The sequence below is a fragment of the Bufo bufo genome, chromosome 11 (assembly GCF_905171765.1).
Source record: "Bufo bufo chromosome 11, aBufBuf1.1, whole genome shotgun sequence".
Taxonomy (NCBI): domain Eukaryota; kingdom Metazoa; phylum Chordata; class Amphibia; order Anura; family Bufonidae; genus Bufo; species Bufo bufo.
Genome location: NC_053399.1, coordinates 89079531 through 89223709, shown reverse-complemented (window position 1 = coordinate 89223709; position 144179 = coordinate 89079531). Strand labels below are relative to the sequence as shown.

At 47.9% G+C, this 144179-nt stretch overlaps 3 protein-coding genes across 12 annotated transcripts in view; 1 reads left to right on the top strand and 2 right to left on the bottom strand.

Moving 5' to 3' along the window:
* Nucleotides 1-48805, bottom strand: part of SETDB1 (SET domain bifurcated histone lysine methyltransferase 1) — a 56460-nt gene extending 7655 nt beyond the window's left edge. Inside the window, exons 1-21 of one of the 8 annotated variants that reach the window (XM_040411498.1) lie at nt 48658-48805; nt 25345-25558; nt 23391-23548; nt 22601-22641; nt 20277-20355; nt 19988-20173; nt 19394-19595; nt 18792-18865; nt 17511-17701; nt 16906-17035; nt 16692-16818; nt 15873-16259; nt 11443-12021; nt 8113-8229; nt 6959-7128; nt 5295-5830; nt 3457-3485; nt 3251-3377; nt 2841-2991; nt 1372-1586; nt 1065-1153 (exon numbers count right to left, since the gene is read on the bottom strand). In XM_040411498.1, the coding sequence (XP_040267432.1) occupies nt 1065-1153; nt 1372-1586; nt 2841-2991; nt 3251-3377; nt 3457-3485; nt 5295-5830; nt 6959-7128; nt 8113-8229; nt 11443-12021; nt 15873-16259; nt 16692-16818; nt 16906-17035; nt 17511-17701; nt 18792-18865; nt 19394-19595; nt 19988-20173; nt 20277-20355; nt 22601-22641; nt 23391-23548; nt 25345-25556 (3800 nt within the window). In that variant the 5' untranslated portion in view covers nt 25557-25558; nt 48658-48805. Of the gene's footprint in view, nt 1-1064; nt 1154-1371; nt 1587-2840; nt 2992-3250; nt 3378-3456; nt 3486-5294; nt 5831-6958; nt 7129-8112; nt 8230-11442; nt 12022-15872; nt 16260-16691; nt 16819-16905; nt 17036-17510; nt 17702-18791; nt 18866-19393; nt 19596-19987; nt 20174-20276; nt 20409-21367; nt 21524-22600; nt 22741-22770; nt 22909-23390; nt 23549-25344; nt 25559-28770; nt 28904-34554; nt 34632-36843; nt 36877-48657 lie in introns of those variants that run through there. The other 7 variants (XM_040411497.1, XM_040411501.1, XM_040411499.1 and 4 more) reach the window with 7 other exon arrangements.
* Nucleotides 48806-72272: 23467 nt separating this feature from the next.
* Nucleotides 72273-99661, bottom strand: LOC120981981 (cortexin domain-containing 1-like). 2 transcript variants are annotated; one of them, XM_040411818.1, is made up of 3 exons: nt 99583-99661; nt 86149-86294; nt 72273-75118 (listed from the first exon to the last, which is right to left on the bottom strand). In XM_040411818.1, exon 3 carries the CDS (start codon nt 75070-75072, stop codon nt 74908-74910), a length of 165 nt encoding a protein of 54 aa, XP_040267752.1. In that variant the 5' UTR covers nt 75073-75118; nt 86149-86294; nt 99583-99661; the 3' UTR covers nt 72273-74907. The 2 variants fall into 2 exon arrangements, with proteins under 2 accessions (XP_040267752.1, XP_040267751.1); XM_040411817.1 differs by lacking the exon at nt 86149-86294 and having other exon boundaries at nt 99583-99644.
* A 1682-nt stretch (nt 99662-101343) lies between these two features.
* Nucleotides 101344-143933, top strand: ARNT (aryl hydrocarbon receptor nuclear translocator). Of its 2 annotated transcripts, XM_040412649.1 has the most exons (22): nt 101344-101515; nt 110541-110652; nt 110741-110791; nt 111791-111835; nt 118269-118313; nt 121836-122049; nt 127513-127726; nt 127815-127917; nt 128193-128258; nt 128347-128432; nt 129039-129115; nt 129215-129349; nt 129434-129508; nt 136879-137030; nt 137109-137219; nt 137567-137642; nt 139239-139359; nt 139810-139912; nt 140089-140236; nt 140333-140477; nt 142489-142637; nt 142775-143933. In XM_040412649.1, exons 1-22 carry the CDS (start codon nt 101494-101496, stop codon nt 142862-142864), a joined length of 2340 nt encoding a protein of 779 aa, XP_040268583.1. In that variant the 5' UTR covers nt 101344-101493; the 3' UTR covers nt 142865-143933. The 2 variants fall into 2 exon arrangements, with proteins under 2 accessions (XP_040268583.1, XP_040268584.1); XM_040412650.1 differs by lacking the exon at nt 118269-118313.
* Nucleotides 143934-144179: the final 246 nt, after the last annotated feature.

The following is a 144179-nucleotide window of genomic DNA, read 5'->3' as shown; positions in this document are numbered from 1 at the left end:
ACACAAGCCATACGGGTGGTGGGCATAAGGGTGGATTTGATTTAAATCACTAGTCAGTAAGGCTTGATTTAAATCATAGTTTTCTACATAAAGACTAATTCTTGTTGGTATAACTTATAATATGCAAGTAGATGAAGATTTTTAGAATAACAACTTTTCATATTAGTTTGATTCTGCATTCATAGGTTTGTAGAAGTTAGGATTAAGGTATTTTTCTCAACTCGGTTCATGTTATAACATTTTTGCTGTGAAGAAGAGGCCTGTGATCTCTGCTGAGTCAAATTCAGTTTTGAGAACTGCAAAAGTAAACCAAGCATCTGTGATAATATCTTGTAGGCAGAGAAACTGCCCAATAATCTTACAAAAACCTCTGGAAGAGCATGACATTGTGAACAGTGATGGCCAGTTCGCATTGTTCGCCCACGAACACATGCGGGCTGCCATCTTTTTTCACAAGTAAGCCCTTACCTGTGTGCGAGCCGGTCTGAAATCAAATGCGGTCACCGAAAGAAGGCAGTTCCGAGAACAGCCCAATGAAGGCCCCCGGCGGCTGTTCTCGGAACTGCCTGCTCCCGGTAAACGCATTTCATTTCAGACCGGCTTGCGCACAGGCACAGGTAAGGGCTTACCTGTGCATCGCCGGACTTGTGAAAAAAGATGGCAGCCCGCATGTGTTTGCGGGCGAACAATGCGAACTGGCCATCACTGATTGTAAATGGATTAATGGAATTTATATTTATTTACCAAAAAAATTAAACATATACAGCCTTATTCTACATGATTAAAAAAAAACGAATCTTTATTTCATGATGGAATAACCTTTGGATGGTAATATATTTTCCTCAAAAAGCATTTTATATAAAAAAAAAATATCTGATTTAAATAAAAAAAATCAGATTTAAATTTAAAAAAAAAGATTTATAGAATTTTTTGAAAAAACATTGATTTTTATCCACCCTGGTGGGCATACACAAACGTATGTCTCTACACATGGTATCAGCACAGAAGACATATTACATGACAAATATGATCACAATTATACTGGGACGGAGCAGATTACTTACTTGCTGGCGAAGAAAGCCACCCAGGGGAAGCGCAGGTCGTGGGTATCCACAAACACGTTCTGGACAAACAGGTTAGGACTGCAGCTGTGCTGGAATGGGACACAAGGTGCAGGGTGAGTCCTCAGTGGGGGAACTTCCTACTACGAAGCAGTTTTTCAGCCTCTTGTATGTGCCCCCCCCATTTTAAACAACTGATAAAAGGGGATGCGGACAGCTGGTACCCCATCGATTTTTTTTTTTAAAGCCCCCAAGACGTTCTGTCGGTGTTCCTTAAGGACATCACATTTAGAAAAGATCAGAAACTTACATTTAAATATCGACCCAAGTTTCCTTCCAATTTGGCATCAATAATGTAACAGGATTCCTCTCCATCGTAAAACTGTCGGGTCGCCCTACGCCCGAGCCCTCCGTCCCCCCGGTCAGCTGACGGCATGTTGGGCTTCACTGTGATACCGTACGTGGATTTCAAGGCAAACCCTCGGGTGGATTTTACCGCCACTTGTCTCTTCACCACAGGTCCTCCTTCACCAGAAATGACAGGATGAGAATTATACGTCTTCCAAACACTTCACAAATTAACACAGGTGCAGGGGGTGTATAATAGTGGCAGGGGAATACACAAAATTGGGCAATTTATTATTTGCAACACCAAATACGTTGTGTTGTGATCTTATTTATGCAGCCTGTACTACACGTTGTCTCAAGGAGAGAATTAGGGAACATACAAGAAAACAGAGCTAAAACTAATATATCCAATGTGGCAAAACATTATAACAATATAACGGACGTACGGCAACTCTTCAATGCTCTGGCATCGGAAGGGTTATGGTTAGGGAGCGAGCGGCTGCTACTGAATCGCGAGATCTTTCTATTTAGGTCCTCATCTCCCAATGGCTTGAAGAACAGAAATTATCTAATACGTTACTACTAAGAGTCAGGTCTTGCTTGTCTCATTGTTTCATATTTCATCTTGTTTTATATGTTTTAAAATTAAATGTGTGTAATAGCGCCACCTGAGTGAAGTGAGCGGCAGCTACATATACCGCGCAATCTGAAACGCGCTGCCATGGAGTGGATTTCCAGCAAGTGCCCTTCATTTATCATCTGCTCTTGGATCTGTTCATGCTGTATGTTTGGAATAAAGTGAACTTTTACCAGGCGCTGGCTCCTCTGTCATTTGCGGATGTGACGGGGTCATGGACAACCCTCATCTCAAATACTACATTGGGAAACACCTTTTATCCGTCAGAAGGGAGTCTCAGGACTACTTGGCGAATTTGCATTTACTGCGCATGCACCGTGCCCCTGACTTCGCGGTAAGACCACGGAGATGGCCGTCACTCCACTTCCGGTGGTCACCCAGTGACAAAGCTAGCAGCGTTGCACATGCGCAGTACACATACATAGTGGCCGTTGCCCGTACCGGGGTGCACATGCAGAGTTGCTAGCCTGCGAAGGATCTGGAGATAGCGTCATAGATGTAGGTAGGGCATCAGTGTTAGGAGTGCACGGGGAGAGGTGAGTATGGTATCTTTGAAAGACTGAAATTTGTCCTGCTGCGCACTTTGTGCCTAATTTGCATATGGTACAAACTTTAATTTCTTGCGATCAGAAAAGCACATCAGGATACCAGGGTATAATATAAATAGTCTGATGGACAACAGCACCATATCATTCATTATAGAGGCGAAATATTGCTGGCAGATTCCCTTTCATCTAGCATGGTGTATGAGCCTGCATAGATGGCCCCCCATGAAGTGCGGCAGACTGGTGTACCTCTGGTGAAGGGGATGTGCTTCTTGTCCTCATCTACATCGGAGCCAGATGAGATGGTCTGAATGTCATCACTGTCATTAGCGTTTGTCTGGGCGGTGGGTTTCTTACTTCCATCTCCACTCTCTGAGCTGCTGGATAATGTCAGGACCTCCTGAAGAACACAATTAGAGGGAAGGTTTAGACAAGTAAGAGGAAGCCCTCCATCAGGGTTACTGGTGCCGACCGTCCCATTTTAGACTTTCTAACTGACAACTCAGAAGAGGAGACAGCGCTACACCAGTGCTGAGGCCCCTTCATTCTTAGGACGGGTGGTGCCGTATACTAGTGATATGCCGCCACTAGGATGGGACTACCCCCTTTAAATAAGACCTGTGCTACACATCTGTCTGCAAGTAATGGGCAACGCTTACATCATTGGTCTGAGTGTTGGACTGGCGCCTGTTCTGGTGCATAGAGGTTTTGCTGACTGGTCTCTTGATACCCTGAGGTTGCGCTGGGGTCGGGTTGTAACCGTATACTCTGTTATTTTCTCCATGCCTATGGACCAAAGAAACTGTGTGAGAAGACTATGATGCCAACACTGCTCTCCACTAAGATTCATGCTATCCACACATACCCAGAAGACTTGCCAGCTTCATCCGTGTCCTGTGTGACAACAGAAAATATGGGCATTGTTAGGACTGGTGAAGTACATGGCAAGACATTAAAGGGATTCTCCTGGATCAGAATATTGATGGCCTATCATCAGGTTAAGCCTTCAATATGATAGTGTGGGGTCCGCTGCGGTCTCTTCATTGTTTACATCAGGCATGCTCAACCTGCGGCCCTCCAGCTGTTGCAAAACTACAACTCCCAGCATGCCCGAACAGCCTACAGCAGGGCATTGTGGGAGTTGTAGTTTTACAACAGCTGGAGGGCCGCAGGTTGAGCGTGCCTGGTTCACATGGTACCTTCTACCTGCACAATATCTACTCAGTAGCAGAAGTCCAGCATATTACAGCTTCATTCAGCTGCAATACCCTGCACCACCACAGGGTGGAGGTAGACAGACCAAGGTAAACAACGAGGCTGCAGTGCATGCATGAGTGACACAGCGGCAGCAAACATGACCGGCAGGACCCCCACTGGTCTGTGAGCTGGTCCTACACCTTCTATAGTTGTCAGCCAAATCAACCCCTCCACACATGCATGCTCACAATTTGGCATGGATTTGTATACTGGGGAGCTGGCATGCATGTCAGTGGAGGTTGGCTGGTCCTGCCAATAATCTATGTTTAAAGAGGAGGTGCCTGACACTGCTGAAATCCTCAGATGCCCCATAAAAAATAGCAATGGCCTTTGCATTGTGCTGTTCCTGTTATTCCTCCTGGAAACGTTGAGTGAATGTGACAGTGGGATTAGTCCTCAGACAGCGTGACACGATCACCCTATTGACAAATAGAACAGTAAGGCCAATTTCCAGGAGGAATAATATTTTCTTTTTAGAATAGACGCTCCAGGCTCAATCCTAGACCCTACTGCCCAGGTCTTGCCTCCTAAGTCGGCCCCAGATGGACCCTGTTGTATTAGGCTACTTTCACACTTGCGGCAGAGGATTCCGGCAGGCAGTTTAGTCGCCGGAACTGCCTGCCCGATCCGTCAAAACGTGTGCAAACTGATGGCATTTGTCGGACGGATCAGGATCTTGATCCGTCCGACAAATGCATTGAAATGCATCCGGAAAAACTGATCCGGCATTTCTTTTTTTTGTACATTTTTTGATCCATCAATCCGGCAATTTGAATGCCGGATCTGGCAATAATACATTTCAATGGAAAAAAATGCCGGATCCGGCATTTAGGCAAGTGTTCCAGAATTTTGGACGGAGATAAAACCGTAGCATGCTGCGGTATTATCTCTATCCTGAAAAGTCAAAAAGACTGAACTGAAGACATCCTGATGCCTCCTGAACGGTTTACTCTCCATTCAGAATGCATGGGGATAAAACTGATCAGTTCTTTTCCGGTATTGAGCACCTAGGACGGAACTCAGCGCCGGAAAAGAAAAACACTAGTGTGAGAGTGCCCTAAGGGGCCCATTACTGAGAAAGACACTAGAGCAATGGACCTACCTCTGGTACTTGAATGGGTAAGCCCGACCCCACCGGCTCTGCAAATCTAAGCTCATAGATCATTTGTACAGTTGTCATGACTGGTTTCCCCAATGTACCTTACAGCTTTGGCTCTGGAGGACCCATATCTCTCAGGATTACACTCTTGTGACCTATTCATTACAACTGCCCCTTCCAGGGAACGCAGGTCTCACCAAATGCTTGGGGAGGGGATCAGCAGAAATATAAAACACAGCAACCAAGCTGCAGCAAAAAAGTGACCTGCCGCCCCCATTTAACCAGCCGCTTGGCCTGGGGGGAGCACTTTTGATGTGAGATCCCATACAAGATGAGAGCCTCCTCACCTTCCCATGCTCTTCCTTCTTTGGCAGTTTCTCCGCATCGGGTGCATCTCCCAATTTGATGGACGACCTACTATCACAGTCCATATATGTCTCTGCCATAGTGTTAGAGCTCAGCCAAGACGCCACCTTATTTTTGGAGGTCTCCTCCGGCAGCTTGCAGTCCGTGGTCTCCTCTTGGCTGGTTTGTCTGGCTAAAGCAGAGTCCTTAGAGGCCGTCTCTGAAGTCCCGTTTTCCTTCTGCCCCCTGGTTTGCCGCCGCGTGGCATAGCTTCGCCATACAGAGCTGGTGGCAAGGTCCTCGTTTTTACCAAAGTTGTCGTCCGAGCTGTCATTGGAGTCCTCCTGGTCATCGCTGACACTGCGTTCTCCCTGGTCCTCCTTGATGTCGACACCGCTGCTGTCTGAAGACGACTTGACGTCGCTTTCGTAACCTTCTTTATAGTTCTCCACGCTTTCGATGTGGTCCAAGTTGGCAAAGTATTCATCGCCCATCTCTAGGCCTTCCTTGTCGGCAAAGTCATCTGTCAAGATTTTACCTGCACAGGAGTAGACTGGGTGAGTGACTGACTCCAAGGCATCAAACCATCATATGTACAATCCTACTATGAAAGCCTCACACAGATTTACGGTATGGCCTAGAAACAACACATAAGCTTTAAAGGGGCCTCCAGTGAAGGAGATCTTCTGACACATCATTGCTGAGAAGACATCAGTGGTTGGACCACCAGTGATGTCCCCCTGGGTTATTTAGCACTGACCAGACCATCCTTTCGGACCATTGGTACGGCACAGATATTTCTGTTACTGAAAATATGATATCCTCCTCAGCAAAGGAGCAACTAAACCACTGCCAGATTCTCGCATATCTGAGCGATGTGAACCGGCCACGAACTCTTCGCTCTGAGATCTTACATCCATCTACGACAGTATTAATGGTGACTGCAGCGCTGCTCCCATTAAAGTGACTGCGGCAGTACCCAGCCATATCCAGTCCCAAAAAGCTGATTGGTGGAGGAGCGACCCCTGCTGATCTCATGCTGATGACCTATCCTATTGTGAAATCCTGGAGAAGCCCTTTAAGGAGCTGGCACCCATCTAACTGCCCCAGAGTCCTTCAATGGCTGAGTCAGATTGTGAACCCCTTGTGCTGACAGGCCATTGGTGATACGTTGTCACAACGCTTAAGAGGGGGTCGCACCCCTTACCGTTTGTGACATGTCACAGCAGAGGCGGAAACTACATAGCTCAGCTATGGGACCACTGATCAGACCAGTGCACTTGTAAAAATGTAACTATAATAGTGTGCCCTGTCCCTTTTTGCATGTGCTTAGCAACGGCTTTCCGGGTGTATAAGACAATGGTTCGGAAGCCTCTAGACCAGGGGTGGCCAACCTGAGGCTCTCCAGCTGTTGCAAAACTACAACTCCCAGCATGCCCAGACAGTCTACAGCTATCATCCTACAGCAGGGCATGGTGGGAGTTGTCGTTTTACAACAGCTGGAGAGCCGCAGGTTGGCCATGCCTGATCTAGACAGAGACAATCTGTACTTCAAGAGGGATGCAAGGTGATGATGGCTCCAGAAGCAACATTAGATCTTCCTAGTATGGCAACATCATGCCCGCTCTGCTCCAGCCATTCACAATAAGGAGCCTGCGGTTTATACCTGCATATATACACACGAAGGAACCCTTTGCTATGTCGTCCAGACAGCGAATCCCCCAGCCCTTGTTCTGGGTTTTGAAGAGCTGGAGACGCACTTGGAGGCCATGCTGTACCAGGCGGTTACTGCACAAGTTGAGGTTGCATTTACATCTTTTGTTGCATTCGTATACCCTGGAAGGGAGAGCAAATAGTAAGACGGGTGCATTCACCAGATTCACACTACTACACCCTCCGTGGTCCGGCACTTCCTTCTCTCCGAAGACTAGCTTCCAGTCTCCCTATGAACGGTCCATTCGAGAACCAATCGGTCCTGTAAAAAAAAAAAAAAAAAAAAAACCGGGAGCGATCCCCAACCTTGGAAAGGCTTCCATGTTTTCTTCTCATCAGGACCAGGACTTTACCCTGAAGGGACATCTCCATTACAAGGGAAATGGAGAAAACGTTGGTCTACAACATCGTAACGTTTGCTATGGACACATTTTAGAAACCATGAACACAAGTGCGACACTGCTGGATTTGGAAGGGGTTGTCTAAAACTGAATAGGCTCCTTTAACAACACAGCAAGAAAACTCTACAGTGAAGTGGCTGCTGACAAGGTGCATATTGGGAGTTGTAGTTTCAGCGGAGCTGGAAGGCATTTGACACAGAACATGTGGAATTCTCCAAAACCAGAGACAACTGCAGACTATTAGAAACCCTTTAGGATTTGTTTTACAACCCAGTGAGCTCATTATGCCCCTGGTAACTTACATGGTCACTAACCTTTCAATAAACTATGTATAAATAGTACAGGTGAATATAAGAAACCTTGTAATATATCTTATCTGAGAAAATGCCTTTTCACCCCTAGCAGCTCCCTGTCTCCCCTCCACAGACTTATATGGGCAGCTGTAACCCGATCCTTCAGTAAGCTGACAATCCGTCTTGGTCACTCAAGAGTGATTTAGCAGATCATTCAGAGAGAAGAGCCTGATAAGTGGAGAAAGAGTTAAGATATGTTACAAAGTTTCTTATAGTCACCTGGACTATTGATTTATGCAGTGATCATTTCATTCCGCTTTTGATATCAAATCATTAAATGCCACAATCTGCTTAACCCTTTCCCTGGAGAACAGACCTGGTGGGATCCTCCCAGCACTGATCACAATCCTTACCCAGTAGGCAGACATTCATCCAGTCTCTTGTGAGTGTAACCTGCGGTGGCGTTCACCTGTGCCCCGGGTGTGCAGCGCGTGGCATCAATTGTCAATTGATGACAAGCACATTTGGATCTGAAACAAGAAAAGTGGATTTCAAATGTAAACAGTTTCAGACAGAGAGCAATATACCACTCCAACAATCTGAGAAACGTCCGGCAGCTCATTTCACCTGTGGCGACAGCTAAGGGGGTGAACGTTCAGGTCAACGGCCGGGCATTTAATAGATGGATAGCTCAAAACCTCCAAAGTAGGAGCAGCTACTGGTAAGTACCTCTCCACCGTAGCTCAAAGAAGAGGAACTTCCCCCAGGATATCTATATATGCTTATGAGGTATGTAGATATGGGCTGTACTGATGGAGCAACCCCTTTAATCTATCTATACAGTGCACAGAGTTGAGATAACATTCTGGTTGCTCACAGTCACCACCAGGGGGAGCTCACTGCATACAGTTTACATACTGAACTCAGTAAGGCAGTAAATGCAGTAAGCTCCCCCTAGTGGTGGCTGTAGGAAGCCAGAATTGTGTCATTTAGTTATATAGAGATATAAGAGTTCTAAAGATTCAAGAATCAGAAAAAATAGGAGGTAAAAAGGACATGACAAAAGGTACACACTTTCTGCCGACTGCATACATACAGTTTCCAGGGTTGTGTCAGGAAAGAGACATAGGAGGAGGAGATACAATCCACTACATGAACGATGAGAAGTTGTTGTATCCTGTCTGTACAGACATTACAAATTGCTGACTTTGCCATTAATGGGCAAAGAATATCACCTTCTATTAGCGCCGAAATCTTCACTGTCCATGATGAAGGATTAATGTTATTCTCAATCTACCTCATTTAAAGCAAACTATTAAAGGGCATCTGTCAGCAGTTGTGTCCCTATGACCCGGGCTGACCTGTTACATGTGTGTTCGGCAGCTGAAAACATCGATGTTGGTCCCATGTTCATATGTGCCCGCATTGCTGAGAAAAATGAGGTTTTATTATATGCAAATGAGCCTCGAGGAGCAACGGGGGCGTTACCATTACACCTAGAGGCTCTGCTCTCTCTGCAACTGACGCACCCTCTGCAGGTGTAATTATATTTTCACTGTCTGGCTCTGTCAATCAAAGTGAAGAAGCGCGGCACTTGCAGAGCCTCTCGGTGCAATGGCAACACCCCCGTTGCTCCTACAGGCATATTTGCATATATTAAAAGTTGATGTTTCTCAGCAATGCTGGCACATATGAAGATGGGACCAACACAGACGCCTTCAGCTTCCGAACACATGTAACAGGTCAGCCCGGGTCATAGGGACAAATCTGCCCTTTAACACGACCCTTTGGGGAAAAGCTGAAAATGGTCGTCCACCAGAAACAGCCACTCCACTCCTAAAACTATATCTACCAGATTCCCTGCCAGTCTGGAGAACCATGGGGTCTTCACTGTGGCAGAAACAGTTTTTTCCCTGTACAAGCCCCAATGCCCTTTTATTCTGCTGATTGGCAGGGGTTTAAGTAACCAAAAAGTGACGGGCCAAGTGGGTTGCCCGGGGAGAAAAAAAATAAAAATCTTAACTTTACTTCCTGTCCAGACTTGACGTGACCTGCTCAGCCAAACCTGGGCCTTAGTGGTAACCTGCTTCAACCATGAGGCAGTCATTTAAAAAAAAGTAAATTTTTACTTTTAACTTCTTTACTTTTGGACCATTTTTTTTCTCCCTGGAAGACCCCTTTAATGAGTAAAAAAAATCCTATGAGAACGGTATTAAAAAATAATTTAAAAAAACAAAACACAATCACTGTCTTGAAGCCCCTCCATTTCCGGCGTCACTGCTCTGATCCTCCACGCTGCTGTATAGTGAGGCCAGTGAGGCCAGTGAGGCCAGTGAGGCCAGTGAGGCCAGTGAGGCCAGTGAGGCCAGTGAGGCCAGTGAGGCCAGTGAGGCCAGTGAGGCCAGTGAGGCCAGTGAGGCCAGTGAGGCCAGTGAGGCCAGTGAGGCCAGTGAGGCCAGTGAGGCCAGTGAGGCCAGTGAGGCCAGTGAGGCCAGTGAGGCCAGTGAGGCCAGTGAGGCCAGTGAGGGGCTGCAGGGTCACGCGCGGTATACAGGTACATCACCGCTGCAGGGAGGACAACAAAGCTTAGCAGAGGAGTTGGAATGGAGACTGGGAGTTTAAGTTCAAAAGAACGGACGGGTAAGAAGTCACAGGACGAGTTTGAAAGGGGTTGTCCAGCCCCATTAATTATTTTTTCTTTATAAACTAGTACATAATAAAAAAAATAATAAAAAAGGAATACTACTCTTATTACCAGTCCTGTGACGCTCCTGCACAGATGCTTCTCTGCTGATCTCGGTTTCCTGGGATTCAGCAATACCCAATCACTGACCGTAGCAGTGGTATTGAAACCACTGCGGTGGGTGATTGGCTGCAGCGGTCACATGTTGTATCCACTGGAGCCGGGTGGCCACAGACCAGCGGAGGACCAAGGACGCGTTGGCATGGGAGTGGATGGGTTAAGGCGAGTAGTACTTTTTTCTTGAACCAAGCATAGCCTTAGAAGGAGCCCATAAACGTGATTAGAATAGAGCCTAAGGATACCTACTCCCTTCCGTGCCCCTCCCCCAATACACATGCATGCTTGGCTCAGACAGATGGGAGGAGAAGCCACCTCTGGTGTAGGGTTATCTCCCAGGAGAATAAAAGATTTGGACAAGCTGACCTGTCAGGGGGAGAGTCAGGAGCTCCCCTTAAATTAGATTTTTGGTCAGTTGGTATAGCGCAGGGGTGCACAACCTTTTCTGGTTGGGGGTCCCATTGTCAGGGCTGAAAATAAAAGCTAAAGGGGTATTTTTAAGTGAAATACTGTATTTATGGTGTATTGTACATACAGTATATACTAAGATTCCCAGGTAATGGGAGAATACATGAAAAATGCACTCGAGCAGCCACAAGATATAGACATACATGTCAACAGATGGTTGGGGGCCGCACAGAATGATATTAAGGGCTGCATGGGGCCCCCGGGCTGCAGGTTGTGCACACCTGGTCTAGCGAGTAATAGTCTAATGTGTATGGGGACCTGAAATGGAACACAATTACCCCATTTATACAGGGATGCTATCCGCATTCATGGATAAATACACTCTGACATAGGCTGGTGCTTTCTACGGGGCAAGTGGAAACGTTTAACAAAGAACAAAAGTAAGAAAAAGGACTGCAGTCAGGACACAGCTAGTCACAGCGCAGAAGGCCAGCAGTCAGGAAGGTGCAGTTCTGTGGATGATCTCTCTTCCTACCTGTTCCGACATCCATCCGTGCAGTCACATCCCACCAGGAAGTCCGAGCCAGTGTTAATAAAGACTCCTCTGCCGGGAATGCGCTCCTTGCTGTAGTCTACCTGAGGAGGGGGCGTCCGGTCTATCTCATTAACACAGGACAGGGGCACATCCTCCTTGCCATAGGTGATGTCCGGGATATAATAGAAAGGTTTCTGCGGCTGGAACTTGCGGTCCACCAACACATAAGGGTCGAGGCAGAACATTTCTAAAAACAGTTTGTCACAGCTTGTCTCAAAGAGGAATCGTTCTATTTCAGACATGGTCCGCAGGCTCAGCCCGCAGGGCGCTTTGTAGAGGACGTGGAATCCCATCTTGCGGTTGACACGCCTCCTGGCGGTCATACGGCGGAAATCGTACAGCAGTGGGATCAGCATGGGGTTCTTGCCCCGGTGGAGGATGGCACGGACACGCGACAAGCAGTTGTAGTTACACGTGTGAGGTAGGTAGAAGAGTTTGTCCATGGGGGCCCTGTAATTTATCTCGGTTGGCATTTGATTTGTCTGGATAATCTGGTACGTAGGATTAGTGGTGATAAACCTGTACAGAAAGGGGGAAAAGACAGAAGATTACTAATGTCTTTCTAAAAATGACTGTCAAGTCATCCTTCAGGTGTTTTCTTCCACACTGTCTGTCATCTGAGGGATTCCCAACCAAATAGCTCTGACAGATGCCACTGCACAGACATACAGTTGCATCCATCCGTGTGTGTTGCCTCCATCTATTGTAGGCTCCGTGTGTGTGTGTTGCCTCCATCTATTGTAGTCTCCGTGTGTGTGTGTTGCCTCCATCTATTGTAGGCTCCGTGTGTGTGTGTTGCCTCCATCTATTGTAGGCTCCGTGTGTGTGTGTTGCCTCCATCTATTGTAGGCTCCGTGTGTGTGTGTTGCCTCCATCTATTGTAGGCTCCGTGTGTGTGTTGCCTCCATCTATTGTAGGCTCCGTGTGTGTGTTGCCTCCATCTATTGTAGGCTCCGTGTGTGTGTTGCCTCCATCTATTGTAGGCTCCGTGTGTGTGTGTTGCCTCCATCTATTGTAGGCTCCGTGTGTGTGTGTTGCCTCCATCTATTGTAGGCTCGGTGTGTGTGTTGCCTCCATCTATTGTAGGCTCCGTGTGTGTGTTGCCTCCATCTATTGTAGGCTCCGTGTGTGTGTGTTGCGTCCATCTATTGTACGCTCCGTGTGTGTGTTGCCTCCATCTATTGTAGGCTCCGTGTGTGTGTTGCCTCCATCTATTGTAGTCTCTGTGTGTGTGTTGCCTCCATCTATTGTAGGCTCCGTGTGTGTGTTGCCTCCATCTATTATAGGCTCCGTGTGTGTATTGCCTCCATCTATTGTAGTCTCTGTGTGTGTTGCCTCCATCTATTGTAGTCTCTGTGTGTGTGTTGCCTCCATCTATTATAGTCTCTGTGTGTGTTGCGTCCATCTATTGTAGTCTCTGTGTGTGTTGCGTCCATCTATTGTAGTCTCTGTGTGTGTTGCCTCCATCTATTGTAGTCTCTGTGCGTGTTGCCTCCATCTATTGTAGGCTCCGTGTGTGTGTTGCGTCCATCTATTGTAGTCTCTGTGTGTGTTGCCTCCATCTATTGTAGTCTCTGTGTGTGTTGCGTCCATCTATTGTAGTCTCTGTGTGTGTCTACTACATTTGACGTAAGCACTGGGAGCGTTCCCCCCGCTCACTGCATTGTGAAATCAGTCTCCTATATTGTGGAACTTTGCAAACTGTCTTGATAAAAAATAATCCTGCCGTTCAGGGTGTGCAGCTCCAATGCAGATCTGTGTGTCTCCATGGTTACATACAATAAACTAACCCTATATACACTGCGTGCAGAATTATTAGGCAAATGAGTATTTTGACCACATCATCCTCTTTATGCATGTTGTCTTACTCCAAGCTGTATAGGCTCGAAAGCCTACTACCAATTAAGCATATTAGGTGATGTGCATCTCTGTAATGAGAAGGGGTGTGGTCTAATGACATCAACACCCTATATCAGGTGTGCATAATTATTAGGCAACTTCCTTTCCTTTGGCAAAATGGGTCAAAAGAAGGACTTGACAGGCTCAGAAAAGTCAAAAATAGTGAGATATCTTGCAGAGGGATGCAGCACTCTTAAAATTGCAAAGCTTCTGAAGCGTGATCATCGAACAATCAAGCGTTTCATTCAAAATAGTCAACAGGGTCGCAAGAAGCGTGTGGAAAAACCAAGGCGTAAAATAACTGCCCATGAGCTGAGAAAAGTCAAGCGTGCAGCTGCCAAGATGCCACTTGCCACCAGTTTGGCCATATTTCAGAGCTGCAACATCACTGGAGTGCCCAAAAGCACAAGGTGTGCAATACTCAGAGACATGGCCAAGGTAAGAAAGGCTGAAAGACGACCACCACTGAACAAGACACACAAGCTGAAACGTCAAGACTGGGCCAAGAAATATCTCAAGACTGATTTTTCTAAGGTTTTATGGACTGATGAAATGAGAGTGAGTCTTGATGGGCCAGATGGATGGGCCCGTGGCTGGATTAGTAAAGGGCAGAGAGCTCCAGTCCGACTCAGACGCCAGCAAGGTGGAGGTGGAGTACTGGTTTGGGCTGGTATCATCAAAAATGAGCTTGTGGGGCCTTTTCGGGTTGAGGATGGAGTCAAGCTCAACTCCCAGTCCTACTGCCAGTTTCTGGAAGACACCTTCTTCAAGCAGTGGTACAGGAAGAAGTCTGCATCCTTCAAGAAAAACATGATTTTCATGCAGGACAATGCTCCATCACACGCGTCCAAGTACTCCACAGCGTGGCTGGCAAGAAAGGGTATAAAAGAAGAAAATCTAATGACATGGCCTCCTTGTTCACCTGATCTGAACCCCATTGAGAACCTGTGGTCCATCATCAAATGTGAGATTTACAAGGAGGGAAAACAGTACACCTCTCTGAACAGTGTCTGGGAGGCTGTGGTTGCTGCTGCACGCAATGTTGATGGTGAACAGATCAAAACACTGACAGAATCCATGGATGGCAGGCTTTTGAGTGTCCTTGCAAAGAAAGGTGGCTATATTGGTCACTGATTTGTTTTGTTTTTGAATGTCAGAAATGTATATTTGTGAATGTTGAGATGTTATATTGGTTTCACTGGTAAAAATAAATAATTGAAATGGGTATATATTTGTTTTTTGTTAAGTTGCCTAATAATTATGCACAGTAATAGTCACCTGCACACACAGATATCCCCCTAAAATAGCTAAAACTAATAACAAACTAAAAACTACTTCCAAAAATATTCAGCTTTGATATTAATGAGTTTTTTGGGTTCATTGAGAACATGGTTGTTGTTCAATAATAAAATTAATCCTCAAAAATTCAACTTGCCTAATAATTCTGCACTCCCTGTAGTATGATGATGCAGTTATGACAGCCACCTTTTGCTACAATCAGATAGTATTTCCCCGTTTCCTGGAAATCTTGGGGTCCCTTAAAGGAAATCTGTCACCACATACCTCAGTATTAAAAGACGAGCACTGCTAGATTCCTTCTATTCTGCTGATCCAATCACCTCTTTCCCAATCCAAATCCGTGGCTCCGTTGCAGAGAAATCAAACCTATTCCGATACGCAAATTAGCTCTTTCTTGCTATCAGGGCCGCAACCTTGCACCTCGCTGCACCAAAAGTTCTGTTGATAGAATCACCCCCTAGCTGTGAGTGACAGGGCTAGGCTGGCGATATATTCTCGCCTGGCTCTGTGTTCTCGCATGTGGGAAATGGCGCAGGACAGCCCTGCTGTGTGACAAGGCGGCACAGTACAGATGACATAAGCCCTGTAAAGCTGTACTCGGCGCGCGCCAATTCCTGAAGCGGCAAGGCAAGCTCAAGTAGGCAGATTACATAGTCAGCTTGGCCCCGTCACTCAAAGCTGGGTGGCAGGGCTTTCTACAGGGCAGAGCTTTAGGTGCAAGGTTGCTACCTTCATTGCACCAAACGGCTAATTTGCATATCGGAATAGACGCGATTTCTCTGCAACTGAGCCACCGATCTGGATGGGGCAGAAACATTTGAATCAGCAGAACAAAAGGAATCTGACAGCGGACCGCACATTGCCGGCACTATAATAAAAAATGCCTAATCTTGTCTGCAATTGCGGACAAGAATAGGACATGTTCTATTTTTTTCGGGAACGGAATTGCGGACCCGGAAGTGCGGATCCGCATTTCCGGATCCGGACAGCACATAGTGTGGCCCCATAGAAATGAATGGGTCCGCAATTCCGTTCCGCAAAATGTGGAACAGAATTGCGGACGTGTGAATGGAGCCCAATACTGAGGGGGTTCCCCACAAGGCCTGTCACTTTTACCATAGAGATGCTTGGCAAAGCAATACGTTGAGTTCTGGCAGTAAGAGGAAACTCACCTATTTGGTTGTGCCAAATGTATGGTCTGGATGGTTTGATTGGGTTGAATCGACTGAATGGTCTGAATCGTCGGAAAATTGTGAATTGCTTGGATGGTCTGAATTGTTTGGATGGGCTGGATGGGTTGGATGGGCTGGATGGGCTGTATGGGTTGGATGGGCTGGATGGGCTGGATGGGTTGGATGGGCTGGATAGGTTGGATAGGTTGGATGGGCTGGAAGGTCTGGGCGGGTTGCTGGTTGGGTTGGTTTGGAAGAATGGGGCGTAATCCAGTGGCGGGCTCCATAGGTATTGGGGAGGTCTGGCCAGAACCCACTGATCCAGGACGGAATGACGTACTCTTCTTGGCCACTTGCTTCTTAGACTGTGCCTGCTGGCTGTCGGAGCTAAAACGAGATAAACAGGATTCACCCAAGTGGGCGAAATACGTTCATATTTAGACCAACAATAGAAAAAGATCCTGTACTCAGGAAACTGGTGCAGGAGGGAGAGGCTGTATATAGGACTAAGTGACCAAGATTATTGTATGTTGGGGAAGGTGTTCCTGCGCTCCCATGAAGGGATCTCATCCAATTTTGGGCAATCAACTTCTGCCTGGCACAATAACTAGAATAAAGCTCAATGTGTCCAAAACATGGGCAGGCATTGTGGGCGCTATTACAACTGACACGCAGCCCCTTCAACCCCCAAACAGAGGAACAGCTAAAGCAAATTGGCCGGAGAGGGGATCCTGCTGTACCTTTCTAATTCAGGATATATGGAGATCACATGACCCCTCTTCAGCCAATCATCTAAGAGTAATCCTTTGCAGAACTTACTCAGTGTCGATCAGCTGCGGTGACGGGATGGACTGCGGAGAGGATGGCTCCACAGGCTTAAACGGAGACTCGCTGCCAGTTAGGTCATGCGTGTACTGTACGACAGGCCCTCTGCTCCGCACAGCGCCTGGATGCGAGGTGAACGACAGAAAACATTAGGAATACTCAATAAGAGGAGGAAATCACCAGGAAATAAAATCGAGGGAATACTCACCCATGTTGGGGCGCGTTCTCTGCTGTCCGGCTTGTTTCTTCTCTTGCGTAGAAGCCGTGGACGTCTTCATGCTGAACATGGGCTCCAGTCGAGTGGATCCTCGATAGATCCATTCACATCGCTTATCATCCTGAAATATACAGAATGGGGGCGAATGATACAGAGCACCAAATCCCCTGCTTCTTCTTACACAGCAGTAAATCTAAATGATAAGATTCTGACTGCCTGCAGCCGCCACTAGAGGGCAGCCATTTATAAGCTGTGTGCACCAGCAAGCAGCCATGATTTTTAACAGGTCACTGCTACAAATTAAATGTATTCAGCCTCAGAGAGTAGAGTTTTGAGCTCAAAACCCCCCAATATTAGCCAGGTTTAAAGGGGTTGTGGAATAGGAGGTAAGGGGGTTGTGGTAGCGGTCTGGCTGAGGGGACCCCTTCCGATGCCGAAAAGTGCCTTCTGCAAATATATTGGGATGTAGATTCCCAGCACAAACTTTTATACACCAGTGACAAAGCAATAGGCAACTATTGAAGAGAAGACCACCAAAACCATGTTGCCCATGGACCCCAGCAGACGATGAGAAAGTGCGCAATGAATTTCCTTACCAAAAACAAAATCTTCACCAAGCTTCCGTCTACTTCCTCCACCTTGGATTTCCACCAGGTCCCCTCCCACTCGGTCTTGATGAGCTGACCGCTCTTGAGCAGGACCATTGGGCGATTGGGGTAGGCAGTGACGTATTCCTCGATGAAGTCTCGACACGACACATCTTCAATGTCCTCCCAGGTTTTGCCGACTAAAAGGTGTGTGGAGAAACACGGTGTAGAAGCCACCAATTCATAATGTTCACTTTCCAGAGTAAAGAAGACACAACGCTATAGGGCTGCAGAGGAGAATGGTGTTTTACTCTCTCGGGGGCGGTGTGCAGGTGTAAGCAATGCCACCAAAGCCATTATATTCTTCAGATAAGTTTTTAAAAACTCCATTTTGTCTGTTTCTTACCCGACTTTTCCTGATACGGAGGATGGACAACTTGTGATCTGCAAGGCTTTGCACTGTCACAATGCAACCACATTCACTTTCTTTATGCCGTAATGTAGCGTCCTGATCCTTACTACCACTCTATGCTGTCTCCCAATAAAAGGACCTCTACTTACACGGGTTTACTAAAAGGGTGGTTGCTCTTTTGCCAGAAATAGACTGGTATTGCAGTTCTGTCCCATGTACCCGAGCAGAAATACCACAAACAATCCATGGACTGCGTGGCGCTTTGACCACATCAGCACATGGACCTCCAGTCCTAATAACTTATGTGCAGCTATTATCTCCTTTGTATGTGTACACAAGCATTGACTTGTCCCCTTAGGGCCCATTCACATGACCGCATTTTGAGAAACAGAGGCGGACCCATTCAACGAGGCCGCAACAGATGCGGACAGCACACCGCGTGGTGTTCGCATCCGTACATCTGTTCTGTGGCCCCGCAAAAAAGATAGATCATGTCCTGTTCTTGACCGTAACTGCGGAGAAGAATAAGGATTTCTACACAGGAGAAAGACAATCCGATCCGTCAAGTGCAGAACGCACATGGCTCGTATCCATATTTGAGGACAGCAAAAACAGATACAGTCGTGTGAATGAGCCCTTAGATTATCATTGTTTCTCAGCACAGAGCACAATCTGCTGCCCAGAAACTATGATTTAGGTGACCATAATAAAGATGGTTTCCTTCGATTTACGCGTTCATCAGGTGATCAGCGACACAAGTTGATAGGAATGATCTGTCCTGATGATTGCCTCGATCAACGGTCTTAAGAAGTGTCCCTCGTCTTGGCGTGACATCCCTAGTGAAAGGTGTATGCAGGATTTATAATATGAATACTCACGTGGTCGGCAGACCGGGTACAGTTCCGACTGTGTGACATACGAAGCGTAGCCATCATCAAAGAAAATCAGAAACCTAAGAAACAGGAGTCGACTTGTGATCATCATCTGGTCAGGGTCCATTTAGATGACATTCCCACACACATGGCACATATATAGGACATTCTTTTATAACAGCAGGCCTATATATATGTCTGTCACGTTGATCGGTCACAAGTAGTGTTGAGCGAACTTCTGTTTTAAGTTCGGCGTCTAAAGTTCGGCTTCCGGTTAGCAGAGAATCCCGATATGGATTCCGAATTCCATTGTGGTCCGTGGTAGCGGAATCAATAATGGCCGATTATTGATTCCGCTACCACGGACCACAACGGAATTCGGAATCCATATCGGGATTCTCCGGTAACCGGAAGCCGAACTTTAGACGCCGAACTTAAAACAGAAGTTCGCTCAACACTAGTCACAAGGCTTAGGCACAGCTCAGTCCCGATCAAGTGAAAGGGGCAGGCCATCCAATGGACAATGCTGAGCTTGGTAAACTGCGAGGAGAGTGCGCTCAATATAGGAAACCGGACAACTCCGTTGAAGGAATACATGGGCTGGTTACCTCATCTTGTTCTTGTTGCTGGGGGGTTCGGCGACAATGCCGGCGTACAGCCACACTTGGTTTCCATCCTTGTATTTGGCCACCACTCTGCTCCCTACAAACAGTTTTTCTGTCGAAGGGTGGTAGTCGTAGGCTATGTGGTTCCCAGACAGCAGGCTCTTCCCCTTATTGTCGAATTTGACTTTGTATTTTTTTCCCGGCCCTGGGAAAGGTGAACACATTAGGACATGATGAACAGACAAAAATAAATAAAAACTACTGCCCAAAGACATCACCACTTACACAGTGACACTTCTAAGGTGGGTCAACATAGCTCCGTCATAGGAGATCGTAAGCATCCATTTTTATTACATCGTTGTAGAGTACGACCATTATGATCACCATTGCTTTCAAGTCAAATTGCCGTCAAATGTATTAATAGGCCAATTCAGGACACTGAATAACTCTATGCCCTGAGCGTACACCTTAGATAGCTGTAACCGAACACTCATTCGGCAGAGAGTTGTTCCTCTCGCCCCCCCCCATACACATGCATACTCCCCTTGGCCAAGCATTCATGTGTTACTCCCTTCCTGCTTCAGCCCTGTAACTCACCGACCATCTGGATGGAGATCAGAGTGCCTTTGTGCCACGTTTTAGTCCTCTTCTTTCCCAGTATACGCATCCCCACAACCAGATCGCCATCTTTGTTTACATCGTTGGGTGTGCCGGCCTGATTGGACCCACCCACAGAGCTGGTAGGCGATGACGGGTGAGAGGAAAAGCGAGTCTGCGGCCCATCTGCGAGACAAAGACGAGGGAGACGGACACACGTCAATCAGAAATAGCCCCGCCACAGACCCAAATCTTGCAGCAAAAACGATATTATATGTGATGTAGATACCTGACTTCTTCTGAATTGCATCCACCAAGTTCTGCACATCTTGCTTGCATTTCTTCACGGCAGCCATTGCACCCCTTAACTAAAAAGTACGGAAACGCATTATTTTTCACTAAAGAATATTCCGAGAAAACACTTCGGCCTCTTTCACACGGGCGTTGCGGGAAAAGGTGCGAGTGCAAAACATTGTAATGCGTTTTGCAGTCGCGCGGAAAAATCGCGCATGTTCCCGCAAAACATTGTAATGCGTTTTGCACTCGCGTGAGAAAAATCGGCATGTTTGGTACCCAAACCCGAACTTCTTCACAGAAGTTCGGGTTTGGGTTAGGTGCTGGGTAGATTGTATTATTTTCCCTTATAACATGGTTATAAGGGAAAATAATAGCATTCTGAATACAGAATGCATAGTACAATAGGGCTGGAGGGGTTATAAAAAAAAAATTAAAAAAAAAAAAAAATTAAACTCACTTTAATCCACTTGCTCGCGCAGCCGGCATCTCTTCTGTCTTTTTTGCTGTGTGCAGCAACAGGACCTGTGGTGACGTCACTCCGGTCATCACATGATCTATCACCATGGTGACAGATCATGTGATCACCGGAGTGAAGTCACCACAGGTCCTTTTCCTGCACACAGCAAAAAAGACAGAAGAGATGACGGCTGCGCGAGCAAGTGGATTAAAGTGAGTTTAATTCATTTTTTTTAACCCCTCCAGCGCTATTTTACTTAGCATTCTGTATTCAGAATGCTATTATTTTCCCTTATAACCATGTTATAAGGGAAAATAATAATGATCGGGTCTCCATCCCGATCGTCTCCTAGCAACCGTGCGTGAAAATCGCACCGCATCCGCACTTGCTTGCAGATGCTTGCGATTTTCACGCAACCCCATTCATTTCTATGGGGCCTGCGTTACGTGAAAAACGCACAAAGAGGAGCATGCTGCGATTTTCAGGCAACGCACAAGTGATGCGTGAAAATCACCGCTCATGTAAACAGCCCCATAGAAATGAATGGGTCAGGATTCAGTGCGGGTGCAATGCGTTCAACTCACGCATTGCATCCGCGCGGAATACTCGCTCCGTGTGAAAGGGGCCTTAGGGTAAGTTCACAAGAGATGTGAACAGCTGAAAAACTATTGCATACATCTAAGGGTCCGTTCACACGTCCGTAGAATGGGTCCGCATCCGTTCCACAAATTGCAGAACGGCTGCGGACCCAATTATTCTCTATGGGGCCGGAATGGATGCGGAGAGCACACAGTGTGCTGTCCGCATCCGCATTTCTGGAGCGCGCCCCCCCGATCTTCTGGTCCGTGGCTCCGGAAAAAAAATAGAACATGTCCTATTCTTGTCCGCAACTGCGGATAAGAATAGGCAGTTCTATGGGGGTGCCGGCAATACACTACGGAGGTGTGAATGGACCCTAACTGGATTGTTCTGCGGCATGCAAATGAATTTCCCTATTCAGAGGGAGGAGCATTTACAGAAGCCACGTGGGATTATACCTGGCGACTTTCTAGTAAAATTTGCAACATGTCATCAACATTTGTGTTCTGCTAAATCCCCTCATTCCCTATCCCCAGGTCAAGGCCCGAAGCTGCCCATGAAGGTGAATGATGCACACAATCGGCGGTGGCGGTCACTGCGTCCATAGGAATAAAGATGGAGGCATGACTCAGCTATGCCATCGCTTGTCCCCATGCTGATCTTTCATCTAGTATTAAGCCTCATTCACACAGTCGGCGTTCGGTCAGTGATTGGAGCCTCCACGGACATAAAGGAAAGATCTGCACCTGTTCTGTGTTTAGAGCCGCACCTGGTTATGGCTCAGAATCACTGACCGAACACTGACGTGTGAATGAGGCGTTACACTGCAACATGATCGCTAACAGGCGTTCATACAAATGCTCGCAAACGAAAATCTGCCCCATCATCCTCTAATACACCCTTAATACAGGATCACATTAAGTCGCCCGGAGGAGAAGACGCTCTATTGTAGCAGCTCTGACGTCTAGATGGCAGAAGAAGTTCCACTGATGTGACCAGACAATTTTAAAGGGTGTCTCTGCTTTGGTCAATCCTGACTGATAAATGTCCCTTGGCAAGAGGGAGAAATGAGGCGTCACACAGCGACCATTCAAATTAACAAAGAATAGGACGGAGAGAGAAGCTCTTTGTAACCACTCTACCTCTGGCCAAGTCATGAGGACCTCCTCTAACTCAGAACTCCCTCATAGACCATATTAAAGGGGGTTTTCTAAACTGAGGAAAGAAGCCTTGGTCATTACGTCACCTGCGCCTCCACATAGTATGGACTTTGTACTTACAAGACGTTTCTCTTTGGGCGTCTTATTATTAACACCATCAACTGTAAGAAAAGAAAACATTACTTTAATGACTAATCTCTGAAGAAAGGTAAAGAGTAGGTAAAGGGTTTACTGACATAGAGATGCAAGATGTGAGAGGTAAGATGTGAGAGGTGGCCGCCCTACCGACTGCCAGTGACCACCACTGATTGCTAGGATAAAGTGGAATTAGGAAAGTCAGCTCCTGCAGGCCACGTGGATGGTCACTGACTGTAAGGGCATCCAAGCAGCACCACCACATGAGCGACAGTAGGCACGGCAGCCCGACTCCTGCTCTTCTACCAGCTAATCGGCGGGTGTCCTGGGTGTCAGACTCCCGCTGATCTGATGACCCCTTTAACATATAAGGCAGGGAGTTGACAGTGAAGTGATTAGATGTGTAACTACTTAAAGGGGTTGTCAGGTGCCCACATGCCTTCACTGTGGAAAGAATCAAACCTATCTGTTCCTGCGCACTGGCTCCCACGTGTCCATCTTCCAGTCCGCGACTGCGCATGGACACCTGCTCCTAAGCAGCCAACCACTGGCTCCAATGGTGAGGTGCGTCTTGTAGTAACTAAACAAGCAGCAGACTGGTAGGTGGACACGCAGGAGAACTTGCTGCAGAAGTGGCAACCACAGGACCTTAGCAGCAAGAAGCAGGAAAGTCTGATTCTCTCCATAGAGGCCGCAGGCTGTGGAAATAAGTTAAAAGTTAGGTATTCCTTGAAAACCACTTTAGCTGAACAGCCTGCGCCACTTAATCACTGACCAGATCCCACACTCATAACATCGTCGTCGTCTTCTTCATCAGGAATCTCGATGACTTCCACCGGCTTGTTAGATTCGTCTTCGGAGCTGCTCTCTTTGTATGTGATGCCCATCTCTTTATACAGGGTCTTCACCAAAGTCTCACAGTCATCAAGAGCCCTGGAACCAGAAAGAGCTGTCAAACGCAACAAATATGAGGGCCACTTACCTGCACAATCACAAGACCAGCTGCTGTTCTCGCATGGTCCCCAGGTTGACTACAAAACATCTGTGATCCTTCCGTTCTCTCCACAGAGGATGGGTCTAACTAGGACACTGCATCACAACTTTTGCATGTTCCACCCTCTGCTGTAGTCTACAGTACTGCCAGATTAGAGTTTTGCCAGGATTCCTGGCGTTCCCTCTACCTTTACGGTAATGTCTCCTCTAGGCCTCTGTAGCTAGTGAGCAATGCGTTTAGGAGGCAAGGAGGCATTCGCCAAAAGTGATAAATAGCCAAATCTGAAATTGTTGGAAATATGGCTATGTCCAATATGTTTTTGTTTTTATAGATGAGATGTTAGATAGATAGATGTTTTTGTGCAATTTCAATATCTTTAAAAACTTTATTTAAAAGGGTTTCCGAGATCCTCTGGATAGGTCATCAGTATGTGATTGGTCAGGGTCTGACACCCAGGACCCCCACTGATCATTTATTTTAAGGCACCGGTGCTGCCATGAGCGCCGTCTCCTTCTCGTAGCTCACCAAACACGGCGCCGTACATTGTATAGCGGCTGTGCTTGGTATCGGGCTCAGCCCCATTCACTTCAGTGGGGCTGAGCTGCTCCCAGGCCACGTGACACATGAACGGGTCATTACAGGCCTAGGAAAAGCAGTGAGAAGGCTGCGGCTCACACAGGAGCACCGGTGTCTTCTGAAACTTGGGGTCCCAGATGTTGGACCCTCACCAATCAGATACTGATGACCTATCCTGAGGATAGGTCATCAGTATCAAAAGTTCAGAAAACCCCTGTTTTAAAGAGAACCCGTCATCAACTTTATGCTAACCTCACTAAAATTGTGACAGAAATGCTGATGTCTGCGGTGTGTCACTCATGAGCTAAAAGTCAGTGGTTGCTGAGAACCAGCATAATAATCATTACAGCCCAGGCCTTGAAAAGAGTCAAATCTACCTGAGAAGAGTCCTGGTTATTCATAGTCTCCTGTACTCTCACCCATCTGCTGATGATTGGCAGTTCTCTCCTAGAGAGGAAGGGAGAAACTAGGTAGAAGACTGTCAGCCATCAGCAGGTGGGCGGGAGAGCAAGAATTCATGATTAACCATGACTCTTCTCAGGTGGCCTTGACTCTTTTCCAGGCCTAGTCTGCAATGTTGGTTCTCGGCAACCACTTACTTTTAACCTTTAAATGACAGACCGCTGAAATCAACTCACCTGTCTCTACTTTATGCTGCCGTTAGTATGGGTAGCTTAAAGTTGATGACAGGTTTCCTTTAAACGTTATTTTAAGTCCTCCTAAGGGACTTGGACCTGTAGTCATTTGATCACTTGTACTATATACTGCAGTATGTCTGGGGTTTGATCGGAGGACAGAAGGAGCCCCCTCCCTCATATGACTTCAATAGGTCCGTGAACAGCATTTTGCAGCCAAGTACAGGACATGTTCTAACTTTTTGCAGAACAGATGCAAAATGAGGTTCACTGACCCATCGAAGTCAATAGGTCTGCAAAAAAAAAGGGACGCAACATGGAATGGACACTACTCGTATTTTACGGATTCAAGTTTTAGGGACCGCAAAATACATATGGTGGTGTGAATGTAGACCAAGGGGGAGTTATGTCTGATCCCAGCCACACACAGTTGAGGAACGGCTCAGCTCCTGAGCTCGCTCCATATGCACCCTCACGCCCAATGACATACACACACTGTACACGTCAGAGGCCTGGTCCTTCACCTTGAGGCATTGTCATACAGGTTGTCCACGTTGGCCACCTCCTCTTCTTTCTGCTTCACCAGCTGCTCCAGTTCCAGGAGCTGGGCTTTCTTCTGTTTCACCAACTCGTTCTTCTCCACCTCTCGGTCTATGAATTCGCGAAGCTCCTTCATGGATATGCCCAGTTCCTCCACCACCATGCTTTCCAGTTCTGCCATCTCTGGGTCATCCATGGCTACAATGGAGAAAGAAAATTGAATAATCCTCGCTGGGTACATAAATACAACCCCATTATAGGGCAACAAAACATAAGATGATAACGGGATGGTCACTGCTTTCCCAGTGACAGAGGGGCACATGACCAGACCCGTCCATCAGTGGCCTCCATGGAAGAGCACTGCGCACAGAAAAGGAGTGGGGGCATCTACTGCAATGATCAAGAATCTGTCGTCATTTCACAGCGGAACACTGAGAAGCCGGAAGCCATGTGTAAATCTACAGGCGGTGTTAAAAAGAATCGTTTACTAACCTATCCCCCGCTGCTGCTTCTCCACTTCCCGCTCTCAGACTCGACATGCAGGAAATATATTGGACTGCTCTGCTCAGCCGATCACTGGCTGAGGCGTGTCGCTGCTGCGACTTGTGATTGGCTGAGCAGGCACTCCAAGCCATTTCCTGTGGGTCGAGCTCGGGAGCAGGAAGTAAAGGGCAGCAGCGGGGAATCAGCATGGTAAGTATTGATTCTTTTTTTTACATTCTTGACCCACTGAACCTTATCTTTCTAAATCGTCCAATGGAATCCCCCTTTATCCTCTTGATAGGTCATCAATATCAGTCCGACTCCCAAAAGCCTGCGGATCAGCAGATTGAAGGGGGTCGCAACATTAGGACAGTCAGTCAAACGTGCAATGAATTCATTTATCAAACTGGTGTGAAGTAGAACTGCTAGTTACCCATAGCAACCAGATTCCAGCTTTCATTTAGAACAGCTCCTTTGGAAAACGAAAGGTGGTTGCTATGGGCAACTAAGCCAGTTCTACTTTACACCAGTTAGATAAATGACCCCATAAAGTTCTCCGATCTGTGAGGAGTAAGACACTGATCGCGTATCTTTAGGACCCCTCCTCCCACATACAAGGTAATATGCCCCCACTATACACTGATAACCACATGCCCCTCCGCCATCAGTAATAGTCACATCATCTTCCTCCCTACAGAAAATTCACCTCCCGTCGGCTCCAGTCTTATCCACTGAGCAACCCTGCCCCCTGCTGGCCGTATTATTTATGTCGTCTGTCCTTTGGCTCTGTTCACACCAAGCTTCTGACATACTGCAAACTGTCTACAGGATTTTCCAGTGCACATGTATATTGAGGCTCCATTCACACGTCCGCAATTTTCCTCTCCAGATTTACGTTCCGTTTTTGCGGATCCGTGTTTCCGCAAAAAACTAAGTGTGCGCATCCAGCGGTCGTTTGATAGGTCTGGACCTGTACGAGAAGATTTCAAAAAGGAAAAACTGCGTGGTGTGAACACGACCTCAACCAGGATCATCGGTTCTTTAACGGGATCTGACGTTCCATTCCGGATGAAGATGGAAAATTAAGGACCGTTCGAGGGTATAGAAGACACTTGGGGGCGTGCACCACAAGTCCCAGCAATGCGAGCAGGGCGTGGACAGGGGGCAGCACCCCTGGCAGATCTGCAGGCTCTGGCAGGCCCTCCTCCTGGAGCAGCTGCAGTAAGATGACGGCTCTTGGCTGCCTCTTCTCCAGCTCCTCCTCATCACACCACCCATCCCCCATCCAGTTCCCTTCCTTGCCTGCCTGCATTATGTTCCCCGCCAGCTGAAATCCTGCTGTCAGGCACAAAGCTGCATCAAAGGACAACACTAAAAATTCTTCTCTACAAACCTTCCTGAACCAAAGGTCAGATCGGAGGAGAGGCGGGGGGAGGGCGAATTCTGGAGACTTCCGTCTCCCCAATGGAGCCTTTCTGCCCTGGCCACAAGACACGCCTCCACCACCAGAAGCTGGAAAGCGCCATCTGCTGCAAAGTGTCGTGGTGCTGTCAGGACCATGAGATCTGCATTCAGGGACTGATCTTTCTACCAAATGGTGCAGATTAATTTTTTACAGTTTTTTTTTCTTTTTTTTTCCTTTGGGGTGAAACAATAGTGTAAACACCTCGAGTCTGCCAGAGATTTCAACCCGAGGAAATCCATACCTCCCAACTTTAGAAAAGCCTAAAAAGAGGGACAATACAATTTTTTTTTACAATAAGCCACGCCTCTAATTCCTAATAATTTCTATCTACGCATGCCTAATCCCACCCAGTGCCCTCAGTGCCCCCACACGGTAGCTATGCCCCCCTCAGTGCCCCCACACGGTAGCTATGCCCCCCTCAGTGCCCCCACACGGTAGCTATGCCCCCCTGAGTGCCCCCACACGGTAGCTATGCCCCCCTCAGTGCCCCCACACGGTAGCTATGCCCCCCTCAGTGCCCCCACACGGTAGCTATGCCCCCCTCAGTGCCCCCACATGGAAGCTATGCCCCCCTCAGTGCCCCCACACGGAAGCTATGCCCCCCTTAGTGTCCCCACACGGTAGTTATGCCCCCCTTAGTGCCCCCACACGGTAGTTATGCCCCCCTTAGTGCCCCCACACGGTAGTACACAGTAGTTATGCCCCCCTTAGTGGCCCCACACGGTAGTTATGTCCTTAGTGGCCCCACACGGTAGTTATGCCCTTCTTAGTGCCCCCACACAGTTGTTAAGCCCTTCTTAGTGCCCCCACACAGTAGTTCTGCCCCGCTTAGTGCCCCCACACCGTAGTTCTGCGCCCCCCCCCCCCCCTTAGTAACACATGCCCTTGTCCGATAAAAGTCACCTCCTGCCAGCTTCCATCTGATAATTCTATCAGCTTGCATCACTGAGCAGCCCTGCCCCCTGCTGGCCGTATTATTTATATCACACGTTATCTGGCTCTGTTCACACCATGCTTCCCGCACACGTATACTAGAGGTGTGTGCTTCTAAATGAAAAGAAAATGATTTAAGAAAATAAAAACGTGGCCTTAACAAGGATCATCGGTGCTTTAACGGGATCTGACGTTTCCTTCCGGATGAAGATGGAAAATTAAGGACCGTTCGAGGGTATAGAAGACACTTGGGGGCGTGCACCACAAGTCCCAGCAATGCGAGCAGGGCGTGGACAGGGGCTGCACCCCTGGCAGATCTGCAGGCTCTGGCAGGCCCTCCTCCTGGAGCAGCTGCAGTAAGATGACGGCTCTTGGCTGCCTCTTCTCCAGCTCCTCCTCATCACACCACCCATCCCCCATCCAGTTCCCTTCCTTGCCTGCCTGCATTATGTTCCCCGCCAGCTGAAATCCTGCTGTCAGGCACAAAGCTGCATCAAAGGACAACACAAAAAAATTCTTCTCTACAAACCTTCCTGAACCAAAGGTCAGATCGGAGTAGAGGCGGGGGAGGGCGAATTCTGGAGACTTCCTTCTCCCCACATGGAAGGAGGCACAATGGAGCCTTTCTGCCCTGGCCACAAGACACGCCCCCACCACCAGAAGCTGGAAAGCGCCAACTGCTGCAAAGTGTCGTGGTGCTGGATGTCAGGACCATGAGATCTGCATTCAGGGACTGATCTTTCTACCAAATGGTGCAGATTAATTTTTAATGTTTTTTTGTTTTCCTTGTAAACACCTCGAGTCTGCCAGAGATTTCAACCCGGGAAAATCTATACCTCCAAACTTTGGCACAATACTACATTTTTTTTACAATAAGCCAAGCCTCTAATTCCTTCTAATTTCTATCTACGCATGCCTAATCCCACCCAGTGCCACCACACGACAGTTATGTCCCCCTTAGCGCCCCCACACGGCAGTTATGCCCCCCTTAGCGCCCCCACACAGCAGTTATGCCCCCCTTAGCGCCCCCACACGGCAGTTATGCCCCCCTTAGCGCCCCCACACGGCAGTTATGCCCCCCTTAGTGCCCCCACACGGCAGTTATGCCCCCCTTAGCGCCCCCACACGGCAGTTATGCCCCCCCTTAGCGTCCCCACACGGCAGTTATGCCCCCCCTTAGCGTCCCCACACGGTAGTTATGCCCTTCTTAGTGCCCCCACACAGTTGTTATGCCCTTCTTAGTGCCCCCACACAGTTGTTATGCCCTTCTTAGTGCCCCCACACAGTTGTTATGCCCTTCTTAGTGCCCCCACACAGTTATGCCCTTCTTAGTGCCCCCACACAGTAGTTTTGCCCCCCTTAGTGCCCCCACACAGTAGTTATGCCCCCCTTAGTGCCCCCACAGTTGTTATACTTCCTTAGTAACCCCACACAGTAGTTCTGCCCTCTTAGTGCCTCCACACAGTAGTTATGCCCCCTTTAGTGCCCCCACATGGTAGTTATGCCCCCCTTAGTGCCCCCACACGGTAGTTATGCCCTTCTTAGTGCCCCCACACAGTTGTTATGCCCTTCTTAGTGCCCCCACACAGTTATGCCCTTCTTAGTGCCCCCACACGGTAGTTTTGCCCCCCTTAGTGCCCCCACACAGTAGTTATGCCCCCCTTAGTGCCCCCACAGTTGTTATACTTCCTTAGTAACCCCACACAGTAGTTCTGCCCTCTTAGTGCCTCCACACAGTAGTTATGCCCCCTTTAGTGCCCCCACACAAGCTATGCCCCCCTTAGTGTCCCCACACAAGCTATGCCCCCTTAGTGTCCCTACACAGTAGTTATGCCCTTCTTAATGCCCCCACACAGTAGTTATGACCCCTTAGTGACCCGACACAGTAGTTATGCCGCCCTTACAGTAGTGCTGCCCTCTCACAATAATGTTGGCCCCTTAGGCTACTTTCACACTTGCGGCAGAGTGATCCGGCAATCTTCATGCAAACAGACAGCATTTGTAGACGGATCCGGATGCGGATCCGTCTTACAAATGGATTGTAAGAACGGATGCGTCTTTCCAGATGTCATCCGGAGAAACAGATTAGTTATATATTTTTTTCACATTTTTAACGGATCCGACATTGCGGTATTTTTAATGCCGGATCCGGCACTAATACATTTCAATGTAAATTAATGCCGGATCTGGCATTCCTGCAACCGATCCGAAATTTTGGACGGAGATAGTATTGCAGCATACTACGGTATTTCCTCCGTCCAAAACGCCGTTCAGTGACTGAACTGAAGACATCCTGAATGGATTTTTCTCTATTCAGAATGCATGGGGATAAAACTGATCAGTTCTTTTCCGGCATTGAGCCCCTAGGACGGAACTCAGTGCCGGAAAAGAAAAACACTAGTGTGAAAGTACCCTAAGTGTTAGGCTACATGCACATGACTGTGCCGTTTATTTTTTGCGGCCTGCAAACCGCGGATCCGCAAAAAAACGGAAGCCGCCCGTGTGCCTTCCGCAATTTGCAGAACGGAACGGGCAGCCATTGATATAACTGCCAATTCTTGTCCATTTTGCGGACAAAATAGGACAGGTTATATTTTTTTTGCGGGGCCGCGGAAACGGAGCAACGGATGCGGACAGCACACGGAGTGCTGTCTGCATCTTTTGCGGCCCCATTGAAGTGAATGGGTCCGCATCCGAGCCGCCAAAACGGCGGACCCAAACAACGGCCGTGTGCATGAGGCAAAATAAAAAAAAGAATGCAGTCAATGCACACCCAGCCCTATTCCCCTGACGATCAGAGCACATCCCGCTCTCCCCAACAGCAAGGTCACGTGAAGGCTCCTCAGCCTGCCACAGTAATCTTCCTATCTCTAGGATGTCACAAGCCCTACAGACTGCAGTACTATAGTATTACAGTCTATGGTATAAGAGATCTAATAATCTCGTGTTCATATGCCTTAGGGGGGCTAAAAATAAACGTAAAAAGTCCCTCTACTATTTGACGGTAGCCTGGGTCTGTCTTTTTATGGGACGGGCTCCCTTTAATTGAGTCTGCCATTTTGATAACATCTTGTACTGAATATTTCCAGCGCTGGGGCCATTCAATGCATCTTCTCTAGAGAGCATGAAAATTAAAGGGGTGTTAGCGGGAGTTAAAGGGAACCTGTCACCGGGATTTTGTGTATAGAGCTGAGGACATGTGCTACGGCCATCTAGCAACCCATGTCCTCAGCTCTATACACAAAATCCCGGTGACCGGTTCCCTTTAAATACTAATGGTCTATCCGCCGGGTAAGTCATCAGTATCAGACTGGCGGGGGTCCGAATGCCATCACCGCTGCGATCAGCTGTTTGAAGGGTCAGCAGCACTCAGACGATCGCAGTGAACCCTCCATCGTTTGGGAACTGTAACCTGCAATGAATTTTGTTATTTCTGAACAATTCTTGAGCCGCAGGGGGTGAGTCGGTGATTGCCTATCCTTAGGACAGGATGCCTCCCACACACATGCAACCCCTAAAATAGTCCCAGACACCCCCTTCTCCTGCAAAGTAAGTGATATACACCCTCCTCCCCAAACACATGCCCTTGCCCGATAAAAGTCACCTCCTGCCAGCTTCCATCTGATCATTGTATCAGCTTGCCCCCTGCTGGCCGTATTATTTATATTACACGTTATCTGGCTCTGTTCACACCATGCTTCCCGCACACGTATACTAGAGGTGTGTGCTTCTAAATGAAAAGAAAATGATTTAATAAAATAAAAACGTGTGGTGTGAACACGGCCTTAACAAGGATCATCGGTGCTTTAACGGGATCGGACATTCCCTTCCGGATGAAGATGGAAAATTAAGGACCGTTCCAGGGTATAGAAGACACTTGGGGGCGTGCACCACAAGTCCCAGCAATGCGAGCAGGGCGTGGACAGGGGCAGCACCCCTGGCAGATCTGCAGGCTCTGGCAGGCCCTCCTCCTGGAGCAGCTGCAGTAAGATGACGGCTCTTGGCTGCCTCTTCTCCAGCTCCTCCTCATCACACCACCCATCCCCCATCCAGTTCCCTTCCTTGCCTGCCTGCATTATGTTCCCCGCCAGCTGAAATCCTGCTGTCAGGCACAAAGCTGCATCAAAGGACAACACTAAAAATTCTTCTCTACAAACCTTCCTGAACCAAAGGTCAGATCGGAGGAGAGGCGGGGGGAGGGCGAATTCTGGAGACTTCCTTCTCCCCACATGGAAGGAGGCACAATGGAGCCTTTCTGCCCTGACCACAAGACACGCCCCCACCACCAGAAGCTGGAAAGCGCCAACTGCTGCAAAGTGTCGTGGTGCTGGATGTCAGGACCATGAGATCTGCATTCAGGGACTGATCTTTCTACCAAATGGTGCAGATTAATTTTTTAATGTTTTTATTTTCCTTGGGGGGAAACAATAGTGTAAACACCTCGAGTCTGCCAGAGATTTCAACCCGGGGAAATCCATACCTCCCAACTTGGGAAAAGCCTAACAAGGGACAATACTACATTTTTTACAATAAGCGCATGCCTAATCCAAACAGTGCCCTTAGTGCCCCCACACAGTAGTTATGCCCCCCTTAGTGCCCCCACACAGTAGTAATGCCCCCCTTAGTGCCCCCACACAGTAGTTATGCCCCCTCTTAGTGCCACCACACAGTAGTTATGCCCCCTCTTAGTGCCACCACACAGTAGTTATGCCCCCTCTTAGTGCCACCACACAGTAGTTATGCCCCCTCTTAGTGCCACCACACAGTAGTTATGCCCCCTCTTAGTGCCCCCACACAGTAGTTATGCCCCCCTTAGTGCCACCACACAATAGTTATGCCCCCCTTAGTGCCACCACACAGTAGTTATGCCCCCCTTAGTGCCACCACACAGTAGTTATGCCCCCCTTAGTGCCACCACACAATAGTTATGCCCCCCTTAGTGCCACCACACAATAGTTATGCCCCCCTTAGTGCCACCACACAATAGTTATGCCCCCCTTAGTGCCACCACACAATAGTTATGCCCCCCTTAGTGCCACCACACAATAGTTATGCCCCCCTTAGTGCCACCACACAATAGTTATGCCCCCCTTAGTGCCACCACACAATAGTTATGCCCCCCTTAGTGCCACCACACAATAGTTATGCCCCCCTTAGTGCCACCACACAATAGTTATGCCCCCCTTAGTGCCACCACACAATAGTTATGCCCCCCTTAGTGCCACCACACAATAGTTATGCCCCCCTTAGTGCCACCACACAATAGTTATGCCCCCCTTAGTGCCACCACACAATAGTTATGCCCCCCTTAGTGCCACCACACAATAGTTATGCCCCCCTTAGTGCCACCACACAATAGTTATGCCCCCCTTAGTGCCACCACACAATAGTTATGCCCCCCTTAGTGCCACCACACAATAGTTATGCCCCCCTTAGTGCCACCACACAATAGTTATGCCCCCCTTAGTGCCACCACACAATAGTTATGCCCCCCTTAGTGCCACCACACAATAGTTATGCCCCCCTTAGTGCCACCACACAATAGTTATGCCCCCCTTAGTGCCACCACACAATAGTTATGCCCCCCTTAGTGTCCCCACAAAGTAGCTATGCCCCCTTAGTGCAGCGATCAGAGCACATCCCGCTCTCCCCAACAGCAAGGTCAACGTGAAGGCTCCTCAGCCTGCCACAGTAATCTTCCTATCTTTAGGATGTCACAAGCCCTACAGACTGCAGTACTATAGTATTACAGTTTATGAGATAAGCATACCCCTAAAATAGTCCCAGGCACCCCCTTCTCCTGCAAAGTAAGGGATATTCCCTCCGCTACCCTCTTCCTCCCCAAACACATGCCCTTGCCCGATAAAAGTCACCTCCTGTGTGCTTCTAAATGAAAAGAAAATTATTTAAGAAAATAAAAACGTGTGGTGTGAACACGGCCTTAACAAGGATCATCGGTGCTTTAACAGGATCTGAGGTTCCCTTCTGGATGAAGATGGAAAATTAAGGACCGTTCCAGGGTATAGAAGACACTTGGAAGCGTGCACCACAAGTCCCAGCAATGCGAGCAGGGCGTGGACAGGGGCAGCACCCCTGGCAGATCTGCAGGCTCTGGCAGGCCCTCCTCCTGGCGCAGCTGCAGTAAGATGACGGCTCTTGGCTGCCTCTTCTCCAGCTCCTCCTCATCACACCACCCATCCCCCATCCAGTTCCCTTCCTTGTCTGCCTGCATTATGTTCCCCGCCAGCTGAAATCCTGCTGTCAGGCACAAAGCTGCATCAAAGGACAACACAAAAAATTCTTCTCTACAAACCTTCCTGAACCAAAGGTCAGATCGGAGGAGAGGCGGGGGAGGGCGAATTCTGGAGACTTCCTTCTCCCCACATGGAGCCTTTCTGCCCTGGCCACAAGACACGCCCCCACCACCAGAAGCTGGAAAGCGCCATCTGCTGCAAAGTGTCGTGGTGCTGGATGTCAGGACCATGAGATCTGCATTCAGGGACTCATCTTTCTACCAAATGGCACAGAATAATTTTTTTATGTGCCCCCACAGGGTAGTTATGCCCCCCTTAGTGCCCCAACAGGGTAGTTATGCCCCCTTAGTGCCCCGACAGGGTAGTTATGCCCCCCTTAGTGCCCCGACAGGGTAGTTATGCCCCCCTTAGTGCCCCGACAGGGTAGTTATGCCCCCCTTAGTGCCCCCACAAGGTAGTTATGCCCCCCTTAGTGCCCCCACAGGGTAGTTATGCCCCCCTTAGTGCCCCCACAGGGTAGTTATGCCCCCACAGGGTAGTTATGCCCCCCCTTAGTGCCCCCACAGGGTAGTTATGCCCCCCTTAGTGCCCCCACAGGGTAGTTATGCCCCCCCTTAGTGCCCCCACAGGGTAGTTATGCCCCCCTTAGTGTCCCCACACGGTAGTTATGCCCCCCTTAGTGTCCCCACACGGTAGTTATGCCCCCCTTAGTGTCCCCACACGGTAGTTATGCCCCCCTTAGTGTCCCCACACGGTAGTTCTGCCCCCCTTAGTGCCCCCACACGGTAGTTCTGCCCCCCTTAGTGCCCCCACACGGTAGTTCTGCCCCCCTTAGTGCCCCCACATGGTAGTTCTGCCCCCCTTAGTGCCCCCACATGGTAGTTCTGCCCCCCTTAGTGCCCCCACATGGTAGTTCTGCCCCCCTTAGTGCCCCCACATGGTAGTTCTACCTCCCTTAGTGCCCCCACATGGTAGTTCTGCCCCCCTTAGTGCCCCCACATGGTAGTTCTGCCCCCCTTAGTGCCCCCACATGGTAGTTCTGCCCCCCTTAGTGCCCCAACATGGTAGTTCTGCCCCCCTTAGTGCCCCCACATGGTAGTTCGGCCCCCCTTAGTGCCCCCACATGGTAGTTCGGCCCCCCTTAGTGCCCCCACATGGTAGTTCGGCCCCCCTTAGTGCCCCCACATGGTAGTTCGGCCCCCCTTAGTGCCCCCACATGGTAGTTCTGCCCCCCTTAGTGCCCCCACATGGTAGTTCGGCCCCCCTTAGTGCCCCCACATGGTAGTTCGGCCCCCCTTAGTGCCCCCACATGGTAGTTCGGCCCCCCTTAGTGCCCCCACATGGTAGTTCGGCCCCCCTTAGTGCCCCCACATGGTAGTTCGGCCCCCCTTAGTGCCCCCACATGGTAGTTCGGCCCCCCTTAGTGCCCCCACATGGTAGTTCGGCCCCCCTTTGTGCCCCCACATGGTAGTTCGGCCCCCCTTTGTGCCCCCACATGGTAGTTCGGCCCCCCTTTGTGCCCCCACATGGTAGTTCGGCCCCCCTTTGTGCCCCCACATGGTAGTTCGGCCCCCCTTTGTGCCCCCACATGGTAGTTCGGCCCCCCTTTGTGCCCCCACATGGTAGTTCGGCCCCCCTTTGTGCCCCCACATGGTAGTTCGGCCCCCCTTTGTGCCCCCACATGGTAGTTCTGCCCCCCTTTGTGCCCCCACATGGTAGTTCTGCCCCCCTTAGAGCCCCCACATGGTAGTTCTGCCCCCCTTAGGAACACATGCTCTTGCCCGATAAGTCACCTCCTGCCAGCTTCCATCTGATCATTCTATCAGCTTGCCCCCTGCTGGCCGTATTATTTATATTACACGTTATCTGGCTCTGTTCACACCATGCTTCCCGCACACGTATACTAGAGGTGTGTGCTTCTAAATGAAAAGAAAATGATTTAAGAAAATAAAAACGTGTGGTGTGAACACGGCCTTAACAAGGATCATCGGTGCTTTAACAGGATCTGACATTCCCTTCCGGATGAAGATGGAAAATTAAGGACCGTTCCAGGGTATAGAAGACACTTGGGAGCGTGCACCACAAGTCCCAGCAATGCGAGCAGGGCGTGGACAGGGGCTGCACCCCTGGCAGATCTGCAGGCTCTGGCAGGCCCTCCTCCTGGCGCAGCTGCAGTAAGATGACGCCGCTCTTAGCTGCCTCTTCTCCAGCTCCTCCTCATCACACCACCCATCCCCCATCCTGTTCCCTTCCTTGCCTGCCTGCATTATGTTCCCCGTCAGCTGAAATCCTGCTGTCAGGCACAAAGCTGCATCAAAGGACAACACTAAAAATTCTTCTCTACAAACCTTCCTGAACCAACAAAGGGAGGAGGGCGAATTCTGGAGACTTCCTTCTCCCCACATGGAAGGAGGCACAATGGAGCCTTTCTGCCCTGACCACAAGACACGCCCCCACCACCAGAAGCTGGAAAGCGCCAACTGCTGCAAAGTGTCGTGGTGCTGGATGTCAGGACCATGAGATCTGCATTCAGGGACTGATCTTTCTACCGGACAATAGAGTAAATGCTGATGGTGTGACAGAGATTTCGACCAGACCGAGGAGGGGGATGACCTGCAGAACACACACACACATATATATATATATATATATATATACATACATACATACACACACACACATACAGTACAGACCAAAAGTTTGGACACACCTTCTCATTCAAAGAGTTTTCTTTATTTTCATGACTATGAAGGCATCAAAACTATGAATTAACACATGTGGAATTATATACATAACAAACAAGTGTGAAACAACTGAAAATATGTCATATTCTAGGTTCTTCGAAGTAGCGACCTTTTGCTTTGATTACTGCTTTGCACACTCTTGGCATTCTCTTGATGAGCTTCAAGAGGTAGTCCCCTGAAATGGTCTTCCAACAGTCTTGAAGGAGTTCCCAGAGATGCTTAGCACTTGTTGGCCCTTTTGCCTTCACTCTGCGGTCCAGCTCACCCCAAACTATCTCGATTGGGTTCAGGTCCGGTGACTGTGGAGGCCAGGTCATCTGGAGCAGCACCCCATCACTCTCCTTCATGGGCAAATAGCCCTTACTTTCAAAGTTTTCCCAATTTTTCGGCTGACTGACTGACCTTCATTTCTTAAAGTAATGATGGCCACTCGTTTTTCTTTACTTAGAATTTTGTATTATGGCAAGAAAAAAAGCAGCTAACAGTCTATTCAGTAGGACTATTAGCTGTGTATCCACCTGACTTCTCCTCAACGCCACTGATGGTCCCAACCCCATTTATAAGGCAAGAAATCCCACTTATTAAACCTGACAGGGCACACCTGTGAAGTGAAAACCATTTCAGGGGACTACCTCTTGAAGCTCATCAAGAGAATGCCAAGAGTGTGCAAAGCAGTAATCAAAGCAAAAGGTGGCTACTTTGAAGAACCTAGAATATGACATATTTTCAGTTGTTTCACACTTGTTTGTTATGTATATAATTCCACATGTGTTAATTCATAGTTTTGATGCCTTCATAGTCATGAAAATAAAGAAAACTCTTTGAATGAGAAGGTGTGTCCAAACTTTTGGTCTGTACTGTATATATATATATACAAACCGGATTCCAAAAAAGTTGGGACACTAAACAAATCGTGAATAAAAACTGAATGCAATGATGTGGAGATGGCAAATGTCAATATTTTATTTGTAATAGAACGTAGATGACAGATCAAACGTTTAATCCGAGTAAATGTATCATTTTAAAGGAAAAATACGTTGATTCCAATTTTCACGGTGTCAACAAATCCCAAAAAAGTTGGGACAAGTAGCAATAAGAGGCTGGAAAAAGTAAATTTGAGCATAACGAAGAGCTGGAAGACCAATTAACACTAATTAGGTCAATTGGCAACATGATTGGGTATAAAAAGAGCTTCTCAGAGTGGCAGTGTCTCTCAGAAGCCAAGATGGGTAGAGGATCACCAATTCCCACAATGTTGCGCAGAAAGATAGTGGAGCAATATCAGAAAGGTGTTACCCAGCGAAAAATCTATCATCATCAACTGTGCATAACATCATCCGAAGATTCAGAGAATCTGGAACAATCTCTGTGCGTAAGGGTCAAGGCCGTAAAACCATACTGGATGCCCGTGATCTCCGGGCCCTTAAACGACACTGCACCACAAACAGGAATGCTACTGTAAAGGAAATCACAGAATGGGCTCAGGAATACTTCCAGAAACCATTGTCAGTGAACACAATCCACCGTGCCATCCGCCGTTGCCAGCTGAAACTCTACAGTGCAAAGAAGAAGCCATTTCTAAGCAAGATCCACAAGCTCAGGCGTTTTCACTGGACCAGGGATCATTTAAAATGGAGTGTGGCAAAATGGAAGACTGTTCTGTGGTCAGACGAGTCACGATTCGAAGTTCTTTTTGGAAATCTGGGACGCCATGTCATCCGGACCAAAGAGGACAAGGACAACCCAAGTTGTTATCAACGCTCAGTTCAGAAGACTGCATCTCGGATGGTATGGGGTTGCATGAGTGCGTGTGGCATGGGCAGCTTGCATGTCTGGAAAGGCACCATCAATGCAGAAAAATATATTCAGGTTCTAGAACAACATATGCTCCCATCCAGACGTCATCTCTTTCAGGGAACACCCTGCATTTTTCAACAAGATAATGCCAGACCACATTCTGCATCAATCACAACATCATGGCTGCGTAGGAGAAGGATCCGGGTACTGAAATGGCCAGTCTGCAGTCCAGATCTTTCACCTATAGAGAACATTTGGCGCATCATAAAGAGGAAGGTGCAACAAAGAAGGCCCAAGACGATTGAACAGTTAGAGGCCTGTATTAGACAAGAATGGGAGAGCATTCCTACTTCTAAACTTGAGAAACTGGTCTCCTCGGTCCCCAGACGTCTGTTGAGTGTTGTAAGAAGAAGGGGAGATGCCACACAGTGGGGAAAATGGCCTTGTCCCAACTTTTTGGGGATTTGTTGACACCATGAAATTCTGATTCAACATATTTTTCCCTTAAAATGGTACATTTTCTCAGTTTAAACTTTTGTTCCGTGATTTATGTTCTATTCTGAATAAAATATTAGAAGTTGGCGCCTCCACATCATTGCATTCAGTTTTTATTCACGATTTGTATAGTGTCCCAACTTTTTTGGAATCCGGTTTGTGTATATATATATATATATATATATATATATATATATGATCTGACAGCCTATAGATTTAAAATCCGCGCCAGAGGCCACATTATGTGTGGAGTCCACTGTGGGAATATCACGCAGCATGTGGATGAAATAAGTTTTTAAACCCCTTGGAGATATCCAAGTGGTTTAAAGATGGCGCTGGATCGGGAGCGGACAGTATCCACGATTGGAGAGAACTCTGATCACAGATACTTAACCCCTCAGACGCCACAGTCAATAGCAACATCTGAGAGGCACATCAGAGGGGGGGTGCTCCTCCTGACCCTCAGTGGCCCCTCTGCAGCAGAATTGTGGGGGGGCAATGGGATGTTAGGGTAGCCTAGGGCTTTGGGAAGATTCCCAGCCCTGACACTCAAATCTTCGTATTATAGACTGCAGTACTATAGTATTACCATCTATGGTATAAGCAATCTAAAAATAAATGTAAAGAAAAAACTATATAACTGTATATATATATATATATATATATTTACACACACACACACACACACACACACACACAGCGCTGCCCATAATTATTCATACCCCAGGCAAATTTTTGACTTAGTTACTTTTATCCAACCAGCAAGTAATTTTTGACGGGAAATGACATAGGTGTCTCTCATAAGATAATAAGACGATGTACAAGAGGCATTATTGTGGGAAAAAATAATAATTTCTCAGCTTTTATTTACATTTGAGCAAAAAGGGTCCAGTCCAAAATGATTCCTCCCCTTCTCAATAATCAATAGAAAAGCCTTTATCGGCTATTACAGCAATCAGACGCTTCCTATAATTGCAGACCAGCTCTTTGCATTTCTCCACAGGTATTTTTGCCCATTCATCTTTAGTGATGAGCTCCAAATCTTTCAGGTTGGAGGGTCTTCTTGCCATCACCCTGATCTTTAGCTCCCTCCACAGATTCTCCATTGGATTCCAGTCTGGACTCTGGCTGGGCCTCTCCAAAACGTTAATGTTGATGTCTGCTAACCATTTCTTCACCACTTTTGCTGTGTGTTTTGGGTCATTGTCATGCTGAGATGTCCACTGGTGCCCAAGGCCACGTTTCTCTGCAGACTGCCTGATGTTGTCGGTGAGAATCCTCATGTATTGCTCTTTTTTCATGGTGCCGTTTACTGTGATTAGGTTCCCTGGTCCATTGGCTGAAAAACACCCCCAAAGCATTAGGTTCCCACCACCATGTCTGACAGTTGGGATGGTGTTCTTTGGGTTGAAGGCTTCTACTTTTTTTTTTTACACCAAATGAAGGAAACATCATTAGTAACATAGTAACATAGTACATAAGGCCGAAAAAAGACATTTGTCCATCCAGTTCGGCCTGTTATCCTGCAAGTTGATCCAGAGGAAGGCAAAAAAACCCTGTGAGGTAGAAGCCAATTTTCTCCACTTTAGGGGAACCAAACAATTGTGACCAAACAATTCAATTTTTGTTTCATTTGACCATAACACAGAAGACCAGAAGTCTTCTTCTTTGTCCAGATTAGCTTTTGCAAAGGCCAAGCGAGCTTTTGTGTGCCTTATCTGGAGAAGTGGCGTCCTCCTTGGTGTCCGTTGGATTATCTGCCTTGAGACATTGCCACCAGCAGAGCCCAGATTCACCAGGATGGCCTTGGTGGTGATCCTTGGATTCTTTTTCACCTCTCTAACTATCCTCCTGGCAGCACAGGTGTCACTTTTGGCTTCCGACCACGTCCTCTGACATTTTCCACAGTGCGGAACATCTTGTATTTTTTGCTCAAATGTAAAAAAAAGGCTGATAATTTTTCCCCCCCACAATAATGCCTCTTGTACATCGTCTTATTATCTTTTGGGAGACACCCATGTCATTTCCCATCAAAAAATTACTTGCTGGTTGAATAAAAGTAACTTTAAGTCAAAATTTGACAGGGGTATGAATAATTATGGGCAGCACTGTAATATATATATATATATATATATATATATACACACACACACACACACCGTATTTTTTGCTTTATAAGACGCACTTTTCCCCCCAAAAGTGGGGGGGGGGGAATGGCTGTGCGTCTTATAAAGCTAATACATTATGGAAGTGCTCACTAGAATGCTTTAGGTGCTGGGACGCTAGGAGTGAGGCGCTGCAAGCGCTTGTAATACTCACCCTCCCGATGCTCATTCCTGCCGTCTTCCCGACCGGCGCTGCACTGTCCTGACCGAATACAGCATCAGGATGTAGCGCGCACTACGCCCTGACGCTGCACGCAGTCAGGTGACAGAGCAGCGCTGGTCGGGAAGACAGGGGAGCGCGACTTCTGCTGGAGGTGGAGAGGAGCTGTGGCACAGGACAGGTAAGAGATGGTGTTTATTTTAAAGGGAACCGGTCACCAGTTTTATGGTGTCCTAACTAAGGGCAACATAAATAAGTGACTGATTCTCTTAGCAAAATGCTGGGTCACTTTCTTTAATTGACCCAGTCAATCTGCCAACATCTTGTACTGAAAAGCTCCAGCTGATAATGATGAGTCCTGAATATTCATGAGCTCCTGACTCTCCCCGCCCACCTGCTGCTGATTGACAGTTTGTTTCCATATGAATCAGCAGCAGATGGGCAGGGGAGTGGCTATAGCTCTGAATTAAATATACGCTGGACTCCAATCAGCTCATTAGCATGCGGCATCTTTGTGTGTATATTATGAGGTAACCATCTGTCACACCAGTAAGTGAATACATCTAAGGCACTTTTTAGTAGTTAATGATTGTATATAATTAGTTAGATTATAATCAAATATCCACATGACAGGTTCCCTTTAATCTGATCTGAGATCTGATGGGGCTCTCACTATGTGGTCTGATCTGATGTCCTGATATCCATGGGGGTCTGATCTGATGTCCTGATATCCATGGGGGTCTGATCTGATGTCCTGATATCCATGGGGGTCTGATCTGATGTCCTGATATCCATGGGGGTCTGATCTGATGTCCTGATATCCATGGGGGTCTGATCTGATGTCCTGATATCCATGGGGGTCTGATCTGAGGATCTGATGAAAAATATATATATTTTTTCTATTTATGTTCCGTTTTTTGCGTTCCGTATACGGAACAATTAATTTCAATGGATCCGCCCAAAAAATAAAAAAACGGAAGGTACTCTCTTATGCCTTCTATTTCTGTTCAAAGATAGAACATGTCCTATTATTGTCCGCATGGAGTTCCGTATTTTGCACATGCCAAGTCCGGTCCCTGTGACCCACACGACATAGGCGCAAAATTACAGCAGCGGGTTAAAGGAAAGGTCAAAGCCTAACCCTGTCCATGAAATACGAGAGGGAGTGGCTAGAAGAGAACCCTCGCTGGAGCCCGCCCTCAGTGCACTTAACAGTTCAATTGCACATCGCTTCTATATCGCAGCAACGAATGGTAAATTACCTGCTGAAAGAATATTTAAGAATATCGGCGATCGTTTTATTTCCCCTGACCACACCAACAGCGGACTGCCAGGAGACGATGGGGATCGGGGATGGCAGCTCTCAGCGAGCACCTATTCATGATATTCCAATAGGCCGGAGATCAGCAGCTGCAGGAAACCTCTAGTGCCGCCTATCTCCCTGCAGAGCATATGATTAAACTGGTTACAGTCCGACATCTCTCGTCAGAAGGCTGTGGTGAAACTACAACCCTCAGGATGCCCAGATAGCCGACAGCAACAGATGAATGGGAGTAGTAGTAGCTCGAGATGGTTACAGGCCTGATCAATCCATTCATCCTGTACGGGAGCTGAGCGCTGTACAAAGCATGGAGAATGAATGGAACAGCGGTGCACATGGAAGACCCGCCGCTCCATCAGACCAGAGAAGTGGGACCGCCAGTGAGCTGCTAGTGGACCCCAATACCGTGGATAGAGGATAACTTACAAACCTGACACACCCCTTCAAAATTGTTTTTAGTAGTGTTTTGTTTTTTCAACTTTGTGTTTATTAAACATTTTTCATTTTCCAAGTTTTTAAATATGAAGCAAAATCTTCCACAAACAACATGACTTTGGTAATGTTGCAAAAATATAAGATGACATCATAACAGCTGTTAGAGTCGATCCATAGTCTATGTAGATAAGGGTAGAAACGAAAAATAAGGGGGAAACCAAAGAAGGGAAGGAAATAAGAAGCTCGGAGTTCTCTCCCTCGTGGTGGAGACCCCAACAGGACCAAGTCTGTAGGAACTGGTCCACAGTCCCCCGGGACAAAGCCGTATAATATTCTAAAGAGCGAATATCCTGGAAACGGGAGTAATAATTAGGGATCGACCGATATTGATTTTTTTAGGGCCGATACTGATAATTTGTGAACTTTCAGGCCGATAGCTTATACCGATATTCTGTGAAATTTCATTTTTGAAAAAAAAAAATCCTACACACATCTGCTGAAAATGAATATTTTTATTGTTAATGTGTATTTTTTTTTTTTTTTGTAAATCTTTCTTTTTTATTTATACTTAATCATTTGGTGTTTTTTATTTTTTTTACTAACTTTTAGCCCCCTTAGGGACTAGAACCCTTGTCCTATTCACCCTGATAGATCTCTATCAGGGTGAATAGGACCTCACACTGTCCCTGCGGCTCTGTGCACACAGCAACATGGAGCTTACCATGGCAGCCAGGGCTTCAGTAGCGTCCTGGCTGCCATGGTAACTGATCGGAGACCCAGGCTTACACTGCTGGGGCTCCGATCGGAGGAGGAGGGGATCCTGTGGCCACTGCCACCAATGATTAAAACTGGGGGGGCTTGGGTGGGGGTGCGCACTGCGCCACCAATGTTTTTAATACGGGGGTGGGGGGCGCACTGCGCCACCAATGATTAATACTGGCGGGCTTGGGGGGCCGCACTGCGCCACCAATGAAGATAAATCTCTCATTCATTCATATACAGGAGGCGGGAGCTGGCTGCAGAATCACATAGCCGGCTCCCGACCTCTATGAGCGGTAGCTGCGATCCACGGCACCTGAGGGGTTAACTGCCGCGGATCGCAGCTACCGCTCATAGAGGTCGGGAGCCGGCTATGTGATTCTGCAGCCAGTTCAATTTGAATGAATGAGTGAGTTAACATCATTGGTGGAGCGGTGGCCACAGTCCCTCCCCTCCTCTTGTCCTCTCTCCTCTCATTGGCTGCAGTGGCAGCGGCATCACAGGGGGAGGAGACACTGCTTCCTTCTCCCCTGTGCTGCGGAGGGAACACAGAGAGCGCTGAGAGCAGCGCGATCCTTGTTCCCCATACGTTATCGGTATATCGGCAAAATAGATGCCGATAACGGTCAAAATCCTGAATATCGGCAAAACCGATAATCGGTCGATCCCTAGTAATAATCCGCCTTAGACGGGGGAGTGGTTCTTTTCCAAAAGAGGGCCATCAAACCCTTCGCTGCAGTGAGAAGATGCAGGAGCAGCCCGGAGGTGCGACCACTCATATCTCTAGGTGGGACATTCAACAAGTATGAAAGGGGATCCAACCTCACTGAAAGCCCTGACGCTACCATCCTCCAAAAGGGTATATCCAGAATATGTGATATATGGAAGCCCCGTTGGCTGAGCATCTCCAGCAGACATTAGGGGTATTCCTATTTAAGGCGTGCAGCTCCTCCGGGGTGTGGTACCGGTGCATCTGTCATTTTAGTTGAGTTTCTTTATAAGTTATGCAAGATGAGCTCGTGAAAGCTCTGGACCATATCACCTGCCAGAGGTTTATCGGGATTTCCCTATCTATAGCCATTATAGCACATATCAGTGCTTTCCCCCCAGTAAGCAAGTCTGGGGGAGAAGCAGATCATATGTATCCGAGATGAGACCTCTAACTGATGGGTCTCAGACGCACAATTTCTCAAAAGACGTGGGGGGGGGGGGGGTATTGATCCGGAGGTGGTGAATGAGTGGCAGAAATGGGCTATGTGGTTGTAGTGATAGTTGGAGGCGGGGGGGTAGGTTATATTTAGTTAGTAAATCTGCAAAGGACAAAAGGCGGTTTGTTAGGGGATTACGCAAATCATGAAGACGGAAGAGTCGGCTCCCGATCAAGGGGTTAGCCATATTTGATTCGCTACTATTACCTAAATGAGGTGTAAGAGAGGAGTATAATGTAGAGAGGCCGAATTTAATCCTACAGGTCAGCCATAGGTTTCTAGTGAATGTCATTGGGGGGGCCTAGCGGTCTCTGGGGTGTAATGTCCGCAGGACGGCCCATGTGAATCGGGGCTAACCAAAGCCTCTCTATTTCTGCCCCCGCCGGTACTCTAACTGTAAAGCAATTTGGGTAAGATCGACATCTTAATTGCTGCTATGCGGCCCGGTAAGGATATACAGTACAGACCAAAAGTTTGGACACACCTTCTCATTCAAAGAGTTTTCTTTATTTTCATGACTATGAAGGCATCAAAACTATGAATTAACACATGTGGAATTATATACATAACAAACAAGTGTGAAACAACTGAAAATATGTCATATTCTAGGTTCTTCAAAGTAGCCACCTTTTGCTTTGATTACTGCTTTGCACACTCTTGGCATTCTCTTGATAAGCTTCAAGAGGTAGTCCCCTGAAATGGTCTTCCAACAGTCTTGAAGGAGTTCCCAGAGATGCTTAGCACTTGTTGGCCCTTTTGCCTTCACTCTGCGGTCCAGCTCACCCCAAACCATCTCGATTGGGTTCAGGTCCGATGACTGCGGAGGCCAGGTCATCTGGCGCAGCACCCCATCACTCTCCTTCATGGTCAAATAGCCCTTACTTTCAAAGTTTTCCCAATTTTTCGGCTGACTGACTGACCTTCATTTCTTAAAGTAATGATGGCCACTCGTTTTTCTTTACTTAGCTGCTTTTTTCTTGCCATAATACAAATTCTAACAGTCTATTCAGTAGGACTATCAGCTCTGTATCCACCTGACTTCTCCTCAACGCAACTGATGGTCCCAACACCATTTATAAGGCAAGAAATCCCACTTATTAAACCTGACAGGGCACACCTGTGAAGTGAAGACCATTTCAGGGGACTACCTCCTGAAGCTCATCAAGAGAATGCCAAGAGTGTGCAAAGCAGTAATCAAAGCAAAAGGTGGCTACTTTGAAGAACCTAGAATATGACATATTTTCAGTTGTTTCACACTTGTTTGTTATGTATATAATTCCACATGTGTTAATTCATAGTTTTGATGCCTTCAGTGTGAATCTACAATTTTCATAGTCATGAAAATAAAGAGAACTCTTTGAATGAGAAGGTGTGTCCAAACTTTTGGTCTGTACTGTATGTAGGGGGGATATGGACTCCCGAGTACTTAAAGGGGTATTCCCATCACAATGATCACTGTTACATCTGTTAATGATTTGACAGTGATCATTTTTGTAAATACATTTTATTACCCAATTCCCACCCTTTTTGAAAAAATAAATCCCCTCTTACACGATTGTTGTCTTTCGTCTCCCCTGGTTACGGCCACCTCTCGCCTGTCGAATCCGGCCGGGTCACGCTTGCGCAGAAGACTGAAGATTTTCTCCCGGCCGGGCAATGTCCTGGCCGCGCATGCGCCATGATGACTTCTTCCTGGCCAGTATAGTACAAAGCCACAAACGCGCACACACCGGCGCTGTACTATACAGGCCAGGAATAAGTCACCGCGGCGGCGGCGGCGGCGTGCGCGTTCAGGCCAGGCGAAAAAACTTCAGTCTTCTGCGCAAGCGCGGCCCGGAGAAGACGTCAATCAAGCCCAGCCGAATCCAGGAAGTGAACGTCGCGCTGGACGCAGGTAAGTATGAAAAGGGATGATGGAAATACCCCTTTGAGAGAGCGGTTTTACCAGGAGTATTTATACGAGTGTTGTAAGGCTGAGAGGGTTTGTGGGGGTATATTTAGGGGTAAGGCTTCCGTTTTTGTATTATTTATTTTATAACCTGATAGCCTACTATAGGTGCCTATGGCGGCGGCGAGATAATTGGGTTTGTTAACGTTAAAAAGGACATCGTCTGCAAAAAGGGAAATGGTGAAGGACCGGTCCCTTATTTTAACGCCCGTGATTGTCCGGGTTCGTCCAAATCCGAGAGGCCAGGGGCTCAATACTCAGTAAATAAAGAAGGGGGTCCCATTTTTAATAGGGAACACCGGGGAGCAGGCATGGGGTAGATTGATCATCAGTATCTGATCTGTGGGGGTCCGACACCCATCGTCCCCAGAGATCAGCCCTCGGTGAGCGCCGCAGCGTACCAAGCACAGCGCCATCCGTTGTATAGTGGCTGTGCTTAGTACTGTAGGTCGTGCGACCGTTGTACATGACGTCACTGGCTTCATCAGACGGCTTCTGCAGGGGTTTACGCTACCTGTGCAGTCTGCAACCATTGGGCGATTAGGTCATGTGACATGTCACTACGAAGGCTTAAAGGGGTCCTCCAGATTTTTACCTAGTGTTGGGTACCTGCGAAGGTAAGTATACGTTCCTGCTTCCCGCTGCTCATTTCTGGCACCCGCTAAAGAACGTTTGGTATAGACGAGGGTCACGCGTCACTTGGGGGACCCCCCACGACCCTCTTCCCCGCGGGCCAAAGTGAAGGCAGCGGTGGATTTAAAGGAGCCAGAAGCAAGCAGCGGGGAGCAGGTAAGTACACTTACCTCCACAGGTTCAGCGAGCCAACAGGATATGTCACATCGTCCAATGGGGCACCACAAAGAAAATTCTGGACAATTCCTTTAATCCGGTACTTATTTCAGGCATAAAACCTGCAAAATAATCCAGAATCCTTACAATTAGAATTATATTACACTCCAATAATCCGGGAAAATGTGGTAATCTGGCACCTAGTCGTATTAACGCGCCATTACCGCAGTGTATGAACAGGTACATGTACAGGACCCTCGGTCTGGGAGGTGCCGACTGAATGGCCCCCACTGTACACACACGTGCCCCTGCATGGTGCATTCAGTGATACGAGAGCTCACCCTACCGGCAACTGCTCGGTCCCGCTCTCTCCTCTACCTCCCGGTTCCGTTTTCTTCCCGGTACTTCTTTTCCTATCTCCGGTTGCCGGGGTGACGGTCCGGAAGTCTTCCTCCGGAACCGAACCTTCACACTGGCTGCCGCGGGAAGTGACGTCACCGAGCAGCGTGAACACAGAGAGAAGGCGGTGTCTAGGGAATTGGGAGGAGCTACGAGGGAGAAAAGTCCGCGCTTTTCATACAAGGGAGGAGCTACCGTGGAGGGGCGTGGTCAAAACGCGGAAAGCTGAAAGTCGCGAAGGGGCGTGGCTATCATATGATTCCACCGTGAGACACTCCCTCTTATGTGAAACAGGGCTGCTGTTTATAAGAGCTTCTCTTATAAATAAAGTTTATTGACAAAATGTCCTACAGCCAATTTTATGTGCTTTATGGTTGTAATTCTTGAAGGGGGCTGATTTTTTTATAAAGTGTCCCTCACACTATTGTCATGTAAAAAATTCTCATAGTCACGTGATACCGTGAAGCTGCTTCCGTGGAGTTCCGTGCCAATGTTCTGCACCAGACCGCCCGGATTGCGGACCCATTCAAGTGAACACTAGGAACCCTAGGCAGCATCCCTATTGCGTAGAGGGACACTAGGCGGCATCCCCATTGTGTTGAAGGGCACAAAGAAGGCATCCTTTGTGCCCCTCTACGCAATAGGGATGCCGCCTAGTGTCCCTCTACACAGTAAGGATGCCACCTAGTCTCCCCTTACACAATAGAGATGCCACCTAGTTTCCCGCTACAGAATAGAGATGCCACCTAGTGTCCCTCCACACAATAGGGATGCCACCTAGTGTCCCTCTACGCAATAGGGATGCAACCTAGTGTCCCTCTACACAATAAATATGCCACCTGGTCTCCCCCTACACAATAGGAATGCCACCTAGTTTCCCGCTACAGAATAGAGATGCCACCTAGTGTCCCTCCACACAATAAATATGCCACCTTGAGTCCCTCTACACAATAGGGATGCCACCTAGTGTCCCTCTACACAATGGGATTCCACCTAGTGTCCCTCTACACAATTAGGATTCAACCTAGTCTCCCGCTACACAATAGAGATGCCACCTAGTGTCCCTCTACACAATAGGGATGCCACCTAGTCTTCCGCTACAAAATAGGGATGCCATCTGGTCTCCTGCTACACAATAGAGATCCAAATAGTGTCCCGCTACAGAATAGGGATGCCACCTAGTGTCCTGCTACAGAATAGGGATGCCACCTAGTCTCCTGCTACACAATAGGGATGCCACCTAGTCTCCCGCTACACAATAGGGATGCCACCTGGTCTCCCGCCACACAATAGCGATGCAACTAGTGTCCCGCTACACAATAGGGATGCCACCTAGTGTCCCACTACACAATAGGGATGCCACCTAGTCTCCCTCTACACAATAGGGAAGCCACCTAGTGTCCCTCTACACAATTAGGATTCAACCTAGTCTCCCGCTACACAATAGAGATGCCACCTAGTGTCCCTCTACACAATAGGGATGCCACCTAGTCTTCCGCTACAAAATAGGGATGCCATCTGGTCTCCCGCTACACAATAGAGATCCAAATAGTGTCCCGCTACAGAATAGGGATGCCACCTAGTGTCCTGCTACAGAATAGGGATGCCACTTAGTCTCCTGCTACACAATAGGGATGCCACCTAGTCTCCTGCTACACAATAGGGATGCCACCTAGTCTCCCGCTACACAATAGGGATGCCACCTGGTCTCCCGCCACACAATAGCGATGCAACTAGTGTCCCGCTACACAATAGGGATGCCACCTAGTGTCCCACTACACAATAGGGATGCCACCTAGTCTCCCTCTACACAATAGGGAAGCCACCTAGTGTCCCTCTACACAATAGGGATGCAACCTAGTCTTATGCTAAACAATAGATATGTCACCTAGTTTCTCGCTACACAATAGGGATGCCACCTAGTGTCCACCTACACAATAGGGGTGCCACCTAGTTTCCCTTCTGACACAGTGAGGGGTTGTGTCTGGCAAGGCAGGTATTTTCCTCCCAGCATGTGCGGCTGGGCTGGTTTCCAGCCAGGTGAGGTCAAATACCAGACCGGAGTTTAAGTGCCTGTCCGGGTTTTGTCAGCACCTGGCTGTCCTTAAATAGGCAGCTGGGCTCAACAGAGATGTGTCTGTTTTTGGGATCTGAGGCTTGGTGCCATGCTGGAGGGCAGAGAGCCGCATGCTGGGGAAATAGGCGTCTTAAAGGGCGAAAAATACGGTACTTGCTTGCCCCTCCCCCCGACTTCCCCTGCCCTTTGCATACGCCGCATGCCAGTGACGTCACGCGAGGCACTGCAAAGTTAGGGTAAGCCGAGTCTCCTTCCTGCAGAGCGGTGCCCTGAGCCCAGCTGCCCAGAGCAATGATCCTGAGCCTGCTGGAGTCTTCAGAACTGTAAGTATTTACAGTAATTCACTGTAAGCTATATTATATATATAGATATTACTTTTTTGTGTGTGTGTGTTGTGGTGGAGGGCGTGATTGCATGCTAGGGTGTGGGAAGGCGGGATCCAGGGGGCCCAAGTAAATTCTTGCCCAGGGTCCAATCAATATTAAAGACTGCCCTGTCTGTACTGCGCCCGCTTACCCTATCTACCAGTGCGAAAACCCACACCCTCTACACAATATAGATGCCACCTAGTGTCCCTCTACACAATAGGGATGACATCTAGTGTCCCTCTACACAATAGGGATGACACCTAGTGTCCCTCTACACAATAGGGATGACACCTAGTGTCCCTCTACACAATAGAGATGCCACCTAGTGGTCCTCTACACAATAGAGATGCCACCTAGTGGTCCTCTACACAATAGGGATGACACCTAGTGTCCCTCTGAACAATAAGAATACCACCAAGTGTTCCGCTACACAATAGAGATGTCACCTAGTGTCCCTCTGAACAATAGAGATGCCACCTAGTGGTCCTCTACACAATAGGGATGACACCTAGTGTCCCTCTGAACAATAGGAATTCCACCAAGTGTTCCGCTACACAATAGAGATGCCACCTAGTGGTCCTCTACACAATAGGGATGCCACCTAGTGTCCCTCTACACAATAGGGATGCCACCTAGTGTCCCTCTACACAATAGGAATACCACCAAGTGTTCCGCTACAAAATAGAGATGCCACCTAGTGGTCCTCTACACAATAGGGATGCAACCTACTGTCCCTCGACACAATAGGGATTTCACTTAGTGTCCTGCTACACAATACGGATACCACCTAGTGTCCCTCTGAACAATAGGAATACCATCAAGTGTATTGATACACAATATAAAAATAGAATAGGACAGCACCACTTACTAGAACAAATAGTCCATGATATGGCGGCGGTGCTCGTGGCGTCAGGTCCCGGCCTCAGGGACCCCTCAAACGTAGAGAATACTTATTGTTTCTATTGTAATATTACTATACTTATTATTACTACTCTGATATTACTATACTTATTATTACTACTATAATATTACTATGCTTATTATTATTACTCTAATATTACTATACTTCTTATTCATATTCTAATATTACTATACTTATTATTGCTATTCAATTATTACTATACCTCTTATTTCTACAATAATATTACTATACTTATCATTACTACTCTAATATTACTATGCTTCTTATTACGACTCTAATATCACTATACTTCTTATTACTATTCTAATATTACTATACTATCATCCAGGGGTGCACCTAGCCTTTCTGCTGCCTGAGGTGAAAACATAAACAGCACCCCCCCCCCCCCATGCCAATTTCCTAACCTAACCCCTTTGCCACGATGAAAGCGCTCATTGCCCATTGCCCTTCCGTTGCCCCCCTCTTGCCCCTACCTGGTGCTGCCTGAGGCGATCTCCTCACCTGGCCTCATTGGTGGTGCACCCCTGCTATCATCAGTCTAGTCCGATGAGATTCTTTTAATTTAAGCTGTTGATCCAGAAGAAGGTGAAAACCCCTGGACACATTCGGCCAATTCGTGTCACAGGGGAAAAATTCCTTCTCGACCCCGGGAAAAGGCGATCAGTCCTAGAACCCTAGATCAAACCCCCTGATCCCTATTATAATGTGACAAGTGTAGAAGAAACACCACAAAGCGCTCATCCACCTGTTGTACCGCCATCTACTGCTGCTATAACCATGGACAGGAGGTTCTTAGTTTACATTGTCATCAAAATGTATAAGCCCACTTGCCACGTCAAGGCGACCTCCTTCAAGTGGGTCCCTACACTAACACTAATGACTATTATTATTTATTATATACTATACTATTAGTAATTATTGCTATTATTTCCCTTATTATTTCCCTTATTATACTACTGCTATCCCTGCTATATTATCCTGACTTATTACTGCTATAATACTATTACTAATGATATTTTACTATTACTATTACTATAACCTAGATCCTTATCCCTATAGATGTTGATCCAGAAGAAGGCGAAAAAACCCCTGGACACATTCGGCAAATTTGTGTCACAGGGGAAAAATTCCTTCTCGACCCCGGGAAAAGGCGATCAGTCCTAGATCCCTGGATCAAACCCCCTGATCCCTATTATCATTTATTACTATAGTTAACTAATCTAAATACTGCAATTACTATATTATTTCTAATATTTCTACTGATATTTTAGTATAAACTAGATCCCTATCCCTAAAGTTGTTGATCCAGAAGAAGGCGAAAAACTCTGGACACATTCGGCCAATTCATGTCGCAGGGGAAAAATTCCTTCTCGACCCCGGGAAAAAGCGATCAGTCCTAGAACCCTGGATCAAGCCCCCTGATCCCTATCCCTAAAGTTGTTGATCCAGAAGAAGGCGAAAAACTCTGGACACATTCGGCCAATTCATGTCGCAGGGGAAAAATTCCTTCTCGACCCCGGGAAAAAGCGATCAGTCCTAGAACCCTAGATCAAGCCCCCTAATTGCTAGTATAATTTATTACTATAGTTAATTAACCTAAATACTGCATTTATTAATATTAAAAATATTATTACTAATATTATTACTAATATTTTTATTTTTACTTTTACTATTACTATAAACTAGATCCCTATTCCTAACATTATTGATCCAGAAGAAGACGAAAACCCCTGGACACATTCAGCCAATTCGTGTCACAGGGGAAAAATTCCTTCTCGACCCCGGGAAAAGGCGATCAGTCCTAGAACCCTGGATCAAACCCCTGATATCTGTTATCATTTATTACTATAGGTAATTAACCTTAATACTGCAATTACTATATTATTTCTAATATTTATACTGATATTTTAATATAACCTAGATCCCTATCCCTAAAGTCGTTGATCCAGAAGAAGGCGAAAACCCCTGGACACATTCAGCCAATTCATGTCACAGGGGAAAACTTCCTTCTCGACCCTGGGAAAAGGCGATCAGTCCTCGAACCCTGGATCAAACCTCCTGATCTCTATTTTAATTTATTACTATAGCTAATTAACCTACATATGACATTTATTATTACTAATATTTCTATTGTCATTTTACTATTACTATAATCTAGATCCCTATCCCTAAAGTAGTTGATCCAGAAGAAGGCGAAAAACCCCTGGACACATTCGGCCAATTCGTGTCACAGGGGAAAAATTCCTTCTCGACCCCGGGAAAAGGCGATCAGTCCTAGAACCCTGGATCAAACAGCCTAAATCCTGTTGTAATTTATTATTATACTTAATTAAATCAAAATACTGCAATTACTATTGTTACTAATATTACCATAGATATTTTACTATTAACTAGATCCCTATCCCTAACGTAGTTGATCCAGAAGAAGGCGAAAACCCCTGGACACATTCAGCCAATTCGTGTCACAGGGGAAAAATTCCTTCTCGACCCCGGGAAAAGGCGATCAGTCCTAGAACCCTGGATCAAACCCCCTGATCCCTATCCCTAAATTAGATCCCTATCCCTAAACCTGTTGATCCAGAAGAAGGCGAAAACCCCTGGACACATTCAGCCAATTAATGTCACAGGGGAAAAATTCCTTCTCGACCTCGGGAAAAGGCGATCAGTCCTAGAACCCTGGATCAAGCCCCCTGATCTTATTTCTAATTTACTAATTATATTTATTATGTTATTTATTTTTTCTATTATTATAGATTTCTGACTATATAACTACCCTTCAGCTTATTACTATTGCCTAAATATTAATATTTAATGACTATGAATTTTTTTTTAGATTTGGTTGCTGCTGGTGGTCTTACAGCTCCTTACCATCCTTCACCGGCAGAATGGTTTGAAGAGGATGGTCCTGAGGATGTTCTTCTTTCCTCTCAGGTTGGTGTTGACATACTGGAAGGTGGTTGGCTGGCGGATCTTCTGTCTTCTTCCAGGCTGATGCTGAACTCTTCTCAGGTTCTTGCTCTTCACATCCTTCTTCTCAGTAGTCTCATCCTGCTGCTCCCAGGATGTCTCTGCCTCTTCTTGCTCTCTTTGGGCCTCCTTCACCTTCAGGTCTTCACACAGGTGTCTTGCCATCATCAATGCCGGCTCTGGATCTTCTTCCTCTAGTGGAAATGGCAGGTATTTCCTCTGAGCTTCTGGGTTGGTCGGCATGAGGCGCTGAGAACAGATTCAGTCACTCGTCTATCAGACGTTCCTATTAAACCTTCACATCTATAGACAGAACATGGAGGAATCTGGAGGACAATATGACAGGCAGTAGGATCACTCACCTCCATCTTGAAGATTGGAGACGGGAGGAATTTCATGCAGTAGATGAGACGTTGTTGGTCTCTCTCCTCCACGGTGCGGGGATAAGCTGCAGGGAGAAGACAACCAGATCATGAGTTTACTTCAGATCAGTCTAAACCTCGAGCCCAGATGAAGTTTTCATAGTCGAGTCTTATTACCAAAAATACTCACTTATGAAGGGTGTCAGGCCATAGATGCAGTGCTGGAGGCAGTAGATGTCCTAAAGAGAAGAGAATACAGTAAGTGACCACTTACCACTCCTCATGGATGATAGGACGAGGGGTCAGATTACAATGAAGCCACTTACCTCCATAGAAGTGCGGCCTGCTCTAATCCTGTACTCGTCCAGAATTGGAGAAATCATAGCGCGATCTGTTAACCCATAAAAGAGACTTAGTCACAGATCTGATAAAGGCAGTGAATGTCCTCCCAGGTGTAGGACCCTCGTGATCACACACTGATGGTCGGTCCTAAGGGTGGTAATATGGAAGTCCTGAAGAACCATTTATAACTTCTTCATATATCTTTATAGCAGTCAGTCAGAGATCAGCTTTCCTCATACAGAGCTCCAAATCCCCTGCAAAGCCTTAGAATAAAATGATAAATTGTAGCTTCCTGCAGCCACCACTAGGGGGAGCAGAGGAGCGCACTGTACAGACAGTCATCAGTCCTGAGCTCCCTCTAGTGGTGTCTGCAGGCAGATCTAATGTTACCGTTTATATCAGTGCTGAGGATTTGGAGCTTTGTATCAGTAAAACAGAGCTCTGATCACTATAAAAATATATAAAGAAATGAATCAACATAAAAAATGTCCTGATGATAAAAGGCGGACATTCACGTCACATATAAGAGGATAGTAATCACATATGATCATGCAGTATATATATATATATATAGTGCCGTCTTTACTGGGTATCTGTAGTGTCCCTTATAGCAGAAGGGCCCATATACGTAATACCGCACATAACACAGAGGGGAGATTTATCTCAACTGATATGAAGGAAAACTGCCTCAGTTACCCATAGCAACCAATCAGATCGTTCCTTTCATTTTTCAAAACTCATTTGGAAACTGAAAGGTAGAATCTGATTGGTTGCTATGGGCAACTGAGCCAGTTTTCCTTTGCACCAGTTCTGATCCATCTCCCCCATAATGCAGACTGGGTTGTACTGGACCCTATACAGATATATGACGGGTTTATTTCTAAATTCATCCTGCCCAGGAGTCAGGAGTACAGAACTCACCCCCCAATAAGACAGTAAAATACCCAATTAACAACACTTTAAAAAATACCCCCATTTTCAGAGCCAGCACATTGTCCCCATTTACAATACTGCAAACAGAAAGCCCCCAATTCCCAGCACAGGACCCTCAATAAACACTACTGGCAGCACGGGGCCTTAACTGACAGAATTTGGGAATCCTGCACCAGCCACTAGGGGGAGCTCACTACACCCAGATGTATAACTCCATATACAGCTAGCTCCCCCTAGTGGTGTCTGGGACAGGTAGGATTTAGGATAAATGTGAAGCCTCATGGGAGATGTCAGATGAGGGGTGGGAGATCTCACCGGCGTCCATCTTCACCTCTCGTCGTCCTGTAACGGTCTGAGGACCGCTGACCGTTGGTTTCCTTTCAAGTTCAAATCCAGCGATCCCATTGGCTGCTGAGCAGTGACATCTGGAAGAGGACATTTAAAGGGACAGGAAGCTGTTATCTCACTGCAGTGCATGTCCTGTATGTGAGATATCATGAAGCTGTGGATATAATCTGCGGGGAACGGCTGCTATCACTCCTCATATCTCCACCAGGGGGCGCAATATCTGATCAGTGTTATATCCGACATATTATTACACTATTATGTGCCAAGAAGCATCGAAATCTACAATGACATTTTTTATAAATGGTTTTAACCCCTTCCTGACCAGGTTATTTTGCATCTCTGATTATGTAACTGATTTTGACAGAGGAATATTCCCCAAAAATTCTGCAGTTGGTAAAAAATGTCAATTATGTCTTCACCATTGGCTCCGATCTGTGGCAGTGATCAGGAAGCTGGAAGATCTTCCGGCCGCACACCCTGTGATCTATCATCATCATCATCACCCAGATCTCAGGAATAGATGTGACACCTACTGATATAGTATAGACTTACTTCTAGGCCTCCATCACTTATCCACAAGCTGGTTTTAGAAAACTTGGGTGACAACCAATATGGCCGCCAGTGCAGATCCCCCCAAGGGTTGTCACATGGGGTTTACAGGATTGTGGATGGCTACAATGACTAATAAGAAGAAAACCGCCATATACTGCTAAAGTAATACTGCCATATACAGCCGGTATATAACCATCATATACTGCCAAGATAATAGTCATATACAGCCTAAATAATACCGCCATATCGTGCTAAAGTTATACTGTCACATATAGGCTACAGAATATATCTATATGGTGCTAAGGTAATACTGCCACATAGAGCCGGCATAACACCACCATATAATGCTAACATTATACTGCCATATTCAAACTGTATAATCCCACCATATAGTAGCAAGATAAAACTGCCATATAAGGTCTGCATATTGTCACTAGGGTTGAGCGAATTGAGCTTCGGATCAGAGATCCAAAGTCAATCCATTCAAGAACCAAATTTTTTATGCATTAAAATGTATTGGCTCTGCATAGACAAAATCCGTATCGGCCGAAGTCGCGCGAGACTTCGCTGAATTCATTCGGCATTCCTTTCTGCGTTTTAAAATAGGAATCCGAAGTCGGGTTTGGTACTGGCTGGTACATGGTATCAAACCCGCCTCTGGATTTCTAATTTAAAATGTTTTTAAAGACGCATAACGGAATACCGAAGTCTTTCATTGAAGTCTCGTGTGACTTCGGGTGAGACGAATTTTGTCTACGCAGAGTCCATACATTGTAAATGCTGTATGGAACTTTTAAATCAAGTTGGGATCAATGATCCTAAGCTCAATTCGCTCAATCCTAATTATCACCATATAATGTTGAAATAATACTGCCACATAACGCCTGTATAATACCACCATGGAGGGCTAAGACTAGACCGTCATATACAGCCTCCAAAATAACGCCATATAGTGCTAAGATACACAGACAGTGATCTCATCTGTAACGCCCTGCAAGGGGGCATTTTCACTCTTTTTACCCCTCCACTATTCTTAATGGTGTACCCTGTGTCATCACGAGTATTTATCTCTAGGTCCTGCACAATGTGTAAATATATTTATGGCTTGGTAATGCCTAACATGTAATGTGCCTGGTTCACCAGCAGATGGCGGCACTACTGGCAGAGCTGAGTGACTTAGAATGGAACCCTTCTTCCATTCTGGACCCCTCTCTAGAGAGGAAGGAGTTAGTTAGTCACTAGTCAGTCGAGAGGATCCCTTCCTTGTGGAAGGAGCAGGCCCTCGCCCCTCTTGGGCGAGCCTGCAAAAGTCAGTCTTGCCTTCCCCTCCTTAGGGATGGCTGTGCTCCAGCCAGCAGAGCACTGTTTGCTCTGCTGGGTATAGAGGCCCAAGCTACAAGCCTCAGAAGCCAGGAGGAAAGTTCCCTGGACAAGCTATGGATAAAGATAGAGTCAGACAAAGAGAGAAGTTGCAGCAGCAAAAGAAGGAAAGTTCCTATCTAGGCTAGCCAACATAGCAGAGCTGAAAGAGTTCAGATATAGCAGAGCTGAGAGTGTTCACCTGCCAAAACTTAAGCCAAAGCCTGCTGGTAACCAAGATAAAGTTGGAAGATTGTTCTCTGATGCAAGTTTTTTCAAGTAAAGCTGTTAACTACTTCAATACAAGTCTGGATTCAATTCCTTTCTTCACCCACTTCTTCCACAACTCTATTTGCACTGCTTCGGACTACAGCGCTTGAGGTTCCGGATATCCAGGTAGGAGTACCGTGACAAAGTGCTAAAGCCATACCCAAGGGACACTAAAGGCAGCCCTTACACCACTCAGGCAATCCTACACCTGGGTAGTGGGACACTACAGTACCACCACTACTTTCTACATGGAGGGATCTAATCCCTCGTTACTGAAATGCAACTGGCGTCACGACAAAAACTCTAAAAACTCTAACAACACCTGTAGAAGAGACCCCAGGTCCCTAGTAGGCCCGTTGCACATCTTTAATGGGGTGGGGCAGGATAATTATCTGAAATAAGCCGATAACTTACCAACGGGGTCCTATGTCAAAAGCCGATACGTTCAATCGCCGATCATCAGCAATAAAAGAACCACCGCCAGCTGTAACATTATCATCCATAATCATTATGTATAGGAGGTCCGGTCTCCATATAAGCTGTGCAGGACTCAATGCAGGAGGAGAGGTTTTGGGGAAGTTGCTTGGGGTGTTTCCAAATTTTGCGCCTACTTACGCCCTTGGGTACATTAAGGCCCCATAGACTTCTTTGGGGGCCGTTTTATGGCGGCGTACCACTTACTCTGGTGTCAATCGGTGGCCGAAACTAAATGGACTCTACAATTTGGACAACCCCTTCGTAATCACCAGTGTGAGCACAACACAAAAATACACATCTCCCATCCTGCAGACCTTCTGATGAGAAGGACGAGGCCTTATCCAAGCAATCAACGGTGGACGGGATCTCTTCCTTTCTTTTCAGAAAAGAGGTTCTGCAGCATCTGCGCCTCAAATTCTGTAATTTTATTTAAAGGATTAGAGTGTTTGATATAATATAAAGATCTATATAAAGTTTTGGAACTATACAGATTAGAAAAAAAAATCAGCCACCAAATCAAACTAAAAATGTGAAGCAGAAAATTTACTGTTAAGGTAAAAATCAATGTATTGAAAACTGAAAATCTGCATCCATTAAACAAACACTATCCATATATCTTAGTTCATTAACATATTAAAATAATCTGGCCTTCATCCTGGCAGAATGTTGTGATGTCACCACATTTGCATAGAATGTTCTAGAACTGTGCCTACAGCTGTGATGTCACTGGATGACATCACAATGATGGATTTTTGAAGGTGTGACTCCATGTTGGATGCACACAACTTCAGAAAGAAGATTGGACGCCATGAGGATTCATAGGCGTCTGCGGTATGTTGATCGGCGGCTGCTGGTCAACTCTCTCTCATCCTGCATGTCGATTGGCTCATTCCTTCTGACCCGATTCAGGACACTGAAGCAAAAATGGAGGACTCTGATGAGGAACTCCAGCTTTCTGGCCAAGAAATCAACCATCATGACACAGGTCAGGAGCTTCTTCAGGTCAGTTGCCTTAAGACGTAAAAACCACGTCATCCGCCATGACATAGCTGAGAAGACGCCAACTATTTTTATTGCTGATCCAAAAGTTGCACATGAGGGGCCCCTAATACCACAAGGCATGTCCCTGGGAGAAAAAACTGAAAGTGGGGAACCCCCACAAAAAAGACCTCAGGACGCTGATGCTGTGGAGCCATTCCTCGTCCACAAAGCACCACCTTCTAAAAAAACACCAAAGAGCTGTAAGCGACGATGTAATAGAAAGACTCGTCAAAAACAACACACAGCAATGAAGGATGATGTCTCTTTAAATTTTGAGACCCTTAAAACATCGGACAAGAAAATGGCTGAGTCTGCTGAAGACCTTTTGAAGGCATCTGGTGAAGCTTCCAAAGCCAGTCTTAAACGGAAAGCACCAACCTCCAATGACAGTCAGTTCGGGACATTTCCATCAGCCAAAAGAGCTGCGGCAGAAAACATGTCCGCTCCATCTACCAAAGATGTAGGAAGCCCGGAGCTGGGAACATCACAAGTGGAGATGGCCTATACTTGGAGAGCACAGAACAACTTGTCTCCAGAGCACTTATCCATCCTGAAGAGCAGCGGCCAGGAAGGCATGCTGGACGATGACATCATTAATCAGGCCCAGGATCTCCTGCAGAATCAGTTTGGGGACTTTGATGGCCTGCAGCCCGCCGCTGCTATTCTCTTTCCAGGGTACATTGTGCTAAAGAAGGCCGTACAAATCCACTACGACGAGGACAGGGTGCACTGGCTGACCACCTGCTTCAAAAATGGCGACATCCTAGTGGCCGACAGCATCAAGACCAGCAAATTGCCTCTATCTGTTTGCCAGCAGATTAATAACATCTACAGTGTAGTGGTCAATGAGCCCCTGAAAAATCTAAAATGTCTCAACGTGGATCAGCAGAGAAACACCTATGACTGTGGGGTGTTCGCCATAGCATTTGCCTTTGAGTTTCTGGCAGATGACGGTGAACCCACGGCGATCTTCCAGCACGACGTGATGAGAGACCATCTAATATCCTGCCTGCAGAATGGCAGGATCACAGGCTTTCCCAAAAAGGTCAATTAGCGACTCCATGTCTTTCATGACATGTCGAGTCTATGATGGGCCAAGAGATCGCCCTGACCAGAAGCCTGATATTACCGAAACAGACCTGGATCCTCTACTTCACCAAAGCTGCAGTCTCTACCCAATCCCAGATTACAACCGCTGGCCCATGGCACAGGTCTACAACCCACAGACTTGTTGGCATCGGTAAGTAACCAGTGACTATTCTAAGTTTCATCATTTCCGTGTACTGATTGTAATAATGTCTTCTCATGTGATAATAAATGTATGTGTAGAAAGTACTTAGACAACACCAAATGTTCGGGGTAATCACACCCCACAAACATCGGCCTTTGAGCCTATGGGCCCCATAACTTTGCTGTGTCTATAGTTATACCTATTTATGAGGGGGGGGGGGGGGGGGTAGCCTAATTTATTATGTTAACTTGGTCCTAGAGACCCGATTATCAGGCAGTTGTGTCCCAGGAACATTTGTCAGACTATCAGATAATAGGGACCACATCCATGAGGAGACCTTGTACCATTGTGTATATTGATATTGTTTTCTGTATAATTTGGACACAGCGGTATCCACTGGTCACCACTGGAAATGAAAACAGCCTGGGGTTAAGAAGGCAATTGCAGCAGATCGGATCACCAGAGGTCTGAGACAACATGAGGTACAGAAGAAACCAACTCCTGATCTTCACCAGTGACCCCTGCTAGAAGGTATTGGCCTTAAGAACCAAAAAGAGCCCTAAATAAGGTAAGATCCTTGTTACAGGAGTCATAAAATGTAATGTGATTTATGACAGGAGCTCATAATAATAATAGACATGATGCCAAATTCTGGAGACACCAGAGTAATGACACAGAATAATTTAGGGTTTAGATTCTCCACGAAGATGAGCAGTAGACATTAGTGAAACATCATCCAAATCGCCTGATACATGGCATATAAGAATGATAAAATTCTAACTGCCTACAGTCGCCACTAGGGGGAGCTCCCATTGACCTTGATATGTAGATAACATTGAGCAATGGCTCCCAGAATTTTAACTATAGAAGTGTGTAATAAAGCAGGGGTTTTGGCGATTTGTATCAGGAAAACTGAGCTCCAAACCTTCCTGAGCTCCAAAAATATATGAAAATAAATCATCCCACGATTATAAGGTGTATTCTCTTTATGTTGGATACAGCAGTGGGTCCCAGAGCAAGAATAACAGCTATAACAGTCAATGACATTGATAAGCGTTGGTATCGCTGTTAGAAACATGGGCCCAAGTTTAATACAGTAAATTGTGTGTCACTTCCATGTAATTTTTCGTTGTTCCATGTTCAGTCATAATTAGTTATATTTTTTGCGTATGCAGATCACTGTACCAGAGCGGGGGTCTCACTGTGTCCCTGCAATGAATATGGGATACAGCTGGAGGTGATGACTCTACCACAAGTCAGCGACATGGTGGCCACCATGTCAGGATCAGATGACCTGCACTTCAGCAAGAGGCAGATTCCGGGCTCGGTCTCTGCACTCACCCACCGGACTTTCTGCAGTCAGACGTATTCACTAAAGAAGTGAGTTTCCTGCTGCATCAAAGGCAGATTCCAGGCTTGGTCTCTGCAATAACCACTGGACTTGACATTCACCGGACTTTCCGCAGACAGATGTATTCACTAAAGAAGTGAGTTTCCTGCTGCATCAAAGGCAGATTCCAGGCTTGGTCTCTGCAATCACCACTGGACTTGACATTCACCGGACTTTCCGCAGACAGATGTATTCACCAAAGAAGTGAACTTCCTGCTGCATCAAAGGCAGATTCCAGGCTTGGTCTCTGCAGAAGTCAACCTACTTGACATTCACCAGTTTTCCACCGCCTAGGGGAGGGGCAGTCCTTCAGCCATGGCTCCCTAGAGGTTTCCTCCACTGGGGGTTTTTCCTCTCCTGAGTGCTGAAGGCCCGACTCATCATGAGTCAAAGGCCTATCATCAAAAGGACCAAATTTAAGACCAGTGCCCTGACTTCTAATGAGAACATCTACTGTACATTTGATACCTTGCAGTTAATAAAGAAGTCAGTGTATATTAAGTAGTGGTGTGTCTGAGCCTCTTTATGAATCTTCGTGAGTGCAGCTCTGGAGTATAATACGGGATGTAACTCAGGATCAGTACAGGATAAGTAATGTATGTACACAGTGACTCCACCAACAGAATAGTGAGTGCAGCTCTGGAGTATAATACAGGATGTAACTCAGGATCAGTACAGGATAAGTAATGTATGTACACAGTGACTCCACCAGCAGAATAGTGAGTGCAGCTCTGGAGTATAATACAGGATGTAACTCAGGATCAGTACAGGATAGGTAATGTATGTACACAGTGACTGCACCAGCAGAATAGTGAGTGCAGCTCTGGAGTATAATACAGGATGTAACTCAGGATCAGTACAGGATAAGGAATGTATGTACACAGTGACTGCACCAGCAGAATAGTGAGTGCAGCTCTGCAGTATAATACAGAATGTAACTCAGGATCAGTACAGGATAAGTAATGTATGTACACAGTGACTGCACCAGCAGAATAGTGAGTGCAGATCTGGAGTATAATACAGGATGTAACTCAGGATCAGTACAGGATAAGTAATGTATGTACACAGTGACTCCACCAGCAGAATAGTGAGTGCAGATCTGGAGTATAATACAGGATGTAACTCAGGATCAGTACAGGATAAGTAATATATGTTCACAGTGACTCCACCAGCAGAATAGTGAGTGCAGCTCTGGAGTATAATACAGGATGTATCTCAGGATCTGTACAGGATAAGTAATGTATGTACACAGTGACTGCACCAGCAGAATAGTGAGTGCAGCTCTGGAGTATAATACAGGATTTAACTCAGGATCAGTACAGGATAAGTAATGTATGTGCACAGTGACTCCACCAGCAGAATAATGAGTGCAGCTCTGGAGTATAATACAGGATGTAACTCAGAATCAGTACAGGATAAGTAACGTATGTACACAGTGACTGCACCAGCAGAATAGTGAGTGCAGCTCTGGAGTATAATACAGGATGTATCTCAGGATCTGTACAGAATAAGTAATGTATGTACACAGTGACTCCACCAGCAGAATAGTGAGTGCAGATCTGGAGTATAATACAGGATGTAACTCAGGATTAGTACAGGATAAGTAATGTATGTTCACAGTGACTCCACCAGCAGAATAGTGAGTGCAGCTCTGGAGTATAATACAGGATGTAACTCAGGATCAGTACAGGATAAGTAATGTATGTACACAGTGACTGCACCAGCAGAATAGTGAGTGCAGCTCTGGAGTATAATACAGGATGTAACTCAGGATCAGTACAGGATAAGTAATGTATGTACACAGTGACTCCACCAGCAGAATAGTGAGTGCAGCTCTGGAGTATAATACAGGATGTAACTCAGGATCAGTACAGGATAAGTAATGTATGTACACAGTGACTGCACCAGCAGAATAGTGAGTGCAGCTCTGGAGTATAATACAGGATGTATCTCAGGATCAGTACAGGATAAGTAATGTATGTACACAGTGACTGCACCAGCAGAATAGTGAGTGCAGCTCTGGAGTATAATACAGGATGTAACTCAGGATCAGTACAGGATAAGTAATGTATGTACACAGTGACTGCACCAGCAGAATAGTGAGTACAGCTCTGGAGTATAATACAGGATGTAACTCAGGATCAGTACAGGATAAGTAATGTATGTGCACAGTGACTCCACCAGCAGAATAATGAGTGCAGCTCTGGAGTATAATACAGGATGTAACTCAGAATCAGTACAGGATAAGTAATGTATGTACACAGTGACTGCACCAGCAGAATAGTGAGTGCAGCTCTGGAGTATAATACAGGATGTATCTCAGGATCTGTACAGAATAAGTAATGTATGTGCACAGTGACTCCACCAGCAGAATAATGAGTGCAGCTCTGGAGTATAATACAGGATGTAACTCAGGATCAGTACAGGATAAGTAATGTATGTACACAGTGACTCCACCAGCAGAATAGTGAGTGCAGCTCTGGAGTATAATACAGGATGTAACTCAGGATCAGTACAGGATAAGTAATGTATGTACACAGTGACTGCACCAGCAGAATAGTGAGTGCAGATCTGGAGTATAATACAGGATGTAACTCAGGATCAGTACAGTACAGGATAAGTAATGTATGTACACAGTGACTGCACCAGCAGAATAGTGAGTGCAGCTCTGGAGTATAATACAGGATGTAACTCAGGATCAGTACTGGATAAGTAATGTAATGTACACAGTGACTGCACCAGCAGAATAGTGAGTGCAGCTCTGGAGTATAATACAGGATGTAACTCAGGATCAGTGCAGGATAAGTAATGTATGTACACAGTGATTGCATCAGCAGAATAGTGAGTGCAGCTCTGGAGTATAATACAGGATGTATCTCAGGATCAGTACAGGATAAGTAATGTATGTGCACAGTGACTGCACCAGCAGAATAGTGAGTGCAGCTCTGGGGAATAATACAGGATGTAACTCAGGATCAGTACAGGATAAGTAATGTATGTGCACAGTGACTCCACCAGCAGAATAGTGAGTGCAGCTCTGGAGTATAGTACAGGATGTAACTCAGGATCAGTACAGGATAAGTAATGTATGTTTACAGTGACTGCACCAGCAGAATAGTGAGTACAGCTCTGGAGTATAATACAGGATGTAACTCAGGATCAGTACAGGATAAGTAATGTATGTACACAGTGACTCCACCAGCAGAATAGTGAGTGCAGCTCTGGAGTATAATACAGGATGTAACTCAGGATCAGTACAGGATAAGTAATGTAATGTACACAGTGACTGCACCAGCAGAATAGTGAGTGCAGCTCTGGAGTATAATACAGGATGTAACTGAGGATCAGTACAGGATAAGTAATGTATGTACACAGTGACTCCACCAGCAGAATAGTGAGTGCAGCTCTGGAGTATAATACAGGATGTAACTCAGAATCAGTACAGGATAAGTAATGTATGTACACAGTGACTGCACTAGCAGAATAGTGAGTGCAGCTCTGGAGTATAATACAGGATGTAACTCAGGATCCATGTGCATACTCAGATTCAATTAGAATGACTGAGCAGAGTTTGCGGAGAAGGTGTGGCCATGGCACCCATCTTTGATAGTCCTGCTAGGACCACAGGTCTTCTCAACTAAACCAAACACTATTACAGAAACAAGAGAATCTAGGTAACAGGGAGGAAACAGATAATGCACCTGATGCTAAACATACACTTTTAAATTGACTGTCCACTTTTGGTTAACTATTTGTCGAGTAACGTTTTGTACTACTAAAGTTATTCTAACGAGTATAAACGTTGTGGTTCTGGGAGGGGGGGGGGGGGGGGGTCTAAAGTGGAATATTCCTTAAACTAAATAAATATTGCTTCTGCTCACACATTCACGATTCACTGCCCACTTTGCATGCAGATCTATTATAATCTGTAGTTGGACAGTCCCCTCTTCTTATGAATTAAAAGTAAATGGCTCCACCTGCAGGCATTAAAAGGTACAGCACCGAACAAAGAAATTTTTTCAAAATATTTGACATTTAATGATTCGGTCCTTTTATATCATGTATGTTAGGGTGTTTCATTTTTCCAAAGATGTGATGTTCATATGATTTTGCTTACGCCCCAAGTCTCAGTGATGTAAAAGACATATATGCCAAATTTCAAGAAGATTGGATAATATTTAGAGGTTGCACACATTGAGCACTTTTATTACTACTCTCACTCCTGTACCTAGGAGGTTGGTCCAAAACACGACTACGGTTTAGGGATCCCGGGGGCTCTGCCTCAAGCAAGGTGGATGGCAAAGGCAATATATGCTCTTAAAATTGTTCTCTTCACTAAACAGTTGAATATTCCTCAACCAGAATTGAAAGGAATGAAGCGGGTTGCACATTTTGTCAGCCTCATACAGTCAGGTCTATAAATATTGGGACATCGACACAATTCTAACATTTTTGGCTCTATACACCACCAAAATGGATTTGAAATGAACCAAACAAGATGTGCTTTACCTGCAGACTGTCAGCTTTAATTTGAGGGTATTTACATCCAACTAAGGTGAACGGTGCAGGAATTACAACAGTTTGCATATGTGCCTCCCACTTGTTAAGGGACCAAAAGTAATGGGACAATTGGCTTCTCAGCTGTTCCATGGCCAGGTGTGTGTTATTCCCTCATTATCCCAATTACAATGAGCAGATACAAGGTCCAGAGGTCATTTCAAGTCTGCTATTTGCATTTGGAATCTGTTGCTGTCAACTCTCAAGATGAGATCCAAAGAGCTGTCACTATCAGTGAAGCAAGCCATCATTAGGCTGAAAAAACACAACAAACCCATCAGAGAGATAGCAAAAAGGCGCGGCCAAAACAACTGTTTGGAACATTCTTAAAAAGAAGGAACGCACCGGTGAGCTCAGGAACACCAAAAGACCCGGAAGACCACGGAAAACAACTGTGGTGGATGACCAAAGAATTATTTCCCTGGTGAAGAAAACACCCTTCACAACAGTTGGCCAGATCAAGAACACTCTCCAGGAGGTAGGTGTATGTGTGTCACAGTCAACAATCAGGAGAAGACTTCACCAGAGTGGATACAGAGGGTTCACCACAAGATGTAAACCATTGGTGAGCCTCAAAAACAGGAAGGCCAGATTAGAGTTTGCCAAACGACATCTAAAAAAGCCTTCACAGTTCTGGAACAACATCCTATGGACAGATGAAACCAAGTATTAAAAAGTGAAAGTTTGATTTATGATTATTATTCTGTCCCATTACTTTTGGTTCCTTAACAAGTGGGAGGCACATATGCAAACTGTTGTAATTCCTACACGGTTCACCTGATTTGGATGTAAATTCCCCCAAATTAAGGCTACTTTCACACTAGCGTTCGGGGCTCCGCTTGTGAGCTCCGTTTGAAGGCTCTCACAAGCGGCTCCGAACGGATCCGTCCAGCCCTAATGCATTCTGAATGGATGCGGATCCGCTCAGAATACATCAGTTTGGCACCGTTTGTCCTCCGCTCCGCTCAGCAGGCGGACCCCTGAACGCAGCTTGCAGCGTTCGGGTGTCCGCCTGGCCGTGCGGAGGCAAACGGATCCGTCCAGACTTACAATGTAAGTCAATGGGGACGGATCCGTTTGAAGTTGACACTATATGGCTCAATTTTCAAACGGATCCGTCCCCCATTGACTTTCAATGTAAAGTCAAAACGGATCCGTTTGCATTATCATGAACAAAAAAAAAATATATATATATATATATTTTTTTTTTTTTGTTCATGATAATGCAAACGGATCCGTTCTGAACGGATCTAAGCGTTTGCATTATAGGTGCGGATCCGTCTGTGCAGATACCAGACGGATCCGCACCTAACGCAGGTGTGAAAGTAGCCTTAAGCTGACAGTCTGCAGGTAAAGCACATCTTGTTCGTTTCATTTCAAATCCATTGTGGTGGTGTATAGAGCCAAAAATGTTAGAATTGTGTCTGTGTCCCAATATTTATGGACCTGACTGTATATGTTCGCCTTTTGCACGAGGCAATTGTAAGTCGATGGGCTCCAAAGAATGATTTGGATATGCTACAGCTTCTGAGCACTTACCCAGATCCAGATGTCAGAAAAAGTGCTCTCATAGTTGCTAAGAGACACCTTTTGTTATCTGTCAGAAAGAAACGTAGGGTTGGCTTTTTACTATTACTCAGGCTGTTAAGGCTGTTAAGGAAAATATGACAAAAAAATCTGAAACCAAATCTGGAAAGAAAAAGGAAATGAAACGATTAGAGGATAAAAACCTAGTTTTTGAAGGAAAAGACCTGAACTATTTGGTTACTAATAAAACAAAGACGGTCTTTGAATTGTTTGGGATCCACCACGTGACAGAATACTGCAGTGATTCTCTAAGAAGCCATGTGAACGCTCTTAAGGCTACTTTCACACTTGCGTTCGGTGCGGATCCGTCTGGTATCTGCACAGACGGATCCGCACCTATAATGCAAACGCTTGCATCCGTTCGGAACGGATCCGTCTGCATAACAGCTTTTTCAGATCTAAGTTTTCACATTGTGAAAACTCAGATCCGACAGTATATTCTAACACAGAGGTGTTCCCATGGTGATGGGGACGCTTCAAGTTAGAATATACTAATAACTGTGTACATAACTGCCCCCTGCTGCCTGGCAGCACCCGATCTCTTACAGGGGGCTATGATCCGCACAATTACCCCTCAGGTGCCGTACCTGAGGGGATAATTGTGCGGATCTCAGCCCCCTGATTGGGTGCAGCCAGGCAGCAGGGGCCAGACCCACCTCCCTCCCCAGTATTAAATTCATTGGTGGCCAGTGCGGCCCCCCCTCCCTCCCCAGTATTAAATTCATTAGTGGCCAGTGCGGCCCCACCTCCCTCCCCAGAATTAAATTCATTGGTGGCCAGTGCGGCCCCCCCTCCCTCCCTCCCCAGTATTAAATTCATTGGTGGTGAGTGCGGCCCCCCCTCCCTCCCCAGTATTATTTCATTGGCGGCGCATTGCTTATAGCACAGACCTGTCACTTACCAGTAGGAGGAGCAACCGGCCGGCCACAGACAGCGCAGTTAAGTATAATGCTTCTAAAATTGCAAAGTAACCATGGCAGCCGCACTGGCCACCAATGAATTTAATACCGGGGAGGGGGGGGGGGCCGCACTGGCCACCAATGAATTTAATACTGAGGAGGGAGGGAGGGGGGCCGCACTGGCCACCAATGAATTTAATTCTGGGGAGGGAGGGGTGGCCGCACTGGCCACCAATGAATTTAAAACTGGGGAGGGAGGGGGGGTCTGCCCCCTGCTTCCTGGCAGCACCTGATCTCTTACAGGGGGCTATGATACGCACAATTAACCCCTCAGGTGCGGCACCTGAGAGGTTAATTGTGCGGATCACAGCCCCCTGTAAGAGATCGGGTGCTGCCAGGCAGCAGGGGGCAGTTATGTACACAGTTCTTAGTATATTCTAACTTGAAGCGTCCCCATCACTATGGGAACGCCTCTGTGTTAGAATATACTGTCGGATCTGGGTTGTCACGATCTAACTCAAATCCGATGGTATATTCTAACATAGAGGCGTTCCCATGGTGATGGGGACGCTTCAAGTTAAAATATACCATCGGATTGGAGAAAACTCCGATCCAATGGTATATTAATAGGGACTCCTGACTTTACATTGAAAGCCAATGGGGGACGGATCCATTTGCAATTGCACCATATTGTGTCAACGTCAAACGGATCCGTCCCCATTGACTTGCATTGTAAGTCAGGACTGATCCGTTTGGCTACGCACGGCCAGGCGGACACCAAAACGCTGCAAGCTGCGTTTTGGTGTCCGCCTCCAGAGCGGAACGGAGCCAAACTGATGCATTCTGAACGGATCCACATCCATTCAGAATGCATTGTGGATGAACGGATCAGTTCGGGGCCCCTTGTGAGAGCCCTCAAACGGATCTCACAAGCGGAATCCCAAACGCAAGTGTGAAACTATCTTAAGGTGGTCAATGATACCGCAGAAAGAGGAATTGCTCTGATAAAAAAGTTACCGAATCGGTCAGGGACGAACAACAAAAACAATTCTTGTTGAGGGTCGTCGAGCATCACAGAAAAGTCGTCACCAAACTAACAGAAGAAGGGATTGCATCGTTCAGAGTTGATTAATATAACATGTTTTGCCTATCATACTACCTATTAATCTTCGTGTCTAGTTTTAATATTATTTTAAGTTTGTGATTTCTGAAACTGAAGTCGTTTTTAGACCAACCTCCTAGGTACAGGAGTGAGAGTAATAATAAAAGTGATCAATGTGTGCAACCCCTAAATATTATCCAATCTTCTTGGAATTTGGCTTATATACCTTTTACATCACTGAGACTCGGGGCGTAAGCAAAGTCTGCAAAAATGTTACATTTAATTAATTTTTTCCACTGAGGAAGGAGTCATTCTCAGACTCCGAAACGCGTCTGGTGTAAAAGGACATTTCCCGCATCCCATATGTGACTAACAGTGAACACCTTTTTATTTTCCTGGAAGCGCTTCCACCCACAGCGTTATACCCCATTGGCGGACCGGCCGAACAAGACCGGCATTATACACGTGGGAGGCGGAAGGATTGACGTCACTCCCCCAACGCGTCTAACCTATCGCGAGACCACAGAAGGGGAGCCGGACCTGCACGAGCGGCTACAGGCCGTGAAGACTCCAGGACAGGGAACGGCAGATCTGGATGTTGTAAGTACGGCCACGTGGGACGCCACGGATGGCTCAATATCCAGCTGCTTGAACGAGATATAATTTTACAATCGCTGTGCACAAACACACAATTTTTTTTATATTTTTAATAATATTGCTTTTTTCAGAATTGCTTTTATACATCATATTAATTAATATTTTTTCTGCGTACAACCAGGTGAGTAATGCCTGTCTATATAGATATATCACATTTTAACTTGGGTGAATCAGATAGACATTGAGCACCCAACACATGGCAACAATCAGGTGAGCCACCATAACAAGTTTTTCTATAAAATGAAACACCCTAATGTATGTATTCTTTATTTCAAAAATAAAAACTCAATGTCTTTAAATCCTATTAAAAATTGGGCTTCCCTCCGAATACCTCTTTCGGATTAGTAGTTGAATGCACAGTGGTGTTGTCTGGATTCTTGTGCTCTTGACCCGGCTGTGTCTACTGTTCTGCACATTTGTAAGAAATTGTCGTACGCAAGGATTTACAACGGTGGTTCACGGGTTAATGTGTCGCTGCAAATCCGCTATTTGCCTTCATTGGTTCACATTGTGCTGGGAGCTGATTGGTCGACATCAGTACGGCAAAATTTGTGCTATATGTAGACTACATTCTGAGAGAAGCCGCTCTTGGAGGACGACTTCCATTTCATTGATGCTTATTGCTAAATGATCCCATGTAAAATCTAGAGCTGGACGTACGTCAGTGGGGGCGAGTAGTCATCTCAATATTTGGCCATCAAAAGTTGTCGGTATAACACAATGAAAGTTGTCAATGTGTTGGAAAATCTTTTCCCCTATTCCTTTTGGGCTCCAAAAAGCCAGGTTCAGAAAATATTGAGAGCTGGCCATACACTTCAGATAGCTGTCGGCCAAACCCACAATCAGCCGACAGCTATTCTTCCCAACCATCTCCCAAAACACATGCATGCTTGGTGGTAAGGCAAATATGTGGATGACAGATACCTCTGGTGATGGCTAATTTCCTTTCAGAACAATTGGATTCAACATGCCTGACCCTTCTTTGTATCCAATATCTACCATCGGGCTACAGTTGGGAGTGACACCATCTTACATGTTAGAAGGTCATCCGGTCCCATCAAACTCAATGGGTTCGAGCTGGGTGTGCATGTGGATGGTCAGAAAGAACAGAACATTTGACCAACAACTATTGTAATTGTGTGGGTGGCTTCATTATAAAGTCCTATGTCAAGAAGATCTCTAAGGTTCTGTTGGTGAATGCTCATTCAGCTGAAAGAAATGCCTCCCAAATCACCAGAAATATGCACACTCAGCTCATCAAAACATATGTTTTTTCAACAGGCAGATTGGAATAATCTCCTGAGGGAATAAGAGATTGGGCATGTTGAAATCCAAGAGATGAGAAACCCCATACACATTAGATAGGTGATCCTGATGAAATGGGCAGGTTTGGAAGACAATTACCGGTATCTAATATGTCCATCCATATTTACTTCTCCCAAAGAAAGAAATTGTGATGTCTTTACACCTTATCATCTGAAGATGCCTTCATAGTAATGATGATGGTAAGAGGCAACCTATCATCTGAAGATGCCTAAAAGTCAAGATGATGGTAAGAGGCACTCTATCATCTGAAGATGCCTTCATAGTCAAAATGAAGGTAGGAGGCACGCTATTATCTGAAGATGCCTTCATAGTCAAAATGAAGGTAGGAGGCATGCTATTATCTGAAGATGCCTTCATAGTCAAGATGATGGTAGGAGGCACTCTATCATCTGAAGATGCCTTCATAGTCAAAATTAAGGTAGGAGGCATGCTATTATCTGAAGATGCCTTCATAGTCAAGATGATGGTAAGAAGCAATCTATCATCTGAAGATGCCTTCACAGTCAAGATGATGGTAGGAGGCACTCTATCATCTGAACATGCCTTCATAGTCAAAATTAGTTAGGAGGCATGCTATTATTTGAAGATGCCTTCATAGTCAAAATGAAGGTAGGAGCCTAGGAGGCATGCTATTATCTGAGGTGGCCTTCACAGTCATGATGATGGTAGGAGGCACTCTATCATCTGAAGATGCCTTCATAGTCAAAATGAAGGTAGGAGCCACGCTATTATTTGAAGATGCCTCCATAATCATGAAGATGGTAGGATGCACCCTATCAACTGAAGATGTCTTTATAGTGATGATGATTGTAAGAGGCACCCTATCAACTAAAGATGCCTTCATAGTCATGATGATGGTAGGACCTGTCTACAGTAAGTAAGATTTTGGAGGGTGGGATGTTGATCCTAACTTAATTAGGATTGGCAGAGTACTGTATATAAATATATTGGAACTAATGGGAACAAACATCATCTCTGCGAGCTATCATGCAGAAAAATGGATCTTAAACATCTAGAAGATCTAAAGTCTTGTTGATATTCTAGATCGTTAAGTACTGAAGAATGAATTATAGTGGGTTTTGGGATGAATGAAGATGCCTTGAGCATTTCATTAAGTGTCTGACAAAAACTGCAATTCCATAGAAGATGAATGGCAGCAAATGAGCACTGGAACCATCCCATTTCGCTAATGGAATTAAAGGTAATATGTCAAGTCAGTGCTGAACCAGTGGTTCAATTCCCCAGAGGATCCTATACGTTCCTTCTAGGTAAGGGCAGTGATTTAGGAGTTGATTAGTAATCTATTGTTCTTTCTGACAGGAACCATTTATTAGCCTTCAGCTTTCTGGGCCCCAGAAGCAGTAGGCCAAGGTTCATAAAGAAGAATGTCCCACCAAGACCTCTTTTTTGCTTGACCACCATGTCCTACTGATCCTCCCACATAGAGTTTGGGATGTCCTTGTAAGGGTCCATTATAAGCCTGGCACAACGGACGATCATCATGGCCAGGAAGATGCAGAGGAGCAGGAACAAGGCAATGGCAAAACCTTTATCCACATCCACAAGGGGAAATAAGGTGGGAGCATCCATCTTAAGGGCCTTTGTCTTTTTATCATCTGCTTCAAGGGGAAATAACCTGGAAGTGAGAGAAAAAATGTGATCAACCAAGACATCTATCATGAGCCATGACCGCTTTATTTATAGGGGTTGTCGAAAGCCCACAGTGAAGTATCTTATCTTAATAGACGATGGTCTGTCAATCACAATCCTCTCATTAAGCTGGAGAGAAAAGCTGCATAAAGCGTCTCTCTTTCTCTCTGGAGGACCCAACACAGCTGCCCATTACACTGTCAATCCATTGATTCTACGGAGCCTCCTGTAATACTTTATTTCTTCTGTGGAGGCACTGCAGGGAAATAAAACACTTATGGCTGAATGATGGGGCTCCGAGCAGCATGAGGAACGGTAATCTGATTATTTTCAGGGGACCTCCTACCAAAAATGGTGACAGGGCAAATTTTGTAATGCTCCAGACCATCACAGTGCCCCCCCTTGGTGCCTCAGAAATAAAACATACCCCTATATTCTGCCCCACATAGTCATGGTGCTCCTCAAATAGTAAGAGTGTCCTTATTTAACACACAGTAATTACGCCCACTTTCTGTGCTACCTACAATATAATAATGTCCCCCTTTCTTCACCCACAACAGTATGATGCCCCCCACAATATAATAATGTCCCCATGTGCAGCCCCACAGTATCTAATACCTCGTTTTTGCTCCCACTGTATAATAATGCCCCTTATTTGCACCCACAGTAGAATGGTCTCTCTTTTTGCCCCACCATAATGACCCCCCTTTGTGCCCCATCATAGAATAATGTCCATCTTTGTGTCCCACCACAGAATAATTACCCTCTTTGCGCCCACGCCACATAATAATTACCCTCTTTGTGTCCCACCATAGAATAATGCCCCCCTTTGTGACTCGCAATATAATCATGTCCCCACATTTTTCAGTTGAAAACGGCACTGGATACTGGTGGGCCCTCTTCTCCTCCAGGCCCCGATACCTCCATGTGATAGCGATCCTGTCCCCGTTAATCATACAGTATATACGCCATCACTTTATTAAATGGGAACAGCCCTCTGACGTGACTCTCGGCATGCTGACAACCTTCTCTTCCTTACACCACCATTTTGCGGGTGGTATTTTGAAGTTCTACGAGTTCTTTCAGCCACGCTCCTCCCCAGCATCTTTCATACACAAGGACAATCCGCCATGTTTACATACATGCCCCTTTTAATAAAGGAACATCCCGATGATAGAAAACATTGGCTTTGGGGCAAATCTTACCACCTATAGTGGTTCCCCAACGCATCAGTTGAGGAAATGAATAGTTATGCAACCAGAAGTCTCACTTAGTTTTCTGAATTTGGCCCCTTGGTCAATTCAATCTTGGACATTGACGGGGGACCCCTCCGGGACTATGAAAGTAGCCGTATGCACGGATGCTATCAACCTCTGTAGTCACTTAGCCTGCAGAATGTGAGATATTCAGCGAGATCAATGGCCGACGGACAGAGGTCAAGCATCACATTGCTCGCGTGCCTCTTAGGACAATGCCCGATATGAGGGGACTGTACACAGCACAGACGTGCGTGATACATTCCCTAGCCTGAGCCAAGTGTCATGGCGGGTCATCATTTACATGTATGTGATTGTTTACTGTCTAAATACTGTTCCTGTTCCCCTCCAGAATAGATGAACTTTACACACTCACCGATCATCCAGGGACATGGTTGTCTTTAAAGGGACCTCCACAGGGACTCACCCTTTGACCTATATGGACACATAGCTGTGGTGTAAATTGAAACCTCTGGTAAAATGTACTACAGGACCCCCCCCCCCCCCCCCCCCCCCCCCCGCAAGTGGCGTGTGGCATAGCAATGACACGCTGCCTGGAGACATGTCACTGCAGCAGCTCACATGACCCTGTCCATGTGGAAGTTGATGGACGGGTCACAGAGCAGGAATGGAGCAGCAGGGAGCAGGTGAGTGTATGGATTTTTCCACAGGTACTGCTGGCTGGGGGACAAATTGAAAACAAAAACCCCAAAACCTGGACAACCCCTTTAAGGGTACGTCCACTGGGGATGGATTTGCTCTGCATTTCTGCTGTCAGAAACTGCGTCAAGAATATGTCCTGCACTGTATGAATTACGCCATGCAGCGCTGCCCCCCTTGATGGAGCTGTGCAGTGCCAGCGAGCAGCTGATCGGCGAGGGTCCGGAGTGTTGATATTGATGAGGATAGGCCATCAACAGCAAAACCTGGAACATCCCTTTCTAATGCTTTGGTCTGTTTTAGTAATATACCAAAATACTAGAAGATGGGAATACCCCTTTAAGCCTGCAATATATATATATATAATTTCCTACGACAAAGGTCTGATGTTGCCTTCGCTGGCGCCGAATGTGAGAAGGGACTTTCCAACGACCTTCACGACTACACAGTCCTATTAAGACATGTCCTTGCTATAAACCTACAGGACAGGAACGCGAATGTGCAAAATTCAGCTGAAAACCTGCAGCCCTAGCTGTTTTGCTTCCCCTTTTTTAAGCCCGTGAAAAGGGCATCGTGCCCCCCCCCCCCCCCCGCCCAAATATGTAACAGGTTCGTGAGGCCATGGACACGGTTTGTGAGAATCCCTGCAAAAATTATTAGAGGGGCATCTGATAGGGGAGGCTTTACAGTGTGACAGCTGCCATCAAACAGCTCCCCAAATCTCAGCTTCTCAGGGGATTGCAATTCCCTAAGGAAGCTTTTCCAGGCATAACATTACACTAGGGAAGTTCTGATTGTCTGATTGCAGGAGACCCATTCATTTCAATGCTGTCCGCATCCGTTGTTCCGTTACGCGGCCCCGCATGAAAATATAGAGCATGTCCTATTCTTGTCCACTATCGCCATTTTCTATATAGCGCCAGCCAGCCCTGTGCGTTCTGCAGATCCGTGTTTTTCGGATCCGCAATTTGCCAAGTATTTATTAAAAGTCGCAGAGGCGTATTGTTATTAGTCTGACCTCTAGTGGTTGCTTTTCAGTAGGACGGGTTCATATTCACTAAGACTGGTCTCATTTACTTGGGCATGAAAAGAGTGGCATCTGTGCAGAAAAAAAAGTTGCGTGTCTCCAGGAAAGTGCGGCTTTTAACGCACAAAAAGTCACACTTTACCATTCACAGATGAAAAAAAATACGCCAACCCTGGGTGGTGTAGAAATTAGACTGTTTTTGCGTAAAATTCAAGCTTAAAAAAAAAGGCGCACCTCCATAAATAGGTGTGAAAAAAGTCAGAAAACTTCTGAATTAGTCAAAAAAAAATCTAAATAGTCAAACTAAAAATAGGCGCAATTTCGATAGTAAGTGCAACTTAACAATAAGCATTTTTTAGACTAAAAACTGGCGCTGTTTGTACTTATGTATGGCAGTTGGGGGCTACTTCCCTGGTGACTTAGGTTCAGCCCATCCATGTGGAGGACCCCATTCACATCCCAGACATTGATGGCATAGCGGTAGGATAGGTCTCCCCAGAACTGACTCCTCGAAGTAACGGAGAGCACACTGCACAGCGCGGCCACCGTCCGTTCACCGCTATACGAGTTCCTAAAATAGGCGAGCATTGGTTCAGCTATTTCCAGCAGTCCCATAGCAGGGAATGTTGAGGTGGCAGCGCTTGCGCAGAGCACTATTCGTTCACCACTATGCGAGCACGCTCATATAGAGATGAATGGAGAGCATGCTGCGCATGCGCTGTGTGCTCTCCTTTACGTCTGGGACCTGTAGCTGACCTCTGTTAGGGGTCCAGACAAGTTGGATTTCAACCAGTCCAGTCCTATTGTTTTCCCCGAGATAAGCGGTGCCCACTGGACATGGAGACAGTCAGTCAGTATTAATCTTGAGTCATCACTCCCATCGGTTCCTGTCCCCACTGGGGCTCGCTCTCTAAATATTTCTTATACATTCTAGCTGAGCATGACTTGCCGTGAACCTGCTGGATCAGTGTCTTTGGCTGAATCATCTCCCACAATGCAATGCACCATGAGGGCTCTGCTATATCGTGCCTGACTGGAACAGCTGGAGATTGTGCATCGGTAATGACGGAAATACACCTAAAGGCCAGAAAATGTGGCCTTCAAAGAATACAACAAAGGCGGCCGCATGGAAAGAATATATAATGTGCGTGAATGTATTGCATCCTGCGTACATGTATGTTTTTGGGAGAGAGACCGAATACCCAGAGGAAACCCTACAGACTCCATGGTTGGACCCAAGCAAAGCTGTCCAGGATTTCAAGGCTATGGACACCTTCGAGGCGATTTTTTTATTATTGCATTTTACTCATTTTGGGCTAAAAATCGTTTTTTCAATTGGTTTTCATAAAAAATGTTCAGCCGTTTTTGAGATACAAGGGTTCAAAAAAATCAGTCTATTTGCAGAATATCTCTTCTCAGTCCCGTCAGCTGACAGCTCATGTGAATCATATCTCATCTCCTAACTCATTTAAGCCATATTCTTATCAGCTTGTTTATGAGGTTAGGAGATAAGGCTTCACAGGAGCAAACAGACTGATTTTTTAACACTTGTATCTCCTAAATGGCTGAACATTTTTAATGAAGAACATATTGACTCGTTTAACCCAAAACGAGTCAATATGTGCCATCTCAATATTTACGGCATATCGCTAGGGCCCAGAAAGTGAAGGCGAGTATACCGTGCAGGCGCGACGTCCTCCCATTCACTGCTTCGGTCCTTCCAGAATTCCCATAGCAGTGAATGGAGGTTGGCTATGCATTTGGGACTGCTCTTGTTTAACTTCAGGGGGCCGTTCTGGAGATAGGAGCGGGTACCAGAGGTGGCATATCCTAGCCATATGACGACAGCCCCTTTTAAATAATGGTGATCTATCCTCATGATAGGTCATCAATATCTGATCAAGAGGGATCCAACTCCTGCCGCCATGGCCAATCTTCTTACTCGACCAATGACGTTACGTCTATTGGTCACATGGCGTTTGTGCAGCTCAGATGAATGGGATTGAGCTGCAATACCAAACACAGCCACTATCCAATGTATGGCGCTGTGCTTCAAATACAGCCGGGAGTCTGACCTTTCCTGAGGATGGGCAATCAATATTTAAAGGGGATGTCTAATCTGAGGCATTGGTGACATATCGCTAGGATATGCCATCAAAGTCAGATAGGGAGGGCCCGCACTTATCTCCAGAATGGGACCCCTGACGTGAGCAGAGAGCAGCCACGCATACGCAGCGGCCTTCAATTCATTTCTATGGGATTTCCACAACTATCTGAATTTGATGGGATATCCTATTCACAGGTGACACAACCCCTTTAAACGTTTCTGGTCAGGTGCTTCGATGCCTGTATGGATTGCACTGACTCTGAGGACACAGGAGCACTGCAACTCCCAGCACACCTGGGGAAAAAGGCTATGCCAATAAAAGGGACAAAAACGAGCCCCCCCGCAACCTGGACCTGTCCGCTGGAATTAGGCGCCATCGGCCTCTACGATACTGGAGCCGCACATCTCATTATACAGTCCCGATGGCTTTCCAGGACGTCTGCCAGAGATTTCAAAGTGACTGGATGTAGATTAGATTGGACTTCAATGAACTCTTAAAGGGATTGTTCAGAATTTCCCACAAAAATTTTTTTTTAACTGATTAAAGGGGGTCATCCAAGATTTGAAAAAACATGTCTGCTTTTTACTTTCCTTACCTGAAACAACGCCACTCCTGTCCACAGGTTGTGTGTGGTATTGCAGCTCAGCCCCAATCAGTTCAATGGAGTTAAAGGGGTTGTCTATAGCTGCTTTCTGCCCAAAATGGCACCACAACTGTCCATTGGTTGTGTGCGTTATTGCAGCTCTGCCCTATTAACTCCAATGGGGCTGAGCTGCGATACCAGACACCACCCACGGACAGGGGTAGTGCTGTTTTTGGAAGAAAACGGACATGTTTTTCTAATGCTGGACAACCCCTTTAATCCCCCACCACTCCAGCCCCACCGATCCTGTGGTCCGCACCAGTCCTGTCCTGTAGTGATGACGTCATGTGACTGCTGCAGCCAATTGCTTAGGCAGGCACAGCCACTGAGGGCAGTGATTGGCTGCAGTGGTTACATGCACGTACCACACAGCAAAGCCTAGGATGACTGGAGCTGTGGTGCTGGACACTGGACAACCCCTTTAACTTCTGACAACCAGTTGTCACTTTCCAGATGTTGGCCCTGAGGTGTGAGACCCGATGACCTGCCCTGGACAAGAACATGGGCCTGAAATATCATAACCGCTCAATGTGGCCTCCGGAAAGTGGCGCACGTGTGTGTGAGTGTGTGTAACACGATCCTGTCCTCCCCATGGAACAAGAGGCGCTCTTCTTGTTACTCGGCGGACATCTTATCTCTTCTATCTGTTGTAATTAACTTTACTTAGCAAATGAAAGTGTCACAGAATATGCGGCAGCGACTCCTGCTGGATCCTCTGCTGCAAATGTGACCCTTGACGGACAGTAGAGAACAGTCACAGTGTATAGTGCATGTATGTTATCACACATACACATTATGCCATTATTGTGATTTCACTGCTTGTGTGCATTATTCCTGTACTGTGACATCACTGTGTGCATTATCCCTGTACTGTGACATCACTGTGTGTATTATCCCTGTACTGTGACATCACTGTGTGCATTATCCTTGTACTGTGACATCACTGTGTGCATTATCCCTGTACTGTGACATCACTGTGTGCATTATCCCTGTACTGTGACATCACTGTGTGCATTATCCCTGTGCTGTGACGTCCCTGTGTTTATTATCTCTGTACTGTGACATCACTGTGTTTATTATCCTTGTACTGTGACATCACTGTGTTTATTATCCCTGTACTGTGACATCACTGTGTTTATTATCTCTGTGCTGTGACATCACTGTGTTTATTATCCCTGTACTGTGACATCACTGTGTTTATTATCCCTGTACTGTGACATCATTGTGTTTATTATCTCTGTACTGTGACATCACTGTGTTTATTATCTCTGTACTGTGACATCACTGTGTGTATTATCTCTATACTGTGACATCACTGTGTTTATTATCCCTGTACTGTGACATCACTGTGTTTATTATCCCTGTACTGTGACATCACTGTGTTTATTATCTCTGTACTGTGACATCACTGTGTGTATTATCTCTGTACTGTGACATCACTGTGTTTATTATCCCTGTACTGTGACATCACTGTGTTTATTATCCCTGTACTGTGACATCACTGTGTTTATTATCCCTGTACTGTGACATCACTGTGTTTATTATCCCTGTACTGTGACATCACTGTGATTATTATCCCTGTACTGTGACATCATTGTGTTTATTATCCCTGTACTGTGACCTCACTGTGTTTATTATCCCTGTACTGTGACATCACTGTGTTTATTATCCCTGTACTGTGACATCGCTGTGTGTATTATCTCTATACTGTGACATCACTGTGTTTATTATCTCTGTACTGTGACATCACTGTGATTATTATCCCTGTACTGTGACATCATTGTGTTTATTATCCCTGTACGGTGACATCACTGTGTGTATTATCTCTGTACTGTGACATCACTGTGTTTATTATCTCTGTACTGTGACATCACTGTGTTTATTATCTCTGTACTGTGACATCACTGTGTTTATTATCCCTGTACTGTGACATCACTGTGATTATTATCCCTGTACTGTGACATCATTGTGTTTATTATCCCTGTACGGTGACATCACTGTGTTTATTATCCCTGTACTGTGACATCACTGTGTTTATTATCTCTGTACTGTGACATCACTGTGTGTATTATCCCTGTACTGTGACATCATTGTGTTTATTATCTCTGTACTGTGACATCACTGTGTTTATTATCCCCGTACTGTGACATCACTGTGTTTATTATCTCTGTACTGTGACATCATTGTGTATATTATCCCTGTACTGTGACATCACTGTGTTTATTATCTCTGTACTGTGACATCACTATGTTTATTATCTCTGTACTGTGACATCACTATGTTTATTATCTCTGTACTGTGACATCACTGTGTTTATTATCCCTGTACTGTGACATCACTGTTTATTATCTCTGTACTGTGACATCACTGCGTTTATTATCTCTGTACTGTGACATCACTGTGATTATTATCTCTGTACTGTGACATCACTGCGTTTATTATCTCTGTACTGTGACATCACTGTGTTTATTATCTCTGTACTGTGACATCACTATGTTTATTATCCCTGTACTGTGACATCACTATGTTTATTATCCCTGTACTGTGACATCACTGTGTGTATTATCTCTGTACTGTGACATCACTGTGTTTATTATCCCTGTACTGTGACATCACTGTGTTTATTATCCCTGTACTGTGACATCACTGTGTTTATTATCCCTGTACTGTGACATCACTGTGTGTATTATCCCTGTACTGTGACATCACTGTGTTTATTATCTCTATACTGTGACATCACTGTGTTTATTATCCCTGTACTGTGACATCACTGTGTTTATTATCCCTGTACTGTGACATCACTGTGTTTATTATCCCTGTACTGTGACATCACTGTGTGTATTATCCCTGTACTGTGACATCACTGTGTGTATTATCCCTGTACTGTGACATCACTGTGTTTATTATCCCTGTACTGTGACATCACTGTGTTTGTTATCCCAGTACTGTGACATCACTGTGTGTATTATCTCTGTACTGTGACATCACTGTGTTTATTATCTCTATACTGTGACATCGCTGTGTTTATTATCCCTGTACTGTGACATCACTGTGTGTATTATCCCTGTACTGTGACATCACTGTGTTTATTATCTCTGTACTGTGACATCACTGTGTTTATTATCCCTGTACTGTGACATCACTGTGTTTATTATCTCTGTACTGTGACATTACTGTGTATATTATCCCTGTACTGTGACATCGCTGTGTGTATTATCCCTGTACTGTGACATCACTGTGTTTATTATCTCTGTACTGTGACATCACTGTGTTTATTATCCCTGTACTGTGACATCGCTGTGTGTATTATCTCTATACTGTGACATCACTGTGTGTATTATCCCTGTACTGTGACATCACTGTGTTTATTATCTCTGTACTGTGACATCACTGTGTGTATTATCTCTATACTGTGACATCACTGTGTGTATTAATCCTGTACTGTGACATCACTGTGTTTATTATCCCTGTACTGTGACATCGCTGTGTGTATTATCTCTATACTGTGACATCACTGTGTGTATTATCCCTGTACTGTGACATCACTGTGTTTATTATCTCTGTACTGTGACATCACTGTGTGTATTATCTCTATACTGTGACATCACTGTGTGTATTAATCCTGTACTGTGACATCACTGTGTTTATTATCCCTGTACTGTGACATCGCTGTGTGTATTATCTCTATACTGTGACATCACTGTGTGTATTAATCCTGTACTGTGACATCACTGTGTGTATTATCCCTGTACTGTGACATCACTGTGTTTATTATCTCTGTACTGTGACATCACTGTGTGTATTATCTCTATACTGTGACATCACTGTGTGTATTAATCCTGTACTGTGACATCACTGTGTTTATTATCCCTGTACTGTGACATCGCTGTGTGTATTATCTCTATACTGTGACATCACTGTGTGTATTAATCCTGTACTGTGACATCACTGTGTGCATTATCCCTGTGCTGTGACATCACTGTGTTTATTATCTCTGTACTGTGACATCACTGTGTTTATTATCTCTGTACTGTGACATCACTGTGTGTATTATCTCTATACTGTGACATCACTGTGTGTATTAATCCTGTACTGTGACATCACTGTGTGCATTATCCCTGTACGGTGACATCACTGTGTGTATTATCCCTGTACTGTGACATCACTGTGTTTATTATCTCTGTACTGTGACATCACTGTGTTTATTATCCTTGTACTGTGACATCACTGTGTTTATTATCCTTGTACTGTGACATCACTGTGTTTATTATCCCTGCACTGTGACATCACTGTGTTTATTATCTCTATACTGTGACATCGCTGTGTTTATTATCCCTGTACTGTGACATCACTGTGTTTATTATCTCTGTACTGTGACATCACTGTGTTTATTATCTCTGTACTGTGACATCACTGTGTTTATTATCCCTGTACTGTGACATCGCTGTGTTTATTATCTCTGTACTGTGACATCACTGTGTTTATTATCCCTGTACTGTGACATCGCTGTGTGTATTATCTCTATACTGTGACATCACTGTGTGTATTATCCCTGTACTGTGACATCACTGTGTTTATTATCTCTGTACTGTGACATCACTGTGTGTATTATCCCTGTACTGTGACATCACTGTGTTTATTATCCCTGTACTGTGACATCACTGTGTGTATTATCTCTATACTGTGACATCACTGTGTGCATTATCCCATTATTTTGATGGCTTCATCGCGACTGTTTGATGTTGCAATGCTCTTTTTGTCCTGGAGGTTTATGCAGCTTTTAATGTTTCTCTTCCCCCCCCCAAAAAACACATAAGAACATCCAAGATCGCGCATTGCAAAAAAAAAACCAACTGCACGGCCTTCAGATTTCCCCCATTACTGGATATAATAAGCACCAAAAAATATTTTTTTTTTAAACTCCTCGCGGCCTGAAGTTGCCCCTGCTGTTTACACCCCTGGAAATACACCTCAACCTGTCCCAAACCCCACCGGGCAGACGTACGGTTAGGACTGACACCGGGTAATTATAGACGGCATAGTGTCGAATCCCAGAGCCTCTATAATTCACGGGGTTAATTAGGCGACTTCTCTGTAATCCGGACGATTAGAAATGATTACATGGGATACGGAGAAAGCTGATCTCTCTGTTATCGGGTCAGATAGAAATTACAATTAAAAAAAGATAGAAACCTAATGTTAGGAGAAAACGAAGGATTTTGGCGCTGTTTACGAGTAGACGGGCACTAATTACAACGTGTGTGCCCGTGCCCTGGCATGGGAGTAGACGGCGGCTATAAAATACGGAGGGGATGGATTTACCTGCTGATCCTGTCATTTGTGCCTGCAGTCCGGGTGACTAATGTCCATGAACGGAGGGAAATCCTGACGGCGCGCTCTCCGCAGTGCTTCCCCGAGCTGTCTGTGTTGCAGGCTGTCTTCTCCGGACCGTTTCATGAATCTTTAAGCTGGGAATGCACCAGAGTAAGGTTACCGCGGAATAAAGAGAGGCGGCACAGGACGAGGAGGGACACACTAGAGGTAGCGTTTGTAAATCTGTCACAACAGCAGATGACGGGGGGGGGGGGGGGGGATCGCTTTCATTGAATCGGCGGCAATTAACCTAATTGGATGGTTCACGGCTCATGGGTCTATTTACAGGGCGCTGTGTGGAATAAAACGGAGCTCTGCTGGAGGCAGTATCGCCTTGTTTTGTGCTTTTTAGTTGAATTTAAAAAAATGTGTTGGTACATGGAAACCGTCAGCAAGTAGGCGGTAGACAGATGGTGGGATATGTGTACACAAACTGTAAGCATACACTGCAGGACTAGCTTAAAAATCGTCATTAAATTCGCAGATTTTTGCCAACACTGAAAATTTACAAACAAATTTCTGTTCAGTGTAGAAGTGATTTTTTCTTTTAGTACCTGGAAACCACCAACAAGTAGGTTGGATGCTGTTTACACAAAACATAAAATATATATTGCGGAACTAGCTTGAAAATCCTCATTAAAATCTATAGTATAGCGGTGTACTTCACCCACTGAAAATCCAGAGCATGCCCAGAAGCCGCTGCTGTATTTTACTGCACAGATTTCAGCGCTGTGCATTGTAACGTGAACAAGATGACATCTGTTGGTATGTGGAAACCATCAGCAAGCAGGTCGGCTGCTGTTTACAGATCTTAGGCTAAGTTTACCCACAGCATAAAGTGTGGCAGGGGAAGCTGGTGAACGCCGCTATTTAGGGCCGTCCTCGGGCCCTTCCAGACGTCAGCACGCCGGCTTTTCAATTCCGGGTCGGCGTGCGGGGACGGTCTCGGCAGATTTGAGGGATTTTAACAAGATCCGCAAATCTGTATCCAGCAGGCTTTACAGGGCCTGTCACACAGCACAGAAGAGCAAAAACCTTCCCTGCCAGGGGACTCAGGACACTGGCATCTTCACCATGGCACTCAGTAACACTGGCATCTTCACCATGGCACTCAGTAACACTGGCATCTTCACCATGGCACTCAGTAACACTGGCATCTTCACCATGGTACTCAGTAACACTGGCATCTTCACCATGGCACTCAGTAACACTGGCATCTTCACCATGGCACTCAGTAACACTGGCATCTTCACCATGGCACTCAGTAACACTGGCATCTTCACCATGGCACTCAGTAACACTGGCATCTTCACCATGGCACTCAGTAACACTGGCATCTTCACCATGGTACTCAGTAACACTGGCATCTTCACCATGGCACTCAGTAACACTGGCATCTTCACCATGGCACTCAGTAACACTGGCATCTTCACCATGGCACTCAGTAACAATGGCATCTTCACCATGGCACTCAGTAACAGTGGCATACTCACCATGGCACTCAGTAACACTGGCATCTTCACCATGGCACTCAGTTACACTGGCATCTTCACCATGGTACTTAGTAACACTGGCATCTTCACCATGGCACTCAGTAACACTGGCATCTTCACCATGGCACTCAGTAACAGTGGCATACTCACCATGGCACTCAGTAACACTGGCATCTTCACCATGGCACTCAGTAACTGGCACTCAGTAACAGAGGCATACTCACCATGGCACTCAGTAACAGTGGCATCTTCACCATGGCACTCAGTAACACTGGCATCTTCACCATGGCACTCAGTAACACTGGCATCTTCACCATGGCACTCAGTAACTGGCACTCAGTAACAGTGGCATACTCACCATGGCACTCAGTAACAATGGCATCTTCACCATGGCACTCAGTAACACTGGCATCTTCACCATGGCACTCAGTAACACTGGCATCTTCACCATGGCACTCAGTAACCGGCACTCAGTAACAGTGGCATACTCACCATGGCACTCAGTAACAGTGGCATACTCACCATGGCACTCAGTAACAGTGGCATACTCACCATGGCACTCAGTAACACTGGCATCTTCACCATGGCACTCAGTAACACTGGCATCTTCACCATGGCACTCAGTAACACTGGCATCTTCACCATGGCACTCAGTAACACTGGCATACTCACCATGGCACTCAGTAACAGTGGCATACTCACCATAGCACTAACACTGGCTCCTAATTAAGCTACTCCCTATGAAATTAAGCCTCCCATAACCGTAGCAATCTGACAGACATTACCAACCAATTACGTTGGCACTACCTAGCACTCGCTTATTTATTTACCAGTTAGCCCACGCCACCCGGGGGCAATACTACAAGCAGGTTGTATCAATTATGGAATCATGCCATTTTATTGTGATATTTGTGTCCATGTTAAAAAAAAAATTTATTTACAAAAATAAAATAAAAATCTACTAAAAGAAAACATTTTTTAAAGCTCCTCAGACGGTTTGGGGCGAAGGTGTTTGCTGGGAAAGTAGCATTGGCACCGGTATGTTTTTCGTTCCTCTTTTTCAGCACCAAGAAGCGACATTCAGAATGTAGCAAATTAGGTCCCTGGGTGTCACCTTGGGTCAAGTTGGTGTCAGTTCGGTGCTACTGCTTGCCAGAGGGTAGGTAAGTTCGGCAAGGTCGAGTCACCGTTTGGGTGCACTAGTTTTCACTTAGGTCTTTGTGGTGGTGGGTTCACGTAGATCCCACATAGTAGAGCTTACTGGTTGTGGTGATGGACATGGGTAGGGCCGGCACAAGTCGGGCGGTCACATCTATAGAGCAATCATACGCAAGACCTGTCACGACTACAAGCACGTTTTTATGAAGTCTGTCACGACTACAGACATGATCATAAGTCCTGTCACGACTACAGGCTCGATACTACGAAGTCTGTCACGACTACAGACATGATCATAAGTCCTGTCACGACTACAGGCTCGATACTACGAAGTCTGTCACGACTACAGACACGAGGTTATGAGTCCTATCACGACTACAGGGACAATATTACAAATCTTATCACGTTTACAGACACAAAGGTACGAATCCTATCAGGACTACAGGTACAATATTACAAATCCTATCATGACTACAGACACAAGGTTATAAGTCCTGTCACGACTACAGTCATGTTATTACGAAGTCTGTCACTACAGACACGAGGTCATGCGTCCTATCACGACTACAGGCAAAATGTTACAAATCCTATCACGACTACAGGCACGAGGTTACGAGTCCTGTCACGACTACAGGCACAATCTTACAAATCCTGTCACGACTACAGACACGAGGTTATGAGTCCTGTCACGACTACAGGCATGTTATTACGAAGTCTGTCACGACTACAGACACGAGGTCATGAGTCCTATCACGACTACAGCCAAAATGTTACAAATCCTATTACGACTACAGACACAAGGTTATAAGTCCTGTCACGACTACAGGCTCGATACTACGAAGTCTGTCACGACTACAGACACGAGGTTATGAGTCCTATCACGACTACAGGCAAAATGTTACAAATCCTATCACGACTACAGGCAAAATATTACAAATCCTATCACGTTTACAGACACAAAGGTACGAATCCTATCAGGACTACAGGTACAATATTACAAATCCTATCATGACTATAGACACAAGGTTATAAGTCCTGTCACGACTATAGACACAAGGTTATAAGTCCTGTCACGACTACAGTCATGTTATTACGAAGTCTGTCACTACAGACACGAGGTCATGCATCCTATCACGACTACAGGCAAAATGTTACAAATCCTATCACGACTACAGGCACAATCTTACAAATGCTGTCACGACTACAGACACAAGGTTATAAGTCCTGTCACGACTACAGACACGAGGTCATGAGTCCTATCACAACTACAGGCAAAAAGTTACAAATCCTATCACGACTACAGGCAAAATGTTACAAATCCTATCACGACTACAGGCACGGTCATAAGTCCTGTCATGACTACAGACACGAGGTTATGAGTCCTATCACGACTACAGGGACAATATTACAAATCCTATCACGACTATAGACACAAGGCTATAAGTCCTGTCACGACTACAGACACAAGGATATAAGTCCTGTCACGACTACAGACACAAGGTTATAAGTCCTGTCACGACTACAGGCATGTTATAACGAAGTCTGTCACGACTACAGACACGAGGTCATAAGTCCTATCACGACTACAGCCAAAATGTTACAAATCCTATCACGACTACAGGCACGAGGTTACGAGTCCTGTCACGACTACAGGCACAATCTTACAAATCCTGTCACGACTACAGACACAAGGTTATAAGTCCTGTCACGACTACAGGCATGTTATTACAAAGTCTGTCACAACTACAGACACGAGGTCATGAGTCCTATCACGACTACAGGCAAAATGTTACAAATCCGATCACGACTACAGACACGAGGTTACGAGTCCTGCCACGACTACAGGCACAATCTTGCAAATCTTATCACGACTACAGGCTCGATATTAAGAAGTCTGTCACGACTACAGACACGATCATAAGTCCTGTCACGACTACAGGCGCAATATTTTACAAAGCCTGTTACTACGACAGGTACAAGGCTAGTAAGCCGGTAATGGCCACAAGCATGGCGGATCGCTGTCTCGACGGTCCGGTCACTATTACAACACACAACGCAGGAGCAATGTTGGACAGGACAATAGCCATGGTTAGTAGTGGATTGGTGGAGGGTATAGGCACGGTTCGATATCCACGTCACGGTTACGGTAGCGGGTCACATTACAGGCATTAGGTAGCACGGGTTGATTAAAGAGGGCACGAGTAGTCTCTGGTTAAGGTCGGTTATTTCTCATTTAATGTCGTTCGTTCTGTTTTAGTTACCTAATGTCATACGCCTCCGACATCGAGGGAACATCTTCGTTACAGGGAAGTCCATGTAACACTATACAGACGTCTCTTACCCATCTTCATGCAGTGTTCAAGTCAATGGCCACATCCAGTTCAGACATCCAGACTAAGCTGGAGACGGTAGAGAATAGGGATGTTTTGTCTAGCTTAGTGGTACAGAGACTTCAAGTGGCCTGAACATCACAAGCTAGGGTTGCTGGTGGGTCGGTCAGTGGTGGTGCATTCAGGTCATAAATACAGGGGTACGGCTTCTTATGACTGCTACTGTTCGTTTCAGGTAAAGCAGCAGCTGTCCTCGCTCAGTTCCGGCTCGTTACTGGTTGGTCTGATATCAACACAGAACTGTTTTGTTGCCACTTCGCGGGTTGTACTACGTGTAATTCTTTCTCGCATACAGCTGAATGGTGTTCCACTCTTAATTTACTGTAGAAAAAAACAACAGACTCGGAACGTTCCAGGTCCATCACCTAGCAATAGCAGGGTCAGTTCAGGGGTTGGTAAATTGGGCCGGCCGATTTAGTGTCTCAGTAGGTCACAAGCGTGTCACTATAGTCAGTGTAGGTTGTTACACTCGCGTTCCATACGTTTTAGGGCCCATCCCCGTATCGCTTATCCACGGAAAAAAACGCAATTAGACTTACCGGTAATTCAGTTTCCTTGAATCCATCATGACGGCCCACATTGAGATTGACCCTTGACCTCTGTAGGGGCAGGAACACATAGAGAGTTTAAATTCCCCCCACCCCTCCACCTCCTCAGTGCTTTACAAATTATCCGAAAGGTGGAAAAGAGTAAAAGATATTGATTCATACCCTTAAACTCGTATTTTATATATATTATTATTATTATTTTTTTTTTATTACATATATGATATGTGTGTTTTTTTGTTTTTTTTTTTGGGATGGGAATAGTACGGGGCCGTCATGGTGGATTCAAGGAAACGGAATTACCGGTAAGTCTAATTGCGGTTTTTCCATTTCATCCACCATGACGGCCCACATTGAGATGTATCAAATGACTACATGGGTGGGGATATGGCCTGTATAATCTTCCGACCAAAAAGAGACTCATTCGAGTCCGGAAGATTAAGGCGATAGTGTCTTACAAAGGTGTTTGTGCTAGCCCAGGTTGCAGCCCTACAAATCTGGTCTAGTGAGACGCCTCTTTTTTCAGCCCAAGAAGAGGCAGTGGCCCTAGTGGAGTGGGCTTTAATATTGCCGGGACTGGGCCTGCCCTGTATCCTGTAGCAACACTCGATGGTGGACCTGATGCATCTAGCTATGGAGGATTTGGCTAGCTTCTTCCCTTTATTTTTTCCAGAGAATTGAACTAGTAGATTATTATCTATTCTAAGAGCCCTAGTAGCCTCCAGGTATTGAATTACTGTATCCTTAACGTCTAAGAGATACATGTTATCATCAGACCCTGCAACTTCGGACCTAGTGATAGAAGGTAGAAAAATGTCCTGTTCCTGGTGGAAGGAGGAGACTACTTTAGGGAGGAACCCAGGGTCGAGCGTTAGGCGGATGTGATCATTACAAATTTGGAGATATGGTTCCCTGCAGGATAGGGCCTGAAGTTCTCCAATACGTCTTGCTGAAGTAATTGCTATCAGGAAAGCAGTTTTCAGAGAAAGGTGTTTTAAGGAGATCTCTGATAACGGTACGAACGGAGGCTTTGTTAGGCCTTCGAGGACGATGTTCAAGTCCCAAGTTGGAGCTCTAGATTTAAGGGTGGGTCTTAACCTTGAAGCTGCTCTAATAAATCTCCTGACCCATCTGTGATTGGCTAAGCTGCAGTCGTAGAAGGTACTGAGGGCTGATATTTGTACTTTCAGAGTACTAGGTCTCAGACCTAATTCCAGTCCACTCTGGAGGAAGTCCAGAATCTTGTTTATGGGGGGAGAGGAGGTGTCCGGGCGATCAATTCCTAACCAAGAACAGTATCTTTTCCATATCTTTAAATAGATGGAAGATGTCACTTTTTTTCTACTGGCCTTGAGCGTGAGAATCACCTTATCTGACAGGCCTCTGTTCTTTAAGGTTTCGCTCTCAGGATCCAGGCTGCCAGTCTGAAGATTTCTGGGTCTGGATGCAGAAGCGGGCCCTGGACTAAGATGTCTCTCTGAAAAGGAATTTCCCAGGGATCCTCCAGCGATAGCTGTCTTAGAGTAGAGAACCAGCTCCTCTTTGGCCACAGGGGTGCTATTAGGATGAGAGTAGTTGGTTCTCCTCGAAGCTTCTGGATGACTCGCGGTAGTAGTGGTATCGGGGGAAATGCATAAGCTAGTCTCCAACTCCACTGAATTGATAGGGCGTCTATTGCCCATGGACCGTCCTCTTGGTTTAGGGAGCAAAAGCATTCTACCTGCGTATTCTTTCTTGAAGCGAATAAGTCAACTTCCGGATGACCCCATCTTTTTGAGATCCTCTGGAAGATTTTTCGGTTCAGGGACCATTCCCCTGGATCTATTTTTTCCCTGCTCAGGTAGTCTGCTACTGTGTTTTCGCAGCCCTTTAAATGGATGGCGGAGAGCGACAAGGTGTTCTCTTCTGCCCAGGAGAAGATTCTCATTGCTACAGCACCCAACAGGCGTGACCTTGTCCCTCCTTGGTGTCGTAGGTATGCCACAGCTGTGGTATTGTTGGATAGAATTTTTAGATGATGACCCCTCAGTAGGTCCTCTCCTTTTGTTAAAGCTTCGAGGACAGCGTACAGCTCTCTGTAATTGGAGGATCTTTTTCTTATGTCTTCTGGCCAAGCACCCTGTAGAAGGTGGTCTCCTATTTTTGCTCCCCAGCCTTCGAGACTTGCGTCTGTTATTACCTGAACGGCCGGATAGTTTCGCCACTGTAGACCTCCAAGCAGCCTTCTTCTTTCTTTCCACCAGCTTAGATCTGATTTTACGGACTGAGGAATCCATACATCTTTGTCTAGGTTTATCTGTCTTCCATCCCATACAGTTAGGATCCAATTCTGGATTACCCTTGTGTGGCTTTGGCACCAGGCAACCGAGGGGATGCAGGCAGTTAGACTTCCGAGAAGACTCATGGACCGTCTGATGGAGCATCTGTGAGAACTCTGAAATATTCGGATCTTCTCTATTAATGCTACTGTTTTGTCCTGGGGGAGAAAGGTCTTTAACAGGGCTGAGTCCAGTTCTACGCCTAGGAATCTTATTCTTCTGGATGGAATCAGCGTGGATTTTTTTATATTTATGATCCAACACAGACTTTCTAGGAACTCTGAGAATCTCCGAGTTGCAGACAGATTTTCGGCTTCTGTATTGCCAAGAATAAGGAAGTCGTCTAGGTATGGGATAATTGTTATGCCTTCCTGACGAAGATAGGCCACCATTTCCACTACCACCTTTGTGAAGACCCTGGGGGCCGAGGAGATGCCGAAAGGGAGGGCGACATACTGAAAATGGTGGATCAAGCCGTCCGGCCCTTTTAGGGAAAATCTTAAGTACTTTTGAGAAAGATGATGGATAGGGATATGGTAGTATGCGTCTTTGAGGTCGATTGACGACATAAACGCTCCTTTGTGTATTAGGGGAATAGTGGATGTGATGGTTTCCATCCTGAATTTCCTGTATAAGATGGATCTGTTTAGAGGTTTTAGGTTTATGATGGTTCGCAGGGATTGGTCTGGTTTCTTTACTAGGAAGAGGGTGGAGTAGAAGCCTTTCCTTTGTTCTAGTTGCGGGACCCTCTGAATTACCCCTAGATCTAAGAGGTCTCGGACGCCCTGCCATATTTTTGGAAGTTCTGTTTTGCTCTGGGATGAGATGCAGAATCTTCTTGGGGGGATTGATGTGAATTCTATTTTGTAGCCTTGAGAGACTACGTTTAGAACCCAGGGATTTGAGGTGTTCTGCTCCCAAGATGGAAAAAAAACCCTCAGTCTCCCCCCTACTCTGGCGTCATTGCTGTTTATTTTGTCGGTTTTGGGGATTGAGAATGAAGCCTCTCCCTCTTCCCCCTTTGGGATAGCTCCATCTGCCCATTTTTCCTTTCCCCCTGTAGGATCTTTGCTGGGGCTGGAACTGACGAAAGGGCTTCTTTCTAGACTCCTTGTCCTCCGGAAATCCCTTTTTCTTATCCGCCGCTCCCTCTAGAATTTTATCTAGAGTGGGCCCAAAGACAAACTCCCCAGAAAATGGGATAGAACAGAGTTTGGCTTTGGATGCCTTGTCCCCTGACCATGCTTTCATCCATAATGCTCGCCTGGCTGCGTTAGAGAGAACAGCGTCTTTGGCTGAGAAGCGGATGGATTCCGCGGAGGCATCCGCTAAGAATGCTGTGGCGGAACGAAGGAGTGGAATAGACTCCCTGATTTCTTCTCTAGGGGTCTTATTTTTTAGGTGTTCGTCCAACTCCCCCAACCATATATACATAGCCCTGGCTACTGAAGTTGCTGCAATGTTTGCTTTTACCCCAAACATTGCTGATTCCCAGGATCTTTTTAGGAGCCCGTCTGCTTTTCTGTCCATTGGATCACCCAATTGGGAGGAATCCTCAAAAGGAAGAGCGGTTTTCTTTACAACCTTCGCAACCTGTATGTCGACTTTGGGGGTCTGATTATATATTTTGCTTTCTGCTGGGTCAAAGCAAAGTCGGTTCCTGAACTCCTTGGGGACACCTAATCTCTTCTCAGGATCTGCCCACTCCTCCATTATCATTTCCCGTATATTCTCGTTTATAGGGAAGACGATGGAAGTCTTGGATCTAAGGCCGCCAAACATTTCATCTTGAACGGTCCGGGGTCTAGGGGTATCCTCGATTCCCATTGTGGACCTGACTGCTCTGAGTAAATCTTCCATCTCGTCTGTGGAGAAAAAATATTTTTTGTCCTCCTCCAAAATTTCCCCCTCGGACAAGGGGTCCTCAGCAGGAATCTGTCTGGATGTGACGGAAGCTTCCTCTACATCCTCGCCCTCAGATGAGGAGACGACCGACAGTTTGCGTTTCTTGGGAGGGTTAGGGACACTAGCAGGAACAGACATAGTGGCCAAAGAAGATTTGATTTCGTCCGTAATAAAAGTTTTCATTTCGGACAGAATATCTGGTTGCTCTTCCTTCCATATTTCGGCAGTGCAAGGCTTGCACAGCCTCTTTTTGTAATTTTCAGTTAACCTTCTTGAGCATGCACAGCACTTTGAGAGCTTTGCTTTAGTTTTAGAATCTTTGCTGCCCTGGAGGAAGCAACCAGATATACCGTATTCAGAATTGTAACAGAAGTAGAAATTTAAAAATACAATTTCCCCCCAGAGGGGACTCACTGTACTGATGGCCGAAGGGTCAGAGCCTTCCTGGCGAGGAGTAGGTGCTTCAGACATCGCGGTGCAGCAGTCAAAGGCTGACACCGCGGTCTTTTTAAATTCTGTCCCGGCGTCTGACATCATCAAGCAGCGCCCTCGACTGATAGCGTAAGCCTGCGCCGCACCAGCTTGTAGAAAAAGGTACGTGCGCCGCCCGGCCCGCCCATAATGCGCTTCATGCGCCGCACCACTCCTGCTGCCGGTCCCCTGTAAGGAAGGACGCCGCGCGCCGCGCGCGAGGCGCCTTGTGAAGCCGGCACCCCCGACTATTACCCAGAAGAGGGAAGGAAGTCTGAGGTAGGGAAGGACCGCAGGCCTCAGCATAAGCTAAGACGAGGGTCCTCGTTGCTCCAAGCTGGCCAGCCTTAGCCCCTGCCGTGGGAGGCCAGTAGGAGATTCCTGTAAAAGAATAAAGCTTGCTACCCTCCAGGAAGGAGGGCTCTCTCTACATGTTGGCCCCTGTAGGGGCAGGAAAGCACTGAGGAGGTGGAGGGGTGGGGGGAATTTAAACTCTCTATGTGTTCCTGCCCCTACAGAGGTCAAGGGTCAATCTCAATGTGGGCCGTCATGGTGGATGAAATGGAAAACAACCACACAGCATGACTAAGCATGGTAGACACTGTACTTAAAGGGGTTATCCCACTTCGCCTTTTCATACTTACCTGCTGCCAGCGCGCCGTTCACTTCCTGGATTCTGGGCCTTATCTTGATTGAAGTCTTCTGAACGCGCACGCCTCCGCGCATGCGCCATGGTGACTTATTTCTGCCCAGTATAGTACAGAGCCGGGGTGTGCGTTCGCGGCTCTGCACTATTCTGGCCAGGAAGAGGTCACCATCGCGCAAGCGCGGCGGTGTGCGTGCGTGTTCGGGACAGCAAGAGGCCCTGCCGGGAGAAAAGAAAGAGTCTTCTGCGCAAGCGCGGCCACCGGGATTCCGGAGAAAAGCGGTGGCCGTAACCAGGGGAGACCGAATGACAACAATGAGGTAAGTGGGGATGAATTTTATCCTAAACGGTGGGAATTTGTTAATCAAACATATTTACAAAAATGATTACTGTCAAATCATTAACAGATATAACAGTGATCATTGTGATGGGAAAACCCCTTTAAGGCTCAGTTGAGGGACCATCCTGAGCCCGGCGGGTTCAGGTTGTACTTGACGGCTTAGGAAGTGGTTTCCACACGAGTTGGTTGCGTTACCTCAGTCATATGATGAGTGTAGGCACCTTCTGTCGGCCAGGGTCAGTCTCGGAGCTGATTTAGACGAAGCAGACGCTCTTTCCCGGCTTTACTTTCAGCTCCCCTCCCAGGTATTCCCATAAGCAGACGTCTTGCCGACACCAACGCCTCATCACAGTTCACGGGTGATGGACTAGCGTTGCACCTCGCCGCAGTCAGGAGTCGGATTGCTAAATCATTATCCAGCGACACGATGTTAGCGTATAAGACCGCTTGGGGATTATTCATACCGTTTAAGATAGCGTATCCACCTGGTGGCACGGGGCACATATCCTCTCTAATGGCATGGTAGCTTTTTGCCACTCTGACCTCAAGCTAGCGCTTAGTATTAGGCCTCATGCACACGACCGTGCTGTTTGTTGCGGACCGCAAACTGCGGATCCGCAAAAAATGGAAGCCATCCGCGTGCCTTCCGCAATTTGCGGAACGGAACAGGCGGCCCATTGTAGACATGCCTATTCTTGTCCGCAGAACGGACAAGAATAGGACATGCTATATTTTTTTTGTGGGGTCTCGGAACGGAGCAACGGATGCGGACAGCACACGGAGTGCTGTCCGCATCTTTTGTGGCCCCATTAAAGTGAATGGGTCCGCACCCGAGCCGCAAAAACTGCGGCTCGGATGCGGACCCCAAAAAACGGTCGTGTGCATGAGGCCTTAGTAAGGCATTCCTGCCTGGCATACAGCATGTGTTCAACACCCCGATCAGCCGTCCCTTTTTCAGCGCATCCCATCAGAATGTTGTTGAGAGAAATTCAGGGACTAACGGTCTTAGGTCAGTCTACGTGTCAGCCGGGTCGCAAAACGGACTCGTCGGTCGTATAATTAGTTTGTTGATTGTAACAGCTATGTATTTGTGGTTCTGCGAGTTCCTTAGGCCGAGTATGTTTACCCCTTCAGTATCGCAGAAAGCTTCTACGGACGGTACTCATGTCATATTTAGCCTCGGATTCGTTAATAATATCTCAGCCTGGGGTATTAGCAGAGGTAAAATACTTGGCCGCAGGTAACAATTGGTGTCGGTCAGGGTCTTTTATGAGTGGCTAGAGTTGGTCGGAGGGGCTCCAGTTAAGTCGCCGTTGTTAGCCTCTAGTGGCGCCACACTTAGTACTCCGACCTTCACGCAGTACATTCGCATTCGGTTAATCAATATGGGGGTGAATCCGATGTCGATATCAGGCCACTCTTTCAGAATTACAGCGGCATCCGAGGCTTCAAAGCTTGGGTAGGTGGAAATCATCCTGTTATGTATGGTATACTTCAGATCCATATCATGAAGGGTCTCTTGCTTTTCAGAAACTGGTCATGTAATTATTGTAGAAATAAATATTACTACGGTCTGATCTTTCTGGCCCCTTTAGGTTGCCGTACTACTACAGCAGTTATGGCATAACTTAAACTGCTAGGCAGAGTTAGGCCTCTTTCCCACGGGCGTGTGCGCCCCGTTGCCGTATTACGGACCACATTTGCAGATCCGCAATACACGGGCGCCGTTCCATGGGCACTCCGCATCACGGATGCGGACCCATTCACTTCAACAGGTCTGCAAATCCGGAGATGCGGAATGGTGCGGAACGGAACCCTACGGAAGCACTACGAAGTTTCGTCCCGTACTTCCGTTCCACAAAAACATGTCCTATCTTTTTACGGAACGGCCGGATCATGGACCCATTCAAGTGAATGGGTCCGTGATCCGCTGCGGCTGCCCCACGGACTGTGCTCGTGCACTGCGGCCGCAGCACGACCACGGGGCGCTCACGCCCGTGGGAAAGAGGCCTTAGGGTGAGGTAGGTCAGGTTCGTTTCCGAACAAACTAACTATGAAGCCGGCTTCAAAACGTGCAAAGACACTTAAGTCCTGATTTGGCAGCAGTTTTTACTCACTGGATATCCATGGCGTGCCTAGGATCCGCTGCAGAGTTTATGACTCTTGTTTCTTTTTGAAGTTGCAATCCGGATTTCTGTTTAATGTCAAAGTGAAAAAAAATATATATTTTAGTACAAGGAAACCATCAACAAGTTGGTTAGTTGTTTTTGCCAGATCATAGCCCATGTTCACACACAATGTAAAATATACACTATGGAAATAGGTGAAAAATCTGCATATCATCTGCAGTGACATTTCGTGGCTGAGATGGATCGTGACAGATTATTATTTTTTTGGGTGAGATTTTGTTGAAATTTCCTGCACTGTTTTCTGCACAATTTTGGTTTGAACCACAATTCAATCTGTTGGTGCACAGAAACCATCAGCAAGTAGGTTAGCTGCTATCTACAGATCACTGAAGATCGGCATCTGCTGAAGACTCTATGACCTCCTCACGGTTTCCAATTGGAATTGACCACATTGGATGGTTTGCGGTCTGTTGGCAAATGGAAACCATCAGCAAGTAGGTTAAATGCTGTTGACAGATCTTAATCTGCGTTTCCGCACATGTACAATGTATAGTACTGGAGCTGGAAAATCTGCAAAAGAATCTACCATGAGATTTTGTTGCACAGTTGGCCGCCTTTTTTCCGTTTACGTTCCGTTTTTTGCGTTCCGTATACGGAACCATTCCTTTCAACCAATGCCTTCCGTTTCCGTATTTCCGTTCCGTTCAAAGATAGAACATGTCGTATTAGGCTCCATTCACACGTCGGCACCTGTTCCGCAATTTTGTGGAACGGGTGCGGACCCATTCATTCTCTATGGGGGACGGAATGGATACGGAGAGCACACTATGTGCTCTCCGCATCCGCATTTCCGGAGCGCGCACCCCCAATCTTCCGGTCCGCAGGTCCGAGAAAAAAATAGAACATGTCCAATTCTTGTCCGCAATAGGCATTTCTATATTGCAGATCCGCAATAGACTACGGACGTGTGAATGGACCCTTATTGTCCGCATAACGGACAAGGATAATATCTGGGGAGAAATCCACACAATGCGGCTCCATGTCGACCTCCACGCAGATGGGGTGACCGTGACATACACCTGCTGTCACTGCTGAGGCCGGTCATTGGCTGCAGCGGCGCACATGATCCCGTTCTTGCAGAAGCTGACAGACAGGGACAGGAAATACAGTGAAGGACAGCCCGGGGCCCATGGAGCCACATCGGGGCAAATAAGGGTGAATTTCTCCACAGTTATTGCTGCCAGGTACATACATTTTTTTTAAAGTTGGCGTGGCCCTTTAAGACTTTTTGCATGAAGTACCCCTCACTGGCAGCAGCATACACCTCAGGTGATTTGTTGGCCACAGCTGTGCCTGCCCCACCATGACTGCGCTCCTAAAAACGCATTTTGGGACATCATAAAATCCTATTTATAAACCGCCCTAAGTGTCTCTAGCACCACAAACACCTCAGACAGAAGACTCCCGCTTAAAAACTACAACTCCCAGCACACCCTGCCCTATTTATAGCTCACAAGACAGCGCAACCCCATTCAGCCAATCAGAACACGAGCACCCGTTAACCAATCACGCCGAGGTATTTCCTGTTCAGCCAATCCCAGCCTTCTTACGCAAGGCTCCCCTTCTGCGTCAAGGACCGACCTAACCTGCTAGCTATGCCCTACGCCCTCCGTGCCCTGCCGAGTGATTTCTATTGGATGGACATGCTGTCAATCATATTATGAGCGTCAAATCCCACTAGAACCAAGCTGAGTTGAGCTGCACGGCTCGTATTCCCTTTTTAGTTGAGTGAAAAAAAAAAAAAAAAAGCGACAACATCGTATCGCTGTCGCCATCTTGTTACCGGGCAGCGGGAGGACCGGACGTGGTGGAGGACAGGAGGGGGCTATAAGAGCGGGGATGGCAGCGGCGGCCCACTCAGGTAAGAGCAGCGGGGAGGCCGCACTCCTGGTAGTGTATTTTGATACAGGGCTGGGACGGCAGCCGGTGTCCCCATAGGTTATGGCTTGTGTCAGGGTAAATGTGACAGCTGCGCCCGAGTCACAAAATGTCTCTGACAGAATGAGGTATTGGTCGCACTTTGAGAGCCATTCTATGTCGTTTTGGCTTTTTCGGCGCTTGAAAATGTCGTAAAAAGTGTTTGTCGCCTGAAAATGTCGTAAAAAGTGTTTGTCGCGTGAAAATGGCGTAAAAAACCGCCTCAGTCTCGCGTGCATCAACCTAGCGGACTTTTCCTGTCAGAAATCCACCGCGTTTTGTTCTGCCGCCCTCATAGTACTGCTTAGTGTGGAAATAAAACTGCGCCAAAAAAAATTTAAGGTAATTTTTCGTGCTTCTATGGCCATTTTGTTAAAACGGACCGGAATATCGCAGTAAAAGCCGCCGGAAGTAAGCGACTGGTGTACATACCCACCATTTGTTGCTGTGGCCCTGTCATCGCAACGTGACCGTTAGCGTGGGATGTCGGTAAGCCCCAGCTTCTGTATATGTCTGGAGTGGAAGGGGTTAAAGACTGGTGTCGAGTAGAACTGGCTTAGTTGCCCCTAGCAACAAATCAGATTCCTCCTTTCATTTCCCAAAGGAGCTGTCCTGAATGAAAGGTGGAATCTGATTGGCGGAGAGCTGTTTTAGAGCCGTCATGCAGTACTGTTTTATACCTGTGGTGGCCGCTACAGAGCGAACCCACAGGGGTTATGCCCGATGAGAGGACCTCCTTGAAGGGGTGCGACTCCCTCAGCTTCTTCACGGTATACCGCGCACAGTGCCGTATGTTGTGACTGGGACACTTGTGAAATACCTAAATAGTAACGACTGGGGAATAGAACTCCCAATCGTTCCACCGCTCTAGACCTACTTCAAGAAAGTCGATTTTAGAAAGTGAACGCTACAAAAAATGGAAGACCAACGTTCCTTGAGGTCAAGGGAATAAGACGTAATTGTTCGGAGGACAAGGATTTTGTTGCTCAAAGTGAGACCATCGGCACCAGGCTGACCCCAGAAAGGCTTCCCCTCCGGGCTAAAAGAGGCAGCCTTCAACAGGAGCTCGTGGCCTCCCCAAGGAGCAAGACGGGACCATCAAGAAGAAGACTCCTGGAGAACACTACTACAGCGCTAACTTCTTAACGATAATACTGTCAAAGAGATCCCCTGGTTTATTCTCAAGCGGGGGGATCCTTTCCTGGAGAAGATTCTGCCAAGGAAACCCCCTCCTGACATGTAGGAGAACCCAGACCCTGAAGGACCTATTGGCACCTAGCAAACTCAAACCTGACTCTGGACGAGTCGAGCGATACTGGACCAGCAGTGATGGGTATTTCACCAGCGAACACATGCGGGCGGCCATCTTTAGTAAGGTAGACTCACCTTACCTGTGCCGGGAGCCGGTCTGAAATCAAATGCAGTTCCGAGAACAGCCGCCGGGGGCCTTCATCGGGCTGTTCTTGGAACTGCCTGTTCCCGGTGACCGCATTTGATTTCAGACCGGGCTTACCTGTGCATCGCTGGACGAGTGAGTCTACCTCACTAAAGATGGCAGCCCGCATGTATTCGCTGGCGAACTGACCATCACTGTGGACCAGGGGCGACGCTCCAAATGCAATCAACCGAAGTGCCTTTGTTACAAGAGTATACACTCACCTAAAGAATTATTAGGAACACCTGTTCTATTTCTCATTAATGCAATTATCTAGTCAACCAATCACATGGCAGTTGCTTCAATGCATTTAGGGGGGTGCTCCTGGTCAAGGCAATCTCCTGAACTCCAAACTGAATGTCAGAATGGGAAAGAAAGGTGATTTAAGCAATTTTGAGCTTGGCATGGTTGTTGGTGCCAGACGGGCCGGTCTGAGTATTTCACAATCTGCTCAGTTACTGGGATTTTCACGCACAACCATTTCTAGGGTTTACAAAGAATGGTGTGAAAAGGGAAAAACATCCAGTATGCGGCAGTCCTGTGGGCAAAAATGCCTTGTGGATGCTAGAGGTCAGAGGAGAATGGGCCGACTGATTCAAGCTGATAGAAGAGCAACGTTGACTGAAATAACCACTCGTTACAACCGAGGTCTGCAGCAAAGCATTTGTGAAGCCACAACACGCACAACCTTGAGGCGGATGGGCTACAACAGCAGAAGACCCCACCGGGTACCACTCATCTCCACTACAAATAGGAAAAAGGGGCTACAATTTGCACGAGCTCACCAAAATTGGACTGCTGAAGACTGGAAAAATGTTGCCTGGTCTGATGAGTCTCGATTTCTGTTGAGACATTCAAATGGTAGAGTCCGAATTTGGGGTAAACAGAATGAGAACATGTATCCATCCTCTGATGGCTACTTCCAGCAGGATAATGCACCATGTCACAAAGCTCCAATCATTTCAAATTGGTTTCTTGAACATGACAATGAGTTCACTGTACTAAAATGGCCCCACAGTCACCAGATCTCAACCCAATAGAGCATCTTTGGGATGTGGTGGAACGGGAGCTTCGTGCCCTGGATGTGCATCCCTCAAATCTCCATCAACTGCAAGATGCTATCCTATCAATATGGGCCAACATTTCTAAAGAATGCTATCAGCACCTTGTGGAATCAATGCCACGTAGAATTAAGGCAGTTCTGAAGGCAAAAGGGGGTCCAACACTGTATTAGTATGGTGTTCCTAATAATTCTTTAGGTGAGTGTACGTACTACCGCTTCTTTTCACCACTCCAACGGTGACACTTTTTTTCTATTAAGGAACATCTCACTTGTGGTTCCTCGAATGTCATCTATCTGCTTGAGTGCCCTCCAGTATGTCGGCCGGACAATTTGGACCCCCCCCCCCGCAACAGGGTCAACAAGCACAGATCTAACGTCAAAAAAGGATTCCGACAGCGCAGCGTCTCCAGGCACGCTGCGGGTTCCTTCTTTGGGTTTACCATCATTCCAATCGAGCAGATCAGATAAATGATTATAACATCATAAAAAATTTACAGAGGCGCAAAATGTTTTGGGTTTACAAGTTGAACTGTCTGAACCAGCGTGGCCTGAATGAGGCGTTTGAGGTTAACCTTTAGACTTAACCCCTGACGCCTTCCGAGCGGACCCTCTGGAACATCCACCAAATTAGCTTTGGTTCATTTTTAAACTGGGCCTAACCTACCGCCAGCAGTACGCCTCTAATTGTTTCATGTTCCAGCCATACACTTGTATACCTACACGGGCAGAAGTTGTCGACATCCTATTGATTTAAATACCTGTATATTTCTCTTTTATTCTTCTTTTTTTTTATATATATATTTTTTTTCTCTCTCTTTTTTCCACTGATTTCGGCATTCCTGGCCTGGTCACATGACCGCACTAAATATAGCGATGCTTCTGGCGCCGATCGCTTGCCGGGCTTCGCTGTCTACCACTTGAACACCAATGTTTATGGATTATAAAGTCCTTTATGTGATTATGGCATCAATCTGCTGTGTATTATTTATTGACCTGGTACTCATGTGACAGGGGGGCTGGAACAGCACTTCCTGCCCCCCCCCCCTTTTTTTTGTGTGTGTATAAACATGTGTTAAGCTTTTTCCTTATTATATCAGCAGTCTGTACCTGATGAAGGGGGTCTATGTCCCCCCGAAACGCGTTGTACAATCTGCTATTTTATTAAAGAGAGTTCCCCAAGACTGGTCTGTTGCGCCGTGGGATTTTTTTCTTCATCTTCTGGGTTTATTGTATAGTGGCTGTGCTTGGTATTGCAGCTCCTTCCCATTGACTTGCACCATGAGACTGATGGAAATGACTTCACAGGCTGAGGACAGGCTCACAGGGCTAATCCTCTTTCCAGCAACTGATCGGTAGGGGTCCGGAGAGTCAAACCCCCCACTGATCAGATATGAATTACCCATCCTAAATCCTGGACAACCCCTTCAAGGCTAGCCACGACGTGTCTGAACGCTCCAGGTGACCTCTGAAGCCAGTGATCGGCTGCAGTTGATGTCATCGCTGCTGACCGCCGGGAGCACCGAGGATCCAGCAGGAGAGTATGGAGCACTCCCAACCCCCAACAGCATTTTTTGGATGACCCCTTTAAGGGGGATATTGATGACCTGATTAGCCTAGATCAGGAATGCCTGACCTGTGGCCCTCCAGCTGTTACAAAACTACAACTCCCAGCATGCCCAGATAGCTTACAACAGGCATGCTCAACCTGCGGCCCTCCAGCTGTTGTAAAACGACAACTCCCACAATGCCCTGCTGTAGGTTGATAGCTGTAGGCTGTTCGGGCATGCTGGGAGTTGTAGATTTGCAACAGCTGGAGGGCCGCAGGTTGAGCATCTCTGGCCTAGAAAATCAGCATCTGGTTAATAGGGGTCCGACTTCTGCAACCCCCAATTTAAAGGGGTCCCTATGTATAAGCACATGGTGTTCTGTGTGCCACGTTGGGGGTTGTAGTGTGTCTGGCACCATTCCTACGCGGCGCCTCCTCTGCCGCCTCATAAATTCCTTTAGTGTCGGATGTGAACATGTCTGTGATGAAGAAGACCGCTTGAAGTCTGCAAGGCTTATGGCCCCCCAGAGCCTGCTCCACGCTCTCCACCACGCATGTCATGTCCCGATAGCTCCTCCTGCTGGATGTGCAGCCGGTGTCCTCACACAACCCCGCGGCGGAGCTGGATGTGATCCGCTTTCCTCCTAATCCTCCCTGCACCCAGTGTATGACCAGCAGCCGCAGCTCCTAATCCGGGATGGACTGTGCCCAATTAAAGGGATTCTCCACTTTGGACAGTTCTTGTGATATTACACCTATCACAGCGTCTGTGGTCAGTACGTCCTCAGAAGATGGGTCCTGGGAGACACCTTGAGGGTACGTCCTCAGAAGATGGGTCCTGGGAGACCCCTTGAGGGTACGTCCTCAGAAGATGGGTCCTGGGAGACACCTTGAGGGTACGTCCTCAGAAGATGGGTCCTGGGAGACCCCTTGAGGGTACGTCCTCAGAAGATGGGTCCTGGGAGACCCCTTGAGGGTACGTCCTCAGAAGATGGGTCCTGGGAGACACCTTGAGGGTACGTCCTCAGAAGATGGGTCCTGGGAGACACCTTGAGGGTACGTCCTCAGAAGATGGGTCCTGGGAGACCCCTTGAGGGTACGTCCTCAGAAGATGGGTCCTGGGAGACCCCTTGAGGGTACGTCCTCATAAGATGGGTCCTGGGAGACCCCTTGAGGGTACGTCCTCAGAAGATGGGTCCTGGGAAACACCTTGAGGGTACGTCCTCAGAAGATGGGTCCTGGGAGACCCCTTGAGGGTACGTCCTCAGAAGATGGGTCCTGGGAGACCCCTTGAGGGTACGTCCTCAGAAGATGGGTCCTGGGAAACCCCATGTGTCAGCATCTGGACGCCGCACGTGCCAGAAGCTGGGAGCAGCGCACTTTCCATCAGCAGCATTTTCACCGACTTGAAAAAGGGGTCCACAGAACCCCGAAACGCGCTGTCACGATAACAAAAATAAAAAAAAACGATTGGTTTGAAACAAACTCTGGTTGCGTTTTGCGCCTATGGTCCACCCTCCACTCGACCCCAGAGTCCAGTGGATACATACCTCATAACAAAGCCAGAACCAGCCCTGCACCTCACATGGATCCAGAGATCTCCCCATTCATTGCTTCAATTGTTCTGCTGGATTTATATAAAGCTGGCAGCTCATGGGGCGAGTCCTTTTGCCTGCTGCTCATGGGGCGAGTCCTTTTGCCTGCTGCTCATGGGGCGAGTCCTTTTGCCTGCTGCTCATGGGGCGAGTCCTTTTGCCTGCTGCTCATGGGGCGAGTCCTTTTGCCGGCTGCTCATGGGGCGAGTCCTTTTGCCGGCTGCTCATGGGGCGAGTCCTTTTGCCGGCTGCTCATGGGGCGAGTCCTTTTGCCGGCAGCTCATGGGGCGAGTCCTTTTGCCGGCAGCTCATGGGGCGAGTCCTTTTGCCGGCAGCTCATGGGGCGAGTCCTTTTGCCGGCAGCTCATGGGGCGAGTCCTTTTGCCGGCAGCTCATGGGGCGAGTCCTTTTGCCGGCTGCTCATGGGGCGAGTCCTTTTGCCGGCTGCTCATGGGGCGAGTCCTTTTGCCGGCTGCTCATGGGGCGAGTCCTTTTGCCGGCTGCTCATGGGGCGAGTCCTTTTGCGGCAGTTGAAGAATGCAACAGATCATCCACCTCAGTGAGTTGGACGGAGAATTTAGAAAAAGAGCAAACAGCAGGTGGCGCTATACTCTTTGGCCATGATAGATTTTTAATTACATGCAATGAGAAAAGTATTCAGATCCAGGTGCTGGTTTGTAGAATATTTCTCATGGGACGACCCCTTTAATGGGAGGGTTTAGCTCCTTTTTGGATCCACGTTGATCCGGTTGGTTCTTTGACGGCTCCTGTAGGGCTCTGCCTCAGACTCGTGAAGGTGACCGGAATGTGTTCAGTCAGGATATGGTGACACACTGCCGCCAGCAATGAGGAAGCGCAGGGACATTGTTTGGCCCCCCGCTGGCGGACGCACCGTGACTATTCCTGTCTGTTTGATGGCTTGTACAGCGACGCTCCACCAGCAGCTCCGTCATGTCGCCTGATCACTACAGTAATAACCTCGCGTGTATGGACTCCTGATCTAAACCATATGACGGTGTAATAAATAGCAGGGCCACACATGTGCGAACCAATCTGTGCTGGGGCCGGCTCCATTCTCATCTGTGACTCTCCTTATTTATGCTAGAATTAGAGGGGTCTTTGATAATGGTGGGGGGTGGTCCCCCGACTGCGCTTGAATGAGACCGAGCTGCAGTTCCTGGCACAGCCACTACACAGTGTATGGCGCTGTCCCTGGTAAACTGTGCATTCTCTGGTCCTTTTTAGTTGGCTCATCTGTGGAGGTGATGGGTGTAGGACCCCAACCCCCTCCCCACATAAAAGGGATATTGATGACCTCTCTTAAAGGCAGTTTTGTACCTATGACACTGGCTGACCTGTTCCATGTGCACTTGGCAGCTGAAGGCATCTGTGTTGGTCCCATGTTCATATGTCTCTGTATTGCTGAGAAAAATGATGTTTTATTATATGCAAATGAGCCTCTAGGAGAGTGGTTCTAGGAGAGACTGTGCTGCAGCAGAAAGGACACCCCCACTGTGCTGCGGCAGAAAGGACACCCCCACTGTGCTGCGGCAGAAAGGACACCCCCTACTGTGCTGCGGCAGAAAGGACACCCCCTACTGTGCTGCGGCAGAAAGGACACCCCCTACTGTGCTGCGGCAGAAAGGACACCCCCTACTGTGCTGCGGCAGAAAGGACACCCCCCTACTGTGCTGCGGCAGAAAGGACACCCCCTACTGTGCTGCGGCAGAAAGGACACCCCCTACTGTGCTGCGGCAGAAAGGACACCCCCTACTGTGCTGCGGCAGAAAGGACACCCCCTACTGTGCTGCGGCAGAAAGGACACCCCCTACTGTGCTGCGGCAGAAAGGACACCCCCTACTGTGCTGCGGCAGAAAGGACACCCCCTACTGTGCTGCGGCAGAAAGGACACCCCCTACTGTGCTGCGGCAGAAAGGACACCCCCCCCCCACTGTGCTGCGGCAGAAAGGACACCCCCCCCCCCCCACTGTGCTGCGGCAGAAAGGACACCCCCCCCACTGTGCTGCGGCAGAAAGGACCCCCCCCCCCCACTGTGCTGCGGCAGAAAGGACACCCCCCCACTGTGCTGCGGCAGAAAGGACACCCCCCCACTGTGCTTCGGCAGAAAGGACACCCCCCCCCCCCCCCCACTGTGCTGCGGCAGAAAGGACACCCCCCCCCCCCCCACTGTGCTGCGGCAGAAAGGACACCCCCCCCCCCACTGTGCTGCGGCAGAAAGGACACCCCCCCACTGTGCTGCGGCAGAAAGGACACCCCCCCCCCACTGTGCTGCGGCAGAAAGGACACCCCCCCCCCACTGTGCTGCGGCAGAAAGGACACCCCCCCACTGTGCTGCGGCAGAAAGGACACCCTCCCACTGTGCTGCGGCAGAATGGACACCCCCCCACTGTGCTGCGGCAGAATGGACACCCCCCCACTGTGCTGCGGCAGAAAGGACACCCCCCCCCCCACTGTGCTGCGGCAGAAAGGACACCCCCCCCCACTGTGCTGCGGCAGAAAGGACACCCCCCCCACTGTGCTGCGGCAGAAAGGACACCCCCCCCCACTGTGCTGCGGCAGAAAGGACACCCCCCCCACTGTGCTGCGGCAGAAAGGACACCCCCCCACTGTGCTGCGGCAGAAAGGACACCCCCCACTGTGCTGCGGCAGAAAGGACACCCCCCACTGTGCTGCGGCAGAAAGGACAGCCCCCCCCCCCCCCCACTGTGCTGCGGCAGAAAGGACACCCCCACCCACTGTGCTGCGGCAGAAAGGACACCCCCCACTGTTCTGCGGCAGAAAGGACACCCCCCCCCCCCCACTGTGCTGCGGCAGAAAGGACACCCCCCACTGTGCTGCGGCAGAAAGGACAGCCCCCCCCACTGTGCTGCGGCAGAAAGGACACCCCCCACTGTTCTGCGGCAGAAAGGACACCCCCCCCCCCCCCCACTGTGCTGCGGCAGAAAGGACAGCCCCCCCCACTGTGCTGCGGCAGAAAGGACAGCCCCCCCCCCCCACTGTGCTGCGGCAGAAAGGACACCCCCACCCACTGTGCTGCGGCAGAAAGGACACCGCCCACTGTTCTGCGGCAGAAAGGACACCCCCCCCCACTGTGCTGCGGCAGAAAGGACACCCCCCCACTGTGCTGCAGCAGAACATTTAGAACAATGAATGTGGAGATCTCTGGATCCTTGTGATGTACGGGGCTGGTTGTAGATTTGTTAGGAAGAGGTTGTCACGTACTATATGACGCCTGATCGTAATTTTTACATGAATCGTGGGAGGACCCCTTTAATTTCTGTTCTTTTCTTCTTCTTTTTTTTACTGCAGAGATGGGGTCGGATGTCCCTGCTCTGGGAGTCGCTGTGTCCTCGGGAAACCCAGGCTCCAGTGCCCAGGCCGGAGGGTCCATGGTGCAGAGATCCAACAAGCGTCGCTCAGGGTACGATCTGATGGCGGTGTGACAGATACTGTCGGTGTGATCCGGTTTACAGCGCGGATATTTATGCAATGCTTTCTCTGTTTCCCAGGTTGGATTTTGATGACGACGACGATGACGACTCCAACAGTAAATTCCTCAGGTATTGTTGTAGCATAGTCCTAGAACAGGGACTGCAGTAGTAAAGCCTGTGTGTGCACCCGGCCTTACGGAGGCCAGTTGTGATAATCTATTAATATATGTCCCCTGACACTAGACGAATGTGTGCGCTGAATGCGAGATTATGTATATAGGGTGTCGGGAAAGAAGGGCCGGGCATGTTGGATTTCAGCATGCCTGATCCTTTATGAGCCACCTAGACTGGTATCCAGTAGCGAGTGTATCTGCCCAGGTGTATGGCCGCCTTAAGGCTCCTGCCTCAGGATTTCCCCGTATCCTGCAGGATCCCCATTGACTCCATTGGGATCAGTCTGAGATCCGGCCGACTTCCTGTAGGACACAAAGTTCTGCCTGCACGAGAGAGACTTGTGCTGTGCGGTGCCTCACAGAGGATTGATTGTCGTTTTCTCAATCACTAAATTTATTCAGAAATATTTTCCTGTCACTTACTGGAAGCAGAGATCTTGAAATGGCGAGGAACCGTAACCCAGAGTATATTTTTAAAGTTGCAGAAATTTTCATAATTGCATAATTAAAGGGCTTGTCCATGCAAATGTAAAGTTCGGGTCATGAATAAACTCCATCCATGCGCTCCACACAACGCTTCCACTGATGGCTCATGTGAAGCTCTGACCTCCATAAACATTTGCGTCCGTCGGGGGAACAGACTGCTGGAATTCACTGTATCCGGCGTACTGACCTTATTTAGGTCCAGCCTTATTTAAGCCCTAGTCTTATCAGTTTGATAAGAATTGAGCTATAGTGAGTGTTTATGAGGTCGGGAGATCAGAGATAAGAGCCACACTGCAGCCGGTCATCGGGATTTAAAGAAAACAGACACTAAAGAGTTTGCAAACAGATGGATATTTTTTACCCTTGTACCTCAGACGCGGCCAATCCAAAAATATATATATATTTATTTATTTTTTTTGCCCAAAATAAGGTCTTCATCTAATTTGCCTTTTTACTTTGTGGATTACAGGTGTGATGACGACCAGCTTCCTAATGACAAGGAGAGGTTTGCAAGGTAGGTATACGCTATTCTCCAGCACTTACCTGCTTCTCGTGTTACCTGCAGTCACTGATGGGGGGGGGGGGGTTATATGCATTTGGACTGTGTACTGATCAGCAAGGGGCTGTCTGGTCTGCTGTACATAGGGATTGTTCACTCTGGGGGGACCTTTCGAGCAGACCCCCCCCTTCACACTTCAGATCTGGTTTGACATGGCTGCCGCAGCCAGGGAGGTGTCCCCCGTGTGTGGTGTCACCAGTCATTGACTGCAGAAGCCACATGATGTGCAGTGCTGAGGCAGGGAGAGTCGGTGGTGGGGGAGCGAAGGAGCTGGAATGCAACAGCATAGATAACTTAAGTAGGATTCCATCGGCACGTCCGGGGACGTGGGGGTCTGACCGAAAAAAGCTCCCTTGGAGTGAACAGCCCCTTTAAGTGAGTCATCCTCCATTACTAAATTATATAAGGCAAGAAGGGCAGATACAGCAGCCATAGAGCAGGTCACTTATTCTCCCTATGCTTGTGAATGGCACTACCTCCAGCATCGGGCAGGAAACTGCTCGTCTTGCTCAATTCATGACGTTCCTGTTGTTCAGACAGTGCTCTATGTTATGCAAGGATGCAGGAAGCGTCGCCGCCCCCGGGCAGTGTCTCAGAGTCACGTATCACTGCCATACCAGGACCACTCGTTGGGTCTGACCTCTGATCCTGAGGCCAGGTTCAGTCAACAGACCGTGCAGGGGCAGCCTCTTCCTACAGAAACGAATAGGGCTTCCATATCTCTCATACATCACAGTTGGACTAAAGCTAGGCCTATATGGGGGATCAAACCCATGTTTTATACCCACACGTGTTTGCAAAATTTTTCCTCTTCTGTTAGACATTTACCGTCCCTTTTGATGAGGTGCCTTAAAGGGATAGTCCCATCTGTTAAAGCGAGTCTGTAGGATACGCCATCGGAGGGGGTCTGACCTTCCAGTTGTGCTGCCATTCCTTACACGGCGGGTGATTGGAGCATCCATGGAAATATATGTACAAATTGTTTGCAGAAAGGTTCGTTCCGTATCGTTGCCCCATGTACATACGTCGTAAAACTCTTGTTTTGTGTGGGGGGGGGGGGGGGGGGGTTGCTGATGATTGATACTTGTGAATGGAGGTAAAAGGCTACTTTCACACTGGCGTTTTGGCTTTCCGTTTGTGAGATCCGTTCAGGGCTCCTCTCACAAGCGGTTCCAAAACGGATCAGTTTGCATCCTAATGCGTTCTGAATGGAGAAGGATCCGCTCAGAATGCATCAGTCTCTATTCCGCTTTGGAGACGCTGCCTGAAGCGTTTTTGTGTCCGTCTGATGAAACTGAGCCAAACGGATCCGTCCTGACGCACAATGTAAGTCAATGGGGACGAATCCGTTTTCACCGACACAATAGGAAACGGATTCGTCCTCCATTGACTTTCAATGGAGTTCATGACGGATCCATCTTGGCTATGTTACAGATAATACAAACGGATCCGTTCTGAACGGACGCAGACGGTTGTATTATCTGAACGTCCATGATGGATCCGCACAGAAGGCGAGTGTGAAAGTAGCCTAAGTGAGTGCCGGTTGACTTGCTGGTGCTCATGTGTCGGCTTAAAGGGACCCTGTATCTAAGGCTGGGTTCACACCTGAGCGTATTCGATAAGCGCTGTTTACAGGCGTTTTTATCGAGGCGTATTTTGGTGCGTTTTTGTATTTTGGAAACACGCGTCGTACGCACGTTCTTGCTATTGACCACAGAGGCGTACAATGAAAAACAGAGGTGTTACGCGCGACAATACGCCCCAAAGAAGCTCCTGTACTACTTGGGGCGTAGGTGAGAACCATGCCCATAGGGAAACATTGGTTTTTGCCTGTTGAGCGTTTTACAGCACGTAGGAACCTAGCGTAGGAATGGGTGTGAACCCGGCCTAAAGTGCCTCAGGACAGCGTTTTACACGTCGGTGGCCTCTACTTGAGATAATTGTGGCGGTGTCAGCGCTCGTAATGACATCATTAACATACAATTACTTTCTCCGATATTGTCTCCTGCCCTGACAGGCCGCTTCTTGTGTTCATATCAAGGCTGGAAATACTGGATCCCAGGCTTCTGCGAGCCCTAAGGCCATCCAAGGTGACAGTATGAGGCCTGGCGGGTCCATTAGGCGCTCCAGCCTAGCTGCTTTCTGCCTACATTATTGAGACTTTTCGAAGGGTCGCACTTGACCTGTGAGTCAGCAGGAGCACATCTGATCAGAAGCAGACGGGCCGCTCATAGCATGTGTGGTTTTTCACGTGACCCGCCATGCTTTCCCTAGCTGCACCCACAGTGATCAGCCGATTGCCGGGGCAGCCTCCATTTATAAAGGCCTAGGCCCTCTACCGCTAAGGGTGCAGTGTGTTTTCCCTCCAGGATACATCAGTATCCCACAAAGATTTGAAAATAATGGTATGGAATAGCACAGTAGACTACAACATGTCATACAAGGATATACCGTAAACAGTGTGCCCTGTGTGCCATGTATACGGCATATATATCCAAGTAATGTGAACAGGGGCCTTACTTAGAACAGAACAGTTGGGTCTATACTATAATGTTTTTATGGGAAACATAATCCTATTATTCTCATCACCCCAATAGATCCACTTTATGAGCAGCGGTAGATTTGGCGGCTACACATACCACGCAATTGTGTGGGGCCCCAGTGATTGGGAGGCCCCTGCTTCATCCTTGACAGTGGTGATGACATCACTTCTGGTGTGCCTAGCCGCTAGACAGGCTGGAGCACATCTGCTCCCTTCGTTGTGGGTTAGGTGAGTATTCACCTTGGGGTGCACATAAGGGGGTGTTATTCTATGGTAGGGGCACCATGTTGTGTTGGGGGCCTATAAGGGGCAGGATATTGTGTTGGGAGCATGATTTTGCGTAGGGGGGCATTATTCTGTGTTTGGGGCCTATAAAGGGCAGGATATTGTGTTATGGTGCTTGTAAGGAGTCATTATTCTGTGTAAGGGGCACCATTATGTGTTGGGATGCACATAAGGGGACATTATTCTGTAATAGAGACCCCATATTATGTAGGGGACATTATTCTGTGATGGGGACCCCATATTGTGTAGAGGACACCGTCTTGTGTTGGGCTGCATGTAAGGGGACATTATTCTGTGATAGGGACCCCATATTATGTAGGGGACATTATTCTGTGATGGGGACCCCATATTATGTAGGGGACATTATTCTGTGATGGGGACCCCATATTATGTAGGGGACATTATTCTGTGATGGGGACCCCATATTGTGTAGGGGACACCGTCTTGTGTTGGGCTGCACGTAAGGGGGCATTATTGTGTTCTAGGAGCCCCATAGAGTGTTAGGGGCACTATACAGTGTGGGGGGCAGGTAAGAGGTCACCGTATTAGCAGCGCTATGGAGTGCAGGTTATAGGTCAGTCGGGTCCATCCCTCGCCGCCAGATTCTGCCATGTGACGGATCTTGGTTTAATCAGACTTGAGCTCGCTCGGCGGACCGTGATTCTGGTTTGGGAGGGCCGAGAGTAATCATTTACACAGCGTGATGGGAACCACAGTGCAGAGGGTGGCGGCTGTTTGGTAAGAAGAGTCAGCACATGACGGGAGGTGGGTGGCTGTGGGTGCGGGGTAATGGCGTATCTGGACGCCTGCTGGAAGGGTCATCCAGATGCCATTAACTGGAGAGTAGAGATAATCCAGGAAATAAGTGGCTTGTTTATTGCTTCTAAGCCCAAGAGTTTACGTCAGAAATGTGCAGAGAGCGAGACACTAGAAGGTCAACACCATTAACAGTTACGCTTTAGGGACCGCTCTCGAGGACTGTTCTGACTTGAGAACGGACATAGCATTCCTTATTCCCACTATGACAGGGTACAGCAATTAAAGGGGATGTGCCTCTTCTTCTGGAAAGCGTCGTATCTTCAGTGCTGAAACAATCCTGTCGGTAACCAACATGCAGGCGCGCTGTCATGTCTATGGGGAGCCATGGTTCATTGCTTTTTACTACCACGGAGTGCATAAACCACTTGCAGTACCACCTTTCACCACAGCTGGCTTTCCATAGAGCGCCCCCCAATGTCATCAGATTAAACTGCAGATCTTTGGACTTGACCCCTAGACACACCCGGTCTGCAATTTGAGGTGACTGCTTTATTCTCAGGTGTTGGGGTCCTATCCAAATGTATATGGAGTCATCGTAAGCGTTGTGTACCAGTGTTAGTATTGCTGGTATATTTGGCTCTTCAGTGGTTAACCACATTGACTGACGCTCAGAAGCAGACCAGCCATTTCCTGTGGATTAACCCTTACATTTCTCAGAATACTCATTTTGTGATTAATTTTATTTTTTTAACACCCCAGATTATATTGGTTCCCCATTTACTCTCAGGCTGCAGGGCTTCTATGTGCGCCCCCCACTGGCCTATTTCAGAATACGCGGCGATATTAGAACTGAGTGTCGCACTACAATATTGCGCGTTCACGTAGCGACCCACACGGCGCTGCAACCCGACAGATGACAGACATGCATTCACCATCACTTGCAGTCTTGCGTCATCCTGAAGTAGCCCTAGCCATAGCCGTCATATGTATACATGAGCACTATAGCCTACACCTCCGGCTCAGGGAAAACTGACAAAAGCTATGGACGCTTTTGGGGCATTATTATTATTTTTATTTATGACTGCATTTTACTTATTTTGGGCCAAAATAATTTTTTTGTTTGGGCTTTACTTAAAAATTTTCAGCAGTTTTTGTGATACATGGGGTTAAAAATCGGTTCACGCAGATGACGGCTCATGTGAAGCTTTATCTCTGAACTCCTGACCTCATAGACACTCATTTAAGGCTACTTTCACACTGGCGTTTTGGCTTTCCGTTTATGAGATCCGTTCAGGGCTCACAAGCGGTTCCTAAACGGATCAGTTTTGCCCTAATGCATTCTGAATGGATAAGGATCCGCTCAGAATGCATCACTTTGCCTCCGATCAGTCTCCGCTCTGGAGGCTGCTTGCAGCGTTTTGCTGTCCGCCTGACGAAACTGAGCCAAACGGATCCGTCCTGGCACACAATGTAAGTCAATGGGGACAGATCCGTTTTCTCGGACACAATGGAAAACGGATCCGTCCCCCATTGACTTTCACTTGAGTTCATGACGGATCCGTCTTGGCTATGTTACAGATAATACAACCAGATCCGTTCATGACGGATGCATGCGGTTGTATTATTGTAACGGATCCGTTTTTGCAGATCCATGACTGATCCGCCCAAAACGCGAGTGTGAAAGTAGCCTAAGCCATATTCTTACCAATTTGAGTTTAGCTATAATGAAGTCCGGAGATCAGAGATAAGGCTTCGTGTGAGCCGTCAGCTGAAGGGACAATCTGCCAATAGACTGTTTTTTAACCGCACGTATCACAAAAACTGCTGTAAATTTTTAACAAAGACCAATTCAAAAAATTATTTTTAGCCCAAAATGAGTAGAATAGGATCATAAAAAAAGTGCCCCGAAGGCATTCATAGCCTTTAATTGTCATTTTTTCCTGAGATATGGTGTAGACTAGCCGCCATGATGTCTATATACACACAGAAGAGGTGACCTTGCTCCCCTATCTGGCAGCTGCATGGAGGACATTATACATTGGTATCCAGCAGTGTAGTTGTGAATCCAGCACTTGGGTGAGACAGTAAAATGCTGCAGCAGCAGCATCTCTCATCATATAGGGGGAGATTTATCAAACTGGTGTAAATTAGAACTGGCTTAGTTGCCCATGGCAACCAATCACATCACACCTTTCATTTTCCAATGGAGCTGTGAAAAATGAATCTGATTCGTTGCTATGGTCAACTAAGGCTACTTTTACATTATCGTTTTCTAATTCCGCTATTGAGACCCGTCATAGGATCTCAATAGCGGAAGAAAACGATTCAGTTTTGTCCCCATTCATTGTCAATGGGGACGAAACTGAACCCTGTGACATGACCTCCGTCAATCTCGTGGCCTTGGCGCATCGCAGACCCATTCAAGTGAACGGGATTGGGCTGCAGTACCAAGAACAGCCACTATACAGCATACAACGCTACAATGGCCGTCTATATCAGATCAGCGGGGATCCGACCCACCGCACCCCCTGCTGATCCGCTGATGGGAGTAGCTTCGGCGCTGAAACTATGGCGTAGTGGACGGAGCCGCTACCGGCTCCGTCCACTACACACTGGAGCGATACGTGTAGCCTTGTAACATTAGGCAGCCGCAGTGAGGTACTGGACTGTCTGGTGGGCAGAATGAGATCGTGAATGCAGCCAGCGAGAGATGCACGGCGCACACACAACACTGCTACATGGCGGCGTGTCCTCCCTGGTCCTAGGTCTACCCCCAGCTGAGCTGGTTGGTTTTGTTTCCAGGTCAGACGATGAGCAGAGTTCAGCGGATAAGGAAAGACTTGCAAGGTAGGAGCAGGAGCATGGCGAGAAACGCTGGTTTACGCTTCCGGTTCCCTCCGCTTCCAACTTTCTTCCTGTCCTGCACTTTCTTACATGTTCCCTATCATGTCAGAGCAGCGCCCCACAACGCGCTCGCTGGTTCTTGGGTGAATGATATTGTACTGGTTCAGCGCAGGTTGGCCTTCAGGCCGATGAAGTTTAGCCTTAAAGGAAAACTCCACCTGTTAAGTGCGATCCTTAGGGATCAACAACATTCCCGCCCCGGACATTGCGACTCAACAGCGCCAGTTTGCAGTTTATGTATTGAGTGACTTTGCGCGTACATGGCGTTACTTATATTGTATTGATCCCCTGGTGCAGTTTATACCACTCTCCAGAGCTGCATTCATAGTTCTGTCTGTCATTATTGGACACCTTGCTGAGACCTCCCCCTCCCAAAACGCTGTCTTGCGCTACCATCATTAAAGGGATATTCCGGCCACCTACAAGTTTGCAAAGGGGTTGTCTGAATGTTGAATTCTGATGACTTACCTTGAGGATAGGTCGTCAATATCTGATCGGTGTGACACCCGGCACCCTCGCCAGTCAGCTGTTTGAGGAGGCCGTGGTGCTCGTCACCAATGAACATGACGTCGCTGGCCTAGGTGCAGCTCGAGTGAAGGGGCCTGGGCTGCAATGCTCGCTAGAGCGCTAGATTATTATTAAACCCCTTTGAAGGGAATCTGTCAGCAGTTTTGTCCCTATGACACTGGCTGACCTGTTCCATGTGCACTTGGAAGCTGAAGGCATCTGTGTTGACCCCCATGTTCATATGTGTCCGCATTGCTGAGAAAAATGAGGTTTTATTATATGCAAATGAGCCTCGAGGAGCAACGGGGGAGTTGTCATTACTCCTAGAGGCTCAGCTCTCTCTGCAACTGCCGCACCCTCTGTAATGTGATGGACAGGACAGGCAGTGTAAAAGTGATTATGTCTGGCCCTGTCAATGAAAGTGCAGAGAGCAGAGCCTCTAGGAGTAATGACAACGCCCCCGTTGCTCCTAGAGGCTCATTTGCATATATTAAAACATCATTTTTCTCAGCAATGCGGGCACATATCAACATGGGATCCAACACAGATGCCAAGCGCACATGTAACAGGTCAGCCAGTGTCATAGGGACAGAACTGCTGACAGATGCCCTTTAAGACGGCTGGAAAATACCAAGAGGAGTGATACCTGAACCTTCACCTGCCATTTGTGTTCCAGTGGTTGCTGGTCCTTATATTGTGGCCTCCAGCAGCTGAATTTACAGCTGAGGGCAGTGGTTGGCTGCAGAGGTCACATGTCTGTCATCCCAGGCATGGGAACAGGAGGTGAGTATTATATTGTAATTTTTTCCACCATTGCCCAGATGGCTGGGAAGCCCCCATTATGGGAAAAGTTCCCCCAATCCTCTGCTTGCGTTACACGGGGATTTAGCTGCATATTGTACCCTGTGCATTGCAAAAGGTGAAAATCCACATAAAGTACGGACAGCATGTGGCTGAGATCTGTCCTGGAATATGCTGTGTACACATGCGCTGTGCAGCAAGACTACGGGTGCGTATTGTTATTCGGTGAGGTCCAGCGTGCTCCCCGTGTCGGGGATCAGTGAGGTCCAGCGTGCTCCCCGTGTCGGGGATCGGTGAGGTCCATTTTGCCCCCCCATGTCGGGGATCGGTGAGGTCCAGCGTGCCCCCGTGTCGGGGATCGGCGAGGTCCAGCGTGCCCCCATGTCGGGGATCGGTGAGGTCCAGCGTGCTCCCCGTGTCGGGGATCGGTGAGGTCCAGCGTGCCCCCCGTGTCGGGGATCGGTGAGGTCCAGCGTGCCCCCCGTGTCGGGGATCGGTGAGGTCCAGCGTGCTTCCCGTGTCGGGGATCGGTGAGGTCCAGCGTGCCCCCCGTGTCGGGGATCGGTGAGGTCCAGCGTGCCTCCCGTGTCGGGGATCGGTGAGGTCCAGCGTGCCCCCCGTGTCGGAGATCGATGAGGTCCAGCGTGCCCCCCGTGTCTGGGATCGGTGAGGTCCAGCGTGCTCCCCGTGTCGGGGATCGGTGAGGTCCAGCGTGCTCCCCGTGTCGGAGATCGGTGAGGTCCAGCGTGCTCCCCGTGTCGGAGATCGGTGAGGTCCAGCGTGCTCCCCGTGTCGGGGATCGGTGAGGTCCAGCGTGCTCCCCGTGTCGGAGATCGGTGAGGTCCAGCGTGCCCCCCGTGTCGGGGATCGGTGAGGTCCAGCGTGCTCCCCGTGTCGGGGAGCGGTGAGGTCCAGCGTGCCCCCCGTGTCGGGGATCGATGAGGTCCAGCGTGCCTCCCGTGTCGGGGATCGGTGAGGTCCAGCGTGCCTCCCGTGTCGGGGATCGGTGAGGTCCAGCCTGCCCCCCGTGTCGGAGATCGGTGAGGTCCAGCGTGCTCCCCGTGTTGGGGATCGGTGAGGTCCAGCGTGCTCCCCGTGTCGGGGAGCGGTGAGGTCCAGCGTGCCCCCCGTGTCGGGGATCGGTAAGGTCCAGCGTGCTCCCCGTGTTTAGTGGGGATGGTCTGTAGTATATACTTTCTGAATCCCACTCTGACGGTCTACATGTCTGTGACCTCATAAATGGAGAGGTTCAGATCTGCTCTTGTTGCTCATATTGCAAATAAAACCCCCATACAACACGTTGTTTGGCTTTAGTTTGCTGTGAGGCCCCTAGACATGGATCCTGGACAGTAGCCCAGTTAATCGGCATTGGAATCGATATATTTGTCTATGGCGTATAGACGTGATGCGTATAAATAACGCCGCCCCTGGTCCCCCAGATCCGCATTTCAGTAGAATGTAATAGGGTTGGCGCTGCAGGGTGTGATGATCGCTCCATTCATGTATAGCTCTTGAGAGCTTTTCACCACCTATCGCTGCTTCACGTAGAAGCCACGTCCTGGAAGACCACGGGCCGGCAGGTGTCTGTAGACCCAGGTGCCACTTCCAGTCATGTCGCCATATGCGTGCTTCCATCATGTTCTCCTCTGTGTGTTGGCATGGGGCACATGCCGCATTACACTCTTACAAACAAGCTATAAAAGGTTGTCAGAATTAAAATGGCGTGGTCTACCGCCACTAATCCAGTTGTGTAAGGCCGTTGTGATGAGCGAGCACTGCTAGGCCGCCTCCTTTATGTCTGAGATGGATTGGTTGCTAAGGGGGAAGAGATGGCGGACAGCCCTATAGACAGATTATGGTTGCTAAGGCAGGGCATCCCTAGCAACCAGGCTGGTCTACCTTGTATGATTCATGAGCTCAGCGGGACTAAATCACTATCCTAATGTAAGAAGCCAGTGATGAGGTTTACCACGGAGGCAGAGCCTGTGGCGTGATATAAAATGTCTGTGTCACTGTACTAACGTCCTGTGGTATTGACCCTCTGTACTCTTCTCCCTCTGACGCGCATGGCTGGCATGATGTCTTCTAACCCGGAAGATGTGGCCGACCGGACGTCCGCCCTTCTGTGACCCCCTTGTTCATTATGTTTTGCCGCAGGGAGAATCACAGCGAGATCGAGCGGAGGAGAAGGAATAAAATGACCGCCTACATCACCGAGCTCTCCGACATGGTGCCCACGTGCAGCGCCCTGGCACGCAAGCCCGACAAGCTCACCATCCTGCGTATGGCGGTGTCCCATATGAAGTCTCTGCGGGGAACGGGGAACACTTCCACAGACGGCTCCTACAAGCCGTCCTTCTTGACCGATCAGGTAAGGCTCAGCAGTCAGCAGGGTACAGGCTCAGCTAGGGTTGGGCGATATACCGGTATCACGATATACCGCGGTATTAAAAAAACGGCGATATGGCGATATCGCTGTTTCCAAAATACCGCGGTATTTTGTGACGTCATCAAAGCGGTCAGCTCACATTGTGCGCTGACCGCTTCTAAACGTGCGCCCGCCCGCCGCTGCACCTTGCATAGCGCTGCCGCTGAGTAACATTACTTCCTCTCGCTCCTGGCCTGGCTCCTTCTTGCTCCGCCTCCCTTAGTCAAGTCTCCACCCACCATCTGACATCATCACCGTCGTCACCCACCGGCTCTATTGTATATGTGGCGATGGCGAATCGATCCCCTGTGTGAGTACTGGTGTCTCTGGAGAGACTTTTCCTGCAGCTGCCTCACTAGTGTGTGCTCTGGTGACGAAATTATAAACTTACTACTTCCCGCAGCGGCCGCCCCGGCTCTCCCTCCTCCTTGCTCCCATATTCAAATCTCTGCCCACCGGCATCTGATGTCAGAATCAGAGCACACAAGCGAGGCAGCCGCGGGAAAGGTATATCGCAAAGTATTACTGCATGTATGGTGGCCTGTGGCCACAAGACCTTATTATAACACCTCCTTGTGGCCCCCCATACAGTGTAACGCCTCCTTGTGGCCCCCCATACAGTGTAACGCCTCCTTGTGGCCCCCCCATACAGGGTAACGCCTCCTTGTGGCCCCCCATACAGTGTAACGCCTCCTTGTGGCCCCCCATACAGTGTAACGCCTCCTTGTGGCCCCCCCATACAGTGTAACGCCTCCTTGTGGCCCCCCATACAGTGTAACGCCTCCTTGTGGCCCCCCCATACAGTGTAACGCCTCCTTGTGGCCCCCCCCATACAGTGTAACGCCTCCTTGTGGCCCCCCCATACAGTGTAACGCCTCCTTGTGGCCCCCCCATACAGTGTAATGCCTCCTTGTGGCCCCCCCATACAGTGTAACGCCTCCTTGTGGCCCCCCCATACAGTGTAATGCCTCCTTGTGGCCCCCCATACAGTGTAATGCCTCCTTGTGGCCCCCCCATACAGTGTAATGCCTCCTTGTGGCCCCCCCATACAGTGTAACGCCTCCTTGTGGCTGTCCCCATACAGTGTAACGCCTCCTTGTGGCCCCCCCATACAGTGTAACGCCTCCTTGTGGCCCCCCCATACAGTGTAACGCCTCCTTGTGGCTGCCCCCATACAGTGTAACGCCTCCTTGTGGCCCCCCCATACAGTGTAACGCCTCCTTGTGGCTGCCCCCATACAGTGTAACGTCTCCTTGTGGCTGCCCCCATACAGTGTAACGCCTCCTTGTGGCCGCCCCCATACAGTATAACGTCTCCTTGTGGCTGCCCCCATACAGTGTAACGTCTCCTTGTGGCTGCCCCCATACAGTATAATGTCTACTTGTGGCCCCCCATACAGTATAACGTCTACTTGTGGCTGCCCCCATACAGTATAACGTCTCCTTGTGGCTGCCCCCATACAGTATAATGTCTCCTTGTGGCCCCCCCATACAGTATAACGTCTCCTTGTGGCTGCCCCATACAGTATAATGTCTCCTTGTGGCCCCCCCATACAGTATAACGTCTCCTTGTGGCTGTCCCCATACAGTATAACGTCTCCTTGTGGCTGCCCCCATACAGTATAACGTCTCCTTGTGGCCCCCCATACAGTATAACGTCTCCTTGTGGCCCCCCATACAGTATAACGTCTCCTTGTGGCCCCCCATACAGTATAACGTCTCCTTGTGTTTTTTTTTTCTTTTAAACGGGTATTTATCGCGATATATATCGTTATCGCGATAAATTTTTTAATATCGTTATCGTCTGAATATTTTTGATATCGTCCAACCCTAGGCTCAGCGCTTAAAGGGGTTGTCCAATATCTATGGTATATCAATGGGGTATGCTGTAAATGTCCGGTAGGTGCAGGACCCACACCTGTCTCATGAACAGGGCCCTATTGTGTATGCAGTTTCCACGCATGGACCGCATCCTCTCCATTCACTGCTACGAGACTTCCGAAGATGGGCAAGCCAACGTGTGGCTATATTAAGACATCCCATAGCAATGAATGGAGAAAGCTGAATACACAGCGGAGCTCCCTTCTTGACATATGAGCGGGTCCTGCATCTATAGATGTCCACTAGATTGAATAACCCCTTTAAAGTGGGTCATTATTTATGCCGGCGTCCATAAATGCCTATTTTATGCCATGTCTGAGCCATTATAGGGCCTTGAACATGCCATACCAGGGGCACCGATGTAGGCAGCTCCTCCTCAGTACAGAGCAGGGTTATGGTTCGCTGGATGAGATGGAGGGGAACAAATTTGCCTAATCCATACCTAGAGCTACTACAAAGGCTCCTCACCCCGCTGACCAGAGCCGAAACCCCGAAACAGCACTGTCCGAGTTTGGCTCATGTCTCCAATCATACTTCATGGCTCTTCAGGGCGTTTCTTCCTTCTGGAGAAGAGCTTGTTTGCATAGTTCTCCCGGTGCGTCTCCACCACTAGAATCGGTACCTTCAATGACTTTCCACCATTCGTGCTTTCCCTTCAGCCCCCCTGTTTGCCTTTATGGGGGGCTGCTTACATGTAGATCTGACGGGTTCTCTTTGAATTCAGACACACAGTAGAAGGGAAGTGGCAGCTATTCTTCGTCTCCACAAAATGTGCCCTGACTGCTTCAGTTTCCCTATATCTGCAGTCATAGAGGAACTTTGATACGTCACAGACACACGACACTCATCGCTGGCTCCGAAACCCCCATCATCCACTAGAACGGACCTGGTAATGCCCTGATCAAAGTGTATTGTTGCATCAGCCGCTGTCTGCCTTCCCAGCCTTACTGTGTAGGCAGTAGACAATCCCCGTAGTCTCAGTACAAGTTAAAGGGGTATTCCCATCACAGACGACGGGGGCGTATCGCTAGGTTATGCCCCCATTGTCTGATAGGTGAGGGTCCCAACGCTGGAGCCCAAAAGTGGTGCGCATCCTCCATTCATTTCTATGGGGCTGCCAAAAATAGCCGAGCGCTGGCTATTGCACCGATAGAAGTGAATGGATGCGGCGGCCGGCGCGCTCCCATTCCCTTCTATGGGGAAAGTGCCTGGTGGTGGCCGGACCGGAGTCCTCCAGCCACCACTTTGACCACTCCGTTTTCAATACATGTCCTGGGACCTGCACCTATCGGACAATGGGGGCATATCCTGAGAAAACCCCTTTAACCCTTGGATGAACACACCGGGGTTGAATATGTCTTGTGATTATAATAGATCATCAATATGTGATAGATAGGGGGGGCCAGGGTTCGTTGTTTTGAAGGGGCTGTGGTTCTCCGGTGAGCACCGTGGTCGTCTCCTAGGGGCTCATGTGCAGCGCGGTCCTTTTCAAGTGAATGGACCAGGCCTGCAGTACCAAGTACAGCCACTACACGATCTATGGCGCTGTGCTTAGTATGCAGTGAGGAGGCCTCTTTAAAAAGCTGATCAGTAGGGGCCCCCACAGTCCTGAATGACGGAAAACCCCTTCAAACTGTTTATATAGTCCCTTTTGTACCCCGTCAGACTGCTATTTCTTGACTGACGGCGTGAGACGGTGATGGAATGTAGGCGAAGGGTGAGAACTGGAGACGGATCATTTCCTTGTGATCAGCTTTAGCAGCGTCTGGGTCAACACAAGGGTTAATAACCTGCCTCCAGTCCCGAGGAGATGGTGCCTGGAGATAGGACATTTCTGAGGGGCTTTCACTGTTGGTTACTTTACCTAGGTGAATTCCAATTTCAATGTTTTTTTATTTTTTTTTTACTATTTCCAAGATCTTTGCTTGCTGTCAGTGAATGGGACCTTTCCCCATTTGTCTTGAGGTCTTGTCGTGTCCAGCTGCTCATTACAAGAAAGGGTCATGCCCATCACACAAAGTTATGGTCGTTTAGCTGGGATATCCCTTCAGTCTGTGATTGCTGGGGGCCCCACAATCCTGAGAACCAAGGGGCCACGGTTCCAGTTTGGTGCTGCATCCCCTTCTCAGATTGGGGTTACTTCTGCAGTCGGCCGGGGCCACGTGCCTCCGATATCACACATGTCATCACAGAAAAAATGTGACCTGTCCTATCATGTAGGGTAGGTAGAACAAGCCCCCATACGACTACCTACCCGTACAGGGTCCAGAAACCGGAAACTTCTTTAATGCTGGTGGCGTCTGGGTGACGGCCATCTTGTCTGACAGATACCTGCCACCTTAGAGCAGGCCGTCCCCTCTCCTGACATGTCCTCGTCCCATGAAAGAACAGTTCTGCAGAGTTTTTCCTTGTGCATTGTGCAGTTCCTCTATTACCCCTCCTAGAAATGTTAGTATACATTGGCAGCTGCCTGTTACTACTCATGCTGACTGATTGGACAGTGTCAGACTGCACAGAGCAGGCATCCTCAAACTGCGCCCCTCCAGCTGTTGCAAAACTACAACTCCCAGCATGCCCGAACAGCCTACAGGTATCTCAGCCGACAGCAGGGCATTGTGGGAGTTGTAGTTTTACAACAGCTGGAGGGCCGCAGTTTGAGGATGCCCGGCGTAGAGACACCCCACTTTCCAACTGACAATTTATTTCCAGGAGGAACAATGTAAGCGATTAAGATACGATGCTCCAGAAATTATTTCATAGGGATCTAGTAAAAGACAGAGAAATTGGAATGGAAGCATGCGTCGGTCGGTTCACTGCCAGGCGGAAGGAGCCCAGAGTCAGAGGAAGGCGCGCCAGGCCAGGTCGGTGATGAGAGGGTCATAAATCGGGTTTCGCCTGCACCATAAAGATTTAAAGGGATCCATAAAGCCGCCGCTTACTAGGGACACTGCTATATATATGTATATACGTGTATGTTCCTGTCACGGAGTATGCTATGGGTAAGGGTCATGTTTTATAGATGTGCATTCCTCCTCTTCAGCGTGGAATGAACCCTTACTAAACGTGTGAATGGACCCTTACTAAAACAGACGTGTCGGGAGAGGCGGCAGTCTCACTTTAAATGGGCTGTCCAGGATTTAGATATTGATAGTGTGCCCCCATTAATATCAGATCGGCGGGAGTCTGACACCCCGCACCCTTCCTGATTCGCTCCGGTGCTAGAACTCCACAGCTCCATGCATCGTGTAGTGGACAGAGCTTGTAACTACAGCGCTGCTCCCATTCACTTCTCTACACCGTAGACGGAGCTGGGTAGTTCCAGCTCCAGAGCCGCTGCAGAACAGCTGATCGGCGGGTGTGTGGAGTCTCTTGGGCCCGCCCTCGGTGCACTGAACTGCTCATTTGCATATGGATTAAAAGTCCATGATGGTTTGCACTGGAAGTTTGTACCACTTTATAGAAGTGTGCCCCTAGTGGCCGGATTTTCATCTCTGATATAGATTTTCGTTTCCCTTGTCTCGTACAGGAGCTCAAACACCTGATTTTGGAGGCGGCAGACGGCTTTCTGTTCGTTGTGTCCTGCGAGACGGGAAGGATCGTGTACGTCTCGGACTCCGTGACTCCTGTCCTCAACCAGCCCCAGACCGAGTGGTTTGGGAGCACCTTGTACGACCAGGTTCACCCGGATGATGTGGACAAGCTTCGGGAGCAGCTCTCTACAGCGGAGAACGCCATGACGGGTGAGCTACAAGGCGGTATTCCCGTACATGGCGCACCAGGTGCTGTTATCTAGTCCTCCTGTAACCTAGTGGTTGTGGTGTTTTATAGGGCGCATCCTAGACCTGAAAACTGGCACAGTGAAGAAAGAGGGTCAGCAGTCCTCCATGAGAATGTGCATGGGGTCCCGGAGGTCGTTCATCTGCAGAATGAGGTAAGGCGGTTCGGATTGGGATCCGTAGAAAGTCAAAAGAGAACCAGCCTTGCTTCTGACTGCGTTGTTATATGGAGCTGAGAGTGGCATTGTGTCCGTGAAAAAGATGGGGCATCTGTACGTAACCTAGTTCCGTGACCCGAGCGCCTATCCACCCCTATAGCCAAACACTCGGCTGCCCCCATAGAGCGGAATGGAGTGGCAGCAAGCATACGTGACCACCGCTCCACTGTCGGACCCCCTTAACCCTGTTATGACTATTTTCCTCTTTTCAGATGTGGGACCACTTCTGGGGAATCGGCCGCCATGAACAGGCTCGGCTTCATGAGGAACAGATGCAGGTGAACGGGCTTTCCAAGCCACCAGATCTATCCACTACAAAGAAATGTGGGGGCGTTGCCAGTAGTAACCAGTCTTTTTGTGTTATAGGAGCGGCCTGGGTCCCCCTAAAGACGGAGAGCCGCAGTTTGTGATCGTACATTGCACAGGATACATTAAAGCATGGCCGCCTGCAGGTAAACAAAACAACAATATTTTCTAACATACTAAGACCCCTCTGGGCTAAATTAACTCTTAATGTAGTGTAGTGCAGTTTTTCACTTTAACTGGAGCATCCATAGGAGCGCCTGACGTGCTCCTGCTATATTGCATCATTTCGACAATGCACATGTACGGGACGTGGTCTTGAGCAGAGACATATAGCATTTTAAATACAGGAATCGACAGGGTGCCTATGAGCAGACCACCTGCTATACGGTCCCTATGAAAGGATATGCAGGGAGGAAAGCCCGGTCAGCGACTCTCCTCCGATCAGCGGTGCCACAATTTCTGTGCCTGCTGACCTAACTGCTCATAGGCTAGTGCGATGAACACGTTCCACGTGGGAGTGTGATTTTCTTGTATTGGGACCTCACGGCATTATAGTGATTTATAATGCTGTGTCTCGCTGCTCAACATGATGCCATCAGCACAAATCATTACATCGGAGAACTCGCTTCGCCTTACAGTTGCTACGTACAAAGTGCCCTTGCCTCACGAGCTGACATTTCACAAAAGTGATCTCGCATGTAAAGCACATCTTGCTGGAATTGGGTCCTATTGAGAGAATTTGATATTGACAGGTGTCACTTTACCGGACGAGAACCAGGACGCAGGGCAAAGCAGCAAGTTCTGTCTGGTGGCCATTGGCAGGTTACAGGTGAGTCGGGATTTTTCCTGGGATGTAGAAGAATAGTGGTGTGAACACAATGCATGTGAGCGGATCCTGACGTGGACACTGTTCTGTCTCTTCCGTCAGGTAACAAGCTCCCCCAACTGCACAGACATGAATAGCATCTGCCAGCCGGTCGAGTTCATCTCGCGGCACAGTGTAGATGGCTTGTTCACCTTCGTGGACCATCGATGCGCTGCAACTGTTGGCTACCAGCCCCAAGTAAGTGAGGGGTAGTCCTGGCTTCTGGGCATTGTCACACCTTTCTAGTTTCCAGTCTCACGTGAGTTTTTCATTATATTTTAGGAGCTCTTAGGAAAAAGCATTGTGGAGTTTGCCCACCCCGAAGACGAGCAGCTGCTGAGAGACAGTTTCCAACAGGTAAGCCATACGTTTGTGGACAAGCCCCATGAGAAGAAATGGCAGCATACAACTGGGCGATGGCCATAAAAAAACAACTGTGTTCCTTGATTACACACTGAACGTGGTGTCTGACCGGCAGGAGGAGCTGAGCAGATAGATTTGTGGGAAATTATTCAACATAACTTGTCATTTATTCATTTTAAAGCATCTCAAATTTTTCAAACTTTGCATTACTCAACAGTACAGTGTGTGTACACGAGGTATGACACTATTGCTGCCCATTATATCACTGTGCATCTGGCATTTATTTTAGCAATTTTTCTTTGTGCATGCTGAATATCTAGTTCGCAGTTCTCTCAGACATAGTTGGTTGAGACGAGCTGCCATCCACTGTGCACAGAAAGTAGAGGAGAATCCGCTTCCTAAGTCGGAATGAAAGAATTTTTTTTTCAAGTGTTGTTTATATCTCTGTTTTTCTCGTTCATTCCATTGGGGGACACAGACCATGGGTATAGCTTAGAGATATTACTAGGAGGGACACTATGCAAAAAAAAGAAGCTCCTTCTCCTCGGGCTATACCCCCAGGCACCTCCAGGAGAACTTCAGTCTTTGCTTAGTGTCCGTTCAAGGAGGTTGACATTTATTCTTCTCCTGTTTGTTATTTTTTTCTGGTTTCAGATGGGGACGCAGGTCAGCATTGCGCTTTCCTGGCCCCTGTGGAGGGTCTGCCACGGTCTTCTGAAGGTTCCTGGCTACCTCCCATTCCCCCACAGAAGAAAAGTGGATCCAGACTCGACATGTTAGCTCTGGCATCCCACCAGCTGCTGGGACACCTGCTGCCTACCCTCCACCAGAGCACTGCTCTCCTTGATTGGAGTCAGACGTCTGAAGAGGTGAATCCCTGCTGGTCTGGACATCGAGGGAGCATGCTGTGCAGATAAGTATTGCCTGCTTCAATCTCCCTCCTTTCCCCCCCTCCCCCCACCCCTTCATGTCGTCTGTCTGGCGCTCTGTGACCTGAGGTGAGCTAGAGAAGGACCGGCTGGGGGCATTTTTTCCCGTTGGGAGGGGGCCTTTCTGGGGAGGGCTGGTGATTCCACTGATACCTGCCTGCAGCTCAGACTATGGCCGCATCGGCGGCAATCTTGGCACTGAAGGAGTGTATTTTATCTTATGGCCGCTGCGCTCTCTGCAGCTCCCGCCGGCCTGCTCCTCCCGATATTAACCCCCGCTGCGCCGTATCTGGCGAAGGGGTGTATTTGAAATGCGCGCGCGCGCGCTTATTTCGCGCCGCAATGACGCGTCCAAGGGGGCGGAGCCTCAGCGTCCAGCTCTGTCTCTCCCTACGCCGGAGACTCTGCTGGATTGCGGCCGTGCAGCTCCTCAGTTCTCGGTGACCGGAGACTTCTGCTGTTGCCTGGGTGGTAGGAATTGCAGCAACCTGGTAGGAAATCTTTTTTGGAATACCATCATGCCTAAACCTGGGGCCCCTAAGCCTTCCAAGGCTTCCTCTCAGGCTCCACTGGAGTCATGTAAAATATGCCTTAGGCCTTTTTCTGTCACTGGTTCCTGTGACTCATGCCCTGCTCCCGGACAGGATCAGCCTCCTTCTCTTGCTCAGCCCGGTCCTCCCTCTGCCCCTGCGGATCCAGCGGTACCCGCCTGGGCCTCCGCCATGTCTAATGCGGCAGCTGATCTGGCCTTAGTTGCCAAGGCAGCCATGTCCTTCATGGAGCGCATGGCGGCTACTACTCCAGTGGCATCCACCACTCCATCCCCTCTCAGCGACTCTCACAGAGGGCGTCTGACTTCTAAAAGGCAGCGTGAGCGGCAGCATTCCTCCTCGGATGACTCCGCTTCTCCCCCTCGCCTTGAGGCATGCCCGGTTGACTCTCCCCCTCGCAGGGAGCGCAAATCCGATGGGGAATTGTCCGGATCGGACGAAGTCACGGAGCGGGAACCCCTGCCTAAGCTTTCCACCATGGTAACCGAGTTGGTGGCAGCTGTCCGTGACACTTTTAATATACAAGGGGATTCTCCTCCCTCCACTAGTCGGGAGTTCTCCCTTTTTCCACCCAAGAAACAGGAGTCCGCCGTGTTCCCTATTCACGAGGAATTCACTGCGGTCCTATCAAAAGCTTGGGATCGACCTAATCAAAAATTTTCGGCCACCAAGCGTATGGATACGCTTTATCCTTTTCCAGCTGACACAGTGGAAAAGTGGACTTCTTCCCCTAAGGTAGATCCTCCGGTGGCCAGGTTAGCCAAGAACACGGCCCTTCCCGTCCTAGACGGTTCCTCTCTGCAGGATGCGGTGGACAGACGTTTGGATTCACTTTCCAAGTCCATCTTCTCGCTGGCGGGCGCTTCCCTGCGACCGGCCATTGCGTCGGCTTGGGTCGCCAGAGCCCTTACAACGTGGTTGCAGCGCCACCACCAGGATCTGTCAGAGCAGGACGCCTCTGCAGATACTCTGGATTTTATCATCCAGATGTCTCAAGCGTCTAAATATCTCTGTGAGGCTTCAATGGACATCGGCTCCCTCTTTGCCCGTATTTCGGCCCTCTCTGTCATTCAGCGCAGGGAGGTCTGGCTGAAGGTGTGGGATGCTGATGCCTCATCCAAGCGATCCCTTGCTAACCTTCCCTTTGAAGGGTCCAGGCTCTTTGGGGCTCAACTAGATGAATTCATTTCTGCCGCAACAGGGGGCAAGAGCACTCATCTACCCCAGCCCAGGACCAAGCGTCCCTTTCGGTCTCGGCCTTCAGGTTTCCGGGGCCAGTCCTTTCGTCGCTTCTCCACTGCCAGGACGCCGTCATCCTCATCGGCAGGGGGGTCCCAGGACTCCCGCAAGAAGCCTTTCTTCAAGCCCCAGCCTTCTTGGCGGCCTCGGGCGCAGTCAGCCCGTCCTCCTGCTCCCAAGCAACCCTCCGCATGAAGGGGTGCCCCCACCCCTCGTGGTGGGGGGCCGTCTGCTCTCCTTTCAACAGGTCTGGAGGGCTCACGTTCAGGACGCCTGGGCTCTGGAAGTGGTGACGTCCGGCTACAAGTTGGAGTTCGCGTCCAGCCCGCCGGAACGTTTTTTCCCTTCTCGCGTTCCGGGGGATCCAGCCAGGGCCTCGGACCTCTTTTTTGCGGTCTCCTCTCTTCTGGACCGTGGTGTCATTTCCCCCGTTCCCCCAGAAGAGCAAGGGACAGGTTTTTACTCAAACCTGTTCGTTGTTCCAAAGTAAGAGGGGTCAGTGCGTCCAATCTTGGATCTAAAACTTCTCCACAAGTTTCTACGGGTGCGGAAGTTTCGCATGGAGTCCCTTCGCTCCGTTATTGCTTCTCTGCTTCCAGGAGAATTTCTCGCGTCTGTGGACATTCAAGACGCCTACTTGCACGTCCCTATTGCAGAGTCCCACCATCGCTTTCTGCGCTTTGCCATAGGGGGGCGTCATTACCAGTTCGTCGCCCTACCTTTTGGGTTGGCAACCGCCCCTCGAGTTTTTACGAAGATTCTGGCGCCTCTCATGGCGCTTCTTCGCACCAGGGGCATCTCTTTGTTACCATACCTAGACGACATCTTGATAAAAGCTCCGTCTCTTCCACAGGCCGAGGACAGCATCCGAATCACGGTTCAATCCCTGGAACGGTTCGGATGGCTGATCAATCTCCCCAAGTCCTCTCTGCACCCCTCCCAGAGACTCTCGTTCCTGGGGATGATCTTGGACACCTCGATTTCTCGGGTGTTTCTTCCAGATTCCAAGGCTTCCCAGATTCGTCTGGCAATGGTGCTCCTTCTACGCTCTCCACGTCCCACCATTCGGGAGTGCATGCGGGTGCTGGGCCTTATGGTCTCCTCTTTCGAGGCGATTCCGTACGCCCAATTTCACACTCGTCCGCTACAACAGATGATCCTTGCCCTCTGGAACAAGAACCCTCGGGGTCTAGACACTCCTGTTCGTCTGTCCCGGCAAGTTCGAGCGTCTCTCCCTTGGTGGCAGTCTCCCCTGAACCTATCGTCAGGAAAGTCCTTCCTTCCGTTCTCCTGGACGATAGTCACCACCGACGCCAGCCTCATCGGTTGGGGAGGTGTTCTCCGGAACCTCACAGTTCAGGGTGTCTGGTCGACGGAGGAATCCCGTCTCCCGATAAACGTTTTGGAATTGAGGGCGATTTTCCACTCCCTCTCCCATTGGACTCCTCTCCTGGCGACTCGCCCGGTGCGGGTTCAGTCGGACAATGCCACGGCTGTGGCTTATGTCAACCATCAGGGCGGGACTCGCAGTCGGGCAGTAATGCGGGAAGTAGCGAGGATCCTCTTATGGGCGGAGTCTCATGTTCCAGTATTGTCGGCAGTGTACATCCCGGGAGTCGACAATTGGACGGCGGATTTTCTGAGTCGCACCAAGGTGGATCCGGGAGAGTGGTCTCTCCATCCGGAGGTGTTCGAGGACATCTGCCACCGATGGGGCCGTCCGGACGTAGATTTGATGGCTTCCCGGCTCAACCACAAGGTGCCGGTGTATCTTGCCCGCGCTCGAGACCCACGGGCGGACGGGGTGGACGCGCTGGTATTTCCATGGCAGCGGTTCAGCCTCCTTTACGTCTTCCCTCCGATTCCTCTGTTGCCGAAGGTGCTGCGCAAGATCGAGGCGGAGGGGATACCAACCATTCTCGTCGCTCCGGATTGGCCTCGTCGCGCCTGGTTCTCCAGCGTCGCTCGTATGTTGGCGGACGTCCCGTGGCCTCTGCCCGACAGAGAGGATCTCTTGTCTCAGGGGCCGCTCTTCCACCAGAATTCACGGCAGCTGCGTTTAACGGCGTGGCTGTTGAGACCGCCATCCTGAGGAAGAGAGGCTTCTCTGATGCGGTGGTAAGAACCATGATCAGGGCTCGAAAGCCGGCTTCTTCACGAATCTATTATCGCACCTGGAAGGCCTTCCTGGTGTTTTGTGAGAAATCGGGCTACTCGCCCCTACGTTTCTCTGTCCCAGTGGTGCTGTCTTTTCTCCAGTCCGGCCTCGACATGGGTCTGTCGCTCAGTTCTTTAAAGGGTCAGGTTTCTGCTTTGGCTATCTTTTTTCAGAGGTCCATTGCCTTTTTGAGACCTGTAAAAACCTTCCTGCAGGGGGTGGCGCATTCGGTTCCTCCGTATGTGCCTCCCTTGCCCCCCTGGGATCTCAACTTGGTTCTGCGCGCCCTTCAGGCGGCGCCTTTTGAACCTCTGAGGGAGATCTCTCTGGTTTTACTCACCTGGAAGGTAGTTTTTCTGGTGGCCATAACCTCCATCAGGCGAGTTTCGGAGCTGGCCGCACTTTCCTGCCGGGAACCTTTTCTGGTCTTTCACCAGGATAAGGTGGTGCTCAGGCCGGTGCCTTCTTTTTTGCCCAAGGTGGTTTCTCCCTTCCACCTTAACGAGGATCTTGTCCTGCCCTCTTTTTGTCCTTCTCCGGTGAACCCCAAGGAATGCGCTCTCCACTCCCTGGACGTCGTCAGGGCCCTGAAGGTGTACCTGGGGGCTACCGCTTCCTTCCGGCGTTCAGACTCTCTCTTTGTGATTCCTGAAGGGTCCCGTAAGGGCCTGGCGGCTTCCAAGGTCACCGTGGCGCGGTGGATCCGTTCCGCTATTGCTGCGGCATATCGCGCTCGCGGCCACGTTCCGCCGTCGCGGATTACCGCTCACTCCACAAGGGCAGTGGGTGCTTCCTGGGCTAGACGCAATCGCGCATCCGTTTCCCAGTTGTGTAAGGCGGCCACTTGGTCGTCCTTACATACTTTCACAAAGTTTTATCAGTTACACTCTCTGGCCTCGGCTGATGCTGCTCTTGGGCGCAGGGTATTGCAGGCTGTGGTTCCGGTTTGACTACTGGACGTTTATTCCTGGCGGTGTTGGATTTGTTCTTTTTTCCCACCCCATGGACTGCTTTGGGACGTCCCATGGTCTGTGTCCCCCAATGGAATGAACGAGAAAAGGAGATTTTGGTGAAACTCACCTGTAAAATCTTTTTCTCGTAATTTCCATTGGGGGACACAGCTCCCGCCCCCTTTTTTGGTTTACGCCTTAGGGTGTGCTGTGTGATGGTTTCCATAATGTTTTGTTTCCGTTCTCCTTCTCCTACTGCTTTTGCAACGACTGAAGTTCTCCTGGAGGTGCCTGGGGGTATAGCCCGAGGAGGAGGAGCTTCTTTTTTTTGCATAGTGTCCCTCCTAGTAATATCTCTAAGCTATACCCATGGTCTGTGTCCCCCAATGGAAATTACGAGAAAAAGATTTTACAGGTGAGTTTCACAAAAATCTCCTTATTTTTGTCTAACTTCCTGCCGCTCTGCACTGTGGGCCTCAGCGCAGCGCGGCATCACGTGCTTTCAGACGACTCTCCTCTCCGACGTGACTCCACCCCCTCATTGTTATACCGCCTCCTGCCGCACATCGCCATGTCCTCCATGCATCCGCCCCCCTTGAATCATATTCCACCTCCTGCCGCATATTTCCCCCCCCCCCCCCCCTTAGTAACGCCCCTAAACTCCTCCCGGCTCAGTCCTTTGAAACATGATTAGGTCTATCTCCAGCCTGCCGCCCCATTTGCCTGCATTGGGGGCGTTTACTATGCTAATTAGCACAGTTCCCTTGCCTCCTTCATTGTGAACATCACGCCCTGCCCGGTGACGTCACCGGACCGGAGGGGCGAGGCTTAGCGCGATCTGTTGCCGAGCGCTCTGCATAATGCCTGCGGCTGATGGTGACGTCACCGGGAAGAAGCGGCTTCGCTCTGCAGAAGGGACCCGGTACGTCATTGACTGTGAGAAAAGACTCACTTCCAGCTGAGAATTTGTGTAATGAATATGGGGCATCAGAAAAGTATGGGAAAGGTAGGACAGTCATGTAGGAGATATTTATGTCCTTGTTAAACAATTAAACCAAAGTCCCCAATCCCGGACAACCCCTTTAAATGAATACATCAATCTGCTCAGCTCCTCCTGCTCCATAACATGCTGCCTGCAGGTCAGAGTCCATGTCCAGTGCGAGCGGTTCAGTAGAGGTAAGCTGCTTTCTAGAGTCGTCTGGCAGCCGCTTATCTCTAGAAATCCAAATAACTGAACAGGTTAAAATCCTGTCCGAACCCTTGAGGAACAGTATAACCATTATTTTGTCATCAAATGTGGCTGCAGGAGCTTGTGGCCAGTTCAGCCTGAATCAGGCTCTCCAGCGTGGTCGCCGGCCTGCTGCCCCTCCTGTTCTTTGGCATTGTCCCACATCAGATTTTATCCCTCCAAACAACCTCTAGGGGGCATCACTTCATGGTTCTGACCTTTTCAGCCCCGATCACAGCTTTTGTGACCATTTATGTTGACAGCACATTATACTGTACGGTATGTAAGTGTACGTTGTATGCCCTCCAGGTGGTGAAATTAAAAGGTCAGGTTCTGTCCGTCATGTTCCGGTTCAGATCCAAAAGCCGCGAGTGGCTGCTGATGAGGACCAGCTCGTTCACCTTCCAAAATCCCTATTCTGATGAGATTGAGTATATCATCTGCACAAACACCAACATAAAGTAAGTGGCATGGGTACAGCTGGCATTCTTCTAGTAATAAGATGGGGGCCACTAAATGACATCTTCTCTTACGTTCAGGAACTCTAGCCAGGAGTCACGACCAGCCTTGGCCACATCTATGCAGAGACCACCGCTAGGCCAGGGCCTTTCACACTCTCTGGAAATGGGTCCGGGACAATTGACTGGCAGGTGAGGAACAAGTGGAGGGGGCACAATGTCTAACAAGTCTCTATGGTATATCGTCCTAATCCCAGAAACCCCTTTTACAGGACGTTTTTCTCTGTAACAGCGCACCTTGTGGTTAGACATAGTATTACAAGTGAATTTACTGTATCTAGCATGTAAGAGCTGTACGCTCTGTACTTGCCTGCTATTGATCTACAGAGAATTAGCTGAGGTGAGTTTAATCAGGTAGTACTTCCCATCAGGATTAACCCTATGCATCACTTGTGTTGTGTCTCTGATCACACAGGGAGCTGCCCTATATTTGACCCTACTTTGACTTTTGTAACACTAAATTCTTATCTTCTGCCCAGACAACAGCCTCCGCCACCATCAGAACTGGATGTTGTGCCCAGCAGGGATAATATGGTTGCATATAACCACACACAGGTGAGCCACAAAGCAAGGACAGTCATTTTACTAATATAAATAGTTTTTAAGGTTATATATGTATCAAAAGGCTATCCTAAAATAAATAAAAATTTGCCTGTTATGTAAAGGGATTTTCTCACCTTGTAAACTGGTTTTGCAGTGCATCCCAATCTAGGTCTTCCCTGCACAGCTAGTGGTGCAAGGACAAAGCAAAGGGGACACAGGACTATACAAATGCTGCAGCCCATTCATCATCAGGGTTGTGGGGGTTCCTGAGGATGAACACCCATCAGCCATAAAGTGACTGCATATCCCAGCAAACTGGGGAGCACACAGCTCCCACTAATATAATCAGCAGGGGCTACAGTGGTTGGACCAGGGGCATTACTAGAGTCTGAAGCGATCCAGGGCACGAGCCCACGTGAAGCCACGCCCCCACCCCATGAAGCCACGCCCTCATCACCACCGGGGAAGGGGGGGGGGGGGGCTTCACAGTAGTTATTAACCCCTTTCAGCAGTCCCCCCTTTAGTGAACGAGGGACTGCTGAATGGGGTTAATAACTACAGTGAAGGGCCTAGCCGTCTGGGCAACCCCACAGATCATCCATAACAGTGCCATTCACAGATCCCCCCCCATAAGTGCCATCCACAGATCCCCCCCCCCATAAGTGCCATCCACAGATCCCCCCCCCCATAAGTGCCATCCACAGATCCCCCCCCCATAAGTGCCATCCACAGATCCCCCCCCATAAGTGCCATCCACAGATCCCCCCCCATAAGTGCCATCCACAGATCCCCCCCCCTAAGTGCCATCCACAGATCCCCCCCCATAAGTGCCATCCACAGATCCCCCCCCCATAAGTGCCATCCACAGATCCCCCCCCCCATAAGTGCCATCCACAGATCCCCCCCCCCCATAAGTGCCATCCACAGATCCCCCCCCCCCATAAGTGCCATCCACAGATCCCCCCCCCCCATAAGTGCCATCCACAGATCCCCCCCCCCATAAGTGCCATCCACAGATCCCCCCCCCCCATAAGTGCCATCCACAGATCCCCCCCCCCCATAAGTGCCATCCACAGATCCCCCCCCCATAAGTGCCATCCACAGATCCCCCCCCATAAGTGCCATCCACAGACCCCCCCCCCCCCCCCCATAAGTGCCATCCACAGATCCCCGCCCAGCGCCGCCTCCTAGCTAATTTATTCACTTCACTTGCCTCTGTGGAATCTCGCACTGGCAGAGGCATTGCCGAACGAGGTGCGCTGGAAGACGGCACATGCGCACTTCGCTCGACGATGCCTCTGCCAGTGCGCCTGTGCGAGATTACACAGAGGCAAGTGAAGTGAATAAATTAGCTAGGAGGCGGCGCCGCGGGCTCCTGCCAGCCCTGCATTCGGGGCACTGGTCAAAACATCCGGGGCTCCAGCCCCGAATGTTTTGACCTAACGACGCCCCTGGGTTGGACCCGTGCTTATCAGACCCTTATCCTATGTCTTATGTTTGTCTTAGGACAACCCCTTTAGGGCACATGGGTGACATCAGTTAGACCTCTGGATTTAGCAGTAGGCGCAGGGTTAAAATGGTCACTTCTATTCCTTTTCAATGTTGAAGGTTCCAGTTCAGCCAGTGACTGCTGCAGTTCCTGACCACAAATCTCTGGAGAAGTCTGAGGCTCTTTATGGACAGGAGAGAGACTCCAGGTTTGCTGAAATCTACAGCAGCATTAACCCAGGTGAGTCACAGATGGATGGTTGAGGTCAATGGGAGCTGTATACATTCTTATTCAGTGAGCTCCCTCTAGTGGTGACTGAAGGTAGATTTATATTATTTAACTGACTGAAGACAAGCAAGGAAATTGAGTAAAAAAATAAAAGTTCCAGCCATTATGAAGGTTTATAATAAAATAATGTAATAGGTCACAATTAAAGCTTTCCTACCATTTGGCTGATCCTGCAGTCATGCTTTCTTCTACCTGTCCAGCTGTACACAAGATTAAAGTAGGGGGGCAGATGTAATAGAATACGACTGCAGGATCCGACTACACGGGGTTTGTTTGTTGTCTGTTACTTTGACGACATAAGTCACTGTAGACGCAAAGCGTTAGGAAACTTCTCACTACTACCTCCATTCTGTTCATTGCATAGACGTGTTACGCGCTAACATTTTATGCTCCCAATTATAGACCAGAATAAAGCCCTCAATCCTAGCGGAGTCCCTGGCAACCAGCAGCTCTTCCCACAAGCCAGCACTTTCACGTCTGCTCCCCGCCCAGTGGACAACTTCAGGTGAGAATCCGGCAAATGTAAGTTATGTGGACATGCATGCAAAATAAATCAGAAATATTCTAATTGGTTAATTCCAATGGCAGACTGGACGTCTGTTAATGAACACCAGGTGGCAGTATAGATCCTCTCAGATACATCAATTGAAAAAAAATTATATATAATTTTTTCTTTTTAAGGAGTGGTGGGATGGTTTCTCCAGGCAACATTATCCAGCAGCCGGTGTCTGCCGGGCAGATTCTCGCCCAGATATCACGACATACCAGCCCCACTCAAATCTCCGGCACTAACTGGAGCTCTGGCGCACGTCCCTCCTTCACAGGGCAGGTAGAAAACGTTCCCTTTTTCATCAAAGCTCAGATCTGGAAACTCTTGGATTTCCCAGCCTTGTAATGACACCAAACACATTGCTCTGATTTCCAGGCAGCAAAGACCCAGTCGCCTGTGTTTGGGATGGGCAACTTCCAGACAACTCCTACCAACTTCAGCCCATTGTCCTCCCAGAGTTCCACCTCCTCTCCAGCGGCGGCCACGTACCCCAACCTGGCCGCTAGGACCAACAACTTCGGTAAAGAAAAACTAGGCCTCGTGTTTCTGTCCTTGTGTTACTGTTTTTTTCCTCATTATTTTTGGGAGCTGTGTTATTAGGGGTGTGTCTATTAACAAGCTTGTCGGCTGTTTCCAATAAGGCTGCGTTCACACGGGCGAGTATTCCGCGCGGGTGCAATGCGGTAGGTGAACGCATTGCACCCGCACTGAATCCCGACCCATTCATTTCTATGGGGCTGTTCAGATGAGCGGTGATTTTCACGCATCACTTGTGCGTTGCGTGAAAATCGCAGCATGCTCTATATTCTGCGTTTTTCACGCAACGCAGGCCCCATAGAAGTGAATGGGGTTGCGTGAAAATCGCAAGCATCCGCAAGCAAGTGCGGATGCGGTGTGATTTTCACGCATGGTTGCTAGGTGACAGTCTCTGAACTATATTATTTTCCCTTATAACATGGTTATAAGGGAAAATAATAGCATTCTGAAAACAGAATGCTTAGAACAAGGTCAATTGAGGGTTAAAAATAATAAAAAAAATTAACTCACCTTCTCCTCTTGTTCGCGTAGTTCTCCCGGTCTTTAGTTCTTTAAAAGATAAACTATGGGCTAAAGGACCTTTGGTGACGTCAGATCACATGCTCCAATCACATGGTCCATCACCGCGGTGATGTAGCATGTGATCTGACGTCACCAAAGGTCCTTTAGCCCATAGTTTATCTTTTAAAGAACTAAAGACCGGGAGAACTACGCGAACAAGAGGAGAAGGTGAGTTAATTTTTTTTATTATTTTTAACCCTCAATTGACCTTGTACTAAGCATTCTGTTTTCAGAATGCTATTATTTTCCCTTATAACCATGTTATAAGGGAAAATAATAACATCTACACAGCCCCGATCCCAAACCTGAACTTCTGTGAAGAAGTTCGGGTCTGGGTACCACAGTCGGTTTTTTATCACGCGCGTGCAAAACACATTGCACCCGCTCGATAAAAACTGAACATCGGAACGCAATCGCAGTCAAAACTGACTGGAATTGCATTCCTACTCGCGCGGGTTTGCCACAACGCATCCGGACCTTATCCGGACACGCTCGTGTGAACCCAGCCTAAGAGCAGAATTGTGAATGCAGCTCTGCGGCGTAATCCAGACTGTAACGCAGGATGAGTGAAACTCGTTTAAGCTTTTTCTGCGTCATGGTTAACCCTTTATATTTTTTTTATCAAGTCTCCCTAGGTGACTGTAACATGCAATAATTAGATTGATTGTAACTTGTATTCTGTAATGGATGTCGATGCAGGATTCGGTATTTTACAGTGCTGTTCTGCAACTAGCATTGGAATTTACTAGTAAACAGCCTGGAAGCCTTGCTCAGACCTATTACTGGTATGGGGCGCCTTCTCCGATCTTAGCCAGGGGAAGCCACCCCGGGCTGGAAGGCGTGCAGCTTCTGCTTTTAGCGCTCTCAGATGCATCTCAGTGGTTAAATGTCTACGATTAGCATTATCACCGATCACAGACATTAGCCTCGGCTGTTATAGCACTCGCCAGCAGGCACCATCTTTAAAGGGGTTATCTGAAACTATAAACTGCCCCCCTATATGCCGGGCCCCTCACACGGAATATACTTACCCTGCTCCCCATGCCGCTTCTGGTCCCCGATGCTGCCAATGAAAACATCCGGTGTCAGAGGCGAGCAACCAATGGCACCAGGTGACGCTAGGGAGGCCCGTCCCCCTCTGCCATTGGCTGCTCCCCCCCGACACCGGATGTTTTAATCGGCGCGGGGTAAGTATATTACCGCAATATGGGGGGGGGGGGGGTGGAAGGTTATAGTTTTGGATATCCCCTTTAAAGACGGCACAGGTGTGGAAAGGGTTATCGTTTCCTGGATAGTAAAGAGTAAGGCGTTTAGAGGTCCATGCATGAGAGTGCTGCATTCAACGCCTCATCTTTTATATAGACCTCAACTGTGAAGAATGGACTCAAAGCTGCTATATGTTAATACTGACACTCTCGCTCATGTCTCTTTAGCCCCAGAGGTAGGGCAGCCACGTGTACCCTTCCAGACACGGGCAGCGGACGCGGTAGGAGTGTGGCCCCAGTGGCAGAGCCAGCATCACGGCCAAAACAATGCAGAGTCTCACGTCCAGCCACAGGCCGGCCAGTCCGAAGTCTTTCCAGTAAGTACTGTAGATGTGTATTCAGGGTGTCGTTTTTGGCTCCTTCCCTCTCCTGGTGATATATACACATAGAGGAGAACCATAGCCTGCTGAAAGGTGAGGACTTCACCTGATAATTGTTCTCCTCTCACCCCTAGGACATGTTGTCCATGCTGGGAGATCAGGCCTCCAGTTACAACAACGAAGAGTTTTCCGAGCTCAACATGTTCCAGCCTTTCGCCGAGTAAGAGATGCCCTCAGTCGCACAGATCATGGAGTCCAGATGCCTATAAATGACCGTTTGCTCAGCTCCTCTCCCCCGCCCCAATCACTCACTCCTTACTCTTGATCTCCTGCCGTTCTCGAGGAGATAAGACCATTGGCGGTAAGGCAGGTGGACTATACAAGATGGACGTTGCCACCAGGACATGGGGAGGAACCGTCACAGGGACACCACAGAACTGCCTTCTATATGAACTAAGGGGAGAGACCTGATCATGTTCTCTCTCTCCCCAACCCTCACCAGCTTCCCCCCCCCCCCCCTTCCAAAAATATTTTGCCACTGATTATTCGTCATTTTGCAAAATCTGATTAATTCAGATTACAATACGCACCCCCTCCCCAAAACATTTCATTATTATGTAGTGACCTTAAGACCCTAAAAGCTATCATTTTAGGCTCTATCAGGGATGAAACTTCATGCGTAGGATAATCACAATTGTAGTTGGTGCCTTTTCTAATCACGTCAGGACAGGAAACCGCTAGACAATCAGTAGAGGAGGTAGACATAGGAAGGCCATGGCTTTCATCATATATTATATTGTGGGACAAGGGCCACCTTAAAGGGTTGTCGCACAATGACATGTCATATCAGGTAAGGGTGGTCCTGCTCGCTGGTGGACACAGCCCGTCTATGCAGTATAGGCTCAGCCAAATAGTTGCCGGAGCTGGTAAAAGCTGATTGGCAGAAGGGTCCACAATGATCCCAGACTGGCAGCGGTCGATTATCTTCCACTATCAACATGGTTGCCTGGTCAAGACAACCCCTCTAAGGGTGCATTCACACTGCGTTTGAAGTTCATGTGCCGCGATAGCCCCTGCCACTTGCGTCCAACGTATCCTATTGTTCGGACAGAGGCAGAGAAGGGCTATACAGCGGCATACGTCACGGATGACCGCCACCAAAGACAGCAAAGTGAATGCACCCTATCCAAAAAAATACAAAAAACGGGGGGTGAGCTCTTGTTCAAGTGACAGCCTGGTATTTATTAAAAACAGATGAGATTGAAGATGGCTGCCATTAAAAATAAAGTGAAACTTGCAGGCCTTTTTAGCACTTCTTAGGAATGACCCTCCTAAACGACCTGTATATTTTTGTAAAAATGAAAACAGATATTATCTTCCTGTATATCCGAGGCCGATTATTTTTATACATCGAGTAAACCTTTATAGGGGTTGTCCAGGATTTGAAAAACATTGACTGCCTTCTTCCAGAAACAGCGCCACCCCCTGTCCGCGAGTTGCGTCTGGTATTGCAGCTCCCCCCTAACCAGCTGTGGACAC

Bases quoted from the DNA above. Each gene is read 5' to 3' on its own strand.
- ARNT (XM_040412649.1), top strand. From the start codon at position 101,494: ATGGCAGCGGCGGCCCACTCAG. The intron at 122,050-127,512 runs GTAAGGCTCAGC...TGTCTCGTACAG, and splicing joins CGTCCTTCTTGACCGATCAG to GAGCTCAAACACCTGATTTT. The intron at 137,220-137,566 runs GTGAGGAACAAG...TCTTCTGCCCAG, and splicing joins CCGGGACAATTGACTGGCAG to ACAACAGCCTCCGCCACCAT.